The 143,027-nt window shown below is 38.9% G+C and overlaps 8 protein-coding genes and 2 long non-coding RNA genes across 12 annotated transcripts; 7 read left to right on the top strand and 3 right to left on the bottom strand.

The window, feature by feature from the left end:
* The first annotated feature begins 4,074 nt into the window (after positions 1-4,074).
* Positions 4,075-15,426, top strand: LOC145490885 (uncharacterized). Its single transcript, XM_081470008.1, has 3 exons — positions 4,075-4,654; positions 8,652-8,844; positions 13,264-15,426. Exons 2-3 carry the CDS (start codon positions 8,664-8,666, stop codon positions 13,404-13,406), a joined length of 324 nt encoding a protein of 107 aa, XP_081326134.1. The 5' UTR covers positions 4,075-4,654; positions 8,652-8,663; the 3' UTR covers positions 13,407-15,426.
* Positions 15,427-19,174: 3,748 nt separating this feature from the next.
* Positions 19,175-28,134, bottom strand: LOC145490907 (uncharacterized). The gene is made up of 3 exons (XR_014049739.1): positions 28,076-28,134; positions 27,871-27,980; positions 19,175-22,386 (listed from the first exon to the last, which is right to left on the bottom strand). It is a non-coding gene; the product is annotated as an uncharacterized LOC145490907 (long non-coding RNA).
* Positions 28,135-38,798: 10,664 nt separating this feature from the next.
* On the top strand, positions 38,799-67,743 carry LOC145490454 (laminin subunit alpha-3-like). Its single transcript, XM_081469573.1, has 29 exons — positions 38,799-39,554; positions 41,433-41,675; positions 43,615-43,720; positions 44,293-44,460; positions 45,023-45,187; positions 45,333-45,445; positions 46,389-46,601; positions 47,145-47,315; positions 48,267-48,548; positions 50,344-50,524; positions 51,187-51,336; positions 51,597-51,878; positions 52,055-52,400; positions 53,152-53,398; positions 54,227-54,405; positions 54,881-55,095; positions 55,408-55,634; positions 56,178-56,355; positions 56,919-57,109; positions 57,703-57,796; positions 58,236-58,373; positions 59,358-59,611; positions 60,271-60,570; positions 61,179-61,574; positions 62,365-62,648; positions 63,117-63,258; positions 64,321-64,497; positions 64,973-65,117; positions 65,571-67,743. The coding sequence occupies exons 1-29, from the start codon at positions 38,958-38,960 to the stop codon at positions 65,714-65,716; spliced, it is 6,330 nt and encodes a 2,109-aa protein (XP_081325699.1). The 5' UTR covers positions 38,799-38,957; the 3' UTR covers positions 65,717-67,743.
* Positions 67,744-70,622: 2,879 nt separating this feature from the next.
* On the bottom strand, positions 70,623-80,927 carry LOC145490621 (RNA polymerase II subunit B1 CTD phosphatase Rpap2-like). The gene is made up of 14 exons (XM_081469709.1): positions 80,350-80,927; positions 80,204-80,267; positions 80,002-80,119; positions 79,641-79,739; positions 79,359-79,424; positions 78,920-79,008; positions 78,445-78,489; positions 77,902-77,955; positions 76,947-77,428; positions 76,655-76,803; positions 75,530-75,615; positions 74,899-74,979; positions 74,067-74,135; positions 70,623-73,886 (listed from the first exon to the last, which is right to left on the bottom strand). The coding sequence occupies exons 1-14, from the start codon at positions 80,423-80,425 to the stop codon at positions 73,622-73,624; spliced, it is 1,743 nt and encodes a 580-aa protein (XP_081325835.1). The 5' UTR covers positions 80,426-80,927; the 3' UTR covers positions 70,623-73,621.
* A 9,650-nt stretch (positions 80,928-90,577) lies between these two features.
* LOC145490702 (uncharacterized) lies at positions 90,578-94,952 on the top strand. The gene is made up of 4 exons (XM_081469794.1): positions 90,578-90,645; positions 91,521-91,830; positions 92,271-93,029; positions 93,499-94,952. The coding sequence occupies exons 2-4, from the start codon at positions 91,521-91,523 to the stop codon at positions 93,978-93,980; spliced, it is 1,551 nt and encodes a 516-aa protein (XP_081325920.1). The 5' UTR covers positions 90,578-90,645; the 3' UTR covers positions 93,981-94,952.
* Positions 94,953-96,440: 1,488 nt separating this feature from the next.
* LOC145490841 (heme-binding protein 2-like) lies at positions 96,441-101,661 on the top strand. Of its 2 annotated transcripts, none has more exons than XM_081469953.1 (3): positions 96,441-96,538; positions 97,853-98,039; positions 98,846-101,661. In XM_081469953.1, exons 2-3 carry the CDS (start codon positions 97,853-97,855, stop codon positions 99,307-99,309), a joined length of 651 nt encoding a protein of 216 aa, XP_081326079.1. In that variant the 5' UTR covers positions 96,441-96,538; the 3' UTR covers positions 99,310-101,661. The 2 variants fall into 2 exon arrangements, with proteins under 2 accessions (XP_081326079.1, XP_081326073.1); XM_081469947.1 differs by lacking the exon at positions 96,441-96,538 and adding an exon at positions 96,602-96,816.
* A 199-nt stretch (positions 101,662-101,860) lies between these two features.
* Positions 101,861-116,677, top strand: LOC145490735 (MFS-type transporter SLC18B1-like). The gene is made up of 17 exons (XM_081469827.1): positions 101,861-102,121; positions 104,833-104,928; positions 105,374-105,447; positions 106,080-106,227; positions 106,887-106,955; positions 107,073-107,163; positions 107,945-108,013; positions 108,212-108,282; positions 109,868-109,966; positions 110,408-110,505; positions 111,245-111,340; positions 111,841-111,915; positions 112,007-112,073; positions 112,440-112,466; positions 113,059-113,105; positions 113,312-113,357; positions 113,507-116,677. Exons 1-17 carry the CDS (start codon positions 101,879-101,881, stop codon positions 113,510-113,512), a joined length of 1,422 nt encoding a protein of 473 aa, XP_081325953.1. The 5' UTR covers positions 101,861-101,878; the 3' UTR covers positions 113,513-116,677.
* A 70-nt stretch (positions 116,678-116,747) lies between these two features.
* Positions 116,748-118,202, bottom strand: LOC145490896 (uncharacterized). The gene is made up of 2 exons (XR_014049738.1): positions 117,638-118,202; positions 116,748-116,872 (listed from the first exon to the last, which is right to left on the bottom strand). It is a non-coding gene; the product is annotated as an uncharacterized LOC145490896 (long non-coding RNA).
* A 4,330-nt stretch (positions 118,203-122,532) lies between these two features.
* LOC145490927 (uncharacterized) lies at positions 122,533-128,239 on the top strand. Its single transcript, XM_081470045.1, has 2 exons — positions 122,533-123,409; positions 126,877-128,239. Exons 1-2 carry the CDS (start codon positions 123,343-123,345, stop codon positions 127,692-127,694), a joined length of 885 nt encoding a protein of 294 aa, XP_081326171.1. The 5' UTR covers positions 122,533-123,342; the 3' UTR covers positions 127,695-128,239.
* A 1,339-nt stretch (positions 128,240-129,578) lies between these two features.
* LOC145490744 (uncharacterized) lies at positions 129,579-142,816 on the top strand. 2 transcript variants are annotated; one of them, XM_081469837.1, is made up of 4 exons: positions 129,579-130,316; positions 130,627-130,767; positions 139,467-139,604; positions 140,501-142,815. In XM_081469837.1, the coding sequence occupies exons 1-4, from the start codon at positions 130,229-130,231 to the stop codon at positions 141,316-141,318; spliced, it is 1,185 nt and encodes a 394-aa protein (XP_081325963.1). In that variant the 5' UTR covers positions 129,579-130,228; the 3' UTR covers positions 141,319-142,815. The 2 variants fall into 2 exon arrangements, with proteins under 2 accessions (XP_081325963.1, XP_081325972.1); XM_081469846.1 differs by lacking the exons at positions 129,579-130,316; positions 130,627-130,767 and adding an exon at positions 133,502-136,537 and having other exon boundaries at positions 140,501-142,816.
* The last annotated feature ends 211 nt before the right edge of the window (positions 142,817-143,027 follow it).

The following is a 143,027-nucleotide window of genomic DNA, read 5'->3' as shown; positions in this document are numbered from 1 at the left end:
TTCGTTCCATTTCTTTCCTCTCCAAATTATTTCCCCTTCCTTCGACGCCTGCTATATACTGGGAAGAAATGATTGTGTTACCCACGTGGTATCTTGGGCAACACATCTTAACTCCATAGTTCCTCTCTACACTCATCAGGTGCATAAATGGGTAATCCATCAGTGAGATGTAAAGCAAACTGATCAATGCTTTCGGGAGTAACCTGCCATGGACAAACATCGTCTCAATCGCTCCTTCCTATAGAAAGGGCCGGCACTGTTATTATCTTGTTCTTAAGCTATGTCACGGTTTGCGCATATTGAAAAGTTTAGCCTCAATGTTTCAAATTCGTCGTTTGTAATCCGTGTTAATCTTCTCCATCCTTAGCCATCCTTGTTCCTTTATGGTTTTTATTATCTCTTTGGTGTTTTTCTATCTTGTTTAACTGTTCTTTTCAGGTTTCCTACCATTTAAAGGTAATTTTGTATGTGGCCAAAATAACTCAAAATACCGTGACTGAGCACCCTTAACGATTTCTATTATCAACAGAATTGTGCATATTGCCATTTCACACATTCAACTTTCCCTTTGCCTAACATAACCATTGCGAAATATCTCGAGGTTTTTTACCTTAACATATCAAACAACATGACAGAACTCTATACTCACTTCCAGAAGTTACATCAATTTTTATTAGTTGATCAATTTACATTGTAATGATAAGGATAATTCAGAGTTGTTCTCCGTGTGCAAGTAAAAGTGCCCTGGCTCGGGTCAGCCTAATGAAGGGCAGAACTCATTCAGTGTCATTCAATATGATTTCCCGCCTGCAGTGTTCTCTGGCTGCTGAGCACAAGGCCCTCCCGGCCAGTTGGTGCTGAAATAGAAGAGATTGTCTGTGAGGCTCTACATGAAGTATATTGATCAACTGTCATGAATTACATAAGCATGACCTCGAAAAGTTAGTTGCTAAAAGACGTATTCACATAAATACAAACCTGAACATAACTATACCGTGACAGTACACTGAAGCCATTCAAGGGTGCCGTATGAATTATACGAGGTCAAGATTTTGATCTCAGAATTAAAAAAGATCGGGCAAACTGCAAACTCTGCCCTGGTTTTTCAGTTAAATCGTTACGTACTGCCATAATTGGAAACCTAAACAATGGCCTAGTTTAGTTTACAGTATAGTACGTAATTAATAGTACGCTGAAAGAAAGCTATTCAAGGTTGGAGTAACAAATGACTTATGCATTCACAAGATTTCGATCTCGAAATAAGAAAAATCAGGCAAACTTTTTCAAGCTCTGCCCTAGTGTCTCCGCGCGGTGAAATCGCGTAACTCTTGTTGCACTTTCCTCTCTCTTAACAAGTTACGATTCGCTGTTTAGTCAAATATAATTTTCGCATCGTTTTGATCATGAAATACAGCAAAATATCTGACCCTTAAATCCGTCTTCGTGTGGTGTGCAAATCATAAAACTGCGAAAGAACATGCAATACCAACCTGTTTAAATTCAACGTCCAAGTGACATTGACGATATACTTTAGCTGAAGAGTACAAAACAGGAGCATTGAGTAGCTCCGGTAATAGGAACTGACTTCAGTAGTGAAGGAATTTTTTCAGTGCCTTAAACAATATATTCTGAAACAGCAACTCACTTCCTTTTCACGCTTTCTGAATCCGCCGGGAAGATTTCCCCCTCCTCCTGCTGTGAAGGCATCGCTTTCTGTTACAAAAGAGCTAGCAAGAAGTAAGAGTGCAAAAAGCAGCATTACTTTAGTTTTCATTTTAGGTGAGGTTTCTGGCGAGTTCGCTCTTCTTCTTAAGCGGGTCGATCGTCCTGATGGCCAAGCTAAACTGTAAAGTGTTGATAAAAATTCTAACGGAGCCGAGTTTTTATCCCATGAGAACTGTCAAAACAAACGTCAGTTTAATTTCCTCGATCGACTGGAATTGAAGTTTAATACTGAACATTGTAATTAAAAATAATGTGTCGTTTCTACACTTAAAACACTATTCAATTTTTGTACTTCGTCACAAATCAAATAAATGAAACTTGTTTTAAAAATAAAAGAATGGGGAAGTTAACTACGCTTCTTTTTTTTGTTCCATCATGGGGTGCCGGTTTTCGACAGAGTTTTACTCTGCTCTGGGATGGTTTACCATACCATACAATATTATTGGTCTCCTTTCAATCAATTAATACCCTTTCCATTAGTTTTTGAACAAAGCTCATATAGTACTACTGTGAATGTGGTGTGAACTGTAGTTTCAGTACTACGTGTCATTTTTAAATTTTTAAGCTCAAGTTAATTAGATACCCGTAGATTTAGGGTTTGGAATTGGGTATTCAAGAGTGAATTCTTCGCGCCGGAAAATCGTTTCAGTTGTTCGGACAGAACATGGAGTCATCCTCACGTTTTTGTCGCTAATTATTCGCTCAGTTTTACTCTGCTTGTGAACCGACGGAAATGACTTGAAATAAATTAATCTTGAATCAAAAATCAAACGGTATTTCGACCAACTGGTCCAAATGTTATGCTATGGAATCCATCTAGTATGCATTAAAACCAAGTTATGTAAGATGCAATTTTAGTACTACGGAAATTAAAACAACTAGAGCATTAATTCTTGGCTTCTACTCAAAATGAATTTAGGAGTTATAACAATGTATACAGTGAAATAGTTTTCTTTTGCGAATAAACAAAAGAACCGACGGGCAAGAAACTGGATTGAAACTGTCTTTATCTCCCCATGGATGGTCCAACGGACAACAAATATAATTAAGAGTCTAAATTTTATCTCATTAAGTTACTTGGAAAGGTCAGTATGTCCTTAGAAAAGCCACAAAGAGAATGAATGATAATCTTAAAATGTTCATTGTGTCGAAATTCAGACAACAAAGTGGCAAAACTAGAAGTTATATTGAAAAGCCACATCCCGGCAAACCATGACAGCAAGGTATTGTTTGATGGCTTTTCATTTTAGACTCAATCTGGGTCTCCCTTGGTCGTTCACATTCCCTGCTAAAATCAACAGCTGTCTCGAAGGGTGACCAAATAGAAAGCATGATTAAAACCTAATAATGCCTACACTCATTACTGTTCCCAGTAGGTGGTCGTAGAAGGAATGATAATTATGGTAATTTCTAAAACTGGGAATATAATATTCTTACCATTTAAAACTACAATTTTCCCAGAAATTTGCTAGCTAACACTTTGACCGTTGTCTTATCAACTAACTATCGAGACCAGATGTACAACTATGAACACTCGATACGAATTACAATATTGCTTTGATATCTTTGTGACCAGTCATTAAGGAGATATGAGAAACGTGTATAGCATAAAAATAAAGAAGGATATCAAACCCTGTTTTCAGTACGAAGACTCAAGAAAACAATCACTATCCTCATTCGAGATGTTACTTTAGATCAAACTATTTTTTACGAAAAAAAAAAAGCCACTTTGTACAACTTAATTAAAATTAGAGTAAAAAGCTGATGGGGTCGAGAAATAATATAATTAACAGTGTGGTAGTATAAACCTTGTTATCTTGTTAGGGATAAGTTCTAATATTTTCGAGACAGCTAATCACACTTATCTAGCAGCAATATTCATTATAAAAATCATTCTGTGCCGAACTGTCCAAAAGAGCAGAGTATTGAGGTCCTAAACTAGAGCCGTATCATTTAGAAACGTCCGTGGACTGCATGGCGTTTACCTGTAAAGGCAATTACAACGATGAACGTTAATTATTTTTTGTCCATGTACTCAGACTTCACGGCTATAGCGTGTCATTGTTTATACAAGCTAACCGAGGAAGGCGGATGACATCAAAAAAAAGTAATAAGTCTAATAAGCCAGCTTAGATATTACATTACAATTTCTCATTATGAAATGTTGAACGAACAACCCAAACGGGCTGTTAACGATTTCTGCTTCCCCTAAAAGAAATGAAACTTTTATTACAAAGTACTTTTTTTATTATTCTGTAACTCGTGTCCTGATCCGCCATTCACCATGTGAAACTCACAAACCACGCTCAGCGCGCGGCCAGTGGTCCTTAGCTTCAACTCTCTTTTTGGAGTTACAACTGCCATAGAGTATCATGCCTTATGGGAAGCGTCAGGCCACCAAGTAACAAAGAGAATTTGCACGAAGTTGATGTTTGTTTTCAAACAGCTCGAGAGAAAAGAGTCCATTTGATTTTCATCTCGGAATTTCCAGAATTTTCGGTTGAATGGTTTGCTTTTCGGAAATTAAACAATTTCCGGATTTTCTGGAACTTTTCCCAGGAAATTCCCGTACCATTTGACCCCGTTTCGAAAATTTTGGAAATTTTTGGCGAATGGAAAGCGCCCCTTATCGACCCCTGTCTTTCCCGCGTTTCCTTGACGCAAGAGAGACTGGGAACGAAAGAGAAACACAACATGGCTGCCGAAGCTTCGAGCCGGTTAAAATCTTATTTTTTCGCCAAACAATCGATGAAGAGACTACCTTTGGTATTTTTAGCCTTTCATAACGTATTTTCTGTTGTGTATTTGTACCTCAATGCAAGAATTATGCCTTCAGCAGGCTACAAAACACATAAAATGGGGACCACGTTGACTGACCTTCGCAAATGAACAACAGCCGGATAGGAAGCTGAAATGCTAAACTGCTAGGGTAAGCTTAAGCTTTAACTCAAATACGTTTATTTACGAATATTGGTTTTTACGCTCAGTCATCGTCTCGTTCTTGCCATTAGATAAGTTTAAATGTCCGAAATTTAAGTGTCTCACATAAAGCGGGAAATTCAAATTCTTTCACGTATCGCACACGTGGGGTGTGGACAAAACGTGGGGTAGGCCATAACCTAGGCCATGGTGTAGGCCATGGCCTACCCTGTGGCCTACCCTATGGCCTACCGGTGGTCAAATTTTTAACAAAATCAACAAAACATTGATCAGTAAGAGTCGAACGAGTTAGCTGGCATAAAATTATATCCCTCTGAGAGGGGTATACTAAAAAGTCAGTAACATGATTCTCAACATGAGAGGTAACGAACAATGCAAACCTTACAGCACTCAGCCTTGAAATGTCCTATTTCTCGCTGTCTTCGACATCAAGCTTCTCCAGTCAGGCCAAACAATCAACCATAACAGCAGGTTAATAGGGAGGGGAAGGTCCCAGGGAAACTCCCATATAACGAAGACTGGGGTGCTGGTGGGAATTTTGGAAAGAGCCCCTAAGAGGCACCAAGATCCTGTTTTGCAGGCGTGGTTTGAAATCTTTTTCTCCCCTAAGAGGTACCAATTATTACTTAAGACATTATCTCCTTTCATATTTCGCAAAAGCTCCCGCTGTGGACTTTTTGAGGCTAAACACCCTAAGAGGTACCAAATTGCGTTTTTGACCCTTGTAAGGTATGTCAAGCACCCCCGTCATTTGTATATGGGATTCCCTCCCCACCCCCCTGCGGGGAAAAAGTGGATGTTACATGGTCGCTGGGAATATCCAGAATGGCGGCCTCACGATCCATACCAGCTGCCAGTTTGTAACATAGAGTGGAGTGCTAATGTATACATGTGATGAATGGCGTTAGTAACTGTTAGTGTCAGTTAGTGACTTGTTAGTATACCCCTATCAGTGGGATACAAGAAACCACGAGGGATATAATCTTATGCCACCTTACTCATTTGACTCTTACTGATGTTTTGTTAATTTTTTTAAAACTCTGACCACCGGTAGGCCATAGGTAGGTAACAGGGTAGGCCATGGCCTACACCATGACATAGGCCATTGGCGTAGGCCATAGACTACCCCATGTTTTGTCCACACCCGCACACTTGCCCTTTGTTTTGAGCAAAAATATCCGTAAGCTACGGTTTGTTTGAGTTAGAAGCTGGTTAAAGGAAATTTTGAACCCCTGAAGTGCTGACTTTAGACAACACCTAAGATGTTAAAACATACTTAAACTCTCCCTTCCTCCCAGACCTTAATAGCTTACGGCTTTGCATTTGTGCGAATCTCACATCTGGGAAGCCAATTTCTCATGTCTAGCTGCAAATTGTAATTTATTACGGCCGCAATTGTTTTTTCACTTCTTTTCCCTTCATAACATAGAACTGCGGTTTGTGGGAAAATTTAGAGACATATGCATTGAAAATTTAAATTGTGATTCCTTGCCTCCGGGTACAGCTGTGTCCTCCAAATGTCATTGATAAAATCTTCTGCTCGGTCCGTTAACTCATTAGTCATTAAAACTTTCAAATGTTAATCATCCTCAACATAGGCATACAGGCAATTTTTTTCCAGGGGGGTGGGGGTGAATCACTTTCCCAAAAAAATTTTCCAGACTTCCCCTAATTTTTACATTGACAATTGAGCACAAACAATTTTTGAAAGATCATTGCATGTTGTCAAGTAGAAACTTTTACTTTTGAACTCACTGACACTATCTCTTTGTAATTCATGACATTTGGTATAGAGCATAAGAGGAAAAAATTGCATGTTTGTGTTTTATTGAATTTCCACTCCAGTCAATCAAGATGGTGCCAGAAACTGTGGAAGCCTTTATTTTTATCACAATACCATGTCGTCATTGTAAAGTACTTTTAATGCATTTCAAAGTAGGGTGCGATAGTGCCTGGGTGAGAGATAGAAACATGCTTTTAGCCAGGATTCTGTGAGTGGCCGTCCACTAACAAATATGGGTCCCATCCCGCTAGGGGGATGGGATCTTGTGGCATCCCCCCTTAGAATATTTAGAAAAATTGAAGCGTCTAAGGTGTGTTTTCCTTGGTTTTCAGCTGATAAATGTATCGACTGGACTTGAATGATAAACGACTTGTGCTGGTTCACAAATTAATACTTCATGTAGTCACCAACAAGGGCTCACCAGGAGGAATGCTTTTTGCTGGTTACACAAAATTCCTTTCGGTGAAATTCGTGTAAATGGGAAAAGAGTGTCTGGTATTCACCTATGAAGTAACCAAAGGAAACTAAAGTAGAAATAAGATGAGATGGTGTGTTCAAAAGCATTTCCAGAATCACTGTAGAAATCAAGTGATTTTGTTTGAACTATTATGAAATTACTGACTGCAAATCAACAAGATCTCTGCTTTATTTATTTATTTTCTTTTGAAAAGTGGCCATCCCCAGGACGCCGGACGGCCACCTGGCTTAAAGCCTGGATAGAAAATCAGTTTGTAAAAATAAAGATATCAAGGAAAAGGTTTAATACTCGAAGGTTTCCATGCATGCACTGTGTAGTATGGATGATAGATGCTCAGAAAAGTGAGCTGATGATTATTGTCTAGAACAACATAGTAATGAAAAAGTGTGGTGCATTTAAAATATCTACATGTATCTTTCCAACTTTATGTTCAGTTTTTAAATTTTTTTTTCCAATTACACAAACCTCGCAGAAAAAAAAAAGGACAAAATAATAATAGATTTTGACAGATAAAATGACTTGGTTTTGACAGAAAATGAAGTGAAAGTCTAACTTCTTAAAGTGACTATGAAATGAAAAATCTTTGGCACCAGAAATGTACATCACAAAAGAAACAAAATGACACCTGTAGTGACATTGCCATGGCAACTCTCTTGGCTCCAGGCTCTTTCTTTCAAAAACCAAATATCCCCATTTCAACCCTTTAAAGTGGGACAGGGGTCCTGCTTTAGCCTTTGAGAGACCCCCAGCGTAATTTGCAGGAATACATACTGGACTAACTTACTTACATGTAGCATGATTTTTGGAAGCTGCAAGACTGTCCCTTTATCCAAACACTCATTTCAGAAACATTTTGTTTATCATAGAACTGTTAATGAACTCCCTGTTATTTCTAACCTCATTCTTTGTTAGGCTTAGACCATGGTAGTTCTATTTTTATTTTTAAAGAAGAAGAGGTTGCGTCAGCGGGCATTGTTAGTTACATACATACATACATTTATCCCACGTCCCCAAGGGGCTTTTCAGTGAAATATGTAACAAACAACAATAAAATTAATTCTATGTGAATAAAATTTAAAATGCACTAAGAAATTCAAATCTAATAGAAGCTAAAGAATTAGAAGATTTAAAGTATTCCATACTAGATAAATTCAGTTAGCTATCCATTAAGAGTCTTTTCCTCATCAAGGTCTTAAAATGAGCTAACAATTGACTTAACTTTTGTTGGTATACGTGTTTCATTTGCTCAATGTCTCTCACATGTTCCAGATTGCCATCTTGTTGCGATTGTGTTGTAGTTCTAGTGTTTGTCATTAAACCGTTCAGAGTTTGCCATTATCGGGTTGTCTGGTCCTCATTACTGGTGCTGGGGCTTGCTGGCCACAGTGGAAGCTCCCAGATATCCCAGGCACACACCTTCCATTTCAGGGAGGTTGCTAGTTAATTTTGGAAGGTGCCTCAATAATGCAAGACATCTCATCTGTTTTCAGTGGTTATCAGGCTGACTGAATATTACAGCTACACCCGTACGTTGTACTCACTCCTCCTATTAATGATTTGAGATAGGCATATAGGCATTTTTGGTTTGGTTGGGTTTATCTGTTAAAAAATATAAATTATCTCTTTACAATAAATGTTTTTTCTTTAACAATAGTCATTGGACTGAGTTCTTGATAGTTTCACCAGCAACAAGAATCTTTTCTGAATTTCTCAATACTTACTCAGCAATGAACAAGAATGGACAGACAGTGGACAAACCAGGATGGCACACTGGATACACCTAGATGGACATGGACAGTGGACAAACATGAATACAGAGTGGACAATTTTGGACACATGGTGGAAAACTGGATGAGCATGAGTGGACAACTCTGGCTGGACAGTGGAAACCAAAAACATTCAGACCTTGAGCAACCAGGTAAATACACTGTCTTGTAACAATCGTGGATCATGTGTACTAAAGGCATCTGCAGTCGAGTGTTGATGGGTACCCTTGATTGAGGTTATCAATTGACACTCGACTGCGGATGCACATGATCCACTATCTTTGCTACTAGGTATTGTTGATGAAATTTAAGGCAAAGCAATGTGAACCTGGGAGAATCTCCTCATAGCTCTCATTACTTTGGAACACCTTGCCATCAATAATCCATGTTATACTTCCAAGTAAAATTAGACAGGGGATCAAGCCTTTCCATTCAACCGGAAATCTTTGGTGCAAAACACTTTAAAACATGGTTTTCGTGATGTGTACCCCCTTTTTGAAAGCCTGTAATGGGGCCTTTCAGAAACTTCATGTATCAGAATCATACTGTACAACTGACAAAATGATATTTGTGCAATGCAAGCCAATTAGAAGCTAAGGGGAGTTTTAAAACCCAGAAGTTTCAAAGAAAAATCAATTACCAAGCTAAGTGAAATTTTCCAATGGGGAATTAAGGGTTTAAACTGACAAACCTCCATAAGATGGATATCAGAGCCCAGATTACACAGAGTTGCCATAATCATGCATTAGGCTCCTGGTTCAACCTTTACCTGTATCTTTGTGTCTTTCGCACTTTGCTAGCCATGATGTTCTTGCAATTCTGCCTACAGGCTTTGGAAAGATTTTAATTTACCAATTATTGTTTTGTTTGGTGAAGCTTTCTGCCTCGAACCAAAATGCGAGCGTGTGATTTTGCCGCTCAACAGCATCATCCAAGAACAATTCAGTGTAGAACATGAATTCACAGAGCTTGGCCTTTCTGCCGTCCATTTGAAAGATTGAACCAGACTTTCACTTGAAACTGGACATTCTCCTGAAACTTTCCGCTGCTATCGGCAAACATGTCACCACAGTTGGATGATCTCCTATGTCAAATAATGTAAAAAAAAAAATGTAGAAAAAGAAAACATCTTTTTGCCTTGCTACTCAGCGAGAAGAGTAGGGTAGAGTGATTTTATTCAGGATATCTCTTGGGGTTTCTTGACAACAGGTGATAAAAGAGGACGTCAAGATAAGAAATCCTACACCGAAAAATCACGTGGCCGTGAAAGGTCAAACTCCCTGGCTTAGGCGATAGTCCCTCCTTTTGCGTGCTCCTAGCCCCCAGGATTTCACGGCCATTTTTCTCTCACAGTTTTTTTTTTCGCGTCATGGACAACGGACTAAGTGAAAGAGGGACTGCTCATAATCTAACAATAGATGGGCTTATATCTGGGGGGTACTTATCAGGGCTGTCATTAAGTTTTGAAGCAGCCATTGCATGTAAGTTATCACCCATAGCAGTGAAATACGTGGCCCACGGCCACATTCTGAAGGCCCGAAAGGGCCTGAGCATCTAGGGGGGTCTGAGGGCATGCCCCCCCCCAGAAATTTTTTGAGCATGAAACCCCTAGAAATGCATTTTCCTGCTTTCTAGGGCATGAAAATGGCATAATTTCAAATTCATGCACCTTAATTTACAGAGATCAAATGAATAAAGTTATGAAATATCTCCAACAGACCTGAGTGTTCCTTGTTTAAAAAAAAAAATAAATAAATAAATGACAGTCCATAATCAGCAATATGGTTTTATGTTTGCTAACAGTTATAATAATTTGTTATTATGGTCAAATGCATAAAACAGGAGTGAAACCGGAAATAAAAATTATAATAAAATCTCTACATTACCGAGCTATCTTACCGTTAGAGGAACTCAAATAAGCTGGATCAGACATTGAACATCTCTTTTCGTTACAGTGGTAATAAGAATGAAATGCTTTACCATTTCTAGACTCGGGAAATTTTTCTTCCACTCTTTGTAGCATAATACTCAGTTCTACAGGCTGCCCACATGTGGCTGAAGTACTTGCAGTACTTGAAGCTGTGATCGCTGGTATTTGTCGACCGCCTCGACCAGCTGTTTTGTGAGCTTCCTCATTTCCATTGGTCTGTTGGGATTTACAAAAAAATCTGTCGATCCCAGGCTGTTTTGACGTGGGTTCTTTTCTCTTATTCATATTAAAACATAACGTTCTCTATACACGCGCGGGACCTAACACGATCGATTAGCCTGGACAACACCCTACATTGGTCGGCGGAATTTCTCAAAAGGCAGGAGCAGCGCATTGCGAGATAAGTTTTGCTGCTTAAAATGGCGTCTAAATGTAATTCACGACGATTAAGCAAACTGAAAGTTCATCTCCAGGGTAAAATATAAATAGTAGAACCAAGGAGGTAAGACACCAAGAAACAGTTATGTTTATTTCAACAGGGAAATGTTTAAAAATACGATAGGTTTGACTGTGTTTGAAATATCACACCAAGACAAACATATCTGTTAATTAAGTACTAAGCAGTAACATTCAAATGATTTATTTACAATTGAATTACCGTTAAATTTATTGCATACTCATTGACTAATAAGGAGGGGGGTGAATTGGTTTTCTGATCGGCGGATTTGATCTTCAAAAGCACACAGATTGTGGATTTTTGTGATAAATCGAGCAGATTCGCGGATTTTGAAAACACAGTGGATCGTGGATCAGCTGTGAATTTTAGTGCAGATTCTGGATTGTGCCTGTCTTGACATTTGGATCTTGGGTTCTAAACGAGATTTGGATGGTAGATCTTTCTTCAGCCTTGGTCGGTATGTTAATGAGTTCACCTAAATTATTTCAATTTTTGGACGAATCTCATTTAAACTCAGGTGTGAGACTGTTATTGGAATTGTACTGTGTTATAGTCATCAAGCATGTTACCTTCTTTACTGTTTGTGTGAAGTTAACAAATGAATGGCATTCACATTTACCAGTTTACCTAGTTTGAACTTTTACACTTTTGTTTCCATATGTGGTTTTGCAGATTGACGGATTTGGTGAAAAAAAGCCATAGATTGGCAGATTTGCATACCCCTATTCGCCCCCCCCCCCCCCCCCGAATAAGAGAACAATCACACTGATGATGTCCTTCACAAGCTAAGCGAGTCTTGAAATTTTTTGCAAAACTTCTTACAACACATTATTTGAATGTTGTCAATTCCTGATTGAAGTTTAAGCAGTACAATTGCATGCAAATAGTATTCTTTTATCCTTGATAACCTGTCACCATGGAAGTGTCAAATCACACGACCAAACAGTTGACAAATAAAAAGTTTTCAATAGTAATTTTTAGGTTAAGTTTGAGCACTATACATGTGGCTTTGAATGCTGTTTTTGTGAGAAAATATTGAATTCAGCATGGGCACTTCGTTTCCCTCTCTCTTAGGCTAAATTGGGTCGGGAGAAAATTACCAAAATTGCTTGAGGTGACTTTAAGTCCATATCAGGTTCTACTGTAAGGAGAAAAGCACATGTTAGTTAAACTTTAATTTGGAATTTGATGAATGGACTCTATATTATGCTGTGTTCAAAGTACTGATCTCATGCAAGTGGACTGAACTTGGTGTAGCAGGCTTTCAGGAATTTTTGAACAGAATAAATTAGGTTAAAGTTCTAGAAATTCCACCTCAAGTGTCATTCATGTAGTTTGAATTATGACATGATTTTTGGAATTGTTTTGACTGAAAGAAATTGTGGTTTCCTTGCAATTTTGCCTACAAATTCATCTTTGCTTGATTATTATGGCTTTTGCCTACAAATTCATCTTGGCTTTCTATTATGGCTTTCTGTATCTAAAATGTCCTAAAATAACAGAATTGAATTGTCATAAATTGCTTTTTATATCCTCTCACTGATGATAAATTTCATCACACTGTTATCATTTGAAGAAGACTGTGGATCCACAAGCACTGCCAAGTGGATCGTCAGCTACTGTAACAATACTAGGAAGCACTTTATCATTAATAAGAGGACATACACACAAAAAAGCTGGCATCAATATGTTAAATTAAAATAAGAATTTGTTAAGCATTCATCTGTAGGATTTCATTCTTTTTATGGGGCAAAATGTAGCTCTGAGAATCAAGAACAATGATCCTACCCTGAGAACTAATTTAATTTGGAAGCTCAGGATGCTTGTTGGGTATACAGTGCACCTATTGCAGACAGGGTGTTTAGTTTATGAAGATCCTTAAAGGTCTTCGTCAGAATCTTTGAGGATCTTGATCCTTGATAATATCCTCATGAAGATCCTCGAGGATCCTTGAAAGATTTTTACCAGTAGAGTGAAAAATCAATGGAGTGAACAATATAGTTTGTGTAGTGTGCATTAGTCAGTTTTACATGTATTCATGTTTTAATGACTTGTTATCCAAGCATAGCTGTTAAGAAAGACAACAGCTAAACCCTTGCAAGTGATAAAAAATACATCTTTCAGGCTCCCTAAATCTCAGTTTGGATTCCAAAATAACCTATCACTGTGCTTGTTTCATCACAGGATGTTGGACGAGACAGAAAGCACCAGAGGACAGCACAGACTCAGAGGCCAGGAAAAAGACAAGAGTGCAGGCACTAAAGAGGATGCTTAAAGAGTCAAGCTACCTAGTAGACAAGTTGACAAGATGGCTAATGGTATCATAAGTACTTTATTTAATTAGAATAAGTTGGCCCTGCCCGGGAGGCCTTTGAACGCGGGGTACAGCTGGCCCGGGGTTTTCCTCCCAGGAGCAAGTGGACGTACGGGGAGGTTTTTCACCCAGCTGTTGTTCCACAACCCCTGTTCAGGTTAGCTGGTTATTTCTTTAGCTTGACATAGTCTTCAACTAGACTCTTGTAACTAGTTGATTCTTTGTAAACTGCTTGCACTGGTTTGGAGCAGGTAAGACTGAGGAAAAACCTTTCATACAGTTGCTAACTTAGTAGAACAAACACCTTTTGACTGATACCAACAACAGGTGACCTTTTCATGACCTCAGCAAACCAATCAACAAACTTTCACTTCAAAAAGACCCAGCATAAACTTGACTAACAATAGATGGATTGAAACGGAGAACATCTGACACCAACAACTACATGTGCTACATGTAACACCTTTCAAATGACTTATTCATGAACTAAACAAACCAACAAACTTTAACTTCAAACAGGACCGACACAAACTTGACTTACACTAGATGATGTGACACTTCACAACATCTAATACTGACAACTTTACACCTCACAGATGACTTACCTATGACCTCAACAACCCAACCAACAAACTTTGACTTCAAACAGAACCAGCACAGACTTGACTAACAACAGATGGATTGAAACTGACAACATTTATCTGACATCACCAATTACACACTTATACTGTGCCTTTATTACTTATTCATTACTTATTTATTACTTATTCATAAACAAAGCAACCAGCAAACTGAACATTATTTTGTAACTTCAAACAGAACCAGCACAAACTGCAACAACTTCTGACAAAAACAACTACTTACACCTTACAAATGACTTTTTCACGACCTCATCAAGCCAACCAACAAGCTTTAATTTCAAACAGAACCAGCACAAACTTGACTTACAATGGATGGATTGAAACTGACATCTGACATCAACAACTACTTGCACGTTTACAAATGATTTATTCCTGAGCTGGACAAACCTAAAAAACTAGACCTGACTTCAGCACTTCAATTGAATCCTAGGATACTGTCATTGACACTGCTACACTGCAGGCTTAACTACCAACTAACAAACTCTGTACCACAATCACCAAATTGAATACTTTACAGACTACAGTAACTGAACAAACTGCATACCAATGCAAGGATTAGCACTGAGTCAGATAATATTATCTAATGCTACATAAGTGTGTGTGCCACCATTATTCAAATAAGTGCTTTTTCTGAAAGGAAAATTATCTCCAAACATTTTGGTACTAAATATCACTATAGATGTACACTGGATGTGATTAATTGGATCAATGATTGGAGTCATTAACAACAAACTCACTTTGAACTGAATTTCAAGAGTTTATTGATCAAAATTCACATTATTTGCAAACACAAGAAAGACACCTGTCCAGTAAATTATTTTGTTGTGAGGCTTTGCACTGATCTTGGCAGCCACCTGTAAGTCTCAATTCTTTTGGTAAGACTCAAATTTAAAAATTTGCAAAGTTATGTTTATCTTTACAGGAAAAAAAACAGCTAGGAACTAAATATAAATTATGGTAACTATTCTATTGGTCATATGCTAAGGTTCCATCTGTAACCTTAAAAATTACAACCACACTGAGTAACTTACAGCAAATTAATTATGAGAAGGATGCAGGATGTCCAGTTTTTCAATGTTCAGCTCTTGCAAATTGGGGTGTGCTTCATCACAGGCTAAGAAAAATTAATATAAATTAGTTGGTGGAACTCTTAGAATTTAACTAGCAAAATCTAATACTTCATGGCCCTAAGGATGGCTTGTTAAATGATTACTTGTTATCTTAGTGTACAATGTACTTCTTTCATAAAAAGTAAAAAATATTTCACTAATGAACTCTTTTCGAGCAACAGTCAACATCACGCTGCCACTCAACCTTACTACATACTGTAGCTTTCTTAAAATAACTATAAAATGTTTGTTTTTGATTAACAATCTCTTTTAAAACTTGTGTAGGAGAGAAATTTAATTTTCTTTGGGAGTCAGTAGTTAAAAAATAATTTCCTTTTAGATCCATCTTCACCATTTTAAAGTGCTTGGCAGCTTGATGGTGGTTGTTTAATTTCATAAGCAAGGGAAAATTTTTAATTATAAATTGAACAATCTCAATGTACACTTAGTAAAGTGGATCTGCAAGCTCATTAGCACAAACTTTAACTATTGCTAGCCAAAAATATTCACTTATCTCAAGCAAAAAAGCATTTCTAACCGTAAGCAAGGTTAGTTCATGCCATCTTTTTTACCTTCTTGTATACATCATTGATTACTTTCAAGACTTACCAGAATTTTCGTTAAATAAATGCAAATGTTCTTGGCCTTAAGCCAGAAAATATGACACCACCTGCTTGTAGGAAAGTTTTTGAGAGTCAGTCTTACTGAAAACAAAATGTTATCAGAATTTAGAATTAAGCAAAATTTAATTTGAAGGTCTTCATTTCAGGTTTGTTTTAGAATTGGGATATTTTCAGTTTCGAAAGTGTTACTTTCATTTTGTCTTCAATCTCTCAATTTTTTGTTCCAGTTTTCTTGACTAACAATGATATTTAATATTAATGTTAAGCACATTTAGATCAACAGTCTGCATTTTACCTTATTTCTAAGTTCCTATGTTTTTTTGTTTATTTAGAAACAAATCTTGATTCCCTCACATCAGTATAAACAAACATTTTACATCCTCATCAAGAACTACACAATGCAGACTGTTGGTGAAAACCAATGTATATTAACTTACTTAATGCACTAGTTTCTTGGTTCTTTCTTAGTGTTGCAATGAAGGTTCTCTAAGGTTTCCTTTAAACTTTTTCAGTGATTTCTCTGTTGCTCCAAAAAATTCTCAGAATTTATCAGGACTACACTCCTGGGCTTTCTCGGTTGCTCCAAAAAATTCTCGTGATTTTTTAGGACAAGAAATTCTTTTTATGCTCAGTACCCTGAATGCAGCCTGCTCGTGGTTAAGGTTTCTGGCTTTTTTTTTCTGGACTTCCATCACTTAGAAAGAACCAAGTTTTTTCTATATTAGTCTATTGATAATGCTATGAGCTTGCATGTATCTACTAATTAAGTTGTTAGGATCTTATTTAATTCCAGGACAGAAGGTGGCACACACATCAAGACCGAAGATTGGTCATATTCAAATCTAGCCAATCACGTCCCTGCTGGATTGTGGAAGCTCTGTGTCTGAGAAGGAGTGTGTTTCTGATGTCCTCTGAAATATTCCAACTGAGAAATCCTGGGAAACTTTATCTGATCCTGTAATTCAAGCTGGGGACAGTTGGGCACTTAGAAGAGTTGGCCGTTTGCTCTCAAGTGGGGTGGACAGTGTGAAGGAAGGTGAGAATTTGCTTTTCATGTCTTTAGGGTTGCACTTAATTTGTCACAATACCACATCATCAATTTCGGCCTAGCAAGATGCTTGTTTGCAGTCAATGTATCAGGAAATGTTCCACAACTGAGGACGTAAAACAGGAGTGCTAAATTGTGGGGCTCAAGGAAGGTGCATCTCTAGAGAAAGCATAGACAGGGGAGATCACTGAATTTCATCGGTCTGACCTGATTGGATTTTCACAAATGACATTAAATTGAGCTGAGTCACTGGGGGTCTCTCTGATTGTGGTTGCTACTGGGTCAGGTTTTCTCTCTTTTCTAGTTTTTATTAAAAAATAAACTTTAACTTTAAAATAATAAAGTTAAATCTTATAGACCCAATTATAAACAAAACATCTTTTGAAAAAACAAATTATTACTAAGCATTATATTAAATTTTCATTTTCCTTTTTGTCAAATTTAACATCATGAACTTAATTGTTTTCATTCTCTGTTTTCATTTTCATTGAACTTAAAACATATTAATTTTTAATATTCGAAAAATTTCTTTCATTAGTTTAATTGACACTTCACAAACTAAGGAGGACTAGTAAGCACCAGCTGTTTGGCACTAGGGTCTCTGGGATTGCCATGGTAACCAACATGAGCTGTGAATGGTCAATGGTTGCCTTGGTAACCATCAACTAATAGCCCATGCTAGTTACCAAAACAATCCCAAGAATCCTTTTGCTGACAGCTGATGCCTAGTCTTCCTCAAGTTTCTGGAGTGTTTTATAGCTTATTTGTCAAGTAGAGGTAACAATAAAGTATGTATGTATGTATAGGTGTTGAAGAATAATTCTTCGTTGTTAGGCTTGTTACTGTTAAATAAAACGGCGGCATTTCATTTAACAGTTAATTAGTCTGTCGATGAAGAGCAATTCTGAAACACTTTGCATTGAGTTAAGCACTTAAGTTTATTCAATTTCTAACCAACCGAGCCAATTAAACAGGAATTCAAAACTTTCTACTTAAATAGATATAAATTAAATCAATATAGCATTTCTTATTTTATTTTTTTTTCCAATAGCAATAAAAATTCATGATCATAAACATTTTTTTGAGGGGCTGTTTTTTGGGGGTTGGGTTTGATTTCTTTTCCACTAAAATCCAATAGAATTAACTAAATTCTGAGTTCCTCGCATTGTCACACAATGCTCCTCCACAAAGTGAGGCAAGAAATTGCGTGAGCAGAGAAGTCACGGATGCGAAGGACGCTACAATCTCTTGGAATGGGAATTTTAGATTAATAAACAACAATATTTTAAACCTTTGCAGTGGAAATTATTGAGTCAAGAAGAATTTTAAAACCATGTCAAGCCAAAAGTCGGCCAAATTAAAATAAAAACAATCGCGACAAAATTTATTAGTCAGCAATTTTCTAGTTTTAAATCTTAGCGCACATGGATGATGAATATTTAACTTAATTCTTAAACACAACATAACTTTAGCTCTTACTCCAAAATTTTTAACATTGCTAGCAGAGGTTCGGCTTAAATCTTTAGTTTGGTTTAGTTTTCAAATAACAAGACCCGCTCAGCTTCGTACGTTAATTGCTCGTCTCAGATCACGTATGTTCCCTGGAGAATTGTCTTTCTAATTGGTCACTCATTCGCGCGGGAATTGGATTTGCATTTGAATAAACAACTCTCCAGAGTAACGTCACGTGATATGAAATACGACAATAAACAAACAAGCTGAATAAGCATAATAAACTAAAACCTTTTGCAATCTTTTTATTTTTAAATCAAAACTAAAGCTTTTTTCTAATAATCGGCCAATTTCTTTCATCCAAATTAAGGAGAGAAACTTGACATCGGTAGCTTCACAGATGAAAGACTTTTAGTGACTTGTGCTCTTTGGTGAAGTTTGTGGACTGACGGTCGGTCGGAGGTTTGGTCGGAGGTCAGACTGGCGGATTCTGTGTTCAAATCTTTCTTTGATTTCAACGGTGATGCACTGAAATTGAGCGCCATACTTTAGCGCTTCAGTTTTTCTTGTCCAGGTTGCGGACATTTCCAACTTAAATGGGTTTTCATCCAAAATACTCCGGGAGGGCGAGCTTATTGTCAAATCTTTAATGTTTTCGATGCATTGACTTGCGGATTAGCATCTTGAACCAAATTACGAATTTGGCATGTTAATTACTTTACAACTCATTAATTCCAAAATTACTTGAGTGGGCATTGTGGCAAATTACGACTGAAACCCCGAAGGCATGGGAAGCAAACTCTCACTTTCCTTTACGCTGTCCACCCCATTTGGGAGCAAATGGTCAACTCTTTCAAGTGTCTACCTGTCCCCGGCTTGGATGAAAGGATCAGATAAAACAGACCAGGATTTCAAAGTTGGAATATTAAATGAGGACTAAAGAATCAACACCGACTTAGAGAGGCAGAGTGGAAGCAACCCAAAGAGCAGGGACAAGATTGGCTAGATAATTTTTTTATTATTTTTTTTCTCAATAAAAGTAATGGACAATAGAGACAGTTTTTCTTTCAATAAAATGTTGTTATCCTTCTATCCGTGTTGTTTTACTAGCTTTGCAATCCAACCATTTGAGTGAACCAGATAAACTCACCAAGAATAAGCCAAGTTCTGGAAAAGTCTTGATAAAACGTTGCAGTACCATCAACACTTAGTTTTAGTAAACTGCTCGCTTCTTATGTCAAAGTACGCCACAGATACGTCTTTTAAGTACTTCAAACGAATGAAATACATTTAGAGAATTTGCACCGAATTGTTTTAAAGCCTAACTTAAAATTTAAACATATCTGTGGCGTACATTCGAACAGAAAGAAACCGTTTACTAAAACCAGTCTGGAATCGTACCGCTTAGTTTTAACAAGACCTCAGTTACTGTAAACACAAGTGTTTCAGTCCTAAGCTGAACACATCAATTCTCCTTACTAATTGCCCCAAGTAACGTGATTTTTCTTTTGAGAATTTGGTATCAAGACAACATCCCGAGTTGATGATTTTCAAATATATGAATATTGTAAGGAGAAATAATATGCTCATCACTCTTGGGACTGCCTCAGAGTACGTTTCCCAAAACCTCTCCAATGAAAGAATGGTTTCTAAATAATCGCTGAAAAACCCGAGAAAATTCACAAGCGTGTCAATATTACTATATTGATGTTTTGCCGGCTTATATTTGCTTTCAAGACAAATAGAAATGGCTCTGAAATGTATTTGTTGTACGCACGGGAAATACATCAACTACAGCGTATTTTCAAGTGCATTTTCAATTCTGTAATTTCCGATCATACAACATCAAGAAATTCATTCAAAAGAACCGTGAAACTGTAATTCTATTTCTGCTTAAGACAACTGGTTTGAAATCATAAAAACAAGACATGCAAATTTCTGCATGCTGCTTGCACTTAACGAGTAAATTTTTGCATATTAACAGATCAAAATTCAAATAGTTTTAACTTTTGCGATTAAATACTGTTATCTCTATCTTGTAGGTGCTTCTTAAAGAGTTCGTCTGCTTTAGCTGAAGATCTTAACTCCACGAGACTTCTCTACATGCACTTGCATTTTTCATCTTGCGTGACATTATTAGGTTCTTTTCGTAACATGAAGTTAATCAGTCACGCAATAGTAAACATCCGTCGTTTTAGAAAATGATATTTACAGACTTGATTTTTTAGACAATGTAGAGCAAAAGCGAAAATTTCGAAAAATTTTGCTACAATCTTGAATGTGCATTTCGTTTAAGATTTTGAAGGCCTCTGAAGGTATACTGGCGGAGAAGAGAGGAAATGCTTTGAGAAACGTACCCATCAAGGTTTACAGTAAATAGAGATACAGTCAAACCAATCCAAAGGTGACCTCCTGTGCACTTTGCCAAACCAATGTGGTGCTTATAAATTATAGATAAATTCCTCTTTCAATAATTTCGCTGCACGAGACAATTTAGGACTTTCAGAAAGTAGTCACATTTCAGACACGAGATGCACCACTTCCTGCGGGTCACTTTCCACAAGGTGGTCATTTAGAAAGGTTTGGCTGTGTTTAATACTTTAGACATGCAATGTACTGTACCAAGAGTTTTCTTCAGTGACTTTTTAATATTTTTATCTTTTAATAATTTTCTTTTAAAATGTTGTATGTATCATATATATGTATCATATGTATCATATATATACCGAAGTTCAATACATCATCTGCCAATCAGTTTAAACCGTTGGTCAGTCAATCGGCCAATCACAGATTCTGTCCATTGGTAATTGAGTGAGTCAGGCAGTCACTCAGCAGTCTCTCAGCAGTCTCTCACCAATCAATCAGTCAGTCAGTTGACAGTCCATCAGTCAATCCATCAGCAGCCAATCAGACCGTAATGAATAAGTCAATGAGAGCCATTCAGTTGGTCAGTCAGTCAGTCAGTCAGTCAGTCAGTCAGTCAGTCAGTCAGTCAGCAGTCAATCAGTCAGTCCACTAGCAGTCCATCAGCAGTCACTCAGTGAGTCAGTCAGCAGTCCTGAAAAAGTCAGTGAGTCAGTTATGAGTTAGCCTGCAAGCAGGCTCACCTTTAAGTCATGCTCATGAGTGGAAAACAGATCCGGTGGGAAGGAGTCTGATGAAGAGGCACCAAGAAAGTGACTTTTTCATCTCATGGCTCGATTTCGCACTGGTGGCTATGCCACGCACACTTGTGCTCCAGCATAAGCCTACTCGCAGGCTAGTTATGAGTCCATCATTCAGTCAGTCAATAAAGCCTCAGTAAGTCAAAAAGAGAGTCATGGGTCAATTAGTGAGTTAGTTAGTCATGAGTCAATCAGTCAGTAATGAGCCAATCAGGTGGTCAGTTATGAGTCAATCAATTAGTCAGTCAGTCAGTCTGTTTGTCTGTCAGTCCATCAGTCAGTCAGTCAGCAGTCAGTCACAAGTCAGTCAATCAGTCAGTCAGTAGTCAGTCTGTCAACAGTTTCTCAGTCTGTGTTAATCCATTAGTCAGTTTGTCAGACAGTCAGTCATTCTTTTTATGTTTGAGTTATTATAGTTTGGATCTGCGAGGTTTACTGTGCCAGTTTCAGGATCATTTCCACAGAATGAAATTTTGGTTTCTCTCACTTTTACCTGGAATTCTCTCCCATTGTTAATGTATAAAACAAACGGGATAGACCACGGCTACATGCACTTTAACAATGTCAATCAGCCAGTCAATTGGTACTGCAGCCCAATTACTCATTAAGTTATACAATTGCCAATTTAACAATTTTCTTTGAAGGTGAAAACGTAATCTAATCCTGAAAGAACATCTTACTTTTGAACATCACTTTTGGTTGCAGAAGATAAATTTAACAATTTCATGGATGATTGGTTTAAAAGAGTGTGACATAATAGCCTTTCTTACTCATTGTGTAAACAATCAAGGCACAAACTGCATGTCTGAAGTCAAATAATCAGAGCAGAACTTGGCTTATTCAAGAGCTTTGTTTACCTGGTTCACCCAAGTGTTGGATTGCAAAATAGAACATGCAGCCCTTCTTAAGATAACTGCTTGAAGATTTAGTCCACTTTGTCCCTGTTGGCATCTGATCTGGAAAAGAAAGAAAGCTTATTTGTCAGGCTAAGAGATAATTTTATACAAGGTTTTATAATTATTACCATGTACTTAACGTTACAGTTAAGAGGGTCGCACAGTTCATGAATGGAAAAAATAGCAAATCCCAGATTATGGATATCAAAATTTCATTTTCCTGAATCACAAAAATCAGCAAGCAAGGTACTCTCTTTAATAACCTGCCCTTGCACTCTAAACATTGTTACTAGGTCATGCGACATTTTTTGAAAATCAAGTGAAGGACATCATGGAAAGCTCTGTTACTTGGTTGTTTCAGATGCCTTATGAAACGTTACAATAATTATACAGAGATCACATTTGATGTTTTCAGTCTTAATAAATCTTCTGGAGGACTTGCGTCTCAAAATCATGTAGAATAGAGTGATTAAATCATGAACAGACTGTGTGCATGTGACGTCATCAAATTCTCAAATCCAAGACTAAAGGTTTTGTCCTCACCAGGCATACAGAGGAAACAGGTACTAAATTTATGTCTGTTTACAACTTTCCAACTCAATAGCATCCTTTGTTTTGAAACCAGTGCATTTTGAATTTCAGAGTTATGGCAGTGCGTGACATGAAGCTAAGATCGCGTTTGTCGAAAAATATTCGCTTATCTCGTAATTTTTAGCCATTTTAGGAGTTAAAGTATTAGGAAAAGTTATTAGGATGGCGGTTAAATGGCGGCTCCATACTAGGCTCTATAATTTTGCACAGAGTCAAGTGAATAGTGTTTGTCAGTCTATGAAGTCTAACAATAGACGGATCGAAAGCCACCAATGACTGATAACAAACTTCACACGAGTCTTTCAGCCAATATCATCATGGCTATACTGACCAATCGCGTTCAACGTTACAATAATTATACAGAGGTCACATTTGATGTTTTCAGTCTTAATAAATCTTCTGGAGGACTTGCGTCTCAAAATCATGTAGAATAGAGTGATTAAATCATGAACAGACTGTGTGCATGTGACGTCATCAAATTCTCAAATCCAAGACTAAAGGTTTTATCCTCACCAGGCATACAGAGGAAAGAGGTACTAAATTTATGTCTGTTTACAACTTTCCAACTCAATAGCATCCTTTGTTTTGAAACCAGTGCATTTTGAATTTCAGAGTTATGGCAGTGCGTGACATGAAGCTAAGATCGCGTTTGTTGAAAAATATACGCTTATCTCGTAATTTTTAGCCATTTTAGGAGTTAAAGTATTAGGAAAAGTTATTAGGAATGTGTAAATGTTTTTTGGTTCAGTCCAGATAATCAGTTGCCTAGATAGCCAAAGTAAGTTCCGGATGTTTGCACTACTTTCTGTCCGCCATATTGGAGGACTAAGGAGGTCCTCCAACATGGCGGCTCCATACTAGGCTCTATAATTTTGCACAGAGTCAAGTGAATAGTGTTTGTCAGTCTATGAAGTCTAACAATAGACGGATCGAAAGCCACCAATGACTGATAACAAACTTCACACGAGTCTTTCAGCCAATATCATCATGGCTATACTGACCAATCGCATTCAACGGACCAGACTTATAACATCATCGACTGACAAACACTATTCACTTGACTCTGAAGATGACTTCCACTCAGGATGTCGAAATGTCAGTCACCAACAACAGTTCTTTTCAGAACTACACTCACCCGGACGATCATACTACACAAACTACTGATACTCCTGGGTTCAAACCATTTACTATTTTGTCAATAATATTTTATTGGGATAATTGAAGGATTTCATGTAAACAGGGTGTATATCTCTTTTTGGGCCAGTTTTCATTTTTTGCAGGATCGAGCTAATTTTTGGCAGACTGACTTGTTTTGACATGAAAAGCATCATTGCATAATTGATTTTGTTGTTAATTGTTAATTGTTTTTGCACTTCATTTTTGAGAAATAACATATGCAGAAAACTCAGTTTTCCAAGCGGTATCTTTTGGAGTGAATCCTTCAACGGTGGATTTCAACGCAACGCAAACTTAAATGGTTACTTTCAGCAGCTTTGACAGCACGGTTTTTTTCTTAAGGTTACGGTATACCTTCAGGGGTGTCTTGCGTGCAAGCGATGTAGCATGTAGAGTTTAAACGGTAGACACCTAAACCCCATACCAAATTAAAGCTTATAGAGCTGGCTATCAAACTATTCCAAGAATTTTGAAATAAAATGAATTGTCGAATTTTTCACGCCCAAATCACCTTTCGAGAGCTACAAGTCAAAACAATTTTTGTTTTTTGCCAGTTTCATTTTTTCCTCGAGTTTCAGGGCCCAAAGCACTTAAAAATGTGTCTGCGTTTTGCCATATTCAATTGCAGTAAAAAGTTACAGAACATTTTCAAAATAGGATTTAAAAAATGTAGAGTGATCATACAAAAATCGCTCTTGAAGAAAAAATATTTCGAAATTAACAATTCATTACCCGCGGCGTTTATCAATACTTAGCTTTCAGGCTGAAATTTCAAATAATATCTATTCCAACGTTTACCTAAAGGTTAAGCAAGTCTGTCTCAATTTATTTGTTGCGATTTTCAGTGTTGCCGTCTTACCCACTGGATTTATGGAAAGTCAGTCATATTTCAACTGGAGACGTCAAGCAGCGCAATTTCATCCAGTAGTAATTGTCGTTTCTTCTTTGAATGCACTCGGTCAAATTGATGCAAAAAAACATAAGAATGTCTCTAAGAAAACGTATAGTGTTCTCAAAGTAAAGCTACAGCAGTCTCTGAAGAAAAGCTGGACGAAGACAAACATGATATTCATGCAACGCACTGTGCTTGAAAACAGTTCTAATCAAATAGCCGGGCCCGGCATCACTTGCGGCATCACAATATAGAATGCAAGTAAGCAAATATTTTCACGGAATGTTTTAATCTTTGTCCCTGGAGAACCAATACTTAGAGCCTTAAAATAGAAACGAACCTAAACAAAGTATAAGCACGGCATGGCAAATTACAGAGGTGTCAAACTCTGAGAAGCGACGTGCAGTTAACAGTGGAAACCATGCAGACCTACGACCTCTAAAAATATGCTGCAACACAATCAAACAACTCCGCTCTACTTATATTTTCCATTTCTTCTAATAACACGACATAAAAAGTGCCCCTCAGAAACACGCTTGAAGCAAAGAGAGGTTGAGAGATCGAAAATTAAATGAGAATGTGCACAATTGTCACGAACCGTTGGAGTCCTGTATACTTCTTTATTAACGACACAATAAGAATTATATTTTTCTTTTTCTAGTCTCCTTTCGGTCCAAGATAAATCCAGTTTATCGGCAACGACAGCGAAATGCATACCACCACAAGTTCGTTGTATCATCCTTCACGCTCTGCAAAGTTCGGCGCGCCGACGGTGCGGTGACACTTCAATAAATCTTTTCACCCTTTTGCTCCTTTCAAACTCAAAGTGACTTTGGCTTTCAGTGATCAATTAAAAGGCCCTGAATTCTCTAAAATTATTTAATCGCTGTTCACAAGACCTACACTTCATTCTGAGGTAAAAATGAGTCAAAGATCTTCCATACACAGCCTCTGCCGCAGTGTGCAATTCTCCATTTGCATTCTTGAGGAGATTTTTACAATATGTAACGTCCTTCACTGAATCATACAACCTTAAGCGACTTGAATTTCCACTATCAGATGATGGATAAGTTTTCCTCGGCGTTCGCAGAATATTACCGCCAGATTGACATTGCCGCAGAACATCATATCGTTCTTGGTTTACTTTGGTGACAACACATACCGCACTCCCGTGGGCTAAGTATAGACAAAATTCCTACTAGGCCGCTCATCCCTTCAATAATTTAATTGTCATCTCCCAGATTCTGGGAGACAGGTGACCAGACCCAACCAGGGTCTCTCTTCGCTCACTCCAGGGGGTGGTAAGATGAGAGACCCTGGGAGCAAGGTTGCTGGGTTCTCAGATACAGCTCCCTCCACTGAGCCAATCAGTGCAGGGAAAGTTTACTACCGTTAACGTCCTGGTGAATAGAATCTCCAAAAAACCCTTGTGTTTCACAATGCGCTCAAGGCGCTGAAGGCAGAGAGATAATTTTTCTGTAACTCAGTTTTCCGTGAAGCTGGTCACTCTGGCAAAATGGGGAAGACAAAAAAGGATACAAACGCTAGAGTGGGTGGGCGAAGAAAACAAATAAAAGAAAGTGCGGCGGAGCAACTGTGCGTGGTTAACTGTGCATGGATAATATTTCAGTGGGTCTCAATGAGTCCAACGATTTGCCGATAGCGGATTCATTGGAGTCTCTGTCAACATCCCTGTTATTGCTGTCAAGTTCCCAAATTTTTACATAACCTTTCTTCCCTCGATTTTTTTGCCTGCCTTATACGATCGCTATAGCTTCATCCATGTGGCGAACTTTCGCATCTTCACTTATTGATGTATTTTCACTCGTTGTTCGCTGCTTTCAGTTTTTCGAACTGGTCCATATTTTTAACATGGTCTACCTTTACTTACAACTTAATAGAATTACACCTAATACCAAAAAATGTTTTAGCAGCAAACAAAACAAAAGCCTGTTCAGAGCCCGCTCGCCCGCATGGGTACACATAGATGTCAGCAGTAGTCAAAACAGCTCATGAGCATCTGCTGATCCTATAAAGTCTGGATTTTTGAAAGCGTTTCTACGTGAGTGGAAATAACGGAACTCGTGAAGGCTTTTACATGAAAACAAGTCCGGTGACCCCTTCTTTTTATTGTTTCAATATAATATTATTACTGGAGGGAATGTCAGGAAAAATATAAAAAACTATACGGAAGGAAAATTGTGCAAATTGTCGTTTTTCCAAGTTTACAAGAAATCGGCTCCGTAAAATTATTTTAAAATTGTTCTGCATTTTCATTTTCAGATGCCAAAAGCTATTGATTAAAAAAAACTTGGGGGCACTGGGTTAATTTTTTAGTTATTAGTGACATAAGTGAAAAATCAGGTCTGGAAAATCCTTTCGGAATGTTGCCATGGTAACTGCTGACTGTTTTAGGTCAAGTATAAATTATGTAATCCAAACCTACAAAAATATTTCAGTGGCCCTGGTCTGCCTTTTTGTTCTATTCTTACAAAGTTATGAGCCGTCAAAAACCTGAAAACTGGTACGAGCCACCTTAACACCATGTTGACACGTCAAAATTGGCCGGAAAAAGGAGCAAAAATGCCTTAGAAAATTAGCGGAGGTCTTCGTTTTAGCGTTTTTGGGGTCTTGGGGTCGTTTTTGGAGGTCTTCGTTTTACAGACATCCCATCATCACGTAAGAGTTCGAACTTCAAGATTGAGACTCACGCCAAAAGGTGTGAAAGTTGGCAGGCATAGAATTTGTCGCTTTGTTTTTCTACCAACGCGTATATATTATACCCGTTCTAGTAGTTTAAGCTTACATTAAATCAAACTGAAACGCAGTCACCTTGTAAATTTTAAAGTTTGTGAGTTTATACTATTAAAGTTTAGACAGCTTACCTGCATCCCGCAGAGCACCGCATTGATCAACAAGCCAAACGTCTCCTCATTCCTCCTCCTGCCTCTGACCATAGTTAGTAGAGGAGACAAACTACTCTACTAACTATGCTCTGACATGCATTAAAAGGGAAAAAAAGTTACCTAATGTCTCACATCAAGTATTTCACTGGATCAAGCCGCTTTAAAACATGCACAAATAACAAACCTTTGAACGTCGCTGTAGCACGTCCCTTGCCCACATGCAAAAATGGCAGCGAAGACACGACACCTGCACAGACCCGTGGGAAATAGCAGGGTAAAAGGGGAGGGGAGGGAGGGGGCTCCATAGCTATAAGCTATAGTCTGCCTAAGCGCCGCTATCTGGCTCTTTGTTTTGGCGCGCGTGCGAATTTACGAATAACCTGCGATTTCTGCGATCATTTTTTTTTTAAGATTTATTTTAATAAATTATAAATTAACTTATTATCAATTTGTATAGCGCATACTAGCATAACGAGAGAATCGCATTCGCTTCGCACAAAGATATTCTACAATTCTAAAAATTAAAAAACAAACAATAAAAAGATTACAATAACGTAATCTAATCAGAGAAAGCTAATCTAAAATAATGCGTCTTCTTTTCGCATTTTAACTGCGATCTCTCTCATCTTCATTCGTTAATCCGCAGTTCGAATATATGATTTTCATATATTCACAGTCATTTATTCATCACTCACGCATAGGCGTACTTGGACTTCGGGGGGCGGTGACCTTCTTGCCCGAAAAAATTACGCAATGCCCGAATGTGTGAGTGTTGAAATCGGGATGCAAACCCAGTTAGATTGCATGAAAAACAAAAACTTACAGTTCTCACATCTTATGAAACTGCTATAATCCCAAAAATAGTTGTATTGAAAGCTTGCCTACTCGATAACTTCTATCAACAGTCTCAATCTATTACAATCTAAAAGTTCTTCCTTTCATGGCGTTCGTTCAGCGATCGGCAGATCAGCAACAGAGACATTTGTGTTTCAAGATGGACCGTTTGGACGTGTTACAGAACCTGGACTCTATTTGAAACGAGCTTCTCGATATACTCGAGACGTTAGACGTCTTAGTCTTGTTTTGGCCATAGGAGACTTGCAGCGTACACTGCAAGCCTAGCCTTCTTTGAATTCAGAAGCAGCGTAAATACGATGGTTAACAACATGGACGTAAAAGAGGAACACCTCATAAGAAAAATTCAATAAAAATAAAACACCCCTTTGTTAAGACATTACAAACGCCGGGCACTTTAAGAGCCACCGCAAAAGCAAAAGTCTTGGTCTTCGTTCACTTTGATTTTTTTATAGCTGACAGAAAACTCAAGGTCCTTCATATCATTTCAATCTAACTCCTTTTTGGCAAGGAAAATGTCGTACAAAGCAGCTTACAAGCCTTGAAACCTAAAAAACAAAAAAGAGGGCTCGTTCTTTGTCGGGAGCCAGAAAGGCCGCGGTCCACTGACTACCGTGAGGTCTTCGATGCGCAAACGATACTTCAGATCAGCAGCAAATATAAATTTTACACTTTACACGATACTACTTTAATAAAGTGCTAACTCTCTGGTCGGGCGTCTAATCAGACAGGGATTCATAAAAATTACCTAACTAAAAACTTGATATAATTACAAGTTTTGAAAATTGCGCCAATAGCATTATTCTTCTCTAAGGTGTCGTTGCCCGAATCATCGGCGTTTTGCCTGAAAAATTACATAATTTCCGTAGCTGGGGGGACTGCAGCCCTCCTCCCCCCCCCCCCCAGCTCGTACGCCTATGCACTCAGGGTTTATTTACGAACCAACAAAATGACCAGGGGCCCGTTTTTCGAAAGCCCCGGAAATCTTTGGGCCCGTAAAGCCATTTTTAGTTCATCTGCATCTAAAAGCGGGGAAGTGCATATGCCTGAAATTTCTTGTATGAACGGAACCGCTGTTCATATTAAAGAATAAGTAAATAATACAGCTCGGTAATCATATAAAGGTTGGAGATTTTGCTATGGCTTTCCGGGTGCGAAAACTTTCCGGGAACTTTGAGAAACGGGCTCCCGCTCCCAGTTGGCTTGATAGCTCAGTTGATAGAGCACTGCACCGGTATCGCAGAGGTCATGGGTTCAACTCCATTACAAGTCTGAATTTCATTTCAGGTTCTATTTTCACAACTGCTTACTTGTGTATAACCGCGATATGATCAATCATGTCTTCATATCTTTCTCCGCAGTTCAAATATATGATATGCACTGTGCTCTACCAACTGAGCTATCAAGCCAACTGGAAGCTATTGTAGTCACATAATAATAATAATAATAATAATAATAATAATAATAATAATAATAAACGAATCTTTAGACAGCATTAACCCACCAGTACTATAAAGTACTGTTATCAAAGGGGTCCTGTAAGATTTAAAAATATAAAAATTTAAAAAAGGTAAAAAGTTAAAAAGGCAAAACTACGTACATTGGAAAACATATAAAAACTCACGATTAAAAATTAAAAGTAAAAATGTTCGTTGGCCTTTTGCCTAAATAAAAGCCTAGAGTTCAGAGTTCTTATGTCCGCCGGTAAACTATTAAAAATTGAAGCCCCTAAAAACGAAAAACTCCGACGGCCAAACTCCAAGTTCATTTTCGGCAGTTCGATCGAGGAAAATCTATTTGTTGTGTTGACATTGTGACTTACCCTTGTAAAATAGTTCGTAAAAGGCGTAAATACATTTCCAATTAGACAATCAAAAACATACAGACAGACTTTTCTTTTCAAATAACTGTCAACTGATGGAATACGAATGTCAGTCTTGTTTTGTAGTCCTGAGGAAATGCAACTTAGTCCACTATGTTCGAGGTTGCGAATTAGTTGCCTGCGCGTATTTGAATAGCTTAGTGTGATTAGACTACAATAGGTAAAAACAGGCATAATCGTAGCCCTGTAAATGCTTTCTGCAGCTGCACAAGTAATGGAAGGACGAATTTTCCGTAATATACCCGTAGATGGTGAAGAATGCAAATGAATATATGAAAGATCGTCTATTTGAACTGCAGGGAAAGATATGAAGACATAGATGATCGTCGCAGTTATGTGAACAACTTAAGCAGCTGTGAAATTAAAGTCTGAAAAAAAGTCCGGCCTGAACGGGCTTCGAACCCATGATCTCTGCGATACCGGTGCAGTGCAAATGGTATCGGGAATTTTTTTAACATCGCAGGAGCAATTTTACGAAAGTTCCTACGTTAAACACGAGATTATTAAACTTAAAATCCAAAGGCCATTATAATAACTATGTTTGTATTAGTTTAATTCCTCGATCCATTTACACGTCAGTTGAAATTGCGCTTAGTAGTATCTTTGCCTATTTTTCCATGAATGAGGCCTCCAAGGGGGGTGACGTGTAGCAATGCAAAGAAACAGTAATATACCTCATCACAGTTTTCGACGCCATCTTGAGGCAGAGCGGTCAGAAATTACAGTGTTTGTTTGGGAATCCGATGGCAAATAACTTTTTCCGAAATTAAATTTTACACAATTTTATGCAACGTTAAAATACTAGTTAGAAGATTGTATCCACCAAGTTTGAAGGATGTAACTTGGCTAGAGGACGCTCAGTTAATTTTTTTAATTTTCCATACATTTGTCTGTAGTTTTTTCCCCTCGAACCGCGTCTACCCAGCCAAATTTACAGAAAAATGTATGGAAAATTAGAAAAATTAACCGAGCCTACCCGTCAAGATGGCGTCGAAAACCGTGATAAGGTCTATAAAACTTTTATCGGTAAATGCACAACTTAGCTGTCAGTTTTCAGCGTTCATTGTGACTCTGCGCGTTTCTAATTCTCTCGATGAGTTGAACGCGTGAAAATAACCAAGGAGACTAACAAGTAAAGTATAATTTGTACTAGTTTTATAACATTGCAAGAAGTTGTTATCTTTAACGTCTATTATTTATTTAACTATTTATAAACTGGGTAAGGACGTCACAAGATCGGATACACCACAAGCTTTTAAAAATAGACCAGTAGATCTTAGTGATTTAATTAATGAACGCTGCTCATGTATGCTTTGTGACAGCTGACACATTTATTTTTTTAATTTGATAATTTTTTTTTTGAGTATTCTCAATGCTTTTTACATTAACAATTTTAACACTTAATCAATCACGACGAAACCATTCTTGATTTTATAAGGGCAACTGGTATTTGAATTAGATTCAAGTGACCAAGCCCAGTTTTCTAATATCACCTCATGGGTCAGAAACTCTTACAGAAACTAACCCCGGGTGTCGGCGAAAATTTGAGCGGGCTCTGGGCACGAGATGATTGACTCTGAAAGTCTCGGGAAGTATCCTTGTCTTCAGAGGTAGCCTGTAGTACAGCCGGACGTGTCACAAAATTCCCGGTATTCCTCAGAGGCCGCAATCCTGGGGACGAGAATTCACAGGAGGGTCCACCGGAAGCAATGCAACCAATAGAAAGCGTACGACCCAGTTCCACCTATCACCTAGGATAAACTGCGATCTACTACAGAGTTCGGCTTTTTAGTGAACTCTTGTATTTGGACACCTCATTCTCCAGCCTTGAGCCTTTGAACGAGTTGCTTCGTATATCTTAGACGTCATCTTATCTCGAGGAGGATTGAGAAACCTCCACAACTTAAATAACACTACTCCGTTTAATAACTTTCATAGTTCCCACAATATCGATGGAAAAGAATTTTTCTCATCGCATTGAATCGTCGGTAAGGTGTGATGCCACCAATTTCCAGTTTGAAAGTCACTACATCATTTACAATACATTTATAAGTAATAAAACTTGACGTTTTTTTTTCTTTTTTGAGCTTCACGATCACTCAGTTCCTGCAGAGACTGATTCTAGCGTATTTGACTTTTTTAAAATTGAAATTTATGAGATGCAAGATCCCGTCCAGAAATTTAGAGGCTGAAACGCTTCGAGGCAATTCTAGCTGCTGTACTAAGGATAAAATGGCAAGGACAAAGGTAGATTTAACAGCAACTTGGGCCCAGTTCAGACGCCGAACTTTTCATGAGCCGAACCAAATATATCGAATTAAGTACATGAAAAGTTCGGCGTCTGAATCAGTTAAGAACGGCTATTTGAATTTGGGACGGCCCAGCCGTTCTTCTCGCCTAGCTCAGCCGGGAATTTCGGCTTTGGAACGGCTTTGATTCAGACGTCGAACTTTTCATGAGCCGAACCTAATGCATAACTTATTATAACGTATTTTACAAGCAGTTTTTACTTTGCCTGAAAATCGCTGCCTTTTCGATGTGTTTTGGTTTAAACTAAATAAAGTTCGGCGAATTAAGTTCGACGTCTGAATCAACAGGTGTACTTTTGATAATTTGGGTCGGTCCAAATTCGAATTAAGTTCGGCTCATGAAAAGTTCGGCGTCTGAACTGGGCCTTGTACTTCTCCCGCTCCAATTTAGGGACAGTGTCTGACGTCTGGGTCCGTGGGTCATTCGTCCATTCAATTTTCGTCTAAAATCAAAAATTGAAAATTGATTTCAATTTTTGATTTTCATGATTTTTTATCGTAAAAAATAAGAAAGTGCCAAATTGAAAATATTTGACTTTTTTCCTTTCGGTAGAACATTGAAACAGAACTTATATTTTGACTTTAATCCTGTCAACAATGAAGAGAAAAATGGAACTGAGCGGCTATTTTGTTCTCCGACAATGTTGCAGTCTGTTGCATGGCTTAGTTTTTCTGTTTTCGACGGAAGTCTAAAATTGAAAATTGAAAATTGAAATCAATTTTCAATTTTTGTTTTTCGACCAGAACAATCCAAATCATTGACAGAGCTACCCCAGAGGGACGGGGAGGGGTCCATTAGCACGGTAATTTTTTTGCCCCCAGCCCCCTTCCCACACTCCTCGCTTCCTTACATGTTTAATTAAGCAGTCTTGGAAGTCACGCTCTCTCTTCACAGACTTTCGCGACGTTTGGGAACGTTTTGTAAATTTTGTGCCTTTTCGTCGCTCAGTTCTGTCCACTACGGCGAGCAGCGAGACCTTCGACGTGAGCCAAGAAGGAAAAAAGTCTTAGTTTTCGTAACTAGAGTGGCTGATGTAACCACATGGAGACTTCCTCGAGCTTTTCAAGCGCCATATTGTAAAATATCGATTTGACTGGACTGAACTGGATTTGTAACACGTGGATTTGGAAAAAAACGTAATAGAGAACAAAATTCAGGGGCGAATTAAAACTCTACAATTTCCGTCAAACAAAACTTGTTGAGCTGAGCTAAATCCCACCCAATTTCATTGTTTATAAACCAATCAGATGTGAGTAGATAACACAAGATTTAGGTCGAGGATAAAACCGTCGGGAAAAATAGTGAATTCGGTGTACATCAACTTCGTTGGCTTTTTGAAGGCCTTTGACTGCATCATCAGAGAGAGACTTTGGGTCATTATGAGGCAGTATGGCATCCCTGACTTCTTCATCAGGGCTTTCAAGGCACTATATCATCAGAGCTCAAGCTCTGTTACAGAGCGCGAAGGAATTCTAGCTGGTTTGAAGTGAAGAGCGGCGTGCGGCAAGGGTGTTTGATGTCTGGCCTTATCTTTGTCTTGATCATGGACTTGGTTATGCGGCACACAATCGATAAAAGACGAGGCTTGAGGTGGAAGTTTACATCGGTTCTAGAGGACTTTGACTATGCCGATGGTGTAGTTTTTTATTTATTTATTTAATTATTTAATCTTTATTTAAACACGGTTCAAAAATTCGTCAGCTTAAAAACCTAATCATGATATACTTAATTCTGAATGTCTAATATAATGGGAATAATTAAATAAAAAAGCTGCTTTCCACGAATGCCGTGCCTTAGACATCTCCGGCTTTGAGTAGGCGTTCAAACTGCCTCAGGGACCCTGCTTTCCTTAAGTCACAAGGAAGACTTTTCGAAAGAACGGCGCCATTATAGCTAAAACTATTTTTATAATAGTTTGTGGGCGGCAATGGAACATCGCGTTTATTCTCAGAGTCCCTTAGGTTATATGCGGTTTCTCAACCCGTGCAGAGACTTATAAACCATCATACTCTTTGAATTTGCTGCTGGCGTGCCAGATTTTTCCACCCGAGAAGTTTGAACAGGTGACCAGCATCTTCGTCATAGTTTGAGTACACGGCCTGCTCTGTTTTGTAGTTTTTGTAATTTATTTCGTAAAGTTATCCCACAGTTTCCCCAGACAATGTTTCAACTGAGTCGAAGTGTGGCTGTATCAGAGCTTGATATTTTAGATGTAAGGTCGCTTGAGGGACAAGATGTCTTACTGGCTTTATGAACCCAATGCCAGAAGCGACTTTTCTTTGTTACTTTACTGTCGCTTGGATTAGGTAGGTAGTTTAGCTCAGTTCTCGACTTCTCGAAAACTATGGAGTTCCATCCCCGCCAAAAATCAGAGTTGATCACAACATTCAACTTGACAGTCTAACAATTAACTTGGCAAACATCAACATCATATTTTACTCCTCAACTTTGTACTTTGTATCACAATCATTGAAACTTTAAACATCAACTTTCAAAGTGACAGTTCAACGTTCAACTTTATCCATCAACATTCATGTTAACATGTCAACAATGATCTTGGCACTTGGGCTGTCAGCAAAAGATGAAGTTTGAATCTCCAAGTCGAATGTTGAGTCACCAAAGGCGCACCAATCCCGCCAAAATTCAACTTGGGAATTCGACTTTCAAGTTGATAATTCAACATGAATTGTTACGTGTCAATATTCGTGTTTAGCAATGAACATTGCTATTGCTGATGACGCAAATATGTTCACCATGACGTAATGTTCTCTCTCTTCCTCCCTCGAGAAAGTACCCTGGTTGTGGCTGGTCACGTGTCTGCTAGATTTTTCCAGATTCCAGAAAAATGATTGGAGGGAGGGGCAGGACAGTTAAAATTTGTCTCCACTGAGCTCACCTCCTGAGCCCAGTATGGAGTGGAATTTGTAACCTCGGCCGAACTCACAGCGAAGGCACACATTCCATATTGGAGTTCAATGCATCAAAGTTCGGCTTAAAGGTTAGCCCTGCATTTGGCTGAATTTTCCCATCGATAGTTGGACGGGCTTTGGAATTTGTGGTGGTGAAAATAATTGACAAAGAACTTGGAAATGACGACCACAACAATAAATGAACCGCGCGGTGAATTTAATTTCATTTTTCATTCGGCAAAATCACAACGTAGGTATTTACTCATTCGCTTAGAGTTAAATACGTTGTTTGTTCGCCCACAAAGATAGTTTTGAATTTCATTGAATTACTCCCATCGACAGTTTGGCGGTCATTCCATTCTCTTGCGGCGAAAACAAATTACGAAGAACTTGACATCAACAGCATTAACGACTGAGTGCTTAACACCAATAACTTGATTAAGCAGCTTATATTTTTCGATCGAAAAAATCACAACGGAGACGTTGATGCCTTCGTGTAGAGTTTGATATTTCCAGTGTATGGCCAAGAGACTAGCTTTGAATTTGATTGAATTTATCCAATCGACAGTTTGACGGTCATTCGGTTCTCTTGTGAGAAATTTTATGAAGAACGTGACAACAGCGGCATCAGTTGCGCGTTTGCAAAATCCAGTGGCTTTCGTTTTAAAACTGTTTTAGCGGTAAGTCCAATTTTCGGCCAAGAAATTAGCTTCTCATTTAGCTGAAAGCATCCCGTCGATAATTTGACGGTTACTTAATTCTTTTGCTTTGAAAAACTGATTAAACTGATCCGAAGCAGGTTGTTGACGGTTTTTAAAAAAGCACTGAAAAATAAGCAAAGTTCCCTCTCAATTAGCATCTCATACTCATAGAAGTTCAGATCATAGCGACGAAGCATTGGTCAGGGAGGATCTCTGACAAACAACTTGCTTCACTTTCAAAATAAATAACGTCTGTATAGCAGCGCAAACATTTACCTCCCTAGACAGTGTTGACTAAATTTAAGTTGAGGACCCACCCTCTGTGCGGCTTTGATTGGCATACTTAGACACGTGACCAACCGCAACCAGGGTACTTTCTCGAGGGAGGAAGAGAGAGAGCATTACGTCATGGTGAACATATTTGCGTCATCAGCAATAGCAATGTTCATTGCTAAACACGAATATTGACACGTAACAATTCATGTTGAATTATCAACTTGAAAGTCGAATTCCCAAGTTGAATTTTGGCGGGATTGGTGCGCCTTTGGTGACTCAACATTCGACTTGGAGATTCAAACTTCATCTTTTGCTGACAGCCCAAGTGTCAAGATCATTGTTGACATGTTAACATGAATGTTGATGGATAAAGTTGAACGTTGAACTGTCACTTTGAAAGTTGATGTTTAAAGTTTCAATGATTGTGATACAAAGTACAAAGTTGAGGAGTGAAATATGATGTTGATGTTTGCCAAGTTAATTGTTAGACTGTCAAGTTGAATGTTGTGATCAACTCTGATTTTTGGCGGGGATGGAACTCCATAGAAAACAACACTGTACTGCACATCCGTTAATTTGAAATCTGCCAAATAAACAGACTCAAACGTCCCGCTTCCAAGTTCCATGAGAATTCTTAAAACTATACATGGCGTCTTCGCTTTTACAAGTCCAATCCCTCCTTTAACAAATCCAATCCAGTCCAGTCCAGTCCAGTCCAATCCATATCTTACAATATGGCGCTTGAAAAGCTCGAGGAAGTCTCGAATGGTCACATCAGCCGCTCCAGTTACGAAAACTAAGACTTTTCTCCAACTTAGCTGACGTCGAAGGTCTCCCTGCTCGCCGAATGGACAGAAATGAGCGACGAAAAGACACAACATTCACAAAACGCTCCCAAACGTCGTGAAAGACCGCGAAGCGACCGTCGACGAGAGCGCGACTTTTAACCAAGCAAGGAAGTGGGGCTATGGGTAGGGGCCTGGGGCGAAAATTTACCATGTGAATAGACCCCTCCCCTTCCCTCTGGGGCAGTTCTGTCAATGATTTGGAATGTTTTGGCCGAAAAACAAAAACTCAAAATTGATTTCAATTTTCAATTTTCAAAATTTTCAATTTTTAGACTTCCGTCGAAAACAGAGAAACTAAGCCATGCCACAGACTGCAACATTGTCGGAGAAACAAAATAGCCGCTCAGTTTTATTCTCTTCAAATTTGACAGGATTAAAGTCAAAATATAAGTTCTGTTTCAATGTTCTACCAAAAGAAAAAAAGTCAAATATTTTCTATTTGGCACTTTCTAACTTTTTATGATAAAAAAATCATGAAAATCAAAAATTGAAATCAATTTTAAATTTTTGATTTTAAACGAAAATTGAATGGACGAATGACCCACGGACCCGTCTGCCATAATATTGGCCCAATATCGGTGGCCTAAAATTAAATTTTTAATTGCACGTTCACAGAAATGACGTCATTTCTATAAACGACACGGCAGATTCCACTATACTGCAAACTGCATTATGAATTATTTCTTTGAATTATATTTATAATTCACGGTGTTATCGAGGTTAGTTATATATATATATGCCCAAAATGTGTCTTTCTTTAGAAGTCAGACATCAATCCAACAAATATGAGCAAACCATAAATTCCGCAGAAGGTTAATTTTTAAAGTGCTCTCCTGGTTACCTAGCAGCAATGGCGCGCAAAGCGTCCTGCCCAACCGTTTGTGAGTAAAGAGAATATCATTGTTGATCAACTCTATTTTGGCTGTTTTTAGATGTTATTAAAACCATAAAAAGTTTTGATCGGTCGGTTTTCTTCCTAAGATTAGTTTCAATATATTTAGTTACTGATAAATGTTTTCGACATTTTAGTAAAACGTTAAAAAGGTTAATTACGGATAATCATTTTCCTGATTTATAAGAAATTCTTATTACAACGGGTTGTCAAAATTTCAATTGACCGAAGAAGTCAACTCCTATTCAGTGGAAAAGGGAAGCGTTCTTGCACGGCTTTTTCAAAGACTTACTTCGAACCTCTGAATTGTAGTTCCCGAAGAAAGGTAAACCAAAGTTCATCGGCTCTGGATTATAAAACGGATAAATGCAACTGAACAGATAGCAGTTTTGAATGAAAATGCGGCGAATTCGGAGACGCTTCCATTTGCAGCCGCGTTCGAATTGTGGGAGTACGAACTTCGCCGTGTCGTGTTTGCTTGCAATTTTTGCAGCGCAGATTGTTTCGTGCCAGGATGCATGTAGTAGTGGACCTTGTTATCCACCGCCTGCGGATATTTCTGGAGATTTCAATGTAACAGCGAATTCAACTTGTGGAGACCCGGCAGAAGTGTACTGCATTAAGTTGGACTGCTCCAAAGTCTGCAACGCGAATGATCCAAATAACGAACATCCTCCGACATTTGTGAACGATCCTTTTGCCGATCGTAAGTTCTGGAAATCTAAAAACTTCGAGTACCCTGTTGTTTTGCAGCTAGATATTGGAAGAACTTTTATGCTATATCGTTCTGTCGTGACTTTCTACCATGAACTACCTGCAGCGATGTACTTTTTGAAGTCAAATGATTCGGGAATCACTTACAATCCTTTAACATACTTTGCAACGAACTGCACCGAGTCTTTTAACATGCCGGAAACACCAGAAGACGAAAGAGACGGTTTGAAAGTCCAGTGCTTCAAAATAGAACCAGATACAAACTCTAACTTGCAGGTAAGCTTATTTATTTAATTTCAAATCTGTGGTTTGAAAAAGCGAAAAGTGAAATGAACCTGATATCTTAAGCGTTAATACTAGCCTGATTCTTTATTTCTGTTATTGTAAATTGCGAAATACTAGACAGGATGCCACCTGCTCAAATGCCGGATTGGGGTTGATGTTTGTTCGAAGCGGTTTCTGCGTTTATTTAGACCAGAAAACTGCGGTTGTGGAGGTTTTCTGTAACCCGTAGGTCGAGGTTTAAAACTTATTATGCCAAATGCTAGCTTTGTCTTAAGTCTGCTTTACTTCAATTTTACTTTCATTATAAAGTTTTGCTTCCTAAAATCCTTGTTAGCCTTCGATGAAGGGTTTTCGAGAGGATATCTTTTCCATACTTCCTTGTAAACACAGAATCTTAGAAACGAAGTGTTTACTGAAATTTATTTCATTTCTAAGGATCATATTGCCATTTCACTCTTTGCTGCCAACTATTGATTGACACGTAATTTGTCTTCTTCATGATAAGGCAGGAATCTTTCAGTTTAAATCCCGTTTCTCGACGCGAACGCTTATATTTTGTTCGAATCAAGCGATGACTTTCGATTATAAGTTTAACATGAAGACAGTACGTGCTACAACAACAATTGATAATCATTATTATGAAGTTATTACTTTGGAATAATTCTCATTGTCTATAAAATATAGCATTTATCTTATGGATCGTGTATAGAACAACCGGTGCCTGCATGTTTAGATCCTGCTGTGGTCGCATAAAACGTTCACGCTTATGGAATGCAGTCGTCTGAAATTTGTACATAAACAGAAGTGAAGCCATTGTTTACGGTCGGTGATTCATAAATTCCTTAGAGATAACATCACACGAGATCTACTACCAGTAGAATAGTGATAGATGCTGTATAGAGAAAAAAGAAAAAAAGGCACAGTTATTGATTTTGCATAAACTCTTAGTCTTTGGCTCGAAAACGCAAATGTACAAATTGTGAAATCGCGTTTCTTCATTTCTGCATTTTCAGTCAAAACGTGGATGTTTGTTATCAAATCGTTCCATGATAAATGCAAGATAAGTTTCCCTTTTTGTGACTTAGTTTTCTATTAAGATACTCGAGTCATTTTTTTAGCGTTTTCTGGTTTCTTCGTGACAAAAATAATTGATCTTGCTTTGTAACATAGGGTAAAGAAATGTACAAACGAATTACAGTACAGTGAGTGGCAGTTAGTTAATTAATGAATATCAAAGAACAGACTGGAAATTTAGCATTGGCTTCGAGCTGAAAACTTGCTTTTTCTTGTAGCTTTGAAATGACTCTTAAATAGTAAGTTTTCAAGTCTTGGCTTTCAAGATATTACTTTTGTAGGTGATCAGCTAACAGTGCTCACTGAAAAACATTTGGTTGCTATGCATGTTTGGGTACAAAGAAATGCTTATATTATGTAATAACAGTATTGCTCCCAATTTTACCCATGTTTGGACCAGCTAAATCAAGGGTGACTTAAAGTGTGGGTAAAAATTATTTCATTTTCTACTTGACAGAATTTTGTTGTGCTAGCTGTATCAAAATTAGTTGCCACAGTTTCATGACTGTGTCGTTTGCCTTGTTGATCAGCACACCAGGAAGTGACGTCTGAGATTACCAAAAGTAAACGATTGTGTTGAATTAAATGGGATTGTTTTTCATTGTGTACTTGCAGATTGGTTTTCTTTTAGTAATGGACCATTTTGAATAAGTATTGTCTTTAAAATGAGAAAGTCTAAGTCCTTTGTGGTCTTCTAGAATGTGGTATTAATGTTCCATGTGTTACAGATCACAGATTGCTTGAATGTCAGATTTTGATGTTAAATTGATAATTATTGTCCTTTTTATGTTGCAGCTTTTTTATTCTCCAATGCGTGATGCAGATGCTGCACAGGATCTGCTCAACGATGCAGAGAAACAGGCTTTCTTTCTTATGACAAATATCAGAATAGTATTAGTGAAATTCATTACACCAAGTGGGTTTGACCTAGAGTCAGTTACAGAATCACTCAAGAGGAGTTTCTACTTTACTGTGTCAGACTGGGACGTGTTAGCTTCCTGCCACTGCAATGGACAGGCTTCAGAGTGTGATCCAGAGGTAAGTTTGGGGAAGAATCTCTACGTTCACATATTTCCTTTATTTATTTACTTCATTTATTTATTTATATTTAAAAACACAACGCTTTTCAGTTATCGGAACATGTTTCGATGTTTTAAACATCATCATCAGCCATAATGAATATATAAGGTTTACAGAAAGATCGTTATTATATATGTAACAGCCTATACAATGAGCCTTTATAAATTTAAATTAAATTAAAATGCAAACTTATTTAGACTAACCAATAAAATTTTGAAAAGAACTATAGTGAAAAACCACTAAGCTGAAATAGATGCATTTAAAAGTGTAACGATAAATTAACATGCTCAACTTGTTTGTTGAGTTCTGGATTTAACTGTTCAATATGAAAACTCTCCTTGATTTTAAGTTGTGAGAAAGTCTTAGCAAAATCAATAATTTTAAAACTGGAGGCATCACAATTGTCTCGACATTGCTCAGAACAATTGAGATGTTGAAAAACATGGGAATTTTTGTCCCGAAAAAGATGTTCATTAACACGTGTGTGAAAATGCCTATTAGTTTCACCAATATAACAAGCTCCACAGTTCACACACGTAAACTGGTACACAACACGTGATTTAAGAGACTTGGGAATAAAATCTCTAGGACTAAACATACTGCTAAGTTTGAAAGGAGAGAATATAACTTTTACATTTAAATCTTTGCAATACTTATTAATAATAGATGGAATTTTCTTCCCTGTGTAGGTAGAATAAAAACCAATATATGGTAGTTTATAAAAATGGCATTTGGATGTGTCAGATGTTGCTGTATCTACATCCTGTTCTGTGGTTTTGATCTTTTTGAGATAACCCTTAACTGACTTGTCAATGTCGATGATGATGCCTCCAGTTTTAAAATTATTGATTTTGCTAAGACTTTCTCACAACTTAAAATCAAGGAGAGTTTTCATATTGAATGGTTAAATCCAGAACTCAACAAACAAGTTGAGCATGTCAATTTATCGTTACACTTTTAAATGTATCTATTTCAGCTTAGTGGTTTTTCACTATTGTTCTTTTCAAAATGTTTATTGGTTAGTTTAAATAAGTTTGCATGTTACGTTAATTTAAAATTTATAAGGGTTCATTGTATAGGCTGTTACATATATAATAACGATCTTTCTGTAAACCTTATATATTCATTATGGCTGATGATGATGTTTGAAACATCGAAACATGTTCCAAAAACTGAAAAGCATTGTTGTGTTTTTAAAAATATTTACAACACTTGTGCTATAAAGACCGTTTGGTAAATTTATTTATTTACTTATTTATTTATTTATTTATTTATTTATTTATTTATTATCTTTTAAGGGCTTTTGTTTTGAATTAAATTGAAAACAATTTTAACTTCATATAGCTAAGGTATATTTTATTTATTAAAGGTTTTTGTTTTGAATTAAATTGTAAATAATTTTAACTTTAATATGTAGCTAAGGTATATTTTAATATGTAAATAGTGTCCCCAATTAGTGTTTTTAAGCTAAATACCATTGACACTTAAATTAAGTCTTTCATTCAAGAATGAATTCATTGTACCTATACTGTACAGGGCTCAAAGGAAACTTGAATTCCAGCTTGTCCTTACACTGTAGGACAAGTATTTCTCAAATTATGCTTGCCCTGGACAAGTCTTAGATTGCTCTTTTAATGATTTAGTTGGCAGACGACTTGACTGATCTCTGGCCCATCGGGCAAGTAAGAATGAAAAGTTACTTGCTTAGGAGGAAAATCTTCTTGTCCAGGATGACTGGACAGCACTTTTTTTGAGCCCTGCTGTACCTTCTATATTGTAGCTACATGTGTATAATCATTCTTCTGGTTTCTGATTCATTCACTGAGTAGATCTCTTTCCTTTTAATGCTTTCATCGTTACTTTCATTCAATAAACTGCATTGTAAATTGATTTGCAGGACTTTTCCAAGTGTAAATGTGAGAGGAACACTGCTGGGTCTAACTGCGAGAAGTGTTTGCCTCTTTTCAACAACAAGCCTTATCGAATGCGTGAAGCTTGTGAAGGTGAGCTATTGACATACAAACAGGTCAAGTACAGGTAATAGGCCTGAGTGGTGACTGTGAGTGGTGAATGGTGAAATCAGAGACTCACACAGTCTTTGCGAAACATGTTTGAAAATCCCAGACCAAGATTTAAATGATGTTATAAAAGTGAGTCTAAGATGTGCTGTTTAGACTTAATGTACATTGTGCATTGCATTATGTTAAATTCCAAACTCAAGATGTGATGATCAAGTACTCCTGATATGATGTAGCTAGGAATTGGATTACATTTCCTGTATTAACATATACCCAGTCGTGTAGTTTTATTTTTAAAGGAAGAAAAATAATAATAACAAAAAAGCAAGTCTTAAGACCCTTAGATCTTGTGACTCACTTACAATACTGTGCACTACAAAACTTGTGAGATTTGGAAATAGGATTGAGGGTTTCGTGGATCCAACCATGTACAGTGGTACAGCTGCAGGTACAGCTATACCCCAACAACTTGCCATCCCTAGTTATATCAGTAGTGTATCATACATGTAGAAAGATAGGGGTTAACCTACATGTTCTATTTGTCTTTTATGTTGCAGCATGTGAGTGTAACAATCATGCCGATAGCTGCACATATAATGAAACTAAAGGATATGGAGTTTGTGATGATTGCAAACACAACACAGTCGGGGATAACTGTGAGCTCTGCAAAGTGTCCTTTTACAGAAATGCAGCTGTTCCTCAAAATGACTCAAACACTTGTCTTGGTAAGTTCACTGTTTTGACAAAGCAGCCTTTTGTATAGCTTCAGAATACACATGTTCATGTAGCTCTCTGAATTAAGTATAATATTATAACCAACTGCAAGGGTCATGCTTGATACCATGGCTGGTGCACTCAACAACAACAACAAGCTTTATTTGAACTGTAAAATTAACTTAATAAATTATTACTAATTACTCACAGTACTCACTGTACCGTATGCAGTGTTGAGAAAGAGCTTTAGGAACTTTGAGGAAACTAGGAAATATTGAAACTTAGTATTAAACAAAGTTATTGAAAGTAACTTTAGAAACTAAAAATCACAATATTGGATTGCACCATGAAGTGTTTTGATGGCCTAATTTTATGTAATTTGGTTGGCTTTCTTGGCTTCAGATTGTATCAATCCTACATTTTTGCAGTTGTAGGATACCTGGACTCACAAGCAATAAGCATATTATCATTACAAAACCTTTTCACAACACTGGCTGTTTTATATCTTTTGGTAAGTGCTTTTCTTGCTCACTGCTCAGCTAGATAATATTTATAAATTCTTGTTCGTTTCAGCATGTGCATGTAATGTACCTGGTCTAAACAGTTCAGCAGACAGCTCACGGTGTGACGTTAATACTGGCCAGTGTGATTGTAAGAGTCATGTTACAGGAAGGGCCTGTGATGTGTGCCGTGATACATACTGGAAATTAAGCGCAAGCAATGAGGCAGGCTGTGAAGGTGGGTTTGCTTGAGATACAGTGTATGAAACAAGTCAGAAATAATTTTACCAGTTATGCACCTGTATACTCTCTCTTCAGGAATGTACCTTTTTTGTAATATTTATAATAGGTATCAATAATCGATCCTGCTGTTTCTCCTTCAGTATGTCAGTGTAACCTAACCGGGACAGTGAACAGTTCTGATGTGTGTGATAAGGTGTCTGGTCAGTGCCCCTGTAAAGAATTATTGACTGGGCGGACATGCAATCAGTGCCAGGTGGGTAATATTGTACAGTTATTTAATTTATTGAATGACTGGTCCTGTGAGAGATAGTTTTGTCTGTTGAGAATTGCAATGTTTCCTGATAAAGACAAAGTTCCAGGTACTGTACTAGCCCACAAAGTCCTAAACATTGCTTAGGGTATGTTGTTGTTGAGCTAACAAGGCTGGTAAGGGCAAAGAGCTATGATTTTATAATTTTTATGTGTTGCAGTTTAACTGTGAAAGCCCCTTTGGGGCTAGTGGCTCAACCACCTCACTCTACACCCATCGTTCTGCAGTATAAGGTGTTTAGGACAATTGCTGTTGATCCCTGGGTAGGAACCTAGTCAATTGAAGGTTGCCCTCCAACGTTTGGTTGGGTTGTCCCAACATCTGCTGTTATATCCATTTAATACTGTAAAATCCCACTTTAAAGCCCCTCAGTTATATGCCTCCCCCACCCCCGTGTTATAAGCCCCTCACATTTATAGGCCCACCCAAAACTCCTTATGAAGTTATATAAGCCCAGGGCTTTAACATGAGATTTTACGATATGTGCACCAGTGCTAAGCACATTTTGTGGGTAAAGGTAACTTACTAAAGAATCTGTATTCAAGCCAAGTAACTCATCAGGCCAGTGCATAAGCAGCTAAGAATATTTTTTTACTTTCCCTAGCTGGGATACTAGTCCTTCACAGGCTAACTCCAAAATTGTTGTCAGGTGGTGCAAACAATTTACCAGTATCCATTTAATACACCCAGGTGGAGAGGCCTTGAGCCGACTTTAAGTATCTTGCCCATGGATACAACACAGTAGCCAGGTCAATGGTGGAACCTGGACTGTTTGATACAAAATGCAGTGTGTTAGCCATTTCCCCACTGCATCTTCCACAATTTTATCATTTGACAAAAAAATTAAATCATTTGAATGACAATTAATCACCAATTATTTACTCAGGATGGGTACTATGGTTTGACTTCTCAAAATCCTGGTTGTACTGCTTGCAACTGCGACCTGGCTGGCTCGGTCAATATGTCTTGTTCCTCATCTGGTCAGTGCTACTGCCGACCAAGATTCTCTGGTGCCAAATGTGATGTGATTGATTCAGGATTCTTTGTGCCAAGTGTAGATTTCGTGACATTCCAAGCTGAGGATGCTACACCTAGGACTGTAAGTATTTAGTATAGAACACAGCATGATTCTGTAGACCAATAATTGTTAGCCTGTGCAAAGACTTCAAATCTTCTTTATGTATCAAAAATCAAGGTTGTAGGAGATAAAGTGCAAGCCTGCTTTTGCCCATCTTGTTATTGAGGACACCTTCTTTTTGGCCCAAACAAAACCCAGGCCAGCCATTTTCTTTATGTACGTGTAAGAGCCTTTTAGATCGATATGACCACCCTGATAAAATGGTCAGACATTGGTGGCCAGATTGTAGCTTAATTAAGGTTGTTTTTTTTGCTATAATTGAACATCAGGCTAGCAATTTCTTAAAATCACCTTGATCTGCTCTTCTTCATCCTGTTTTCTATCCTCCAAATCCTCCAAGAACCAGCATAGCGACTGAACCATGACATACCTATATTGTATCTTGAGTAAGAGAGCATGTTATAACATTTGATGAGAATTGTGTTAACTAAGACTATGGGATTACCACTGGCAATCTGCAAAGGGTTTTTTGTAATGTCAATCTTTACTTTTTTTTTTCCGCAGCCACCAGCAAAGAGGATCAATTACACAACAATCACTAACACTGCTGGCGACAGTGTTCTAGTAGTGGGTGTGATACTAAATGAGGGTGCCAACAACCTATCTTCAACTAAGCTTGACTTCACAGTAAACATTCCAAAAACTGGATTTTTTAATTTTGTTCTGCGATACATGGTAAGGGTTTTTCCATCTTGCAGACCAGACTTAGATTTGCAGTGTTATGTTAAAGTATGACTGATGCGGGGTTGTCAAAAGTACATGTAGCTGGCTGCTGGTGACATTTACCTTCTACTTCATTATCTTGTTCTGCCACTCTGTGGAGCTATTGGTCTGATTCTTTAGGAAAATCAAAGGTCAGACACCTACTTCAACAAGAAAGCCAGCAAATTCAAAACTTTGTGACAAGCTTGGTTGATTGGTTGTAAAAATTTTGCTGTGCATTGTTTAGTGCTCCTGTTTCTCAGCGCTTGAAGCTTAACCCTTTACCCCCTAAGGTGAACAGCAGTTTTTCCCAAATTGGCAAATAAAGACACTCTGCCTGTGTATAATATGCCATTTGAAAGCCACTAATCAGCTTATTTAAGAATTAACATCAGCAGCTATGAAGGAGGTAGACATTTTGTGAGAAATTGCTTTAAAATGGGAAAATGAATGACTTCAAAAATGTATCAATCTGCTACTATATTAGGTATACCCCTAAACTATAGCTTATTTAGCAGCTCTTAGTACATAGCTTGATATGAAACAAGCCTTGCATTCCATTTGCATCCCAAAAAAGGAACTAAAAACTTCTGGGGGTGGTCAACCATGTCTTGGATGGGAGGGGGTCAAAATTTTATGACTTCAATGAGCAGATCTTCACAAGACAATTTTCATGGCAAAAAGTCATAGAAATCTATCAAATATTCACAAAGTTATGACCTTGTGTGCCAATTTGCACTCTTAGGGGGTAAAGGGTTAAAGTACTTGTGCTGAATACAGGACATACATGTAACTTTAAAACACTGTAGTTCTATTAATAATTTATTTTGGGGATTCTTTTTTTGCACTCTCTCCATAAATTACTTTCTTTGATCCTCATACATCTGATGACTGATTTACTTGAATGTGCCTTTTATTTTCCAGACAAATTATGACTGGAGTTTGATTAAGATAACTGCTTTGCTACGAACAGCTTTTACTCCATTTTCCTGCAACAACAATGTTCAGATCACCAGCAATGAACCATACATTCTTAACAAAGCAGTATCATCTGGGAATGAAGCTATTGATTATGGCAGTCAATGCTTGTTGGCTGGTCAGTATCTCGTCACACTTGAAATTCCATCTGGGAGTGCTCTGCAAGCTGCTGTGTCCAGCCGACGGAGGCGAAGAGCATTGCCAGAGGCAGAAATTGTGGTGGACTCAGTGAGTTTGATCCATCTGCTGTATCTTATTGACTTAGCAGGAGGGCCCGACATATGGCATACATCATGTACATGTATTGACCGAGCCTAGTGGTAGCTGCTGTTGAAGTTATCAGCAGTTTGACATACAAAAAGGCCAAAGGGTCAATTTTGCATTGTATTGACCCGTTCACCTTACAAAGGAACATTTGACAGCAGGCTCAACTGCAATAAGAGCTATTTCTTTCCCAGTCTGGCCTAACTTAGTCAACAGCTTTTTCACGTGACCTTTATTGAGCTTGATTATGATTGAAAGTTGGTGAATGCTTGATTTACCCTGATCAAGCGAATGAATGAATGAGTTGCCAGTAATCGGATACCCGTGTTTGCGCAAAGAACTCTGGGATCGTCAAGGGGCAAACATTGCTAGTCGCCAGAAGAAAATGTACGGCGAAAAGTTGTTTCGAGGTACAAGAAAGCGATTTTTGAGAGAGATCAATGCTTTTTCGCCATCATTTTTATCGTGAATGAATTTGGGCAATGTTGATATGAGGAATATGTTAGTTTTTGTTTGAATAACCGTGAAATATGTGATAAAACCAACCGATAAACTCCGTTGCTTGCGTGAGGTTTATTGTGAAACTTACATCGCGTAATGGTCTGAAAATATTACAAAATTAATTTGGTATAAATCGAGAGGAAATAACCCAGTAAGGCCTTTTAAGTTGTGTACAGGCTACTTTTGGTTTATTTGAAAGCTCAGTCTACAAATAATACTGGAAATAAGTCCAGTGGCGATCATTGTACTGTCTGGGGTTGATTTAGTGACAAATGAGTCCGCGCGACTCATGCTGTGTGGCTACTGTGTTGTTCAAGGCCTTTGTTTTGCTTTTACAAGCACATATTTCAGTGATTTTCCTTTTCTATAACAGATCAAGGGTGGCTCCTTGAATATATCTCTGAGTATTTGTATTTAAAAGTGCCATTTGTGCGTGATTATGCTTTCCAAAGTTTGGTATTGACGATTGAGTGAAATTGCGCAACACAAAGGGTAGTAGTTCCTTCTGCAATTTTCGATTTCTGTTTTACAGCTTCTTTTCTGTCTTTATATTTAACTTCTCGGAGTGTCTTTTCTACCATTTGCTCCGGGTAGCCTCTCGAGATCAGGCATGTATTAAAATTTTCAATATTCTGTTCAATGTATTTCACAATAAACCTCACGCAAGCAAAAGGGAGTTTATCGGTAAATTTTATCACTTATTTCACGATTATTCAAACAAAAACTTACATTTTCCATGTATCAACATTGCCAAAATCCATGTGCGATAAAACAACGGCGAAAAAGCGTTGATCTCTCCCCAAAACCATGTTTTTGGGCGTCGAAACAACTTTTCACCATACATTTCCTTCCACCGACTTGCAATGTTTGCCCCCTGACGATCCCAGAGTTCTTTGCGCAGGCACGGGTATCCGATTACTGGCAACTCATTCATTGCTGATGTGTCTAGGACAGGCACCTTTTCATTTCTTGACCAAGTCAAGATGTTTTGCCTTACACACATCAGCTTGCAGTATTGTTGTGTTTGCCTTAATAATGTAAGATAGCTTGCTGCTGCAATAATTACACTAATTAGATGTTACTTGTAACAACTCTTGGTTTCTTAACTTGATTGAAAACCTGAAAACTGCAGACAAGCACTTATTTTTAGTCCCAAAAGATATATTTATTTACTTCAAATTGTCTTTACCATAGAAAACATTTTCCATTCACAGAGGTGTGACCGTAGTACTTATCTTAATTTTTAATTTTTATCCAGATTGTGGTCATGCCGACTGTTCCACAGTATGAGGCATTCCAGGAAGCTTCTGCTGAAGTGCAAGAAAATATGACAATTTATTACAACTCATCAGCTTCATTACGTACATGGTCAGCAAATTCTGAAGAAGGCAGCCGTGCACTTTCCCCAGTGTTTGGTGACATCTTTGGTGAAGGACAAAGTAATTAGGAAGTCTTTTTTACAAAATTCTGTCATAAAGTAAAGTAAAGTATGTTAAGTCAGTTTTTAAAAGATCACCTTCAAAATTATTGAAGAAAACCTCACAAAAATGGAGCAAACCTAGGTTGAAAAACATTAATGGGAGTAGTGATGATAAACTTAGTTACTGGAAGATCAAGATGGATTGCACATGACAACCTTGAAAAATTTTGACTAGAACATACGTACTATTATTTCTAATGGCCACAGTATGTTACTTATAAAAATTGTACGTTTTCTGAATAAAGTTCTTGTTATAATAATAATAATGATGATGATGATGATGATGATAAATGAATTAATAAAGTGCTCATTTCCAGAGCTCAATGGCACTTTACAATGTATGTAATTAAAATTCAAACCACTTCTAGTTAAAATTGAAAAAGTTCGGTCAATCTTTACTAATGAAGTGGCTGTTTATTCCAAAGTATGTCGAGAGTAAACCTATTGTGAAATAAATAATAGCAGAGAACTTTGCACTGTGGCAAGGTTTTTTTGAGGAATGTAATGTGTTAACATTTGCTTACACCACTGTACAACAGTGACAATACAGTTGTATTGTAACATTGTGGTTGTACTTTGTATATATTTGTGGCATACTGACACGCTATGTTTTTCATGCAGGTTGCAATTGTAGCTCGGTAGGATCTAACAACCCTGAGGAATGTGACAGAAATGGAGGGCAGTGTTCCTGCAAGCCCAATGTGATTGGTCGTACATGTCATCAATGCAGGCCTGATTACTTTAATTTCAGCTCTGGCCAAGGCTGCCAAGGTGAGGTAGTCATTAGGATTGTGCATTGTTCGTACATTTATATTCCTGACAAGCCAATCAATTTATTGTGATGCACGCAGTTAGTACAGTAAATGTTAGCTCAACTCTGCTAATACCTACTCAGTAGCACCATAGGTCTGCATTGTGTGCAAAGGACTATGGCTGCAATTAGCCATGGTGTGGTTGAAATTTCCACTGAAGGAATGGAGTCAGATCCTTGGTATTAATAATGCAGCTTCTTATTTCTGTTTTATTTACAGCATGTGCCTGCAGTGTGATTGGTGCAAATGAAAGTTCTTGCCATCTGGAGACAGGACAGTGTTCGTGTAGGGAAAATGTGGTTGGCCTGCATTGTGATAGCTGCCAGACAAATTTCTATGATTTCAACAGTGGTGCAGGCTGTTCTCCCTGTAATTGCAACCCTGTGTACTCTAGCAACCTTCAGTGTGACGGCAACAGTGGTATTTGCAGCTGCAAGCCTGGTATAAATGGTGGGAAATGTACAGGATGCGCCGATCAGTTTTACAATCTCACAAATCAAGGTAGATACATGGGTGTGAAAGTACTAAGATTAGAAAATTTCTGGTTTGACAATGACAATAATCTGATAGAGTTCAATATGAGTAAACTGTAATTAAAAACTGGTGTATATGAGTCATTCTAAATCCTGTTTTATGTGCATCTACATGTTTCGAAGTTTTTCTTTTTTTTCCCACAGGTTGTATGCCATGTGAATGTAATCTTGCAGGAAGTATGAATCCTGTTTGTAACAAGACAACTGGCCAATGCCCTTGCAAGGAGCATTCTGTTGGCCATCAATGCGACACTTGTCCTTCTGGCTATTATGGTTTAAGTGTCAACAATTCCGAGGGTTGTCTGAAATGCCAGTGTTCAAATAAGTCATCAAACTGCATGAGCGACCAAGGATGGTTTGTTTCACAGATAACCACAAATCTGTCTGTCTTTTCATCCAATGCTGATTTTGATAACTGGACTGCGAATAACAGTGCTGGGGACCCAGTAGAGCTTGAGCTGGATTGGATCGTAACAATTAACATCGAGAAGTAAGTGAAGCTTGAATTCTACGTTGAGTTGAGAGTGTTCTTATTTGCAGGTGCTGTGATCCTAAGGGACCAAGATTTTCCTTGATTTTGCTGTGTACATTGTACTTCTCATAATCTTTAGGCTAGGTTTGTCTTTCTGCCCCAAATAAAACTCTAGCCTGCTCCTTTTCAAAGACTATTGTACAAAAATTGTTTTGGCAACTTTTGGGTCCTGCTGGAAGAAGAGTCTTGACCTCAGACACTGTATATAAGAGAGCACGTTTTGATGTTCACCTTCAGAATTTTGCATCCTATTAACACTACAGTTCAGCCCCTATTAAAATGACCACACTTGGGGAATGGATGGTGGCTGCATAAACGGGGCTAGCCGTTTAATAGAGGTGAAAACAATAGAAAAGACCCCATCGGAACTTTGATTACTGGCTGCCTAATAGGGGTGGCCGTTTATCAGGTGGCTGCTTAATACAGGATTGACTGTAGTTACTTTTTTAAAAGCATTCGTTTCTGCAAGCCTAAAACGTAGCAAAATATTTCCTCCCTGCTACCAGCATTTTCATACAAATGTACAGTTTCTCTGTTCATCAAGGACAAACTTTTGTCAATTATATTACAGTAGTCAGCATTTCCAGGAGTCTCCATTTTCACCCATCTACCCTCAATCTTATGATAGAGCTGCCGTCTTATCTTTGTGGTTTCCCTTGTGTGCAGGTATTCAGAAATATATGATTTTTTTTCTTCTTTTTTTTTTCAGAGGATCATTGAAAGTTGACACAGCTGGTTCAGAGGATGTGTATTTTGTCGCACCTGATAAGTACCTTGGAGACCAGAGATTTGCATACTCGTTTGCATTGTTCTTCCATTTACAGCAGGACGATGCGTCAAGCCCTGCAGCATCGTCCAAGGGTGATGTTATTCTGGAAGGCAAGTGGTTTGACCAGCCACTCGTCACTAGCCTTGCTACTCCTCCGCCTGGTGGAAATACTTTTGAAAAATATGAGGTAAGAATAAGGCTAAATTATGGTAAAGTAATCAAGTTCAGGGCTTTCATTAAGTTTTGATTCACCTGTAGCCTTATCTTCACACACAATTTTTTTTTACTTTATGGGTGAATCGTATCAGCTATAAGCAAGTTCGCCTGTAGCATACAAGCATGAGCAACATTTTTTTGCAACTTGTCACATAGCAGTGCTGCTGCATTGCTTGTTAAAATACGTTTTTGTATCTATTATTCTTATCTATGTTGCAATTTGCGGTAACATTGCCACGAAAGATGAAAAGAAATTGCAACTTCTTTAGTAATATGCCTAACGATGCTTTTTAGTTTCCAATGACGTTTTGCGACAAAATGTGTTGCTGTGCTCCTCGTAAATGAACAAACCGTTTAAAGGGGCTCAGTCATGGTATTTTGAGTTATTTTGGCCACATACAAAATTACCTTTAAATGGTGGGAAACCTGAAAAGAACAGTTTAATAAGGTAGAAAAACACCAAAGAGATAATGATAAACCATAAAGGAACAAGGATGGCCAAGGATGGAGAAGATTGACACGGATTACAAACGACGAATTTAAAAAATTGAGGCTAAACTTTTCGTGACTGAGCTCCTTTACAGAATGCTTTTAGAAAAATTGTATATATTTGTGGGAGTCGTGACGGCCAAATGGTTAGCGTGCTGCATAGGCCTGGATCGAGCAAGCCCTGTCGGGGATCACTGTGTTATGTTCCTGTTATGTTTGCTTTACTCTCACAGTACAATCTCCACTCAGGTGTAGGGTGCGTCGTACTAGGAAGTGGTGGGTAAGTTAACTCAATTCATTCTGTTTTCAGGTTAAACTTTTTGAGAGTAACTGGAGAGTGGGAAACACGTCTGGACGACAGCCCACTAGCGATGAAATGTTACGAGTCTTGAGTCATTTGACATCACTGCGTATCAGAGCCAAGTGGACAACACTAACAACTCAGCAATTCAGCCGGTTGGCGGACATTGCTTTGACTGTCAGCAGCAGGTGAGTGATAGCTATATTCAACTTGGTCAAAAGGAGAGGGGCATTTTTCACTCCACTTTGTTGTACAGACATACATGTAAGTGTACACAGGAAAAAATGAGTTTAACCCGGAACCCATCATATTTTACATTGTGCAAATAATTCTAAGGGAAGGGAACCTGAAAGTATTAATTAATCTTATTGTAGGTAACATATTAACGTAAGAAACATGAAAAGTCGTCGATAAACGATAAGGAAACAAGACTGGAGTGGTTAAAGTTGTAAACGATTAAAAACAGAATGTAAACAGGGGTGATGAACTTGAAACAAATGCTACGTTCCAAGTTGCAAATTGAGAAAAAAAGAACAATCAGCACCACACGTAATACTGCCCGTTGACTGTGGGCTTTCGACCATGTAAACGTAATTCACTCGCGTTTCGACGAAGGAAGAAAAAGAGGTTTTATTTTTTCAACAATTTTACTTTAACTTTCAGGAAAAGTGGAGAAGAAAATGCTTCAAATGTGGAGACTTGTTCATGCCCTCCAGAGTACGATGGTCAGTTCTGTGAACAGTGTGCCAGCGGATACACGCGTGTCACGCCAAATGGAGGACCATATGTCACGTGTGTACCATGCCAGTGTAATGGACACTCAAACTCGTGTCATCCCGAGACTGGTGTGTGTATGGACTGTCAACACAACACTACAGGTAGGGATCTCGCTTTGAGCCTTAGCAGCCATGTAGTATTTAGTGTACGATTCTCCATCGTTTCGTAAGTAAAGCATTAGACCAGGGTTAATTTTTTTTTCTCTCGACCTGTCTTGAGCCATTGTTTTCTGAAAATATGCATTGGCACTTTAAGCATTGTCTTAGTACAGCAGCTTCAACAGAGTTGTTGGCTGTACAAGTATTTTGTAGCACTGAAAACATTTTCCAAGCGCCAGGAAAATTTCTTAAATCATTTGCCTAGCTTCTGTTGTTACCTTTTCTTCTTTATTCACTTTTTTCACTTTTTGTTAGGTGATCATTGCGAAAAGTGCTCTGATGGTTGGTATGGTAACGCTACTAATGGAACACCCGAGGACTGTAGCCCTTGCCCGTGTCCCGCGGGACCAAATGCCGTGAATCAGTTTGCCCGAACCTGCGTACTTTCAAATGATGGTCTGCCAACCTGTATTAACTGCTCAGCGGGTCATGAAGGAAGATACTGTGACAGGTGCATGGATGGCTACTTTGGACGGCCGAGGGTGAGTGGGTCATTGTCTGAATCTTGGGCTGAATTTCCGATTACCTGAAATTCAGTGGCGTTAACTGACTTTCAATCTTGTATTCGGCTACCTTTGGTGATCACCTGACGAGATTGGTTTGTTGTGATATTTCTAAGCATGTGCACAAGGTGTATTGACAAAGCATTACAGTGTGTATATTGTGACACACAGCATTAATAATCAAGTGGCTGAAATAATCAGATGATTGGCTACCTCAGGTTTGCTTTTCACGAGCTATGTAACAGTATTAAATCATTATAAACTAGGGCAACCTTCAGTAAACAGTGATTGAAAGCGTTGTCTTTGCCAATCGAATGGCGGTCATTTGGCTCCCTGACTAGAACCACTCGAGGTTTGATTTACGCGCGTTTCTCTCGCTTCTTATGGTCGCTTGTTTCTGCTTCATGTACTGATTGGTTTTTGACGCTAATTGCGGGTCACGTGATTGTTTCTGGTTTGATTCGCTACCATTCATTGGTAAAACCGCCGTGATGTTTTCTTAAGGTATCGTTTTTCTTGCAGGAACAAGATGGCGAGTGTCGCAAGTGCGCGTGCAGTGGCAACATAGACCTTGATTCCAGAGGTAACTGTAACACCACGACTGGACAGTGTCTCAAGTGTCTTTATAATACGACTGGATTCAACTGCCAGTGGTGTGCGCCGGAATTCCACGGAAATGCATTAAATAAAACTTGCACACGTAAGTGAATCTATCCTGGGCATTTGAAGAAGCGCGATCTCATTTCACTAACAATTTGTCTTAGAATGAATTCAAGCAGAATACTTAGTAAACGAGCGCCAGACAGCTTTCTCAGGCCCAGTCCACACCACGCCGGAGGAATTTGAAAACGCAGTTTTAGTTCCATGGTTGTCTCAGGCCTCCCGTCCACACTTAATCCGTCACGATAACGAAGCTTTTCGAAAACGCTCTTCAAACCTGGGGAATTTGAAAACGCCGGCTTTGCGTTTTCGTGTGGACAGAAAACATTTTGAAAACGGAGCTTTTTGAAAACGATGACCTCACGAGTTTTTCCAAACAAAATCACCGGTGATTGTTGCGTTTTTAAATTCCTCTGGTGTAGTGTGTACGGATGGTTTTTCAGAGTGAAAGCTCCGTTTTCAAATTCCCCCGGCGTGGTGTGGCCGAGGCCTCAGTCGACAAGAGACTGGGCGATACGTTTGTCTTTCGTCAGGTTGCTAAGCAACGTGGTTCTTTTAAGTTCTCTTAAGCCACCTAATATCATGGTGTTTCACTCCTTCCAGGTTGTAACTGTTCGTCTGTTGGCGCCGTCAGTAACGTGTGCAACAACGTGACTGGCTCGTGTTACTGCCAGCCGTATGTCACGGGCAGGTTGTGTGACAGGTGTGAAGAGAATGCCTTCAATTACACTGAGTATGGCTGTATGCCTTGTAACTGTAACAGCGATGGATCAGATGATCTGCAGTGTGACTCGGTAAGCCATCTATGCGCTCTCTGTCTTAGTGACTTAATTGGACACATCGCAGCTGTGATTTCGTGCGGTATTAAACTAAACAATGGAGGACACTTAGTCTTACCATCGGTCACTGGCCTTAAACTCTGGCCAAATCGATCCTGAAGAGATTTTGAGAGGGTTACGAGAGTATGTTCTGTTGTCTCGCCCGCCCAATCCTTAAGGTAAACATCATTTCTTACTCTCTTGCATCCGCATCGGAGCGGTGCCTTTGGGAAAAAGAAACTTTCAGAGAGATTCGTAACCTGCAATGTAGGTGTATTTTGGCGAGCGAGCGCATTTTGATCAAACCAACCCCATCTTGGATTCAAACTGTTCCCGCCCTTTTTTCCTAAGCCAAATCTACTCGATCACGAACTAATACCGATAACTTGTGAACACACGGAAAACGCTTCTACTGCAGTCTAAGATATGCGATGTTTGTAAAATAAACGAATCATCACTTTTTTTCTTGTACATGTATTCTAAAGGATTTGATTGATTGGTGAAATAACACGCCAGCTGTTGATTTTAGCATAATATTTATATATTTATATTTTTTCATTTCATTTCAGTTGTACGGTAACTGCAGCTGTAAGCCAAACGTGATTGGTCGCAAGTGTGACATGTGCGATGCAGACTTCTTTGATGTCACACGTAGTTGTTTAGGTATGAAGTACAGATTCACTGTTATTTGTCGATAATAAAATCACACAGTGCAGATAGAGCATGCAGCCACTGTAGTGTTTGACTTTCATTCCCAATCACGTGTGTAACTGTAGAATATGGATTGCACCACAGCATCCGGCCCATTTCTGGCTAAACATTTTATAAAAGGCTAGAAGTAAGTTCGAGTTCGATTTGTGTGGAAACTGGGAAGCACTCGTTGCATTCACGCCTTTTAAAAATTTTCTTGTTAGACAGGAGATATTTGCGTCTAGATGATTCTTCTCTTGCACCATAGTTGTTTCTTACAAGCTATTCAAGTCTTGACATCTTTTCAGTGATTACAATAATTCATTTTATCCATGTTCATCCAGAGGTTATACTCTGTGAATTCGTTCGGTCCATGTTTTATTTATTGTTGGGTTGACTGCTCTGTTTTCAGAATGCAATTGCGTAGCAAACCAAACTGTTGCCAACACCACTTGTGACGCTGAGAGCGGTCAGTGTGAGTGCAGTGTCAGTTTAGCAGGAGGACTGTACGGCGGCAGGCAGTGTGACACATGCGCCAAGCGCACCGTGGGTGAGTATCAAAACTTACTTCACTGGGATTGGTTAGAGCGGTTTTGAGTGAGTGTTAGAAGTAACCCTGAAATGCTTTGGCTTGCTTTAGTTGGCTCCGTGATTGGTTTAAAAACTTGCGCCACTGACTCACTCAGCCAACCAAAACTCGCCAATCGCAACTTGGTCAGCCGAGCCGTTTTCCTGCGCTTAGCGTCGTTAAAGTGCTTTTACGTTAAGCGTGTTTGCTTTTGCTTGGCTTAATTTTTGTTATGTGTGACTACTTTGAATTTGATTCGGTTTCAAGACACTCGGTTGAAAACCGTTCTATTACTTAAATTCTAAACTAGACCAGCAAGAAGTACAGATGGTGTAAAACTACACAAGCTTAGGTGGAAATGTCTAATTTCCTGACTTTCTGTATACAAACTTGAAAAGTTTGAAACGAGCTGAAATGATCTAATCTTAGCATGCATGGCCTTTGCCTACCCGATAGCAGTCATTTATAAATTTGAACAAAGTGGACCATAATGCTCGAATCTTTGTGTACAATATTTGCTTCATTAGCATTAGCGATACAGTTTCTGGTGAAGCTACGAAAACATTAGTTCTGAATATTGAAAGGGCACAGCACGATTTTTCTAAGCTAAGGAATTTGAACCCGATTTATTGAATACTGTTTGTGTGACACGGGTTAAAAAACTTAAAATGTCACAAAGAATGTATGAGCTGATGAGCGTTTTTGCCATCCAGAAATGTTGCAGTTTTTGAAGGCCAATTTCTCGAATATTACACCCAAAGAGCCAAAACGTTCGCCTATCACCAAGTTTCACAAGCCCTTAAAACGTTTGTAGTCAATTTGAGTCTTGCATGATGCCTTCTCTGCGCGAAGTGGTATGTTAATGACGAAAAATGACGTCAGCAAAGATTCTCCAAACGAAAGAAGAGATAAGACTTTAATTTATCTTGACTTCTGTGCTGAAAGTGAATTGATTTCGTTCTGCAGGGACTCCACCCATGTGTCACCCGTGCACAGAAGACTGTTATTTGAACTGGGAAATCATTATCACTAGGGAGACGAACAAAGTTGACGAGCTGAATGGTAATGTAACTGAACTGCTGGAATCATTCGGGAGCATGTCAGTGGACAGTATCAACAAGACGCTTCAGATGTTAAAAACCAATGTGTCTTATGCAGAGGAGATATTCAGTAGTGGTGGAAGAGAGAATTTGCAGAAGAAGCAACAACAAATCAACAGGGTAAATGATAGAGAAATTTGTTATTTGCTTTTTGGTTTGAACGTTTCATCCGGCTTGAGAGTTACCGTCCGAAGGTTTAGAAGGCTGGGCACTAGTTAAGCGCCCAGTGATATCTGTTTTGCCACCCTGTCAAAACTACAAGGCCTCTGCGGTTGGTTCAAGTGCTTTTCACAAACAAACTACCGAAGACAATAAATTCTTGGATTCGTGGCTGTACCAACAACTTTCAAAACAAACCCGGCCAACCGTATTGAATTTTCCGCAAAGTGACGAGTATAGAGCCTTGATTGTTCTTTTATGTAACATTGATGATGATTTATTTTCTCTTTCGTAGTCCAAAAGTGCTCTTTCTAGATCTTTGTCTTATATATTTATCTTATTTATTACTTCCCTATTTAGCTAAGAATTAATAGACTTTTAAACTATATATTTTTATATCATACTCCGACTTTTATAATTCATCTATTTTTATGTATGTATTATCAGAGTTTATTTGTTTAGTTATTTATTTATTTATATATTTTATAATCAACTTTTATAATTTAGTTGGTGCGATGTGTTAATGACTTTACCAACTTAATAAATGTAGATGTAGATGTTATCGCCTAAAGGACAGAAAATATAGCCAGTCTTAAGTTAAATAAATGACGATTTTGCAGATTCAAAGCTCCATCAGTTCACTCCAGCTGGAACTGAACGATTCTCAAAGTTTCATTGAAGACGCACAGACCTACCTCTCAGAACACGTGGTCGACTTTAACGGAAGCGTTAGAATCGTACCCGCCATCCCTTCCATGTACCCATCATTCCCTGTGGTTTGCCCCAGCGGGGGAGGGGTGAGTGTGATCGTGGACTGGCAATGCATTGAAGCCATGGCAACGAGTTACCGTCAGAGAGCTATGCAAGCTAATGAATCAGGACACGCGAACTATAGCAGTATCCAAAGCAGTTACAGTATGGTGAGTGAAACAAACTAGTTGCACTTGTAGTAACTGAGTATATTTGCTTTTTAGGTTGAGTAATTCTCTCTTTCCTATATATTACAGTGTAACCTAGCCTTACTGCCACCGCGTTAATACAGCCACTCTGTTACTAAGGGCACTCTATTTTGGCCCAAATAGAAGCTCAGTCAGTCCTTTTCTTTTTTTAAAGAACCCCTTAAATTCGGGCACCCCGTAATTTTGGAGAGACACCATTCACGTTTTGTAAATATCTTAGAGAGATTCCTTAGCCTGACAATACAGCAGCTTTTCATCGCACCCGGCCCCTAAGGGATTCCTTTTTGAAACACTTATGATCTGCAAAGTGTCAAAAAGATCCTAGCCAAGCTTGAAAAACCTGTGGCTCTTAGTTTTCAAGCTTCTCTATGTTGTATTCCATTTCTATTGTCGTCGAGGTGACTCGTCCTTACCTCTAACAGGTCCTGTTTATGTGTTGAATACTGTTTTGTTATGATAAACGTTGTTGCTGTCTCCTGTGAGCTACGTAACTTAGTTTTTAGCTGTGCAGATTCAGTCAGGAATCGATGATACTTAAATTAACAAGTGTTTCCCCTTGTGCCTTTCAGATTCAGTTGGCGAACTCCACGGCTCACCGTGCAGCTGCGCAAATCAGTGTTTCTTTGGACCAACTAAGGCTGGTTTCATCTCTAAGAGAAGAAGTCGAGTCAGACCTTGGGAGCGACTTTCAGAGTTTATACCGGAACAATTCCTTGAGGCTAGAGGAAATCAGAAGAATCAACGATCTGTTACAGGAGCTCGTGTCGCAGGCTGAAAATTTCGGCGAGCAAGCAAATGTTAATTTGACAATGGCTATGGATACGGCAACTCGAGCCAAGAACGAGGCAGGTCAACGAAGACGAGAAGCACAGATTGCACGGCACAATGCCACTAACGCTCATTCGGATGCTATGCAAGTTAACCGTGAAGCAGAAAACGCCTTGGATACAGCTATGGAGTTTAACGTAAGTCTGCTTGCTTAAAAGACGTTTTCCTTTACAAGTCCCCGGGAACAAACGTTCGTGGGGAATCCTCGTAAACCCGAAGAGTTTCCGATTCTTATGGGCCAATCAGGAAAAAGCGCGAACATGCAGTCGGTAACAGCTTAAAAGTCTTCACGACATCATGATGTTACATTTACACATGAGTTTGAGGAGGGGGTCTGATAAGAATTTTTTTTTTCTTGTGATGATTTGATTTCACAACTGCTGTTTGTTCCGACCACTTCTTAAAGCACCTGCCATAACCCGGCTGTGCGACACAAATTCCAGCAACAAGCACTTTTTAACGGCCAATTCTATTCTGTCACCGCACTGAGGGCTCACGTGAGATAGCATTGCGCCTGCGCGAACTCAGTTTTTAAAGCACTTACCATGTGTGCAGTGGAAAATCCAGCACCAAGCCACGAAAGGGTTGGGCATGAAAGACCTAGGGCGGGCACGTAATCCCTCAGTGCTTGGTGACAGATAGAATTCTAATCAAACTTCAACTTACAGGTAAGTCTCGTTTAATTGTTGAATTATTCGACATAGAGGGTGCGTTCCTTTGGGGTGATCTGGATCAGGAGCAGTGATCCAAGATCACTCGGATCATGGTACACCGCACCTAAAGAAACATGGTCGCGTTTCCCCGGCGTTGTCTTTGACCTGAGGTCTGGTAAGGAGACACCTAGTGTGGTCCTATCCACACTCAAGCACGTTACTACGTTCATTAAATGGACCATCTAAGAAACTTTAATTGCATTTGAATTGATAGGAAAATGCAACAAGGGTGCTCAGACAAACGCAAGATGCCATCAGTAACGTAACATCAGGAATAAATACAATAGCCAGGGTCAATAACATGACAAACGAAGCGACCAACATCGCAGATGAAGTGCGCGCCATGACCATGCCAGTTAGTCTGCAGCAGATCCAGAACTTGACTGATCAGATCCTCAACACGAACGTCAGCCAAGAAATGGTAAACCAGACTTTGGAAGCTGCACAGGAGGGTCTTGAACAAGCCAGGGAAGTGGAAGCACTCTCACAAAGGGCCATGTAAGTTATAGCTTGCCAGATTGGGATCTGTTGCAAGAATTGGGCGCGACAAATTTGGCGGCTAAACTCAAAGGTGTCCGTGATTTGCGTTTGTCTTTTTGTAAACTTTTTTTCAAGACGAACTTTGGCGGATCTATAACGATGTACTAGGGTAGTTAGTTTTAATTTTAAATTATAAAAATATGAACTTTTTGTGTTGACACGTTTTCCCTTTTTGTTTCTTGCTAACCTGTGAGTAAGCTTATGTTTGGGTCTTGTGCGCAAGCGGCAAAGGTACGAGAACGAGGCGGCAAGTACAATGAGCTTGGACGTACGCGCTTGTGAAGTCCAAACATGAGCCTCCTCCCAGACGCCGCCCAAACCAGCAGCTGAAAGTCCCGGGTTGTTTTCTTCGGCTTTGCAAAGCGTCGTTACGAAATTACCTTATATAAACTGTGGTTCCTAATGAAATTTTTTTTTCCTATTAAGAAACGTGGCTCAAGAGACTCTCAACCAAGTAGAGGACATCGAAACAGCTTTAAATTCATCGGAGCACGTCAGACACGAAGTGATGACTTTACAAGGACATACTGATGAAATGATTGCTAACATCAACAATATCACTGAAACAGTAAGTAAACACCCTCCAGTCTCATTACAGCGAAGGCACGCCGCACCGTTGTCTACCCATGTTAGCAGGGGGGTCAGTCGCCAAGCGAGAAGTGAAAAATGTGCCTATTTTTTACTCGTCAAATATTACACTTCTCGCTTTAAGAGCGAAAAGCGGAATTTCTAGCACTCTCTACCTTTTTGACATTCTGATATCGTACTATTTTGAAGTGTCAGCCGTCTTCTAAGGCTTAACCCCTTGGGGTCTAAGCGAGGCTGTTCTCGCCTTAGCCCCTCGGTGGTTAAACGCGAAAAGAAAGCCAGCACTTCTTAGTAATGGCTTACTAGACTTCTCTGCTAATCAAAAGTCAAACAGCCACATTGTATCAATGTATAAGCAGGTGGCTTTTTGGTTTTCTCCGTCTCCTGAACCATAGTTAATACAGGGGACCTCTATTAACTATGCCTGAACTTACTTCGTTTTCGAATGACTAGGCATTGAATAAACTGACGTAATAGCGACTATTTTCAGGACATAAGTAAAAAAATTTCTCTCAAAGACAGTGTAGAAAATGTATGGGAAATGGTCATGAGAAAGTTGATGTTGAACTTGGGGATAAAAGGTTTTAAGCAACATGCAAAAGTAGCGGTGACTTTTGAAGTTAGTCTTTTGTGAAAACCCAAACGATTGGAATTGGCTAACCTGCGATCAGCACTTAAAGTCGACGTGATAAGTCTTCGAAGGCGGGGGCACATTCTTTTGTTTACTGTTGTTAAGTTTACCCAAAAAAACCGCGAAAAAAATGGACACATTTGCCTTTTGGGCGGGGAAGAGGCAGATAAGTTTGCGTAATTTATCATGTATTGTTTTGCCGGTCAATCATAAAAGCTTACTAGGCATTGTTTTGAGTCGTCGGACAAAGGAGTAGCTCACCTGAGAGCGATTAGCATGAAAGTTATTGTTTTCTTTGAAGTCAGCTGACGCTGTTTGTGTAATCATGCTTGCATTATAAGCTTGCGGTAGATGTTCATGCTGTTGTGCTTGCACATGTTAACCTGAAGAGGTTCTCTCCGTTCCTGTCAGGTTGAAACCAGCTTCTCAGTGTCATACTCCTTAGGGCGGAGTGTATTAACGAAAATAAACAGCACCCTTGATGATATGGAAGAAGGCCTGATGTGCTTTGATACCGCCAAGAGGGAGGCACAAAATGCCTCGCACACGGCTGAGATGGCGTTTAACATCTCCGAGCAAGCGAAAGAGGTGAGTTGCTGACTATCTCCATTAGCTGTCGTGTTTACGTTTGTAACAGATAGTGTGGTGTATATAGGAACCTCTAGGCAACAAATTGCAGTTGATAGGTGAATGTAAACAAAGCAAGTAACTAACTGGCATGGTCATGGCGCGCACTTCATCTGCGATGTTGGTCGCTTCGTCTGTCATGCTATTGACGCTTATTTTTGTAATGCTATAAAAGAGCGCAGCTGATTTCTACAAGTCGGATCTTGAATCAGTCCTTTACGCACATTGATAAGCAGGTGAGAGGAGATCGAATATCTGTTCACGAAAAGGTCTTGTTTTGTCCGAAGGTAAATCGCACCAATTCTGAAGTTGCAAGCAGATTGAACTTAACAATTGTGATCACCAAGTTAGTTAATTAGGCGATGCTTCTGCTGTCCTAAAACGTAGCTGTCGTGACTTTTATCGTCATTGAAGTTTATTTATTTCTCTTTCACAGATATTCGACAGCAGCAGCGCGTCATTACCACCGGTGGCAGCTCAGGTAAACTCGTCCTTCGAAGCAGCAAATGGAAATCTGTCAGAAGTACAACAAACTCATCAGAACTCAGAACAACTGCTAGATGACGTGACAGAGGCGGAAGGTATGCACTTCTTTGATCTTTGAAGTCACGCAATGGAAACATTTTCTTTTGAGTGCTCCTGCGGACTGAGTTCGTAAGCCGTTCCATGGATCGTCGCGCAAGCGATCCAAATAACAGCTGCGAAGAGGACTAGGACTGAGGTTATCATTTACGTGACCGCTAGGGACTGGAAATGGTCCTGTAGATATTTAAAAATTAAAATAGAAGAATGGAGATGTTTTTCTCCTTTGTATTATTCAACGTTGCGTTTAACTTTTTAAAACCGCCTCCGAACTGACAGCAATTTCGTTTTTCGACTACTGTACAGTAGTTTTTCTTCCAAGCCAAATAGTAGAAAACAAATGAATGAACATATTCACATAGGTGGGTTCACTTGTTCTTCAAATTAAAGGGGCTCTAGGAACCATGGGTAATGGATTGACCATCAACAATTTGTCGTTGTTTGTCTTTTAGAATTGTTGGCACAGTACATGGCACAGAGAGACGAACTTGAGAGACTGGGCCTTGAGATACAGGAGCTTGAAAGAGAGGCTGATGATTTGTTGGCCGAGTTTAGTGTGGCCGCTGACCAGTACTCACGTTGTGCGGGCGCAGCATGATGACTACCGGAGCATTTGAAGCTGGTCAGAACAACAGAAGACATCCACAGTTGTGTGTATATTTTAAGAATAGCTATTATTCTAAAGCTTAACAGTCAACTCAACGTCATACTTTGTGATGGCCTCTGGAGGCTAATTTTATATGGCTGGCGTCTTTACGCATTACATGCTGGCATTACGAGAATTCGGTTTCTTAGGGTTCTAGATCAAATGTTTTACCAAATGGTCGTGTTTTGGAGTGAAAACACGAACAGTAGTTCCAAATCATTGACAAACGGAATACTGAGAATCTGTTTAGATTAATATATTATTTAGAGACAGTCAAATATTTTGAGGTCGTATGAAAATCGGCAGGCACGAATTAAGTTTGATAACATGACCGGTGTTTTTACATGTAACTAATGTTTTACGTTTTTTACGAGATCAGGTTAGTAGTGAAACCCTACTGAATATTTTTTATGACTTACCTAATGTCCTTTATTTTTGCGGGGTGCAAATTTAGTAAGTTTTGATTATTATTAGAACTTCTCCCAACCGTATGTTCACTTGTTGGGCTGGTAAAATGTCATCGTGGAAGGAATGTTTGGAGAACGGAAAAAATGGAGACGGGGGTTTCTCCCTACAGACCCCGTGACCTAGTTTGAACAGAAGTCGTATCAATACTGGCTATATATTGCGTGATGTTTTGGATTTAACAAGTCAAGAAAAATATATGCGAAAGAATCTAAAAGCGCGAATGTTTTTTAGATCTTTAGCGTCACTGTCAAAACTTCGTTTCTAGTACAGCTGTTTGTAGAAAATTGTTCGTGGTTGCTTTTATCCGAGCTAGTAACCATACCTTTGTTATGCTCCTCGTTTTTAAAGCTGTTTTAATTTCGAAACCAGATAACATGACCGGTGTTTTTACATGTAACTAATGTTTTACGTTTTTTACGAGATCAGGTTAGTAGTGAAACCCTACTGAATATTTTTTATGACCTACCTAATGTCCTTTATTTTTGCGGGGCTGCGAATTTAGTAAATTTGGCCACGTAGAAAACTGAGTCAATTATAAAGTTTGGAGTTTTAAGAGAAAGAAAAAATAGAATTTTATTGCCAAGAACACGTTTGTTTGTGTTGTTGCTTTCCGTTTCCTTTTTGTAGATCAATTTTCGTGATGCAGGTACAGAACCAAATTTAACCCACGCGTACTAAATGACATTGTGGTACAACTTATTTTCAGTCTGCATTTAAATGTAGAAGGTGGACGATTGTCTCTTTCGCCGAGTCTTTCATTGTTGAGGGTCAGCGCAGGTGGGAGGGAAATGGTTAAGAAGCCCGGTAAACATGAAAGAAGCAAACAAACAGGCTAAGATTTATGTTGGAAGGCCCTTGACCCTGCACATCTTTTGTTTTATGCTCATTGACTATGCATGATTACATAATCGCAATGCTTCTATTGGTTAGTTGTATGAGCACACATAACCACCTTTTGTATTTTTCCAGGTTCTCTGCAGGGTCAACCCCCAAAATAGCAAACAAGAACATACAACAAAGAACTTTGCCAGGTTTCTTAACCATTTCCCTCTATTAACCATGGTTTCACTAAACTTAATGTTCATCAGCATTTATGGCTCGATACTCAATCAGAAGGACATTAAGAGGTTTTAGATTCTTTTTGGAAACACCCATTGTAATCACTGAATTTGAACAATGACCCTGTTTTAAACAGTGAGATCGAACCGCCGTTTATAATAAACACCCAGCTGATTTTATGTGAAAACAGGATACCATCGCTTTTAGATGGCAGCCAATGTATATAATGATTTCGCTCCGATCAATTTAGATAGGTAGCATGTAAAATCGTACGATAAATAGTTTGCTGTACAGTATTTATTTATAGGATAAAGAATACCAGGCATTTTTACAGTGAATTTTTAATGGCAATAAATGCGTTTTTATTCGTAATAAATTGAGTTGATGATACTGTATGTAAGTAAGTAAGTAAAGTAGTTTATTAAAACTCTCTTGCAGTATATTCCAAACTATTAAGCACGCCACTGTTCATTTTGCCGTCAGAGTAATAATTCCAACAGCAAAACACAACGTTTTGTCAAATCTTACTTTTCTAGAATTGAACAATAGTTTCGCCCCCATATTCAAAACTACGCATGCGCAGATACTCTTTTTCGTTTCCAGGTCACCTTTCAGATATCTTCCCAGAATCCCTCGAGGCTGCCTCACTGCTAAAGAGTTTAACACTTGTCTTACAGCCAAAAACATCAGTGCACCACTGACTAGAGCTTGAACAAACACTTTTCACTTGACTCTGAAGATGGCTTCCGCTGAGACTGACGAAGCTTCTGTCACCACCAACCTCGCTGGTCAATAGAGTTGCAAAACCTATTGTACCGGTAAACCACCGTTTCAGAACACTAGCGATAACAAATGCAATATAAACAGTTTCGGCTTTGACGGCCGAGATAACAATAACGCGAATATCTTTTCATTCAACTTAAACATGGAAATTTGCAAGAGAAACCGGACCAGAAGCCAGCGAGATAGATACTAGAAAACTACATTGCCTCAAAGTAATGCCAATGTTTTCTACCGAAAACTTCCAATTTGAAATAATTTTTGTAGCTCAAATCCCCGATTGGCTAAGTCAGGTCTCGCTTCTCAGGATGCGTTGGTAATAGATTCACTAAAGCTTTAATTTGCTTTTGGACACCAAGGAACCTGTCATCCAGCCTAATTTTCTCAAGATAAGATAGCCTAGCTCACCATGAGTGCCGACCGATAACTGGGAGTTCACGAGTTATACTCCCCTCGGGGACTCCAGAGTTTTTTCTCTGCTCCACGCTGGAGACATTCTGAAAGCTGTATCTTTCCCTTCATATTTCTTTTCATTTTCAGCCAATATTGTTTCTCCCCAGAAAATTATGGGAAGTTCCTTAAAGATCTTTCTTAGCAAAGATTGTAGTTCTATATATTGGATACCATTTTTAAGAAGGATCTACTTTAACCTAGGCACCGGAGTTAAGATTTCGTAAATTCCAGGGATTCGTACTTCTTGCGGTACCATTCTCGCTGATCCAACTTGGCACAGTAGCAAACTAACTTTTGAGTTAAGTATCTTTTACAGTAATTGCATTTATTGCATCTTCATGACTGGAATAGAGTCGCTTATCGTCTGCACAAGAGTAGCGTTGTAAAAAAGGTCTTTCATGAAGATGTTGAATGACCGAGGGCCCAGCACAGATCCTTGGCGTAATTCCACCCCAGGTCCCCGCCTGACTGGAATCGATTGTCCTCCATACAGTTGAAACTGAAAAAATGTTCAAATCCAACTCACGTCACCACTAGAGAGGGTTCGTTGTCAAGAAGAAGAAACCCCATGTTGAGAACTGAAGAAATATAAAACCCAATGTCGTGTAACTGAATGTTGAAAGTACAAAATAAAGATGTATACAAATTGGCAATATATGCTCTGCTTCCCATAATGCGCTCTGTCTTATCATTTCCCGCAATATTATCCACACTTGATCTGTGTGGCGGTTTCTTTGTGTTTTATTCTCCGTGTCCGATACTTTCAAATCGAGTCTGAATCTTCTCCTCTTCGACATTACTGCTGGTTTGAAAGTCTTTCCGCAATGCTTCACTTGAAAAGATAAACCTATATGATAAAATGCAGAACTGAACATTATTCAGCGAGAGAAGAACTGGCAAACTGTTGTTACAGCCAACACAAGCAATATATACGAAATGCAACGGCCCGTACACAAACAAAAACAATAGACTACAGCTAAGCAATGACTCCTAAACAAAGAACGAAAATACAGTGGTTATTACCCTGTGAACCAAATAGAGAGCTACTGACGTGCGAAACCTTTTCTTACCAGCTGTAAATCTCCAAGCTTCTTTACGACTGTCAGAGGGCCATTGTTGTCACATTTAGTACTGTCACGAAAGCGTCTAGTAATAATCATCTTCCATGCTAGTTAGTGCGTTCAGGATAATTTTGACGAACAATTTTAAGAAACAGTAGGTCAGTGACCAAAAGACCTGACTGAAACTCCTTGGTATTTATTTATCCGCGTTCTCCACTTATACGATAGAAACATAAAAAAACTGCTTTCTTATTTCCTTTACAGCGTGAAAATAAAACCAAGAACTGCTTCCGATGAGGTAACAAAAGAAACCGGCATTTAGACTTAAATGATGCCTTGAAGTACTTTTGTAGCAGACGTCAGTTTGTTTTTGAATGTTTATCTTGGTCAACGCGCTTAGCTACACCTAGCTAGTTCACAGGCATGCCACTTGAACTGAAGGAAACGCATACTCCGTTTAATTTGCTCTGTCCGTTGACTGAAACACCACTGCATGCGGTAAATGCTCAGCATGGTTAAAGAATTGATAGCTTAGACTACTGAAGATAGCTCGAGTACAAATGAAGTTAAAAGAAAACCGCCGAATTTCAGTGAGAACACTTTGTTTCCAGGGCAATGGTTTCCATCTGATTAGTCAATTTTCTTAGTTTTTTTTGTCATTATCCTGAAGCAAGACACGATGAAAGCGTCCTTAAACGTTGAATTACAGCTAATTAGTATGCAAGAAATAAACTGGTGTTGTTTAGCAAAGTGGTTTGAAGTTAAAGGTAGCGTCCCGGAACCAACCAAGGCAAATAACCTTTACCGGCACGTCTGAGAAAAGTCTCAAAATTCACCGTTGTAAATGACCGTTAGGTCAAGTCTCTTCGTCTTAACATAAATAACAAGCCATTTGAGTAGAAAACCGGCTTACTTGTGTATCTTATTAAAGACATTTTTCGATATTTTCTTGTTGCCTTCAGCGACTCATAAGTAGAATGTACCGGGTTCATGTTCGTATTTCACTCAAATTGTTTTTTTTTTAATCATTGCGGGAGAATCGTTTAAGACGATAATAAATACACCTCATTAGACATTTTTAGCGTAGTATCGCCGAATTTTTCAAGTGGTTTTATTGGCGAGTCCGTTGGGCGAGTCTGGCGAGTCAAAATGCAAATGACGAGTCAAACCATGCAGCGATACTAACCACGCACTAAAACGTCTAATGGCGTATTTATGTTAGCTATTTCTTTGACTTGCAACAACTTTCGTGCAGTCGAGAGGAATAAGAGCCCTTAGATAACTTCCTAACCGCGGCCTTCTAGACATTTGTGCTCATTTCCAGTGTTACTTGCACAATAGTGTGAGTAGGGCTGGATAAAAGAAAAACAAACTCTCGATGATTTAGGACAATTATACTTGTTTGAACATTTGATTGCAATTTTATGAGCCTTACGGAATTACGAGATGATATTAAACTAATTTATATCTCTTACAAACCTTGCAAACAAATGAGGACAGCTCAAGGTTCAGTGATGTCTTGTTGGAGCCCACAGTGTAGATTTGTCCCAAATCAAGTGAGAATGCGATATTCACCAGGTAATCCCACTAAGTTATTTTTAGACATGGTACCCAGTTCCACGCGAACAGTGGGACCACAAGCGTTGCGTGAATATTTTCTTGCAGGGTTAAGATGAGTGTAACATAGGATAGCCGATCAGTTTGCGGCAAAGATCTGGTTAGCTGATCCTTTCCAACTGCGGTAACGGGTGGCCAAACTATGTATTGTTCTTATCACAGTTCGATCTTTCCTTGGCCTTTCTGGATCACAACACACTGCTTAAAATTTATCTTCTCCGCTTCGAAGGTACAGAATCTGCCTCACTATCACCATAAAGGTCTATTTACCAAAACCTCCACCAGAACTTCCTTCAAAAATACTCAACACTTAACAGATTGTCTTTCAATATGATTAAAAAATAAATCAAATCACAGTTTACAAACAGAAAAGAATTTTATTGGCTGAGCTACCATGCACAAACACGTTGCTTCGATATCAGTAGATTCTGCGAAAAAATGTGTCGAGTGGCGAATTTGCATTTCGAACAGATGAGGCTATTCTACAGTTAAAATGAGACAAGAAAGCTCAGTTCTATATTAGAATATAGAAATATTAGACAGGAGAAAAACTCCTACCACAAGGTTGGAAAGACATGAAAACCTAAAACTTTCGTACAGAAACTTCTCCGAAACTGTTCATACGTCCAAAATTTTAACTTTTGAAAATCTTACGGAGCCCCAAAGTTGACAATCCGGTAGATTTCTACGAGAAAATTAATGTAAGTTTCAAATTGTTGGTGATGTCATATGCTAATCAGCTTGTGTGATCATTTGCATAATATATAGCAGTAAGGTAGAGACGAAAACGAAAGGGTTTGAGACATCATCATTATTTGTCTGTTCTCCTAGTGGAGAATTGGGCTCTCTCCTCCTCCACTTTACTTTCTCCTCTGCAGTCAGTGTAGCCTGCGAACGCAGACGTGTTTCGGGCTGTCGCTCGTCCCTTTTCGGCGGAGAGAAGCGAGAACCGGAAATCCGTCTGCGTTTGCAGGTTACAGCCGATGTTGCCTCTGCCCAGGTTTTTAGTCCTTTTCCCTTGAGATCCCTTTCCACTGTTCTGCTCCATGTCTCCCGCGGTCGACCACGTTTGGGAAGAAACTTAGACAATCAATACGAACATCGTCTGGGATTCCTATTGGTCTATCTTCATTTCTGTTATCTATCGTGCTTACGTCGTGCGGGATACTTCAAATTTGACGAAAATTGAACAGTCCATCCCTGTAAGCCTGAGCAGTGTCGGTGAATGTCGAGAGTTGGCTGCATTCGTATGCTTCTTGTTGCTTGTCCGATATGAACCGAAACGGTGTCAGTATCAATGTTCTCGGTCAATGTTTCCGACTCCTAACAATTAGACGAAAAAAGGAAATCCTAGGTCTAGAAAACTTGCTTCTGAAGTGTTTCAAAGCTATGTTTTGCTTTCCTGCGCGCTGGCCGAATGATCCTGTTCGAGCGGTCTGGGTTCGAGTGCTGGCCAGGGTCACTGTATTTTGTTCTTGGGCAACACAATTCAACCTTTTCCTCGACATTCAACCTCACAGTGTCTCTCCTCATCCAAGCTGACAGCATGCTGTCATGAGTAATGTGTAGTAGACTACCATCCCAGAAATGGCAGTCTTCTTAGCAACTCCATGCTTCAGAAAACGGAATGTAGCGCCAGGTCTACCAGGTTTAAAAAGCGTTACCCTAAGTAATTTGTTGCGTTTTTTTTTTGTAAGTAAGTAATTACAGTGTATTGTAAGTCCTTAAGTAACACGATGTGTAAGTATGTTATGCCATAATAAGTCATTATTGCGTATTGTAAGTACGTAACGTAACGAAAAGTATTTTAAGTAGGTTTTTTTTTTCATGTACTGTAAGTGATGTTTGTAAGACAGTAAAAACATTTAAAAAAAGCATTACCCCTAAAGGAGCTGCGTCATGGTTTGCGAATCTTGAAAAGTTTAGCCTAAAGTTTTCAAGTTCTTTGTTTGTACTGAATCCGAGTTAATCTTCTCCATCCTTAACCATACTTGTTCGTTTATGGTTTATTAGTACCTCTTTAGTGTTTTTCTATCTTAGTAAACTATTATTTTCAGGTTTCCTCCAATTTAAAGGTAATTTTGTACGTGGCCAAGATAACTCGCAATGCCAGGACTGAGCTCCTTTAACACAGACATGATTCCTGAGCGGCTAAACTGGGTAACAGTTCTATTTGAACATCGTTTCTTAGTTTTCTACTTTAACCAGACTTCATTGAAATCAAGAACTTCAACATGGACAGGGCCGTGTGTAGTAACCGCTGACAGGCAAGTAAAAACAATTCACGGCTCAATTAATCGTCGGAGTTCTAAGGTAAACTTCCTCCACAACAGGTTACTCAAATGATATAATTGCTCTTTATTTATTTGTTAGCGCTGGTTAAGGACTGTCAACATCCAGCGTGTCCATTCTGTGCAATTTAGTCCAATTCTTCCATGTCGCCGTAATCGTTTCTATTGTTGAAAACAACGCTTTTTTCCTTTGAAGACTCAGACGTCTTGAAGGCCTCGTCGTCAGACGTGCCGCTCTTACAAGGTCCCGGATGTTGAGCTTGCAAGGTCGACAATGGCGTTAAAACCTGGTCAATATCTTTACGAGTGATTTCCAAGCGTGCGAGTAAAGTGTTCCAGTTCTGTTTACATGAGTCCAATGCTTGTGATACGTGGGAGTTCTTTCTCTCAAGTCTGTTAAAAAAAGGTTAAAAATCGCGAAGATTAACTGCCTTAAACAAGGCTTAAGAATTAAGAAATACTGGAAGCATCTAGCCTACTGAAAGTGCGGCTTCTATTGTAAACCCTTGCGGAAATTAAGACAATTAAGTGAAAAGGGTCGTCTAGTCTTGTAAAAAAAATAAAAATACTTACATTAAAATGAAAGCCAATGCGAGAATTTTCCACTGGAATGGTTTCAGAGTGACGTTCTTACTGCTTAAGCTATAGAAAAATAACAAGAGAGTCTTGTAAAGGGAAGGTAAGACTACACGTCACAGAATATCTAGAGTTAATGAAGCATTAAAAGGTACGGAGCGCTGCCAGCAATGCAAGACATCATAACTTTCTTCCCGATTTCAAATTAAAGATACCTTTTGAAGATTTCTGACAAATTTTACCAAACTTTGTTGACCAGCGTTGAAAACTGCGCCTATCAAAATACCTAAACGAACAGGCACATGCAGTCAAGATCAAAGCCAGCAGCAGCCTTAAGGACGGCCGCGCCCATTGTTTCTGCGCATCCTGTGCATCCGTCATACATCGAGCTCGCACGCTCGATGTATGACTTGGCGTGGCAGAAACAATGGCCGCGAACATCCTTAACCTGTGATACTCGCTTTTTCCATGTCAAAGGAATTGCTGAAGGAACATAGCCTGTTTCAGGCGTTCAGTTAGTTGGGGCGCAGCGCGAAAAACGGCGAGCGCGGCGAGAAAAAGCCCTTTCTCTTGTCGCGCTTCTCCCTATTTTTTCACCCGCCGTTTTTCGCGCTGCGCCCCAACTGAGCGCCTGAAAGAGGCTAGAAGGAACATGACCTCACCACGCCATCCACGCACGGGAGGGGGGGGAGGGGGGGGGACTGTTGCCAAGGTCACGAGACAATTCATCAGAGAACTGATATTTGTCTGTGATTGGATGATAAGAATCAGCAACTCTTCGTAACATCTTACGGTACAACAAAAATCGAACTGCAGCCTATTTACTCACCTAAACGTGTGCACAAGCTCAGTGAGGTCACGTGATATTTCACCAACAGTCAACTTGACTTCGCTAAGGAAATCCGGCATGCTAAACAAACAAAAGAGAATCTTGTTCAACTATAAAGACCCTTGATATTAGACACACCACGTTGATCACTCGTTGGCATAAATTTGTCGTTAGTATAACCTTAAGCCTTTTCTAAGCCGTCTGCGTCGTCCTACGTTCATCCATTAAATCTGCTTCTTTTGTGTCAATTAAGGCGAATTAAACGTTTTATGGAAGAGAGTTTTATATATGCATGTGCGAGGAAAGTAGAAGTCTTTAGAGGGCCTGGGAACTATTCACGATAAGATGAGTATACACACAACTTACAACGGACAGGAGGGGATTGCAACTCCTCAAACCCCATCCCCCAATGACTACCTTGAGATTCGCCTTGTATGTAACTGATGTGAGAAACGGAAAGTTTTTCAGCCGCAACGATTACTATGTAAGCGAAAGTCACGCGTGCTACATGTAAATTCTCGGGCCCACAATATCTGTGTGGAGACCAATGCATCTAACTCACCCCTCCCACACTCCTCAGTCCAAGGAGGAAGATTAAGCCATCATTCGCTGATTTGATGCTTTCACTTACGTTCGAAACAACTTGTCCAACACGATTCGTCTTCTTATAGTCGTTTGTGACTTTGAGTAGATCGGTGGCACAATACACACTGGATCCTGTAGCGAAGAAATCAAGCATGTTAATAAGCTGTACAGCAGACACAGTGAGGCGGTTGCTGCTGCCAAAGATACATAAATGCTATCATAGCAAGTTAAAAACCTATCTTGATACTTCACATCAAAAAAACCCTGTTTCTTTAAAGGGCATGATCAAAGCTACACTAATAAATATACTTCAATGTGAAATCAAGGCTGAGAACTCGTTTTGACCCATCTCAATAATGTGTTACCATTTAAACAACAGTAACACATTGGTTAACATCTCTCCCCCCCATCCTAACAAAAAAGTCTGTTCCTGAGCACAGCGGATTCTCGATTTCCCGAGTCTCCAGAGGAATTTGGTTCCAGAGTTGGGAGTTTGAGATATCGGGTTAAATTTACAGTGAAGCATATCCAAGGGAAATAAAATTTGGTTCGATTTGTCAAGAAGTTTTAGAATTTTCTGCCTCTGTTAACTGATGTGTCACTGTTGTGTAAATGGTAACACATTATCGAGACGGGTCAAAACGAGTTCTCTGTGTTGATTTCACACCGAAGTATATGTATTATAGCTAACTGTTTCTCAAAACCTATCCTTCTTCGAGAACATTCGGGTTCAAGAAATTGGGGATCTGCTGGAATTATAAAGCCTTGGACATTTCTTTATGATATAAATTATTAATCATACCGATAGTCCGACGTTTAGCATCAGTTTGAAGACAACTTTGCGTCTTTTAAAATGACACATTTTAACCATTTGATAGAAGAGAAAAAGCCTTGAACTCAATATGAAAAAAAACTTTGGTTCTGAAGGAAAGGCAAATGGTATAGATACAATTCTCTCAAAATTGCATGAGCCTTTAGCACACAGCAATTTGAAGGAATTTTCAGATATCAGGAGTAGTGTAAATCCTTAATTCCTTGAGCTTTCATATGATTACTCATTTATTATATGACTGAGAAAGTTATGAATTATTAACGATAGATTGGCCTGCTCTTGGCCAGTCACAATGAAATAATTTTCCCATTCATAATAAAATAGGAAATGCTAACTTACCCGCTTAAGGTTTTTCTTTTCTTTTATCACGATATCTTCTCTAACTATGCCTGGGCTTGTCCCAGTCTCCAAATCTGAGTCTGAGTCTTCCTTGACAGCAATCGTGGGTTGGTAGAACCGTGTAACTCTCCTTGTAAAGGAGTCTGGATCTAAAAAGTCAAGTTTACCACAAAAATGTTCAATCTCACGGAATGACCTCTTCTTTGCTTTTGCTGAGCTCAAACATGGTCAACCTCACCGTCATAATCTCTGCAGACATCAGAAACTAAATAAAGAGGTTTAGCATGCTTACCTGTGGCCTCTGGAAAGACACTCTCAGTATCATTTTTCGGAGAGAGGCTGAGATATTCCAAGGTGGAATGTGTGCACCACTCTTGAAACACTGTCTGAACTGATTGAATGATCGTATCTCTGCTGAGAGATCTGTCCTTACTCTCCTGTATTCTTTCTTTATGTAAAGCAAATTGACTTGTACTATCATTAGATTCTGGTGATATCTTAAATCTTTGATCAGGTTTATCCAGTAATTGACCAGATTTGTCAAGTGATTGGTCATGTCCATGAGTTAAAGATGACGAGGAAAACAATGACGATGATGAGTAATCTGTTGAACAGTCCCCTCTATGAACAACAGAATCCTCAGATATTGCTATTGGAGGATGATTTTCCTCTGACAATTCCTGTGCATTGCCCACACTCATTCCATATGTACATCTTTCACTTCCACCAGCATAATCCATATCATCATGGCCACCATACTCCATGATTTCACCACTGAAGGAATACAAATTCCATAAAACAAATCTCAGCAATAATTTATGGTAAGAAATCCCCAACCTTCTCTGAGAAACAAAGGAAAAGTAATCACGTCTGCATGCAAGCCACTCTGAGAATTAAGAGATTGCATTTCTTGTTTCAGTCAAAAAAATCACCCAAGATAACTAACTGCTCAAGCCTCCAAAATTACAGTAACTACATGTAAATTGCTATTGCGAAAATTTGAAAATGATGAGCAGCATCCTTTGACTTGTTAATTATACTGCAACCAATCAGCTAATACACTTCTATACAGTTGTAACACCCCAGGACTAACTTGCACAATGGAGTATTCTCACTACCAGCTCAAAGTCAAACATCAAACAACCTACATAATAAGGTAGACCTTATGGAACTAATGGCATACATGAAGTACTGCACAAGAGTATGTCAGACTATGCAGTGTGTCAGACTAAGTTAATAATCATCACCTCACATTTTCTTGGTCATCTTTTGCACCCAGCAAAACATCACCAGTAGCAGTTCTGTTACATGTAAAAATGTTTAATAATCGTTTTAGTATTGCTCAAGACAAGCTGTAGATTAGTTGCACTTGTCTTACTCTACAGCCAACAGAAAAACATCACCATACTAATTTAAGGGTGCTCTCAATTTTTAGAATGATTACAGAAAACTTGGCAACAATTGTTTGATTTTCTACCAAAGCAATCAATAAAAGACATAAATCTGCATATTAATTCTAAAGCTCTGCCAAACATGAAGGCTCTTTCCTTTATGTGACCTTCTTTTGTTTGAGTAAAAATATTTCTCGAACATGGGATTTCTTTATCAATAAAATTACTCTCTGTAAGGTAGTGATAGTCTATAAAATAGAGATAGCCTTCCTAACTCCTATAAACTTGTTGCTTCTTAACTACTGCTGACAACAGTCACAATAAACACCTCTAATTTAAACATAGCTTAAAACTTTGTTACCATAGTTACATGTGAACCATGCTGCTCCCAGCACTTACCCATTAATGTTACTATCACTTTCCAGTAAAACAAATGTCCTTGGCCTAAAACAACATTAGAAACATTAGTCTACACATTACTTATATCAATGTTACTAATAAATCAATGCCAGCAATTTATACCCTGTTACTCTCAGATGCACCCCAATTAACGGTTGACGTTTAGCTTGTGTATTACTGTTTCAATATTAGATGTTGAGCTGACCAGGCTTACATGGGTTTATGTTTTTTGTATTTTGAGAAATGAAGTTGAATATTTATGAGTGAAGTTCCAGTGATCTAGTAACTCTATTTAGCTAGAAGGTGTATATATCAATGCATTGAGGAACAGATGTAAAATGAGATTACTTGACATAATAATTAGATACGAATAATTAAAAATTTAAAATAAATAACTGCATGTATGTATCTTAAGCTACAACCTTATATGTCTTAAACAAAATGTTAAAATCAGACAGAAGGGATATACTGGTACCTTTCACCAATCCGTGTCCACACTGGAGAAGCTGAGATTTGCGACTCAAAATACTTTGAGGCTTTGAAACAAAAGTTACTGCAAAAAGTCTGTCAAAAACAAAGAACATTCTAGTTACAACAAATAAAACACTGTAATGCTGAGATAACACATGTGGAACCCATGGGCATAAAGAACTTTGCTGAAGCATGGTTAGATTGCTATGCTTCAAGGAGACCCCACCCCCAGGCCCCAACCCCCACCCCCAACCACCTTTCTGTCAAAGAATAGTTATGCTGGAATTGATTCAATTGAACTGTGAGGAAAACTGGATAGTTCATGGTTGTTATAAAAGTGCCTATTTAGACATATTGTACAACAACTAAAGAAATACAATTAATTAATTAATTAATTAATTTATGACAATGACATTTTGAACACCTTTAAAGGGGTAACTTACCTTTCTTTCTGTGATATCATAAACTCTATTTGTTTTCAAACTTATCCTGTATTTTTGGGATGGAATCTACAAATAAAACGACATCATCAAAGCATCATCCAGCAAGAACTATTTCACCAAGGTCAAACCTAATTGTCCTTGCCCATTTGTATAGGGTTTGACTCATGTGAATCTGGGAAGAATCTGTGATCACATACCAAACGTATTTGATCACAGATTTTGTACATTGTTTTCATGTAAAGCAATCAGCAGAAGAACCCAATGACCACATAACTACTTTACCTGATTCAACTGAGTATTACACAAAGGGTATCCACATTTTTTCGACAGCATTCTTTCTTCTACTACATCTGCATAGTGACTAGTGGTGATGAAATTTCCCTGCAATAAAGAAAAACTTAAGACACCAGACAGTGACTCTGCCAATTTTTCATTTTTATTTTTTGGTAGATTCATAAGGGGTAGGAGAAGTGGTTAGCTGAAGACGGACCATTCCTTGCTCAAAAAGAAGGCTTTTGGGGTAAAGATATGCTATTAATTATTGCACGAGGGAGGACAAAAATACTCCATCTCTTCGCTTTTAAGGTGAACTCCCCTTCCCCCGAATTCTCGTCACCTTTCCCAAGAATACAATTAGACTTACTGAATTAACAAGAAAGTCTCTTGTGACTTTATCTTCAAGAACAAGTCTTTCCACTATTTTATGAGCTCGCTCTTCTGCAGCCACTTGCGAACGAATTGAAGTTTCAAGCTCTTTCAACCTGAAACCACATCACGCGAAAATCATAAGAAACAGAGAACAGTTTAATGCATTAAAAAGGCCCATATCCACAACCTTCCGTCACCTTTGTTTATCATCTTTAATTTCTTCACCACGTCCAGGTTTTTGGGCTCGGGAGGAAGACACCTCTGCAAACGATACGTGAGACAAATCACTTAAAACAAATATAAGTTTAATGCTCTTCATTCTTTAACTATACAACCCTCGTACTTGTCTTCCCCGATTGCTTCTTTGGCTTGGGTTGGTTAGACTGCAACACATTCCCTTCCGTCGTGTCGTCCGCCATGTTGTTTAACTAGCGAAACCGCTGACAGATTGCCAACTCATTTCATACGATACCAGGCTTCGCGCAAAACAAATTCTTTGGACGCCTGACAATTTTCGTGGTTCCCAACCCTTATCTGTGTCCTGCATCTTCAAAGTATCTTTTTGGTCTCCTTTGAGTTCTCAGCAGTTTTTTAAAGGAAAGAAAACACCGAAATACGTCATTTCCGTCACCCTTTATTATAAAAAGTTCATAGTCTACTTTTTTGGCTTGCAGTCCATCTCTGAAAGTCATCGAAAGTCAGTCAGGGCCGCGCCTGAAGAAATATTGTATAATGTCACAACTTCGTTTCAATATTGTTTAAATTCCATTTTTAGACCTGGCCTCTAAAGTCTCATGGAAAACAGACTTATCTGGCATATCCCAATTTTGTATTGGGGGTGCCTGAGAACTGACAAGCAAGTTCATTTTTACCTAGCCTACTTCCCAACAATAATGAGAAGCGCGTTAGAGACGCTAGACATTTCCCAGCCCGATTCCCCTTTGCCCAAAGTCTATTTCCAAGAGAGCCCGTTTTTTTGCACAATCTCAGCACGATGAATTTAGTGGATCTAGGGCTAGAGACGACTTAAGAGTGAGTTTTTCTAATTAGCAAACATAGGACGGCAGAAGTCGAAAAATAGATTTTTCTCTCTTTTCGTCCACAAATAGCCCTTAGGTAGATATGAAACGTGATATAGTTTTTTGGAGCTCGAAGCGCTTTAAATTCGAGAAAATCGAGGGAAACGATTTTCGCGTAGACGGTCGCCAAAATGGCTAATCACAAAGACTTAAAATTAGTAATCTAAACTTAATTTGCATTTGCGTGTAAAAGAGAACTAAAACTTATCAATACTTTTCCTTGACAGACAAAGTATTCAGCTATCCAAAACAGGTTAGGACTTGACTCGAGCGCCATTTGAGGATAAACACACAATTTTTTAAAAAATCCCTTTCAGTTAGTAGGTCGAATTCCTAATATAAGGTTAAAATTCAGAGATATTTTTCGACATGTGCCATAACTCCAAATTCCTTGAAACTTCGCCTTTGGAACACTTTTATGTTGTTGTAAAACATGTATTAAAATCAGCTTGGGTTATTCTTCGAGTGGTTTTTGAGGCCTGGCTGAAAAACTCCGATTTTACCTAAAACATGACGAAAAGTAAACAATGGCTTCTGCGTGTTGGTCTGAGGGCAAGTACAGGCATTTAAATCCTTATAGTATGAGTTCTTTGTACTAATAAGCAAATTGTTTGCTTGCACCTGTAATAAAACTGTTCAATCTCAACGCCAGAGTAACTTTATTTAATCCGAATATGTTTCATCGCTTCGAATCCCAGACATTGTGACGAGATGTCGATTTCACACCAAGAAGAAACAAGAAGTCGAAAACGTTTTACTACGCGGCCTTCCAATTATCAATTTAAGACAACTGGCCGCTGAAGGAGACATTTACCGAATTACAGCTTAAAACAGTTACGTTTTCTGTAACGCATCAGGTTCGGCTGCAAAAAGTTATTTCAGGACCGGCAATACAGGTTAAATTTGGTGAAGAAATCTTAAGGTTTCATTGTTTATTTTCTTTGCAAGTTACGGTTTCATTCCCGGCCGCGGAATTTACTATGTCCCACGGCAGAGACCAGAATGGGTTGTTTTATTTCGCGTTTGGAACACTTTTATGTTGTTGTGAAACATGTATTAAAACCAGCTTGGGTTATTCTTCGAGTGGTTTTTGAGGCCCGACTGAACCCCGATATTACCTAAAACATGACGAAAAGTAGACAATGGACTTCTGCGTGTTGGTCTGAGGGTAATGCGGTATAGGCGTTTAAAGTCCTTGTATTATTAGTTCCTTGTACTTAACACTTTTATGTTGTTGTAAAACATATATCAAAATCAGCTTGGGATATTCTTCGAGTGGCTTTTAACGCGCCGCTGAAATAACCGGATTTTAACGAAAACATCAGCAAGAAGTAAGCAGTAGACTGCTTGCGTGTTTCCTGAGACCAAGAGACAGAAGAGACTGCTGAAGTAAAGCGGTTTAACTTCTTTCATTATCATATTTTCGTTCTGCCGGTCGATGTGCTTCTTTTAAAGTAAAATAAAATGATAAAATGAGTTTTTTCATGCATTCAAAAGTACCTTCACTCACAAGGAATATTTCAATCTTTCTACGTGAAATTAGATCACCGACAAACAGATAATGTGTAGATTTCACAATTACGGACCGCAATTCTAAACAATTCACCCGGTTTAACTGTGTACATGTATAAATAAAAGTTACAGAGTTGCTTTACTTCAGTTGAATATGGAAAACGGGACTGCAAAGTAAATGCGAGCAGGCGCTTATTTTCCAACCTTCTAATATAGGACTTGCCCATTTACAAGGTACAACGGAAAGTATACTAACTTGGGCCGACAAAAACAACATTGATCGCAAGAAAGATCTCCGCTGGTAATCCTGACATAGCAGCATTTACAGATTTCTATTCTTCTCTCCTTCGTAACCTCTTCGTGGAACGGATACCATGGCGGATAGCGGCAAATTGGTGTCACCCAACCTGTCTTTTCGTATCGCCACCAAATAGGATCTGACCTCTGACTTTCCTCGAGAATCTCGTTCATCAGTTTAAGCGCCGTTAATGGAACAATAACTGACCAGAGTCCACCCGCATTGCTTAGCAATTCTTCTGATCGAAAAACACAACAGTTCATACTTTTAAAACATACCAAGGATAAACGACAGAAACCTTTAAAAAAGATCCGCATTTGCGAACTTCTGTCGTCTGACCTTAAATCGCTGTATATATGACGTGTCACGCCTTCCGAAAGCAAACGAAGTGTTAACTAAAGTCTCAAAATTAATTTAGAGTAGAGCTTCGATCGTTATATGGTTGCAGTATGTTTTGCACGACGGCAAAAAAAAAAAAAAAAAATACAAAGCAAAAAAAGAACAAGAGAACTGAGGATACATTTTGTTTTTACATGCAGCGTGACGTCTAAGATAGAATTCTCTTGGGAAAATACTGGGTAAAATAAATTAGCTTAATGGATTTGGCGTGCTTAAATATTCTATTCTGCAATCTAGCTAACCATTGCAAGCGGGTCTTTTAGTGAGTCATGGATTGCCAATAGCAGAAAGTCGAAACAAAGTGACTAGAAAACATTGGAAAAAATAACTTCGCTTTGGCGGGAAATATTTCTGACCGAACTTTTAATTGAAATTCGCGTGATCTTCTTTTTAACTGAACTATATATTGACAAAATTACTAAAGACTATCGGAAACATGTTTTACTTCGGAAATAAACGGCCGCACTTTTGTAAAACAACCCATTCTGGTCTCTGCTGTGGGACATAGTAAATTCCACGGCCGGGAATGAAACTGTGACTTGCAAACAAAATAAACAATGAAACCTTAAGATTTCTTCACCAAATTTAACCTGTATTGCTGGTCCTGAAATAACTTTTTGCAGCCGAACCTGATGCGTTACAGAAAACGTAACTGTTTTAAGCTGTAATTCGGTAAATGTCTCCTTCAGCGGCCAGTTGTCTTAAATTGATAATTGGAAGGCTGCGTAGTAAAACGTTTTCGACTTCTTGTTTCTTCTTGGTGTGAAATCGACATCTCGTCACAATGTCTGGGATTCGAAGCGATGAAACATATTCGGATTAAATAAAGTTACTCTGGCGTTGAGATTGAACAGTTTTATTACAGGTGCAAGCAAACAATTTGCTTATTAGTACAAAGAACTCATACTATAAGGATTTAAATGCCTGTACTCGCTTGCCCTCAGACCAACACGCAGAAGCCATTGTTTACTTTTCGTCATGTTTTAGGTAAAATCGGAGTTTTTCAGCCAGGCCTCAAAAACCACTCGAAGAATAACCCAAGCTGATTTTAATACATGTTTTACAACAACATAAAAGTGTTCCAAAGGCGAAGTTTCAAGGAATTTGGAGTTATGGCACATGTCGAAAAATATCTCTGAATTTTATTCCTAAATTAGGAATTCGACCTACTAACTGAAAGGGACTTTTTTAAAAATTGTGTGTTTATTCCCAAATGGCGCTCAAGTCGAGTTCTAACCTGTTTTGGATAGCTAAATACTTTGTCTTTCAAGAAAAAGTATTGATAAGTTTTAGTTCTCTTTTACACGCGAATGCAAATTAAGTTTAGATTACTAATTTTAAGTCTTTGTGATCGGCCATTTTGGTGACCATTGAGGCGAAAATCGTTTCCCTCGATTTTCTCGAATTTAAAGCGCTTCGAGCTCCAAAAAACTATATCACGTTTCATATCTACCTAAGGGCTATTTGTGGACGAAAAGAGAGAAAAATCGATTTTTCTACTTCTGCCGCCAAATTCAAATTTTACTTGGTTTTTGTTGACATTTGCTCTTAATGAGTAAAAAGCGTTACTGACTTGACTGCGTATTAAAAGGTCTTAAAACTATGAGAGAAGCGTGAGGGCGTTGATTAGGCGAAATCCAGGACTACAACAAACTCGTTCCCTGGGAAACAGTGGGCCTTGAAATAGTAATGACAATCACTTATGTGTGTATATTTCACTTAAATCCGGCACAAGATAATTCACAGTTTTTATATATTTTTTTCTAATTTTACAATTTATCGAGCATGTACTTTAAAGCAACCAAACAGGTATTACGTGTAAGTAAACTCTTCATAATTCATTTTCTTTCTGATATGATATTTTTTTATATGGCTTCACAATGACTTCAGCCTGGCTATCATATTCTAAAAAGGTGCACGAATATTTGCTCGTGTTTGCTGTCTCCACGGAAAAATGTTACGAAAATGGAAATTCAAGATGAACCTAAAGTCGCCGCATGGACATACATGAGAACTCCCCAATAGAGGGACGACCGCAGATTACAAGTGACGTAGAGAATATATAACGTTACATAAGCAAAAATGATGATGATGATGATGAAAATAACGTCGGTGATGTGTAACTGAAGAGAAACGTTCCCCCTACTAATTGTGCATACCTTAAAGAAAGCAATAAATACTAATAAAATGAAAATAAATGACTGTATATCTTGGCTACCACCTTATACATCTTAAGTTGCAAAATCTAGAGTTACACAATATAACAATGAAAACCCGTCACTGAAATGCCAGGTGATGAAGTTACGTAATTTCAACTAAATAACGTGAAAGGGAACGTGAGAATGTTGGATACACGTGATCCAGACCCTCAAATGGCAGTGACGTCCTATTCAGATGTTTTTTATCACTCGTCACGCACTCCTCTCCAGCGATTGCATGACAAGTCCAAAGAGCGTCAGCAGCTCTAGGAGGCTACGTTGAATGTGCATATTTCACTTTGATTCACGACACGCTGACTTTGATCCGGACGATATATTTATTGCATGTACTTCAAAGGCACCCAAACAGTTGTCAATTACACTCAGTTAAAACTTTGTTTTCTTCTTTGCATGATAGCCAGACTATCGTAATCTGAAAAAAGCAATAACAGACTCTGTTGTTTAATACCAAGTACGTGTGAATGTTATGAGAATTGAAACGAGAGGAAATTCAGTATGAAGTACCACTTCAAGTGTACAGAAAATCTCCCGGGAAGTGTCACGTGATCATTTGTGAAAAGTTTCAGACCGTAGTTGTGTGCAGTTCAAAGTCCTCATGGACTAGTGCCAGCGAAAAAAGAAACACGCGAACTCGATATGGCAATCAAGGTGAGCACGAATGGTTTGAAAAAATTCCACAATTGAAGTTGTACAATAGTGCCTGTGTATGCAATACGTAAAGATTCGACTAGCTTAGCGCCTTCCTTACTACAAACGCCCCACGTTCTTGAGTAAAAGTATTTGTTCTTTTTCATTAAAGTATTACATCACATTCAGTCGTGTAAGGTCAATAAGAAATGTGCACCCCGTCCTTAAGAAGTGTCCCGTTTCCAATCAGCGCTCTCTCTTGAGCTACCAAAAGTAAATTAGCGCCTTGTGCGTTTTTCTAGAGCGGGAAAATTTCTGGGCTTCATATTTACAAACGACTACTGGACAATAGTCAGATAACAATACAAAATGTTTCACTATCAGTTTATACGTAATCAAGAGCATTGATGAGTGCGATGTAATTTTTTTATCGGCTCAAAAAAAAAGGGCGTCGCATTTTACTCAATTATAGTACCTGAGTTTCGTGTTCCATTCCATACAATCTGTTGGACTTTTGAAATTTGATTCACCTGAGGGCTATCATAGGACTGCTTTTATTTTGTGTTCTCCAGAACTGAACTAGCTACTCTCTATGGGCTCCTCACGCAATATAGAAAGAAACAAATCATTCGTTTACTCCAGAGGGAACGCAAAGGTTGCTTTAAACCTCAGCCCCATACAACACATGCCGTAGCTGTGGCTGGGACCGCAGAACACAGCCACGCGGCAATGCTTTTGTGTAGACTTTGATCTTTGCTGCGTATAAAAAAAGCAGTTCAGCGTGGAGGATAAAAAAAATATATAAAAAAGGCTCAGTTTCCGTAGCCTCACGGCCCTTCAGATAAAATACTTGCTTCAAATGACTCAACGACTAAATCGCTCACTTTGACATGCCGTGATGCTCTCTATAGATGCCAAATTTCCAACAGATGCCAAATTTCAAAACCTTGGTCCGTTATTTGGTACTCATCTTGCGTCGCGGAAAAAATCATTTCCAAGCTTCCATTTCGGAAACTAGGAGCCGAATCACGTTTATTCCTATCCTGACACAAGACACGACAGACAAAGACTAAAACTCAGTTGCAATATGTTGTCCCAAGCACTGAGTATTACCACTGATACTGCCGGTAGGTTTTGATAAAGTCATGATTTGCACTAAAAGAGGGGAAGGAAGAAATTAAAATGTGTCGTAGCCCCTTTTCTCTAGAGCTGGGACAGAGCAAAAGTTATTGCCTCTAAAATCAGGTATCCTTATTGTCTTTTCTAGGCATGAACTACAAACAAGCCGGCCGAACTCTGTTCTGGCGACTTTTCAGTTACGTTCAAGCTAAAAATGAAGAAGAAATAAAGATGAAGACAGTAAAAACTGGATAGACTGTATATATGATTGCCTCCTTTACCACGAATTAAAGGTCAACGAAAACAAGATGATAAATGTCGTCAACTTCGCCGGGTCTTTGAGGAAGAAAGGGAACAAAACAGTTATACCGCAACAATATTTACAATTCTCTCAGTTTCCCCGTGTTCTCGTTCGTCAAGTTTAGGAAATACCGCCGAAGAATCGTGAACCCGCCGCGATAAACGCCGATATTAAAGCCATCAACAAAGTCACTTCCTCTGTATGGGATCCCCATTCACTGTAATATGAAATAGCTGATTTAGGCACAAGGAAGTTGCAAACGTTCATTTATCATATCTTTATCGTTTTTTTAATATGTGTACTTTTTAAAAATTCTGTCAGAGTAGTAGTTGGCCTGAATGAAGTGACATTTTTCCATAAAAGCTTGTTTGTTGTTCGTTGCCTATGGTTCCCAATTAAATGTTCGTCTCACAGTTAGACTTCTTAGTGAGAAGAAGTAAAAGAAATAGCAAACCTTTTCATGACCGCTTCAGTTGCCTGCCTTAAAATGCTGCGTTACACGAGGTAGGCAAAGAAAAAAAGAAAACAAACTGAATCACTAACAACAATAGCCATCTTAGGTTGACAGAACATGGTAGCCACATATCCTGTTTTAGTAGCGATGCAGGTCATTTAGCAGACCATGAAAAAAAGAAAAGACAAGAAGGAACAACTAAAGGATAAAGGAAAAAAAAAGATGCCTGCATCGACCTCGTCAATAATGAACACTTCAATCTCTACTCAGAAGTCCTTGAATAACATGAGGCGACGACGTTACTGTCGGCCTTTATGAAGATAACTTAATTTACGTTTTAGGGACCGTTCATTTTTTATCAGGTAGGGGGGCTGGTGGGATTTGCGGGGGGGGGGGCCATGCGAAAAAAAATGGCTTTCGAGGGGGGTCCATCCCAAAAAAATAAGGGAAAAAGGGGGGGTCACGTGAAATATTTTAGGAAAACTTTAAAATGGCATAATGTTTGAATATCAAAAAAATTGCTATAGAATAAACATAGAAGGCAGGATACAAATTTATTACAAACTTTCCTTCTACTTTAAAAAAACGTTTGGCGACAAAAAAGCATTTGTAGTTACTGAAAAGAAGTATTTAACACTGTTATTTTCGAATGCAACTTTCACTGGCACTCATCTTCATCTTCACTGTCGTCGAGTTCTTCGTCGCCGCTTGTGCTGCTATGGGAGTCTCTTTCACCGATGCTGCAAGAAGCAGCAATGCTTTCCGTCAGAGTGTACTCTTCAGGGTACATGAAGGTGTAAACATAATCTCTGACTTCCTGCTCAAGGTTGGTGGTGATTCTGCTTCTTGCAGCATTGATGAAATAATTCCCTTCCAAGAGCTGTGCGATGTATGGCCCATCTCTTCTAAATAACGACGTGGCAACATCCTCAACTTTAATACACCCTTCCGGGACGGCCGTTCTAGGAGGGTACACAAGGCATTGTGGAAGATCATTTCCTAGCGGGTTTCCAACACAGATTCCATAAACTCGTTGGACGTTGTTTTCAGTCCGCTTCCTCTTTCTTTCATTTGACTTTCTGCGGTTTTCTTTTTTCCTTCTCGTTTTGTTGATGTGCTGTGCATGTTTGAGTATGCCCTTGAATATGCTGTTATAATTGCTCTTATTTTCTAGTGCTTTCATGTCCTGCGTGACCTTCGTCAACTTAGCTTCTATACATTTGATCTGTTTTACATTAAAACTGTGGGCATTCATCAATTCAGATGAGGGAAATGCCAATGAGAGGCGAAATGCCACACGCTCAGGGCGAGCCATAACTAGGAGATCCGAAATTGACTTCTCTTTCATTTGATTTGTTTTTCAAACAACAGCTCTCTGTAGTATAGGGATTGTAAATATTGTCTTCACAGTGAGCACAAAACGTGAAGTAGGGGGATAATAGAGAAATATTAAAAAAGTTGAAATCTAAATATTGCTTGTTCAATTTTTTGGGGGGGCGGGGGGTCATCCCAAAAAATGACCGCTATAAGGGGGTGGGCCACGTGAAAAAATTGGTAAGCTGAGGGGGGGTCATGCGATTTTTAAATGGTGCTTCCCAAATCTCACCAGCCCCCCCCCCCTCCCTCATAAAAAATGAACGCTCCCTTAAGACCTGTGGAGAGCTTGAAGTAAGTTTCATTGAAAAACCTCAGAGGGGAAATATTTTACGTCCAATGAACTAGCACAGCAGGACCATCAAATTCTATTTGTTGAAAGAACAGATTTGAAAAGAAATTGTTTCGGAAGAGTAACGTTCCGTATGGGGACTATTGGTATGGCAGGATTTCGCAAAAAAAAAGAGTCGAGATGGCGGGATAGGAGAACCCTATTGTGTAGCTTCGTATCAAGTAGCTTTTGACCCTTGGGTGATCATTTTTGCATGACTCCAGCCTTGCTATCCTATTCTAAGAGGGTAACAGAATTTTAAGAAAATATCGCCGAAGAAAATATCGACGCATGGACGTATACTTTTCAGCTAGCGACACGTGCCGTTTGCACCTTAAATTTAAGGGGGCACGCGACCACTTTTGGACAAACAGTAAAACGATCGCAGATATAGATAACAAGCAACGCATTGAATTAGTGTTGACATGGTAAGTGAAAAAGTTGCCTTGTCATGAAATTACGTAACATTTCAATTAAATAACGTGAGAGGGAGCGTGAGAATGAAGGTTTCGCGTGATCCAGGCCATCAAATGGCAGTGACTTGGAATGTGCATCTTCACTTAAGACTTCAAGACCGTATGACCTTGTATCGCCAATTTATTTAATGTGTTGGTATGTTCTTCATCTTTCAAGTAAACTTTAAAAGATTGTTTTCTACCGAAACAAGCTTGCATGCATGACTTTAGCCTGGCTATCATATTCTCAGTGAAAAGCTTATAAAAGACTGTCTGTTGTGTCCATGTGCACGTAAATGTTATGAGAAAATTAAAACCCGAAGAAATTCAATATTAAGTCGCTCAAGCACGTGCGCCGGAATTCTCCCGGGAAGTGTCACGTGACGTTTTGTTATAAATCTTGTCAGTGTGCAGTTCAAAGTCTTTACACGCCAGTGTCAGAGAGGAGAAAACAAGCGAACGTCACTCAAGGTGAGTACAAACTAAGACAAAAGTTTTTGTTACCCTCGGCCTTAAGCACTTTTATTCTAGAAGTACTGAAGTTGAAGATGCTCCGGTAATAATTCCAGAGGATGTCGACCTAAGCCATTTAAGCAATTTACCGGCAGCGAAAGAGCTGATGTCCTTCTTCCGGCCGGCCTTCTATAGTTGAATGCGTAATAAGTTACGTAATCCATAACGAACACTGTTAGTTTACTGTTATAAAGGTGACTGGGTTCTTGTATGGAGTCGAGGTGGATATTGGAGGGAACAATGTTTGAATAGCTTGCTTCTTAACTTAAATTGTGATTTGTTTATAATCACTAGCCATCTTTATAGCATTACTTGAGCTGGTTAGTCGATATACAGTTTTCCTGTTCAGTTCCTGCGTAACCCGCATAACTGCAGCAGCATATAAGGGAAAACAGAAAACAGTATGGAGGGCGGGAAAATTTCCGGGCTTCAAAGATCATTTAATAAACCGATGACTCTCCCTCACAAGCATCTATAAATTGACCATAACGTGACATAGCAATGAAAAATAGTATAACAAAAAAAAAATGTTTCAGTTATACAATCAAGAGCACGGATGAGTGTGATTTAGGTTTTGAGTGCGGCTTCGAACAAACGCCGGGTTTAACTCGGCTATCGTGTCATGCGTTTCGTGATCCATTGCATGAAAACCCTTAGATGACTTATTTGAAATATTAATTCACCCGAGCTAGGGCTATCGGAGGGACAGCTTTTGGGTTCCTCACGCAATGGTCCTTGTCAACAGCGGCTTTCCCCGGCACCTCACGGTCCCTCAGGTTAAAGCTCCTGCTTCAGTTGACGCGTCGACTAACGCACTTTGATGTTCTTTATAGATGAAGGTGGTTGGTTTACTACTCGTGGTTTTCCTGGTCTCTACAGAGGCCAGATTTCCAAAGCTTGGCACGTTATTTGGTAAACTTGATATTCCATCTACCGCCAAAAAAGTCATGTCCAAGCTTCCATTTCGTAAACCAGGAGCTGAATCCGCGACACCCTATGCTGAACCATCTGCTAAGAAATCACCTCCAGCATTCTGTGACTCGCACGACTGCCCTGAATTTTATGAAGTGAAGCAAGACGCGACAAGCTACACGTTGCGATGTTATCCTAAGCCGTATCGCTGGGTCTCCACCTCTGTTACTGGTGAGGTTTTGATTTGGCCATAATCTGTACTGTATTTATACAAGAACGAGAGAGGGTATAAATTCTAAGGGTGTCTTAACCCCTTTTTTCTTGGAGCTGAGCAGATCGATTTTGATTTTGATCGATCGATTTTGATTTCAAATTTTTGCTTTTGCTACATATAACGAAATACGTTTTAAAAGTACGCCGTTAATATTGAATTGTTTCCTGGGACATCAGTGCAACTAATCACGCATCAGGAATGGGCACGGAACATTGTCGTCCCCAATGCTACTTGTTTTAAAGTGTTTTCAGGAGACCCGAAGAACGGAGGCTCTGGGGACGAGAATGGGCAGGTTGAGCTTGCTCGTACGCGCGCTTGCATCGCTGGTGAATACCAGGGTTATTTAACATAATATGTTTGCCTTTGAAGTCATGTGTCCTTGTCATCTCTTTTATAGGCAACAACTACAAACAAGTCGGTCGAACCGCGTTCTGGCGACTTTTCAGTTACATTCAAGGTAACAACGAAGAACAAATGAAGATTAAGATGACAGTGCCAGTTACAATGCAAATCCATCCAGACACGAAAACCGAATCCTTCAGCAAGAACGACTATACCATGAGCTTCTTCATCCCGTTCAAACATCAGAAAGATGCCCCTGCTCCGTTCGCTGAAGATGTCCAGCTGACAGTCGTGCAGCCGTTTTGCGCCTATGTCAGGGTGTACGGAGGTCGCTCTAATATCACCATGATTGAAGAAAACTACAAAGCCCTCGTGGAAGATCTGAAGACGAATGGTCTTGGTGATGACTTCCGTACAGATATGATCTATTCCGCCGGGTATAACGACCCCAAGAGCGTAAAGCAACACAACGAAATCTGGCTCGTTAGTAAAAGGCAAAACCCGGCTCCTCTTCCTGAAAACGAGAAAGCTCAGTCAACGTTTGGCAAGTACTTTGGAAAGATATGTGGTAAACTGTCATTCAAAGATATTGATTTTCTTTCCATGACAAAAAAAGTCATGTCCAAGCTTCCATTTATCAAACCAGGAGCAGAATCCCCCGAGCCCTCTACTGAAACATCCGTGAACAAATCGTCGCCGGCATTCTGTGGCTCAAACGACTGTCCGGACTTCTATGAAGTAAAGCTGAAAGCGACGGACTACACTTTGCGATGTTATCCTGAGCGGTATCGCTGGGTCTCCACAACTGTCACAGGTAAGCCTCTAATTGAAGTACTGCCGCATTTTGCATTAAAAAGGATGAAGTGTTAATTAGAGTATTTAAGCTCCTTTGTCAGGAAATAGAATAGAAATTGGGGGTTTTCAATGATGAATCATCTCGCGCTAAAACCGCGCGTAAACTTCACTAAGCGAATGGTTATACCCCGTCCTGCTAGAACAATCCATTCTTTTTCAATTCGTCGTATGAAAAGCTCGTTGAAGTAGGTCAATGCGCTTATGTTAATACACACTGTTGCTCCCTCAAACCATGGTTATTTTCAGACCAAACAGCTCAAAAAAATGTAGCCTCATCGGGTGTAGGGTAGGGGAGGGGGGGGGGCGAATATACCTATATCAAGAGCATGTGGTCATGCCTACATTGCTAGTAAAACCCCTCTCTTGTTGAACACATAATGCGATTATTATCGTTAGTGAAATCATGTATTTTTTTGTCTGGTTACTAGGCGAAGAATCCAAACAAGCCAGTAAAACTGCTTTCTGGCGGCTTTTCCGATACATCGATGGTAAAAACGCGAAAAAAATGAAGATAAAGATGACAGTGCCAGTAGCAATGCAAATCCAACCAGTCGCAGAATCCGATTCCTTCTGCAAGAACAACTACACCATGAGCTTCTTCGTCCCCTTCAAGCATCAGAAAGATGCCCCTGCTCCGTCAGAGGATAGTGTCCACCTGACTGTCTTCCAGCCATTTTGCGCCTATGTCAGAGTGTATGGGGGCTATTCAAACATGAAGAGGGTCGAGCAACACTACAATGAGCTGGTGAAATCTCTGAAGAGGGATGGCCTGGGCGAGGAGGATTACCGTACCGATGCAATTTATTCAGCTGGTTATGACAGCCCCTGCAAGTTCTTAAACCGACACAACGAAATATGGCTCATTAGCAAAAAGCAAAACCCAATCGAGGAAGAAGTCGGGACCCTGTAAACTATAAACGATTGTTGTACTAAATAGCAAAAGATATATACGCTGAAAGATTTTTCTTAACAACAAATGAAACACCTTATCATTATGTCGTGTCACCTGCAGACTTATGTTAACCTGAAAATCTTCGTGCCTCTCTTTCAAGATAATTTAGTTTTAGTCTAATTACAAGTGTAACTTGTAAGCCCCACATGTACGCACTACGGACCTAAGTTTCATAACAACAAGCTGAACAACATATCTTCATGCGTTACCTGCAGACTATTCAGTTTTGTCATACACGGGTACAGAGTAGTTTACACGCATGCCTTAATTTTCTCGTTTTTTGTCGTTAGTATTGTTTCTCATTCAACTTTGTGTATAGCTTTTGAAATAAAAAAATATACCATTAATTACCCAAACTGTTAGCTGTTGATGACTGGCTAGATTAACTTACGAAGTCGGGGATAGATGGGTCGATGCAGATGAAAACTGACTACAGGGCTTGAAACCAAGGGGAGGGGCTTCTCTATAACATTAATGAGTGTACTGGTCTAACATTTAGCGAAGTACCAGAATCTCCTTTTTGTCATTTTCCCTCCCAAGAGGTACCAGTTCCAAAATGGCAAATTAAAATGTTGCTGACCGTTTCCTACTCGATAAGCCAAGCTTACGGCTTTCTCCATCAAAAGGCCATTACTACTTAAGATTTGAGAAGCGTAAGCGTATTGAGTAATCGACGTGTTTACAACGACTCCCTTCATTTTTAGGGCAAGTTCTTAAGATTCCGATTGCTTGAATTAATTGTAGCAGGAGGCCATAAATATCACACAACCCACATCTAGCCTGCAGAACAGGTAGTTCCGCGGAGCAGATCGCGGAGCTCAAAACACCAGTTCCAAGCTGGATTGTGAGGGCGGGGCGTGAAAAAACGCGACGATTAATATAGGATAGAGCTTAGGGCAAAACCTGAAGAAACATTACATAAAATAGTCCCGCAAGTACATATATGTACACATGCGGGAAAGTAATAAAGAAATATATGAAGATGGTACAGGAACACGCCCAAGGCCTTAACTGGCCTTTACTACCGTTTTACAGGCACAACCAGTAAAACCGCTGTTATCTTAATCGCAGATTTTGAGATTACTTTGTTTCTATTAATATCAATCAAACTGCTCAAAAACGAAAGGTTTCGAAAGCACGCGCTACTAGATTTAAAGGAGCTACGTCACGGTTTGCCCATATTGAAAAGTTTAGCCTCAATTTTTCAAATTCCTCGTTTGCAATCCGTGTTAATCTTCTCCATCCTTAGCCATCCTTGTTCCTTTACGGTTTATCATTATCTCTTTGGTGTTCTTCTATCTTAATAAACTGTTATTTTCAGGTTTCCTACTATTTAAAGGTAATTTTGTATGTGGCCAAAATAACTCAATACCGTGACTGAGCCCCTTTAAGTAATCCGTACACAACGTGATCTCTCAGACAAACACTCGATAGGCTCGTTTCTAAAAGCAGGATTTCGCGGAGAAAAACTTGATGCCCGCAGCTGAACAGCTCACCTTAATTTACTACGAGCAATATCTCGTTTGTATGAAAATCCATGAGGACATGAGAACGAAAAACAAGTGAGCGTGTGAGCGTGACATGCGGGCGGCGTAGACACGCTCGCAGTCAACGCTCGCACGCTCACTGTACTTGTTTTGCGGTCTACCCCACGAATTTTCAAGCAAAAGAGAGACTGCTCGCAGTCTAAGTTCTTCGTAGTCCTAGTTGTCGTTATCTTCGTGTAGCGAACGAATATTAGGTGATTAGTGACGTGAGCAAAATGAGCTCCACCGAGTTGCTGTTGCCAATATTCTCCGCATCCGCTTGCGGGTTCTCAGCTATCTAAGAAGCTATGACTGATCCAAATATACAATAAGGTAAACACGAGCGAATTAAACAAACGTTCCCCGAAAAACGTGACTCATCATTTTAAAACTTGACACTACTGACAGTAAATTTGATGTTGTTGTTTCGCATATTGTAGGAAGCGAGGACTGGAATTTACCTAGAGAGCTAGAGTTCCTGTAAAAAGCGTGTCGATTCTTATATTTCTCCTCAATTTATGCCGACTCATGATTGGCAGCCTGATTTTCTTCCCTTCCCGGGTCGCGGGGGTGCGATGACATTAAAGATATTCTGGGCTTGTTCCGAGTGTTCCTGATCCACTTCCATTCCTAATTTTCCAAAACTTATGTCATAGCTTATACATATCGTGGATAACAGTTTTCTTGTTTCTTGGCGGCGTGAAATTTACAAACGGACTTAAATATTTTGTACGCTTTCACGAAAAGACGATCACAGCAACAAAAATATCTCCTCAAATTCCAAAACACGTGTGGTTGGTCACGAACGAACTTACCGCCACGTGCGAAGTCACGTTTTTCGTTGAGATGGGTTTGAAATCACATGACACATTACAAAACATGCAATATTTATAAACCCTGGAACAACAGCACCGGGACTCACTCACGATAAGGAGCGGAAAACTCGACAGCCGAGTAACGTTTCATTCCAGTTGAGAACTGTTCTATAAGGTAAGATTAGTAAGACAGCTTTTAGCTTTTATTGACTTTTCGAGGAGTGCTAATGAACTTCCGAATGCAAAAGAATTCTTTGTTAACTATTACAAATTATGCATAAATGTTTCGCATTATATAATTTTGCAGTAAGTCATGCAGTAAGTAATCACGAAATTTCGTATCTGCAGAGTTGACTTCGGTTGTAACTGTTCTCAGTGTGAGCGAATTGACTATAGTCAGTTATGAAAGAGAACGAGTTAAATTTATTGCAGAGGCATTTCAGATTCAAGGAGGTTAGATATTTGTGTATCAGTTGCGTAACACTGTCAATACTACTGTATCTCTTGATTGTAGAGTTGCAAAGGACGAGCATGCTAATCTAGGCCCTATTAGGGTTTAATTTTTTTTCAGGATACATGATATTTTTATAAAACGTTAGTGGGACACAGGATGTTTGGACGAAAAAGTTACGGGATATTAAGATTAGATAAAAATCATCATCGACTATGATAATTGTTAAGTTTTGCAACGTACTGGGATTTAATTACGGGATGCGGGATATTTAACGGGCTGTGGAATACTCAGACCCCCCTAATCAGGCCTCAATCTACTATTATATTTTTAACGCTAGTTATTATAGTCGTTCTCCGCAAATGTTTGGAGTGTACGTTTTCCGATTCGTTTTCCCGGTTCTAAAAGCTCCGTCAGTAGGGCAAAAGCTGACTTGTTTATACTTAAGTAACAATAAATTAGGATTAGCATATTATAAGAGAGCAAATTTATAGCAATGGCATTTGAGATCTAATTGTTGGATTTTTTTATGTCTCAGTCTCCCTTAATTATAGCCTGTAGAACAAGGGATACGGAGAGAGAAGAGCGCGGATGCGTCATACAGTTACGTAATTCGTGCGGAGTGTATTTTGAAAAATAGAACACAGGCCGCGCAAGCTCTTGACTGTCAGTAGTCTCTCTTTTCCTGCTCGAAAATCCACAGGGAAGAACGCCAACGAACAGTTCGTTCGCGTTTCTGTCCTCAGGGATCTTTTGAGCAAAAGAGCTTAGGTATGCATTATGTCACTGTTGATTCAATAGGGGCTTTGATGGTATGCAACGAACGTTCTGTAGACTTTGTTTAGTCCTAAATATGTCAAAATCACATAAAGTCATTATTGTATAATGAATTTCCCGTACAAAGTCTATTATATAAAAGGCGTTCGTTGCGTAACAACAAAGCGCGCTATTGAATCAACAGTCTATACTTGGGCCGCTTGAAAACAGCGTGTCTACGAAAGTCCTCCGTCCGACTGACCTGGTTTGTATTGTTTTCAGATGCAGATCACACTCGCTGTTCTAGCACTTGCGGCACTGTCTTTTGGTGAAGCCAAACCAACCTCGGACGAACCCAAATTCTGCAACGGACTTGAATGCCCGCACTTTAACACCATCAATAAGACTGACAAATATGAAGTCCGTTCCTATCCAACGCCCTACAAGTGGGCGTCAACAGTAGTAGCAGGTAGGAAATTTGTTCTTTTTGTTTCAGCGGTTTACTCTTTCCTGTTATATCCAGCTAGACAAAACGGTCGAAAACTGAGTGATGCACTACCGAGTAACGTGTAAAAATTTCAAAGGGTTAAAATTTAGCTTAAAATCGACTGAAACAGATAGGAAGAAAGAGAAGAACCTTGACAAGTCGCGGAAAGGCATTTCGATACGCTTTTGATTCATGTAAGCGGCCGCCTACATCGTCTCATCAGGGTCGCACAGGGAGGGAGTGGGGGTCGTCTCTGGCACGGTTCACGAATGGAAGAAATAAAGGATCACGGATCACGGAGAAAAAAAAATTCGTTTTCCCGAATCACGAAATTAAGGAAGTAAGATACTCTTTTTAATGACCTGTTCTTACACTCCAGGCAGTGTTTGAAGAAAGTAAAATCGCGAATGGTTAAGTCAAGGCTCCATATTGCAAATCGCATACCTAAGTCACTCTCGATAGACGACTCCAACCATTCGGAGGACTTGTGTCTGGAAATCACGTAAAATAGAGTGGTAAAATCACGAATATCGGTTAGTGATTCAGGTTCTTCACGGGTCACGCAAAACCTTCAGGACCTTCAGGTCACGAGTTACGAAGAATAAATTTCCTAAATTCACGCTTCACAGAAAATTAAGTCAGCTAATCACGCATCACGAGAATACCCCTGTACGACCCTCTCTCATGTATGCGATACCGCGGCGAAGGAAGGACCCGGATAATACATGTTTTTTGCTGTCAGAGAACGTTCTAAACGCATTCCAACCTTCATTGTTTTGTGTTGCCAGGTTATGAGTATGACGACGCAGTTAGAATGGGTTTTATGCGCCTGTTCAAGTACATTGGGGGTGCAAACGTGAAAAAGACGAAAATCCCCATGACAGCGCCAGTTGCAGTGGAAATTCAGCCAGGGCAGGGTCCCTTCTGCAAAAATAACTTTACTATCAACTTTTTCGTTCCTTTTGAGGATCAAGCTGATCCAGCAGCCCCCACTGAGGAAGATGTTTTTATCTCAACCTTACCAGCGATCACTGCTTATGTTAAGGTGTATGGTAGTTACTCGGACCTTGATCTTGTTCAGAAGTATTCCGAAGAGTTGGGCGAGGACCTTGTTAAAGATGGGCTTGGTGACACGTTCAGAAAGGATGTGTTTTTCACTGCTGGCTACGACAGCCCTTTTAAACCAATAAATCGCCATAATGAGATCTGGTATCTCAGGAAAGATTCTGTTGCCAAACCTATCCTAGTCTAAATAAAACTGATTGAACTGTTTCATGCTACAGCGAACTTTGTAGAAACCGGTATTTCAACAAAGTGCAACATAGCATCAAAAAAGTAATTAAAACTCTTGTATTCCTTGTCTACAGACTTCAGACTTAACTTTGCATTTGTCGATCATGCAGTTCTTTGAAAGAGAAGATAGAATGAAAAACGTTATGGCGCTTCCATCTTTTTTCTTTCCTCCATAACCCCCTCGCTCCTCCCTTATCTCTCAGTGGGATCGCCGAGCTTCAATGTTCTCTTTTTTTTTCTCTCTCCTCCCCTCCTATCCCCATAAAAAAATTTTGCGCGGAAATTTTTTCTTCCCTGTTTCTTTATTTCTCGTTTGTTGAGCGGCCCAATCCATTCCCCACCCACTCTAGTTCATATGGTTTTCTGATTCCTGCGTTAATCAGGGGCTAGTGAGTTGTGTGTATGAGTTCACAGAACGCTATGGATCTTCGGCGTGTATCTATATATCCGGTCAATTTAATCTTGGCTGTAGTGTGTCATAAACCAATCCAAATCTAGCCTGCAACGAAACTCGAGAAAATCGCTCTTTCGGTTTGCGAAGCAAGGTGGTACTCAACAGTACTCAATTAACACTCGCACGCGTAACTAGGCCAGTTGCCCTTTGTCACACCCACAATAATACTGTAACCTTCACAGAATACCGCCTTGACTTGCAGCCGCCCTGACTTTAGAAACGTTACTGCCAAGTTACTATCCACGCTCCTAAAAAGGTTTACTTCAGGTTCTAGTACTTTTACAGTTTCACGCAACGCCCCTCCCCGCTATGCGTTTCGCGAGGCAGTCTCAAAAAAACCCAGCGCCGACATTCTTTTGGCTCGTCACGCACCCCTTGGAGAGGAATGCGTGACGAGTCAAAAGTTCTTTCGTTCCAGTCCTCTGCACATACCGGTGTCACAGTGATATGTGTATCCCCGTGATATGTGTATCCCCGCACACATATCACAGTGATATGTGTATCCCCCGTGGGGATACACAAAACACTGATACGCGCCTGGGCATTCAACGAACAAAATGGCGACTCGGTTGCGAGGTTCCAACGAGCGCTGTAAAGAGTAGGAGAAACCAGAAATGAATTCGCGCCCAACGGACCAGATTAGGATTTCTTGAGTTTGGTTGAGTTCCAACCGACTCGACTGTATATCTGACTAAAACTTCGAACAGCGGATACACATATCACTAATTATTTTATGGCGCAGTGATCTCAGTGTGTATCCCCTAAACACAGCCGTTAGATTGGCTATCTACCTGATCGAAGAAAAGGGCCAATTATTGCCGAAACGTGCTGGCTGCTTACTCGCGACGACGTTTATACCCAGGTTGAGGTTTGCGGAGTTTGCAACTCGAATGTCTAAATATCTAAACTGAAATCGCGTGCAAGGGATACATATATCACTATAGTTATTTCATGGCGCAGTGATATGTGTATCCCCATAAACACAACTGTTGTAATACAGCGCATCAACCTTGTCAAAACTGCAGGCAATATTAGCACCCGACGTTTTTACACGGCTTGGGTTTACTGGAGTTTGAAACTCGATAATTCCACTAAAAACACGTGCACGCGTGCACGGGATAATAAGGGATACACATATCACTGATTATTTCATGAACTAGTGATATGTGTATCCCCATGGACACAGCTGTTATATTGGCTTTCTACCCAAGAAGAAAAATGCCCATTACATTTGCATTGTCAAAACTGACCTGCTAGAAATATTCACACCCGGCATTTATTCATAGCTTGGGACTGGAGTTTCACTGACCTCGGTTGTACACGACCGCATGCGGGGGATACACATATCACTAATTATTACATGGCGTAGTGATATGTGTATCCCCTGAAGACAGCCGTTATTTAGGCTAACTGCCGAAGAGTAAACGTCGATTATCATGAAACTTGCTAGCAATATTCGCAGTATAGCAATGTATACAGCTTGAGACTTAACATATCTTACAAAAAGTCGAACTTAAAAGGGGGTGCAGGGGATACACGAGTGCCACTAATCATTTTATGGAGAGCGGGTCGAAGCAGTGATACGTGTTTCACTCCACGAATAATTCAGATGCAAACAAGGCGATGAACAGTGGAGAATCTGCGTTACTCGAGGGGTGAGAATGTACCGCGCAATTAATATCGTCCTAGAAATCCCGTGCCGAGAAACTCAAATTGAAATATATCTAGATCCATTTGGTCTTCCACTTTAAATTCATTATATCCTGCTCGCAGAAAATCAATTAGGATCAAGAACACAATTCCAGCAGCAGATACGTAAGCTTTTTCAAATTCAAAAATAGAGATTTCTGTTTTAAGTCTGTTTGGGTTAGTCGTTCGTCCAGTGAGCGACCGGACGACGAGAGCGCTTTTACGGAGGATATTGCTATTTAAAGTGGAGGGGAGGGGGGTGGGGGATACACATATCACTGGTCGCCATTTTGGAGGGGATACACATATCACTAGTGATATGTGTGCGGGGATACACATATCACGGGGATACACATATCACTGTGACCGGCAATGCCCTGCGACAATGGCAACACGAAAACCCAGTTATTCTCGTGTTCCAAGTGTCAACCTGAGTAAGCGTTCCAGTTTATCGTCGTATAATTCCGATGACTTCTTCAAGGAGCCTTCACCGGGTGGTACTGATGGCGGAGCAGGAGATGGAATCTGGAACACCGCAAGGAGAAAATTTACTCTGGTGGCCCTGTGCCTTGTTTACTTCGCCGCTACTGCGTCATTCGCGATCCTGTCTCCCTTCTTTCCCGGCGAGGTAAAACTTTTGGGAACCAATCCTTTCGCCCGAAACGACTATTCGCCCGATGTCAGTGCGCCTGGACTTAAAGTTCCAACGAAAGATGTTCTTAAAATTTCTACTTTCTTTACAGAAGCCTGGCGAGCGAAAAAGACAACCTTGTGGGCATACAGTAATTGAAACAAAATTTTTACACGTAACATGTTTATTTCTCGTTCTTAATCCCTTGACCACGCAGCTAACAGTCCGGGCGGATTGACTGTCAGTCCTGGAAAATTGGCATCGGGCGAACTGGTTTTCGGGCGAAACGACCACAATTCTGTCAAATGTTCAAACTTTTTGAGCCTCATCAACTATCGCTTCAGAAATCGAGAGCGAATAATCTAATTGTTTTAGTAGAATTCTAACTGCAATTTGCTTCAAACAACGATTCCAATTATTTCTGCTCTTAGTATTAAACTTCACGCTTCCTTTAGAGAATTTACACGGACTGAATTGTGAATTTGACATTTGCAGTTGTGTACACGCGCTTATCAGTTTCTGTCAAATAATTCGAGCTTTTTAGTTCAAGAAACCGAAAATTCCCTCCTCTTAGTCTTCTCAGCTATTTGATTATCTATTTGTTTCTAACTGTTCTTTCAAAACTTCGGAGAAACGAGGAAACGTTGCAATTTTTTTCGACCAAACCAAGCCACTGCACACTTATGGCTGATAGTGTGCAATAATCAGATTACAGCATTTGCATTAGTATACTAGTGGAATTCTACCAGCAAGGCTTCATCAACTATCACCTCATAGAAATCGAGAGCGAATAATCTAATTGTTAATAAGAAACAGGTGTGCTGGAGTACAAAAGAAAGATTGTCATGGCAAGATAATCCCCGGTCACTCAAGCCATACAGTTGAATTGTTCCAAGAAAGCAAAATGCCCAACAAAGATCATATCATTGAAAATACTTTTGGGCCTAACACACTTTAATTTAGCTTATGTATTTTCCCCAACTTCAATTGTCACTGTGCCAAAAGCACTCCTTTCACCATTTCTGTGCCATGCTCTTTGCCACTTAGGTACCGCCCACATTTTTTTTGTGCCCACTAAGAGGATGGGGAGTATAACGTAACAAGTTATTGCCATGACAATTCTGAGTATTTTCAATGTAATTTTGCATATAATCAAAACTATAACAAAATTCTCGAACGTGATTGGCTATCAGCAGCCTGATTGGAGTATTAATTGTCATGCTTGTAATTGGACAGTAGGTGTCATTTTGCGCACGCTGTTGCAGTGCACTTTGTTGAGTAAACTGCTGTGTTTTTCAACATTCATAACGACGTTTAATCGTTCAGTGATCAATCGATGGTTTGTTCGTTTCTCGAATTTTGTCATAGTTTTGATTAATTGGTAACAGGAAATCGTGTCATCCAATTCAGTCTGTAATCATACTCGTGATTAACAAATTGGACTCCCGCTTCGCGGTCGTCCGATTTTGTTAATCACTCGTATGATTACAGACTGAATTGGACTCCACTCAGTCCTATTACCATTATTAATAAGCTTAATACCTTTTTTTAGCCACCCAGTAGATTTTTGGAGAAGTTTCAAAATACCTAGCAATTTTTTTAGGTTTCTGGCACAATTTTGCTGTTTTCCTAAAACAGCCTGAGTGTTTGTAACAGTTGTCACCCAGCAACTTCCTCCCTCCCTCAAGGCATCTTGCAGACACTAACATCGGTCCTTTTCAAGAATCATTCCTGGTTGAAAATGGTGCACAATCTTTATGGCTTGCAAGATTTTTCAAAGAGTTCCAATTATAAGACTGTTCTTTCAAAGATCATTTTAGTGGTTAAAAGACCTTAGCGAGGAGATTTTAAAGATCTTGGAAAAGATCTGAGCAAAGATCCTTGAGGATCTTTGTAGTTTGTTCAAAGAGACTTCTTGAGAGATCAGTGGATTTTGTCCTGAGGGGAACAGTGAATTTTCACTTTTCCCCAAGGGACCAGTCATTAAGTGATATGTTATATAGCAAAACAAGTGGGTCAAACTGGTGGAAAACAAATAATCACCTTATTGATAAATGACATGCAACAGCAGTCAACATTTCATGGGTAGCAGTGAACTGTTTCCCGTTTGACGTCATAGTTTTTGCAATGTTGCCCACTCATGGCATTTGGGTGTGGGAAACAGTTTCATTGTTAGATGTCATTTGACCATGAACTAGCCTATGAATGGGTGTGCTGTAGCAGAAAAAACGCCAGCTATATAACAATATTAATTTTATTATAATATTTCTCCTTTGATTCTTACATATTGGAATATTTGACCATAATTTAACACTAGAAAATTATAAATGAAAACAAAAAGTATAAAGTGTAATGACTGGACCGCAACAAATTATCCAAAGATCCGTCAAGGAGATCACTAGGGTCTATTTCCTCTCATGAATGATAATATTTGCATATAATGAACTTTGTGATACTCCTGCCTTCAAGTCTTTTACAATGAACTACAAAATTCTTCCACTAGATGTGTTTTTTTTACACTAGAACACCACCTTACTGCCACCTTGTTAATATGATCACCTTGTTATTACAGCCCCTCTACACTTGCCAGAACAAAAGCTCAGTTAGTCAATTTCTTATTCAAAGAACCCCATGGTCACTCTGTTGATACGGCCATATTTTGTGGTCTATTGTTGACCGGATTAATGGGGTTCCACTTTATATTACAGGCTCAAGAGATGGGTGCGTCAGGTACCATGATTGGTCTTATCTTTGGAATCTATCCCTTGGTGGTTTTTGTAGTGGCACCATTAATAGGAGTCTTGGTGAGTCTAATGTTTGGATGTAATTACGCACTTGGTTTATGTACTTGGTTAATATTATGAAGATACATTCAAGAAAAAGTTTAGTGTAGCAGCACACAAAGAAATTTTGGAATGCAATCCAGAAAGGGTTCAGAAAGTTTTCAGTATTTTTAGCTATGATAATTTCAGTCAAGACACCTAGTGGTGCCACTCTGTTAGGACCTTTTGCAAGTAAAGAAGGAAAAATTGGCAGATTTAAATCAGCATATCTAAAACCTACAGGATCATGTCTACCAGTAACCATGAATGGTTGGCTGATTTTATAAACTTTACTTCATTTCTAATTTAAATTTAGCAGGAGCCTGTATTTCAAAAACCATATCATTTAGTCATATGACTCTTTTACTAAATTTAATACATCTTACTCAAACTGAACCTACTTTAATTTTTTTTCCACAACATTTAGCTTCCAACTATTGGTCCAAAGTTCACTCTGACGGCAGGACTTTTCCTGTGCTCTGGGTCACAGATATTATTTGGGTAATTCAGTTATGCAACCACTGTCCTGTTATTTCAATATTTAAAAAGTCTTGCAAGGCTTCATTTACACCTTAGTTGGGGTTTAAACAAATAATCGAATTCCAGCTTGCCCTTAGGACAATAAGCTCACAAATTTTGCCCACCCTAGGCAAGTCTTAGCTTCTTTGCCTGGCAGGAAAATCTACTTGCGTGAACAACTGGACAGATGTTTTTTTTTTAGTTTAGTTAGTTTCTCCTAACTACACCATCACCCTAAAATCCTAACTAATATTGCATGATAAGTGTACATATGTCCAAATTTGTATTCACAGTTTCATACACAGCCTTTATTACTGAGCAGACTTTGGAACTTACAGTGATAACACAGATTGGACAGTGCACAATCCTGTCTCCTGCTGAGTAAAATAATAATAAAAAGGTACAGGACTTTTTACAGGCAGAGTGTGCTAACAGAGCCTTGCATTAAACCAATATCTTCCTTTTATGACAGAATGGCACAAAAGTAGACAACAATGCTAAATAAACTCCATTGAGTTCTGATTAATGATAAAGAATTTTAATTAAATATTCCAGCCACCAACTTTTTTTCTAATTAATAAATGCTTTTGTTTACTCTGAGCTTTCCTTTTTAGATTTGTATCAATGCTTCCTAAAGGCACAGTTTTTGTGGTGTTCTGTTTTCTTCTTCGTGTTGTGACAGCACTTGGTGGGGCTGCTGCAGATACTGCCTCATTTGCAATTGTGGCTGGAGAATTTGGTACCAATATTGGAAAAGTGACGGTATGTAAAGGCTACTCAAGTAAGGACTGGTTCTCCTTTGTCATGCCCAAACATGCCAAAATGTTGTCAGTTTATCAATGTAATGTACTCTTGCCAAAAGTGACAAAGGTGTTATCAAACTTCCTATTAAGGTGACTCACCTGGTACCAGGGACCATTCATGACTAAGAGTCTGCTTATGGGATGTTTTACCATTAAGAATTCTCCTTTAGAGGAGGTTCGACTAAATATATTTTGTATTAAGCATGGTGTTTGCATTTATGTACTTGCCACAAAGTTAGTTAATTGCTGGAAGAAGATAAATTATTATGCTTTTGCTTCAAGTTCTTATTGGTAGCAGTTTGGCTCCCCAATTTTTTTTTTTCCAATTTTCATGTTAACTTATATAAGTCATTACAAATATTGTATTCTTTAAATTCCCTGTACAGTGGAACCTTGTTAATCTGGTCACCAACGGGTCACAAAAATCTGGCTGTATTGACAGGATGGCCATATTAAAGGGGTTCTTTAAATAAGAAAATGACTGACTGAGCTTTTGTTTGGGCCCGAATAAAGTGGCTGTATTAATGGGGTGGCCGTATTAACAGGATGGCCGTAAAGCAGGGGTTCTACTATTCTATGTTATTGCTGCTGTTCTAGGATATTTTTTGTATTTTGTAGGGAGCCATGGAAACATTCACTGGGCTTGGCTTCATGTTAGGGCCTCCCTTAGGTGGAATCCTTTATTCAGTGAGTCAGATGAATTGATTCAGTGCATTAATTATAATTATAATTATTAATTATAGCATTAATTACTGTTACTTCCCCTACCTACTGGCAGACATTTCAGTGTTAATTTTATTTCAGGCAGGAGGATTTAAACTTCCATTTATTGTGATGGGTGGTCTTCTTTTGTCCATTCTCCCTGTGGTTTTAGTCATTTTGCCAAAAGATGAGAGTAAGTATTCTTTTGATGAGATTGAGTTCAGCATAGTTCAATTCCCTTTTCAGTTGCAATTACTCACTGGCTTTAACCGCTGCTTCTTTCCTTGTAACTCCTTTGTATATCTCCATCTCACCTCACTCCCCCATACCCCCTCCCCTTTTTCTTCCTCATCTTCTTTTCCATTCCCTCCCTTCTTAACTCTCCCCTTCTCCCCTTCCCTGGCTTCTTCTCTACTGCCTTCTAATTTCATTTTTGTTTCACATCTTATTCCCTTGTTCTATTTCTCAACTCTCCTCCCATTCTCCTTTTCCACTTTCTTCTCTTAATTTTAAACCTCCTGCTCCCATCTCTCTTCTTTTTTCTTCTCATCTCCCTACTCCACCTTTTTTCCTTCTCTTTTACACCATTTTCCCTCCTTTTCTCTCTTCTTCATCTCATTTTCCTTACCTTTTCAACCCCTGTTGTCTTCCCCTTCCCCTTTTCTCCTCCTCCTCTTCTCTTGTCTCATCTCCCTCCCCTTTGCAGCATCTTCTTTTCCTCTCTCCCCCTCCCCCAATCTCCCCTCCACTTTCAGTTGAAATGGTGTCATCAGGCATTCTCAATTCATCAGTCTTTGCAAGGGCTGCTTTATTGTACCTTCTACAGTGGTGATTGAAATTCCTTCTGTAACACTAGTAGCACACTCATTGATCTGAACACCATTTTGTTGACAAATGAATAGGATGTTGCCAAAATCAGGTGACTGTGTGTTAATTTATTTAAGTAAACACAAAGTCTGACTGCGCTTTTCCAGATTTCCTGAGAGAGACGAATTCTGGATCATTACTACAGGCAACAAAGATTCCAGGAATTTCCATGATAGGTACATGTGTTGATATGCACACCACATCCTTTAGTAACTGTCTGTTCACAAATCTGCACTGCTGGTGTTCGTTAGGTAAAACGAGTGTTTCTATGCACAAGACTGAGTTGCCATCAGCTTTTTTATACTATACACTAAATATTACATATGAATAGCGCATATAAACATGTAATTTCAATTTTTTGTTGTCATTATCAGGGTTGTCTATTCTTGTATCAGGACTGATACTGGGCTATTTAGATCCGACGTTTGCACCATATATGAAGAAAGTAAGTGAACTATCAATGCATGGCATTGACAGGCACTGTTTATATGCAGGCTGGTGACAAAGTGTGTGTTTTCAGCCTGTAACATTTTGTTGTAAACTGGAGCAGAGCATTTTGGGCAGTTATTTAATAGAGGAGATCAAGTCAGACCCAGTTTATGACACACATAAGGTTTCTTTAAGAGGAATCTCTCAGGCTCCGTCCACACTACGCCGGAGTAACTTGAAAACGCAGCTTTATTTCTACGTTTAGGCCACCGTCCACGCTAATCCGTCACCAAGACGGAGCTTTTCCAAAACGCCCTCCAAACCGGAGTAATTTGAAAACGCCGGCTTTACGTTTAAGTGTGGACTGAAACATTTTGAAAACGAAGCTTCTCAAACACGATTCCGTCCCAATAATCTTGTAATTTCCCTGCCCAAGTTTTCCTCAAACACAAAATGAAATCTTAAATGACCGCCGATTGTCAGTTGCGTTTTCAGATTTCTCCGAAGTAGTGTGGACGGAAAACATTAGGTGTGTTTTCAGATTGAAAACACCGTTTTCAAATTTATCCGGCGTATTGTGGACGGGGCTTTAAAGGAGCTCAGTCAAGGTATTTTGGCCACGTACAAAGTTATCTTTAAACTGAAGGAAACCTGAAAACAGTAGTTTGCTAAGATAGAAAAACACCAAAGAGATAATAATAACCATAAAGGAACAGGTATGGTTAAGGATGGAGAAGTTAAACACGGATTTTAAACGACGAACTTGAAGAATTTAGGCTAAACTGTACAAGATGCGCAAGCCGTGAGGTAGCGCCTTTAAGGACTCTCTTTGAAAGCCTTGTTCTTACGTGTGATTCTACCTTGAATCCTGCACCCAGTGCAAGTGAGCAGCCTCCCAAGTGATGAGCGCCGCCCATGTGCTCAACTTTACAGGTATTTTGTAGTTTCATTTCCAGCATGCCGGCAATAAGACTATGTAGTGTAAAACGTACAAACAGTACGCAGACACTGATACCCGCGGTAAATTGAACTCCGAAGCCATCAATTTCAAGATAACAGACAGCGTGAAGGTTTCGAGCACTTTGCAGCGTTCTTAGAAGGCAGTAACAGGTGGACTTCCACTATCTGTCAAGACAAATGTAGCGGCGTGTTTTGGCTTGAATATACAACGCTTGTCTAGAAAAACAAACTTATGTATAATCTTATGTAGCCGCTAGTTACTTATCTTTAATCACCTTTTCAAAACTGCTGAGAACACTGAAGTTTATCCTCGCCACCGAATAGTCACCGGGACCAAAAGTCAGTACAGGCTGCGTCAAATGTAACCCTAAACCCTAACCCTGTCACTTTGCATCAGAGGTATAGAAGAACTAGGCTTAACGGCGAACTGCGCACAATATAACGACTTGGCATCAGAGGCATACTAAGGAGAACCAGGCTTAACTACGGAATACGCACAATATCACGTGGGCAGGCTGCAATTCAGATAGGCTGTGTTCAGTACTGAAGTTTGTGATCATCCGTTCTTCTGTACTGTTTCTTATACGTTCCTACTGTTTGAAATCATTGAAAGACCATTAACACTGGCTTTAATTTTCTAGTTTGGTTTAGGCCCTAGTAAAGTTGGCTTGTTGTTTCTTCTTTCGGCGTGTTGTTACGCTATCTCTGCACCCTTGGTGGGATGGATGTGCGATAAGACGGTAAGTACTGAATCCTTTTGTTAGTGTTGTTCTTCCTCTTCCTCTTCTTTTAGCTGTTTATCTTGAAGAGTATGTCGAGAGGTAATGCGACCTGTAGGAGGTGCATTGGCCTAATGGTTCGTGGCCTGGACTCCGGTCCGCGGAGCGGTTCGGATTCAAGCCCTGGCCGGAAATATTGTGCTAAGCAAGACACTAGTCTCACAGTGCCTCTCTTCACTCATGATCGTGCAGCGAGTATAGGTACCGGCGAGTCGTTATCCCAAAGGAGTAGCAATACCCCTAGGTGATTCAATGCTAAAGAAACCGGAGTAAGCACCGGGAGCTACGAGCCAGTTGGGCTTAAAGGGCTTCTACTACTTATGCGAGATGTGCAATACTTCAATAATAAACTTGTCACTTTTACATGTATCTCCCTTACTGAACCTTACCTCCTTTTTGCAGGGTAAACCACGCGTGGTCATCATAATAGGTGCAGTTTTTGTGATCGTGGGCGTTTTGTTGCTTGCTCCAGCACCATTTATTACGTTTCTTCCTCAAAGGTTAGAGTGACGCTCATCCTAGATGTAGCGAAAATTATAGATGCCTCGCGTCAACATCCCGAAAACAACTGACAATTGTCTGAGCGCGCGCCTTTCGACATTGAAGTTGTTAAGTAACTAGCTGGACGCGAAGTTGACTTGGCAGTCGTCTTGATAACGTTTGTGGTACTTGTGCCATTCTTGACTGCATAATAATCTAGAGAATGGTCAGCTATGGTCTCCAAAACCGACGTTCGAAACGTCAGCTCTTCAAGTTAATATCAACCTGAGTTTGTCTTTGACGAGCTTATTAAAATTACGCCGCATTACACTGAGTTAATTGGAGAAACAAAACAACAGCAATGGGGAAAACAAATGGTGATTGGCGATATATAAATCATCGTCCTCGGTAGTGACAACTATGTTCAACTAAGTACAACCAATTGGCCAGCGATTGGTGAAAAGGTTAAGATCAATAATCAGACATGCATCTACGCTCTGTTTTCAGGAATCATTTCACCAAAAGAGAATCAAACTGATAGACTACTACTTCATCTGGCAGCCAGTAGAAACATCGCGCTCGCATGCCAGCGAGAAATGTGAAAAAATCACTTGCAGTTGACTGAAAATTATTATTGAACAGATTTAATTAGAAATACCAAACTAAGGTTCCCGCTGACTCCCTGTTGACAGTCTCGCTCAGGGGTCATTATTTTGTTCGATATATCATTTCCTTTTTTTTTTGTCTTGTATTTTTTAGGAAGGTGTGGCTTGTTTGTGTATCGATGGCTTTGTTGGGTATTGCCATCAGTGCATATCAAGTGCCTTGTATGCCAGATATGCTGGAAACGGCAAGGTATTTATACCGTCTTTGATCTAAAACACAGCGCAAATATTTTTTCAGAATGGAAGGAAATTAGATTGCACATATTGTAACAATAGTAAGTTTACGCGAAGGGTTTAATAATGAAATAGGAATATCTCAACCACTATTAAGCATACAGTGTGGCTGAACACACTGCTAAGCATCCTCCCTCCAGGTGAAACCCATGGCTGCTTTGAGGCCTATTTCAGCCAGGTTGTTCATGCATGGGCCGTTCGTGCATGGGCGGCCACCGCCACACCAGTGAACTCAATGATGTGCTGCAAGCAGACTGCTTCGAAACAAAAATCTTGAAAACATTGAATAGACCTGTGCCGGTTCCTCCAGATTTAAGCAGACGCGAGTTTAGCTGCGTCTATGCAGCTGCTAGTTATCATCGTTGCTAGAACGGTTAACATGTGCCCGTGACTAATCAGTTATTGCGATTAAGTGTGGTATGAAAATTGTTACACTTCGCTGTTGTATCCTTACAGAGAACACGGAATGCCTGATGACATTACTACTCATGGGGTGCTCTCTGGGATTTTCAATGCCATGGCAAGCATAGGGTAAGTTGGCAAGTCATATTCTGTAGAGTCCTTCATGGTCATGATTTCATTTTTCTACTTTCTAATCTTTGTAACGTTCTTTATTCACCAGTGCTTTTCTAGGACCCACGGTCAGTGGACTGACGGAACATTATGTATCGTTTGAGTGGTCAACAGTGGTAAGTGCCGTCAACTCTTCATTGGCTGTTACAGATTTCGAATCAAACCTCTGCACTCACAGCAGGGTGACTCGCACATACATCTCGAGAGCTGTTTTTTTAATACGCCAGTGTCGGTTACGTATCGTAGCCAGGAGTATTTCTACTCCATAAAGAATAGCAAACGATGAAAACAAAGGCGTATAGTGAAAGACATTGTAAATTGACTAGGATAAAGATAGCCGGCAATCAGGCAGAAGCACATTATGCAGCATTCCCTATATTCCACGTTCCGTTTTCGTAACCTCAACGAAGTAGCGTGCTTTGAGTAATATTCTGTCTTTTAAAAAACACCTTACTCCCCGGTTTGTTTCTCTCACTCCTTAGGTTTTGGCTGGAATTCTTGGATTTCAGGTAAGCTCTGCACATTCTGAGAAGTTTGAATTCAAAGAAATAACTAGATGCATGTAGGGACTTGATGTTCAAGACTCGACATTGCCAGCGACAAGTGGCACCTTGTGCCGGCATTTTTGATATTTCTTTATCCAGTAATATGAAATGAAGATAACAAACCACCCAAGTTTGTAATTTTGTGTAGTCCCATGCTGGTGACAAAATTTAATTAAGACAGTTTATCCAAAATCGTTATCAAAATACTTGAGTAACGTACGCCTTTTACATTACTGCTCTTTGCAGTACGCAGCTCATGTAGGCCGCTTATGAACCTAATAAATGACTTAGTTCGTCATTAGCCTCTCCTCCGCTCAATGGCCAGAGAGTCCGACCGTTATGAATGCTGTCGTATTCAGACTAAAGTTTTCGAGTGGGATCCTCCAGTGACCTTTCAAAACGGCCTTTTTTCGCTTTGATGTTGGTAGTTACCATTTCGCCCGAGTGGTCCGCCAAAAAGTTGACTCCTGTCATGTGTACCATACAAACTAAAGAAGAATTATTTTCAAAAACATTATAGTGTAATAGTGACTTGTGTATTTCGTTTTCTTAACAGGTCATTGTCCTAGCACTATTTACGCTATTTGATCAAGGAAGAAAAAGGTACAGTCTGAGTATTGATATAATATAGGCTGGTATGGTTTTCAGAGCACAGGTTCTCTCTGTTGTGTAGTAAAGTAATTATTGGTCAGAATACGAGTAGAAGCCTAAACGTAAATTCTTGAAACTAAGAAACTGGACGGTGTTTTGTCACACCCATAAATCTCATTTTTATTTTGATTTCTCGAATCCTGTATTTTTCCCACCAGAATTCGGAAATATAGCATGAGAAGAAAACAAGATAGTAACGTACAGGTAAGCTGAATTATACCGTATTTATTTATTACCTGGCATTTTCTTATGAACTCTGATCAGTATGTAATAAATAGTTATAAGTGCTGAATTGTTGTCATTAAGAAATGCTGTGCTGAGTTCTTTTAACCGGTTTTTTTTTAATGTTTCAGGTGTAAACACTTTTTTTTCTTTACCAGGGAAGCTACATTTTTAGCCAACTTACAATGTAACGTTCAGTATTTTGTAGGGGCCAAAATACGTGGTTTAGACATTAACAATAGATCAGGTGTTTTAATGCGAAATATCCGTGATACAGTAAACACCTGCATATAGCAACAAATGGATTAAGAACATGAAATTTGGCCCTGAAATTTGGCCCAGAAATTTGGCCCATAAAGCACCATATATATAAGAACCAGTTCAGCCTGATAAATAAAACATGTTTTTGTATAATAAGGGAGAGGGTGTCGGAGTAAGAAAGCAATGTAACTATGGTTGCTGCGAGACTATGGTGGCCCCGGTTGGTTTAGCATGACTGTAAGAAATATTTTTAAAAACTGTTGAAACCAGTGCTACATTTCTACTCGTTAATGTTAACTAGTTTACTACCTGACAGATTGTTATTTTATTTATTGATTAACGGATTTGTTTACTTTCCTACTTATTTATAATAAAATATGGTAACCAAACCGCTAATAACATCTTATGTGTAGTATTTCTGAAACATAGTTTAAGAACATATTAAGAACATCTTCAGGCTGATATCTCACTAAGCACCCGATAAATAAGAACTAGATCAGCCTGAACCACGAAATCATGTGTTCTTATATGCGAATGTTTACTGTATTCTTATAGGAAACATTTTCCATAACTGTAAATTTGACGCGCGCATCTCAAGCACACAGTTGCAGATTATAATTGATGTTATTAACATACTTTCAATATATATTGTGCTCAGGAAACAACTTTGTTTGCAGATATCACCTACAAAAGCTAGTACCAGCGTGCATCGCGGTCGTAACACGCAAAAGTAAGAAAATAAGAAGGCTCATAACAATTGATGTAAAATGTTATTTATCACTGAAAACGACAAAAAATGTTTAATATATTATAATATTTTATGCACAAGATTTCTTCTTTCACTGAATATCATATTTGAGAAAATATTATATCAAACAATTTCACTGGGCCGTTTCGTTAAACGGTAAGCAATAACTGTAATTTTTTTAAACAATTCCCATGGTGAATCACGACAGACTTATAATAACTATTGAATAAAAAGTTATTTATTCATTTGTATATGCTTGTAGCTTTTTTCTCTTTCTTTTACTTTTAGAGATCGAATAAATAAGGTGTGCGGGAATATTTTCAACACAAATATTAGCAAAAGAAATTTACCACGTTTCGGACACTGCTGAAACGTAGCTAACGTAAATTTACGCCTACAAATCACCTTTTAGACTGAAACAACATCTGAGATAACGATAGTTTTACTACAGCCTCAAGGGTTTACAGATACACCGACGGGAAAATAAGAAAAATCCTATCAAGCCGTTACGTATCTTAAGCAGTGTCTCAGCTAGAGTTCACTCCATAAAGAACACTAGCTGCTTTGGAGCCGATTTAAAAGTTTGATAGTCTACTGTAAATATTTCGGACGGTTAAAAATTTTGGAGGGTTTCATTTTCGGACACTTTTTTGTCCAAAATTAAAATCGTCCGAATCTTTTTGCAATGTATACGACAGATTTTAAATGCGCAGGCAAGCCAACGTCATGTGGCTTATCAACTTGTAGACTGTAACACGCGTCCACCAATTCAAGGCCATTCTTATTGCCAATAGAAACCTGGTCAGTCAATTTCATGTGTGTCATTTGTGACGTAATCAGTGAACGGAAATTCCAAAGATAGGCCTCCGCTTTCTGCGGGAACGCATGTGATACGAACTCACCCGCAAGTTACACTGCTCGTTCACGATCTATTAAAGGAGCTCATTACGTCACGGATTCGCATCTTGAAAAGTTTAGTCTAAATTTTTCAAGGTTTATCGTTTACAATTCGTGTCAATCTTCTCCATCCTTAATTATAACCATCCTTGTCCCTTTGGTTTATCATTATATGACTGAGAAAATTACATCATTGTGATTGTGAAATGAATTACCTTTAAAATGAAGGAAACCTGAAAATAATAGTTTACTGAGATAGAAAAAGACCAAAGAGATAATAAGTATAGGTAAGCGTACGAATGCGAGAGCAATTAAGGATTTACACCACGAGTGGTATTTGAAAATTCTCTCAAAATTACACAAGCCTTTAGGCGTGTGTAATTTGAATAAATTTTCAAATATCACGAGCAGTGTAAATCCTTAATTGCTCGAAATATGTTCAAGTAGTATTCTGCAGCTTTACAGCTGTTCTTTGCCGGTGAAGGGGAGCATGTGACAAAATAAGTTAATTGCGTGACTGACTATAATACATTGCGTGACCATCGAGACATACAACATCACGCAATAGCGCGATCATCAGTTGCTATTCCAAGCTTCCAGAATGATACTCACGCTACATAAATAATATACATAATCGTAGAAAGACAATACTTTAAAATCTCAAAAGACGGGCACATCAATTTAATTTAATTCAGGTGGCTGACTAGCATTTTCCCGCACTTTTCATCAGTTTTACTTTGGCGGATCAACTGTCTACCCGGTCTACCACAATAATGAAAATGTCCACAACAAATTTGACAATGATTGAGCATTTGCGTGATACCAGTATTGTAACATTACTTGAAATTGTTGAAAGCTGTTGCCAGCCACCTCGAACACTTATTACGGCTCCGTCTGGCATTGTCCTTTGATCCAGGTCACAGCCGTCTCTGAGTCTCCGACCGGAGCGAGAGTCGACTGGGGAAAAGTGATAAAGCAGGGGTTGACTCTGAGAGACGACTGGGAACTAGTCAGTTATTGGCCTCTTACTCGCTCTGTTCCCTGCTTGAGCTCAACGATGTTTAGACTTAGATGTTTAGATGGCAGCATATGCATGTACAGTCTTTGAGAAATTATGACGCAGCCTTTTTTTTGATCTAGCCATTGTGACTAACTAGCAACTGTGGCTAACGTAGCCAATAATAACACAGCTGTAGCTTGACGCATTTTTATTGAATTTACAGTTTATTTTAACAGAAAGTGAAGTTAATCCCAGTGTTCCGAGTTATCGAGGAATCGAACTAAAGAGGAACGGAAGGCTGTTTTTTTTTTCTAATCAATCCAGTCAAATTAACGAAATCGGGAATGCAGACGAAATAACTATATAACACACAAGTGCCAAAAAATGCAAGAGCAATGACTGTATGTGACATTACACCGTGCACGTCAACTTATGTACTAAAAGCCATCAGAGGTTCTTTCTGAACCGCAGAGGTATATCTCTACTTCCAAACATTATTATGGATACACAGTTCTTTTCCCCGGACGAGGAAAGTGAGGTGGAAAATCATTCTGCTGGTCTTCATCCGCGTCCAAGCTGTAGGGTCTAGAACTGGCAAGAAAGATAAAGGAAATGTACAACGATTAAGTACTTGCGACTTTTTTTTAGAATCTTTCAATTAGTCATTGCCCCCAGGGCGATGAGGGTTTTGCCATTGAATGGGGTTTGCTATAACTTTTGACATTGTTGTTATCAGTTAGACGATGAGATAGGACCACATGTTGTACTCCTGTAGGTCTATAAGGGAGTGATCGATATATTTCTTTCTAACTTCAGTTTGAAGGGGGATGGGGTTCGTTCCTCTCCGGGGGTAGGACCCAACCCAGAATATTGTTGTGAATAACTTTGTTACCAAGTCATTTCGATTTTTTGCACAATAGTGGGCTGTCTGGGCGTTTAATTTGGACAACTTGATTAATTTGGGCCTGACTCGTATCAGTATATTATTAAAATGCAGAATTTCAGGACTTTTTTTTAGAATAACTGTTTGTTTGTTTGTTTCATTTGTAAGGTTAATTTACCAGTCCCTATATTCGTACACACCGTAAGGCCATACCGAGCGCACCTCTGTAATCGAGAGATTGATCCTAATACAGTTATAAGTTAGTTCCCGTATTTTGGCCAGAGAAAGATTGTTTCTTTCTTTATGTCTGAAGCAAGAATTCCGATACGTTTTTTTATTACTGTTAGGCAAAGTTGACACGACAATCAGTTCACTGTCTAAAAATTTTTAACTGACCCTGAACCTTTCACAAAGTACCCGAAGTGTACCGATGAACAACATTGAAACAGAAAACGTTTGACAAATTTAGCTACCTTCTATAAAAGTCGCTATATATCTTGCTCCGGTGGCTATTGGTAGATGATCTCTTTCTCCACTGCATGGGCAAACCGCGCGAGTTCCATTCTAAGTGGGGCATCCGTCGCATTTCTAAACCTTGAAAAGAAATTCCAAGCAACAGGCAAAGGAAAGCAATAAGAAGAATGTTCTTCATCGTGGAAGTCGTCTGTAATATCTGTTACATTTTCTTTATGAGCGTTGCACGTTCTTGTTGGGCGTCAATACAACGTTTGAGAATCGTGGAGTCTGTTTACGTCTTATATAAAGGCTCTTGGGTACACCTAACGGCCTGTAACGGAGACGCTCTCAAGTGTTATTTAAGTATGGTTTTCAACTAGACTCAAGACCGTTGGAACCAAAGGTCGTCTTTAAATCGTATAATTGCTAGCATTAAGAATCAACAGATATTTTAGCCGGCTTCTTTTAGTACAAAGAGATAAGCGCTCAGAACCGCCGAATTTAACAAATCTATTCAAATATCCGTCCGGTAGCTAGGAAAAACTTCATCCGGCAATGGTTTTCGAAAGCAATTGATTAGAATTAAGTAAATACAGGAGTAGAAAATTAAACGATCGCCTTCATTCATATCCGGTGGCAGTGACGCGACAGAATAAGTGCACGTTTTTGAGAGGTTTCTGCTTCGTCAATTTTCATTGGCTATCGAGCCATTTGCACACGTGAAAGCCTTTAAAAAATGACTCTGTCGGTAAACATTCGATCAGGGTTATAGGCTGATACCTTGTAAGTATATAACGTTTTCATCAAGCTTTTAAAGCTGTTAAACATGTATATTCAGAAGACAATAATTAAAAAGATGCCCTTTTTTGAGTCCCATTTTATTGGCAGAGACGCAAAGAGTTTGTTGTCTGGACTTGACAAAAGACTCTTCATCTGGAAAATTTAGGAAATAATAGGATGAAGAAAAACTATTGTTTTACGCGCGAAAGCTCAGTTTATCCTTCACTAACCACAATGAACAAAAACACAAAAGACCGTTATTCAAACATGCGAAAAGATTCTTCGAGAAAAATTTATAAGACACAATAACACAATAGAATAAAGATGTTAAAACATCATCTTCGGCATCAATGCGTCGCCAGCAGAAACAACACTAGACCAGAACAAAAAGACCCGTTACATGACCACTTAAGAAATACGCAAGTCATCTGGAACAAGACATAACATAACAGAAGCAAACAACAGACAGACAAATAGACCGTTAACTTGTCAAAAAATTCATCTGGAAAAATTTAAACATGTTTGAACTATTTATTCTGCGCGAATGTTGAGGTGTGTTACGCACACAGACGGATAGAATAATACTGTTTGTTGGACTTTTATTTTCTGTAAATCTCATTATCACATTATGACGCTTTTGAAAATAATACGCTTCCATGTTTTAGTCATCACATCACAAGATGCAGTAATTAAGTTGGTTAAAACAACCCCCGAGCGTCGCATTTATGAATTCTTTCATTCTCACATACATTGGCAAAACCGCAAAACCGTTGACGTCCTACTGAACTCTATAGACTTAAAACGCAACACAATAATTCGGGTAAAATGGTTCAAATAGTGTTCAAATTCTTTGTGTTTAATATAGCACATGAAAGTTTTTCTTTTTCAACTTTGATTGCGCCTAACGTTGCTTGTGTGGTTGCCATGGCAAAGATTACGTTAAAACCCTAGAGCCTATGCTCGATGTATCACAGTTCTTACATGGCTCAGAGGTTTTCTGTCCAAAATTTCAACTGCTTCTAAGATTCCTTTGATTACAGTGATTTCCATAAGTGAATTGATAAAAGAAGGACGCAATGTAGTCGATGAAAGGAAAACAGGTCTAAATGTGGAAGTCTGGTAGAAAGCTTCGGCCTATGTTAGGCTGTATGCTATGCTATTTCTGCTGTTGATGCTATGTTATAGGAGAATCTTTGTTCACAATATTTGCTTCATTAGCATAAGCGATAAAGTTTCTGATGGAGTTACAAAATATTAGCTCTGAATATTGAAAGGGCACAGCACGATTAACTGTCCCAAGTAATTTGAGCCCGATGTGTTGAATACTTTTTCTGTGAAGCGGCTTTAAACTTCTCAAAATTTTACAAAGAATGTATGAGCTCATTAGCCCTTTTGCCACCCAGCCAATTTCTCCTCGAAAAATACACCCAAAGAGCCAAAAAATTTCTCAAGTTACCTAAGTTTCACAAGCTCTTTAGATGTTTGTTGTTGTTACCATTAAAGATCACCCTTTTTATGCTATTTCTAGAGTAAAAAACAAATTTTTCTCTTATATTTCTCCCAGTTCCCGACTTTTTTATGCTCGACTCTAGAGGTCGCGCTCCTGACTAAAAGGAGCTCTGAGGACCAGAAGACAACATCTTGCGAATTCCACTTCCCGCCCCGCTTCCTGCGCATGCGTTATCTTCACGTAATGCTCGTCATGCATTGCAAGCAATGTAACGCCTCTTTGATTATTCGCAGGTTATGTTTTCAGTTGTTTGCATCAGTGACCTTGGACCACTGTGTTTTGGTTTAGAGAACCGTGTGGCACGAAATGTTTGTGGGAGTTTAATTTTGCGGATCGGCGATATTTTTGTATTTTGCGGGAGCTAATTTTTGCGAATGCGAAGGACTCGTTTTTCGAGTTGGGTATCAATTTTTGCGATTTTCAGAAAGTCGTGTTTATTTGCTGGTTATTCGGCGTTTTTTTTATTACACTACACGGTAATCAGTCGCTCTATTACAAATAACGTCTTGCCAAGTGTGGCTGATAGTACCTTCAAACGATCCTTTTTCTGTAAACTTTTTAGCAGCTACACCTGTAGTGTACCGTGGACAATTTCATCGTTTTATTTAAAGAGACGTTTTACATAACTGGCATCAACTAGATTCTACATATGAGGTTTTTATGTATAATTTCGCCACTGGAGTAAATTTTTTGCGGAAAAAAAATTTGCGGGAACTATTTTTGCGGATCGCGGAAAAAAACCGAAAGAATCGCAAAAAATTAGAACCGCAAAAATTTCGTGCCACACGGTAGTACTGTAATTATATCATCTACATATAATGGACAGTAGGTGGCGGTGAATTCAAGATCCTGTTCAACAGGTTTTGATCTACTCAGCTTATTGAACTGAAACCTTGGGTACATCCTCTCACTTACTTTATTCCCACAACGTGCTTCCCCAAATGGCGCTGCCATATTAAAAAGCTCTGAATCATTGCTTTAAAAAACCTGCTCTAAAATAAGGTTGATTTAATCAGGGAGATTGACAAGAGAAACGTAAAATTTGAAATAAGAATCCCCCGTTTAAAAGAGAAAATATGTCGGCATACAGAAATTACTTAAACCACTAATAAAATAAATTCTTAACTGCAATGAACAGTACAATATTTGTCTAAAAGTGTTCTTTCTGAATTCGAAGAAAAAACAATAGTTATGATGTAGAAACCAAGGTCCGTAAAAACAGATGATCGCATACCGGATTTAATTGTTCATTCAGCTTTTCAAAAACCAAACGATTCTGCACTAATGCAATTTAATTGATTTGATACTGATTCAATTAGTAAGTAAATAATGATTTAATTTTGTTTAATTCAATGTCGCTTAAAGTTTTATATTCTTTCATCGCGAAAGGAAAAACAAAACTGGATTCTTTTTATCCCTTTGAGTCCCCAGCCAAAAATCTTAATGGATCGCTTTGGTAATCAACTAAATAGTTTTCTTTCTCCACCGCATCACCTTTTCTGCTTGGTCGAATATTGGTCTTGTGAAGAGAAACTTTTGCAGATTGAGAGCTAAGGATTCCAGCCCTCCCTGTTCCCTCAAATAATGATTAAAATATATTTTGAGACTAATGCGTCATAGTCATGGCTTACTGTGGTCATTTTCGCTCTACAAAGTAATAAAGTACCCGAAATGATAGTATCAAAAATGAAACAAAACAAGCTGCACGAGCGGTCACAAAAAATCTCGATACAAATAATTGATCAAAAGCTGATTTTATTCTCCTTCATTCTTACTATTTATTTACAATACTGGTAAAAACGTACATTGGGTTATGAATTTCTTTTTCATGAATTTCTTTTCACGAAATAAGAAGGCATTTTTTGCACCTTGTTTACTTCTCCCGCACCCAATTCCCTTTCGTAATTAGACTTCAGAATTAATCGTCAAAAAATTAAAAAAGCAGAGAATTTTTTTTTATGAATGCCGCATTCAAAACCGTCGCATGAATTTTTAAGTTAACTCAGCAAGGGTTTAAAAGCAAAAATAAATCACTTAATCACTGATTCACGCGGTATGTCAGTTAAATAGCGCGGAAAGCAACTCTGAACAAAGAGAAAGTGATGTTTGTACGTATCACAGATATTCTGCTCACAGATTCATTACCTATATCAATACTAGTCTGGATGAGTGACGCGACAGATCATAAAAACATCCTTCGCGATTAACACAAGAATTATTTTAACAAAGCAGTGCTCGCAGATCTGACCATTCCATCATTTTAATTGACTTTCCCTCGCGGCGTTTCAATTCATCACCGTCGCAAAATAGAAATTATGAATTAAATTTATCTCGCTTTCATGAACTCATTTTTTTATCTGATAAAAACTGGCACGTTCTCGAAGTGCTGATAAAACTAATGGTTTTAATGAAACAATTAAATTTCTTGTTGGTATGTAAGCTAGAAAGATAAATTAAATCTACTTGGGTAAAAAGGTGTTGCAAATCTTTTATTCGCTTGGCGTGACAAATTTGAACTGAGAAAGCTATTTATTGTAAATCTCTCCCATTTTGGTGTGTTTGTCTTTTCTTTTTGTTTCTCTAAAGTAAACTGACTCGTACGGAGAAAAGCTGAATCATTGTTGAAAATATTAAGAAATATTAACATTTAGTTGTTCGGTCTCCTTTACAGTTCACAGATATCATTTTCACACCACAAGAAATGAAACAAAACCAAAAAATTAAAGAATAAAACCAGGATTGATATTGCAATATAATTACATTTAGTTCAGCTGCAAGGGTCACTCTCTTCAGCCTCCATTTAACAAGTTTCATTAAAATCATACCCTTAATCCAATTTTAAAATTACACTCTGAAGTCAACAGAATACCTTAAGCAATGTACTTTGTTTTCTATTAGAAATTTGACTTATTAAGCGTGGAGTTGTCCGAAGTAATTTACAGCACGCGAACCCGTGCTACCAACGTGCAGGCAATGCTTGGTTCCAAAACGACGTTTGTTTAAAGAAGTTTGCTGGACGAAAATTTTAATCACAATTGAGCTCACTTTGTTGCTAATCTTTATAATCAAGTTGGCTTTCAATTTCCTCTCTTTACCAAATAAGTCACAAATCAGTTGCGACGAGTTCATTAACATGGGACAATCCGCGATGGGAGAACCAATAGGACAACAGAAGTCAACTCAAGCCTGTGTATAAAAAAACAGGAGGCGTTCAGCTGATATGTGTAATTACTGTAACATTTGTTCTCCCAGGTTGATTGAAGTAAATTTGATAGCCAGCTTGAAGCAGCCTTCAAACTCAGTCAAGGGCTCGCAAGGTCAACACATCGAGCAGCCAAAATTTCCGCAGTTTGCACGATCGCCAACGAGGAGCATAACAGAACAAAATCAAGCGAACAACTGTACCCTAAGGTTTTGGGCTCTTATCACATCATGCCGAAATCTTTCCTTGTTCGAGTCCGTAAGGGACACGCGGATGTCACTGAAAGCGCGCCTCCAGGTTAGAGAATACATCATCTTGTTATCTTGCGTACATTGGTGATCATTTAAGCATTGATTTTGCTATGGCCGGAAAAAAGATGTCTTCTCCGGGCGCGGATTTGGCAAGGCTACTTTAAAATTAACAAACGCAATACCGTATTTTTCCATTTTCTGGGCGGGCTAAGGACGGTTTTAATTCGTTACATTGAAGAGGATATTTACTGCTCTCATAAAATAGTTATTTAATGTGCTGAATTTGGCATGATTTTCAAGGAAAAAACAAAACGAAAAAGACTAATAATGCCGTGATTGTATAGTTGCTGCGTTTCGAATCATTGCAGAGTAACTTGTTCAGCCTCTATTTACTTATTTCTTTAAACATTTTTATTTCAAAATACGGACGGTGTAGAATTTTCATAAAATTCGTGTTTAAGACTAAGCAACCTATTTGCAACTAAGAAGTAAAACGAAAACTTTTCCACAAGAAATTCGACAGAAAAAAAACTACACGTACAGATCAGGATAAATATATGGTTTCTTTTTTTTCTTTCTTTTCGGTACATTTAATAATTCATTGCTTTGCTTTCTAAACTTTTGGTATTTCTTTTTTGCATTTGTCCCATGTTTGGTTTACACCCGACCGAGAGAACTGAAGAAATTTGATTTCCTTTGAAAATTTTATTTCCTGCAAAATCACAGTTTTGAACGTTCACTCAAAAAGCTCATTTGTATTAAGTCCGGATATGAGATTTTCCTCAGTCAATCGGCGCTTAAGCAAACAAAACAGGGAAGAAAGGTGAAAAGTGACTCTTATTTGTAGGACAATGGCTGGCTTCATAAAGAAAATTCTGATTTAGTATTTGCCCTGGCGCTGTAGGAAGCGTTCCGGTGCTATTGAAGATTTTAATCGACAGGAGGGCAATATAAGCGCGACATTTACCTGCTAATATTATGTGAACTTGGTTTGTATAGAACATGTGACCCTCATGAAGATGAAAACAATTTTTTTGTGGCCCTTCTTGGGCAAGAAAGAGAACTGAGATATTCGGCAACAGATTCAAAGATTGGATTTCGTTGAATTTACTTTTCAATGAAGTTAATCTACATAATGAGTTAACTTCACTGAGTAAATAGCCAGTGATTAAAGAGGAAGCATACGTTTCATTTCACCTGCTCTATTCATTCAATCTCCGGGAATTATTCAATCGCAAATTTGCTTCATCAATGCTGCGATATTACGCACGAGTTTCGAAACGTGCTCGTTCACATTAATAGATCTTAATTTCGGAAGAGTTAAGAATCAAACCGCATTAAGGCGTTGCCAATATGCACATTGTTAGTTACATTTTATCAGCGACACTCTGTCGAAGTTGCTTAAATCGCTGCGACAAAATCTGCGAGAAATCAGTTCCTGTTTGGTAAAGATTGCACTGTCTTTAAGATCCAACAATGCAGAGGAAATTTCGTCGATTTTGTTTGCTAGAAGATAACAACACCATTATCGTTTTCGTGCGACGACTGAAAGAAATCACGATAAAAAACAAACTTCAAACTTTCATTTTAAACTTTGATCATCTGTTTTAGGAAGAATTTGGTTTTTAAGACATGAAGGGCCTGAAGAAACAACGAAATCTGTACCTTACGTGACCCCAGTTCGAAGAAGCATTGTTTAATTAAGTCTAAAGACGTTAACCGGTTGAACTATTGGCAAAACAAGCTACTCTGACAAGAAAGTATCATAAGTCGCGTAGCAAAAGTTGAAGGAAATTGGAAGGAGCATTTATAAGATGTGACAGAATTGTTTAGCTTCTGTCTCCAGAGTATCTAAACAGTGGTACACGAGGCATCGTTAGATAAACAATTGGACAGCAACACGTACCAATTCAGCTGTGACTTTTAAGTAAAGCTCATATCAAACATGAAAGACTACTTCTTAGCTGTCAACTTTACTTTTCCGGAGTTTGCTTCCAAAAATCAGTCAGTTTTGAAACTATTTATTTTGAAAAATATCACTCGCGTTCAGCTTTGTCTGGCATAGGAAGGCACATGAATCCCTGTTTACTTTTTATCAATGTTCCTGCGCATTATTAGGCATACTAGGAAAACGATGTTCCTCTACACGGAAAATACTCGTCTGATTATTCCACTTTACAATCGGAAGTCGCGGAAATGCCAGCCCATGGCCTCAGGAAAAATGAATGGAATAAATTTACAAATTTTGGCGCTGAACGAATGCGTTCCGATTTCGTGATAAGAAATGTTGATCATCTTACAATTAACTTCGAAATCTGGTCTAAGGTGCGTGAACCAGTCTTTGGTGTAACTCCCTTGAAATTTGTTTACCATTTTTATCCTTCTTCGCCGACGCCTTGTTTTTCCGATCCAACAATTCCTTTTGATCAGTGGAAGTTCTTTTTTCTCCTGAAGCTGATATCATGCCAATTGATGTTTTAACGATTCCTCTAGTAAAGTTCGAAAGGAAATTGAAGAGACGTGTTAAAACAGAAAAGCGATGAAGGATTTGCCTTGAGGCATTTTTTTTGTTCAAAGTTGTTTTGCCCAATGCAGCACAATCTTAAAGTGAAAATCTTAGAAAATTGCCTCACTTTAAGCTACGTTTAGTAACAGAAAATGGGCTAAAAAAATTTTTTTCAGCTTATTTATACCTTTCGGTAGATCTTAGTCTGTTCATTGGACAGTCACTGATGTTCATTCAATGATTCCACTTGTTGGGGCTTATTTGTGTGTTTCAAATCGTCGGTTCTGTTTCGGAGATGTTGACGGGTTGACAGAGTGTTTTTTTTAATTTTTCATTATTTTTAAGCGACTGGAGATTGGTGAGAGGCCCACCAGGGAAGCCAAATTTAAATCAAATTAAGTCCAGAGTTATTTCTTGGAATTTTAAGATATTTTAAGCGTAACTGCGTCATATGGTTGTTAAATCATGATAATCAGTGAATTAATAAAAAAAAAAGCGAAAAGACTGATTGGATGCCTTAGATGGGAAATAATATTACCGAGATTTACACTGTAGGGGAGTACGTGAACAAGAACAATATAACTTAAATATCATGTGGTAGGCTTGCGTGAGACAAGTCAAGTAAGTTATCTTATTTTCGTTTGCAATCAAATGATGACTGCCTGTTTCGTGCAGTAGGATTATCAGTCTTATCAGAAACGTCAAGTTGATATTCGAATCCTGTGCTTGAACTTGCTCCTTATTATTATTAGCCACAGCGCAGTGTTTTACTTAACTTAATAATAAAACCGTGAAAATATCAATTTTTAGAGCGTGAAACATTAGTTTAGCGTACTCCCTCCTCATGGTTGGAACGGATCTCTCATAGCTGTCATTTTAGGAAATTTTGTTGTGGTGGGAAGTTAACATTGTGACATGAGAAAGAAGTGGAAATCGTGCTAACACTTTTGTCTGGTTCGTTTAGCTAGTACGCATATGTAACGTATATCTACACTGTGTCTTCACAGAGTTAGTTCCTGAAGAAAGCCACTTGCCCTTTCTTATTCAAGAGTCAAAGAAACATTGGGTGAAAGAACGCAATGCCTCAGTGATTTTAAACGAGCCCAGTTTTAAAAGCAATAATCTTCCAGAACGAAAACCTTCTACAAAAGACATGAAAACAACTTTCAGCAAGAAAGATGAACATTTCGAAAAGACCATGAAAGCGCAGCATGAAAACGAGCTGGAGCAAAGCAACTCTCATGACACGTTCACGTGCAACACCTGTCAGAAAATATTCTGCACACCACACGGCTTGGAGGTACACGTGAGGCGCTCACACGCGGGTAGCCGCCCGTACGGCTGTGCCACGTGCGGAAAGACATTCAGTCATTACGTCAGCCTTGCACAACACAGGAAGACGCACACTACTGTTAAGATATTCGAGTGCAAGACTTGTGGTAAACATTTCAAGCGTTCCTCGACCCTGTCCACGCATATGCTGATTCACGCCGACATCAGGCCATTTTCTTGCGATTATTGCGGCAAACGATTTCACCAGAAGTCGGACATGAAGAAACACATGCTTGTGCACACAGGAGAGAAGCCCCACAAGTGTCGCCAGTGTGGAAAGTGTTTTAGTCAGTCTTCCAATCTCATCACTCACAGCCGTAAACACCTGGGATTCAAACCGTTTGCCTGTCAGACATGTGGTAGAGCATTCTACCGCAAAGTAGACTTAAGGAGGCACAGTCACGTTCACCGGATCAGTTGTCATAGCAACCGTAAGGCGTACGGAGAGTTTTGTTTTGATCCGACGGTACTCATGTCCACGTCACCAAATTAACAATACTCCTTAGATACATGCAACGAGTCGCTGACACTGCCCCAATGCTCGAGCTACCCTGCTCGTCGTTGGAGAAGTGAGCCCCTTGGTGTAAAATTGTATACGACTTCCCTTGTCCTCTCCACTCACTTCTCTCCCTTTTTGCCCATCCCAGGCGCGCTCGCTCGCTGGAAAATGGAAAGGAAACGTCTGCTAAACAGGCTATCTCAAACATAGTTTGAGTTGCCACCATTTTCGTAAGCCAAGGTTTTAAAACATGGTTCAAAATCCAACGACATTTTTGTGCCGTGTACGGCAGGCGCAAGCGAATTGAAGTTTTGATTTACACGAAACAATCTGTATTGTAGACTTGTCGTAAGCCTGTCGCGTGAGGCAATCAGCCCTAGCAACTTTGCAAGTTGGAAGAAGGGTTCAAGAGATACGAAGAATTAAATTTCTCAACAATGTAACTAAGCTAAGACCTAGTCGCATTCTGATAAGAATGTAACACGTTATATTATGAAATAGTCGCATGAGCAAAAAGTACATAAACAATTGTAGCAAATTCCGCTTATTTTGAAAACTTTGAACAAAAATTTCGACAAAGACAGAGAGAAATTTAATCTCTGCAGAGTGCACAGTTTCTGACAACAACTAGAGTAGTTACCAATAAATATTTGCTTATCTGAGAAGCGCTTAACTTTTTGAAAGCGTGTACCAATTATGTTCCAGATAACTTGTATAACTAATAAAAGCATAAATCTAAAACTTGTTTATTTTACTTCGGAAATTAGTGGCCAACTGTGTCCGGTTGTACCCCATCCTTATGAAATATGCCTCACCAGAACAATATTCTCTTTGAGTGCCTCTTATGGTAAGAAAACACACTCTGCTGAGGGAGGATTTTGTGATTGAAAGTAAATAAAAAGCAATAGCGACATGAGAGAACGAGTCACTCAATATTCCCTCGATATCGTGGCATAAGAGCGGAAGATGTGCTGACATTGTCTAAACTTTCGCAACATTAATCATTAGAGCCCACTGACAATATCCGACCGTCACGTGATTTATTGTCACCCAATCCTATAATACGTGCGTTGATGACAATGCAAAAAGATTTTTTTTCAGAAACATTGTGACATAATTTCGAATATAATTCTGAACGTTTATTTTAACAACTGAAGCAACCTGGCTGAACTGATTTTTTTACTATGTATACGTAACTAGGAATTTAGGACTGGCGGGGTTTGAGTCCACGTACCCAGCTTTTCGTAATGAGCTTTCAGCGGGGCAAATATACCACAAACAGAGTTAATAACAAGCTTATTGTACAGTTTGTTCGGTATGTGTACACATCCTGGCCAGGCTAAGAACTTCATAAACAGAAGCCAGTCGATAAAACCGTGTTGACCCAACTACAGTGCTAACTCAAACGACTAAGGTTTACAATCTCTGTTCAGTCGACCTGCTGCCTTAAATGTCCGCCCTGGCGCACTCGCACGCGCCCATCATTCAGATTTCTCCACCTGTTCAGCGGATGTTTAAATCAAGGGATGTGACTTGAATCCGATTATATAATATAATTCAACAGTTCTAGTTCAAATTTATTTAACAAACTACGTGACAACATCCGCATCAGGTGGGCACAGAGACTGGCTCGTGAAATTCATTTTGATTGAGATAAACACGCGTAAAAGTTAGTTATCAATTACTGGGTATCGCATCCGCGTATTAAAGAATAAAAATAAACATTCTATCATTTAACGGAAAATTGTCAATGTTGTTTCGTTAAATCCTAAACAGATGACCGAAGGAGCAATATAATAACATGATCAAACATGAAAACAGTTTCTTCGGTTTCACTGGCGTCACTCACTAGAAACAGACTCTAATAATCTTTAGCTATTAAATCTTTATGGAATAAAGCCTGTCTCAAAAGTAAACAATGAAAGTGCAAGTTATTATCCGTGTTCTCGGGTTGCGAGATTCGCGGTTTAGCTTTCCCATTCTAAAAGTGCTGCTTAATAAATAATGAAGAGCGCGCGCCATTTTGCGCGCCCGGGATTTGCACAACAATGGAGCTCGCGCAAGAGCATATTTATAGTCAAGCAAAACAAACAAGCACTGTTTGATATTGAAAAATCGAAATACGGCTACAATGGGACATATCCCTGGTCATCACTAGTCATATGGGCGTAGACTTCTGTTCTCTAGCCAGGAACCCTTCAGAACGTGTCTCCGTAGTGCGCGCGCGGTGTTTAAGTAAATGGTAACTCAATTTACAAGCTTTCCAAGCGCGTAGTTATCAAGCAGGTGGGATTGGACGAAACCGCACTACATCTTGGACCATTTGCAAGCTCAAAACACCTGCCTTAAGGGTGCTAGCCTAGGCTGTGAAGTTCAATCTTCATTTGTATCAAATATTTACAGCAAAGATTTCACGAGTGGATAAACAACCCACGTATTGCACGACCTGTTCTCTTCAGCACGTACCGTTAATACCCGAGGACCTACACGGCCACCCTTATTAGAGCAAGAAACGAACAAAAATCAAAATGCCAAGAGCTTTTCTTGTGCGCACGAAGCCCACTGCAGTTTCCAGCGATGTTTCGCACCAGGGTGTTGAGACAAGAAATGAACAAGGTAAATACCTGGTTGTGATTTTCACCCGGGCTTTCTTTGTTATGGTTTGCACAATTCCATTTAACTTTTCCCGGTACCCGCCATTGCTACGCGTCAAAGATCCCATTTTTGTCCTTATTTCAGAGCATATTTTGCGATTGCCTGTATCACACATGAGTGATTCGTGTTGCAATTCAGAGATGAATTTTCAAAAAAATCTCTTCGACTCTGATCCTCAGTTGATTTACCTCTTAGTCTACGGAAATACATTATCTGGGACTGAACTGGTTTTCAAATAATGTGCCTATTTTTGTTTTGTCTGGTATTGTAGGAAAACAAAATTCCTCCTCGCTAAAAGGTGAACCTAGCGGATTACCCGCGACAAAAAATGATGAAGACGAGATTGCGCTACAAGAAACTTCCAAAGATGACTGTGATTCTGCAGAGTCCGATACAAACATGGACTCCGAAGGTATTTAATGATAGTTATTAGTATTTCCCGGGATTTGCTTATTCTTTTAGCTAATCTTTCAATTCCCGAGACCTAAACACTTCAACTTGTTCTAGATAGAGCGCGTGACTGAATGTTGCATTTTCCAACTCTGGAACAGAATATGTCGTTTCAATTTGGCTTGCTAGCTTTCTTTTCATCAAGCAAACATTTTTCGTTAAAATGATTTCCGCTATTTACATCAAAAAATACTTTCTATGTGTGCAAGAATATACATTGTCGAAATCAGCAAGAAGCTAAACATTTCTTTTGATTTTACGGCCAAAACTTAGTGTTTACTGTCGGCCGGTGGCAAAATGTTGATTATCGTGTTTGAGATTTTTCTCCGCCTACGTTCTCTTTACGTTCCAATCGCTTTTAAACCCCTCTTAAGTGCTACGATTTTCCAAAGAAGTGCAAATCTTCAAGTTTTAAAGAAGTTCTTTTGGACGCTGCAAATCCGTGCAAAATCACCAATTTTCAAGCATTTTTGTTATTGAATTAAAATCTGATTCGCGCGTTCAATAAAATGTTCGAAGCGTCATATCTAAATTGAATTCCAGCATAGTTTACCCGGTGTGCTTTCAAAGTTAATTAAACAGAGGAAACCTGAATTAGTTGTATTTCGGAGTCTTTAAATTCGAATTCAAGCACACGGGATGTGTATCGGGAGCTCAGATGTTTGGAGTTTCTTAACAAGCTTTATGTTGTGTCATGGTAATCTCTAAAGACTAGTTCTGCCCCAATCTAGAATACAACGCTGGCGTAATGTGCAGTTATTGGGTGGCTCAGAAGAAAACCCCATTTAGTCGGCTGAATAGGGAACCTGCTCTCTGGTTAAAAATGGACCTTTTAAAACAATTGCGCAACCTTAAGAGGTTTTTTTTTCTTTTGCTGACACGGCCACACCTAATAAATTATTGCCCTGTTTTCTGACTGGATGATTTTCAGTATATTTGCTTGTTAGGCATCTGTTTCAAATTTTACATTTCTGAATTAAATGCAAGGGGAATTGTAAATCTCTGAAAAGCTAATCGGTATTAGATTCGTATCCTTGGCAGAAAGTTGGGTGAACCCTTTTGAAAAACACCCGGGGTGCGAATCTTTGCTAAGACTCTTCAAACTGGATATGATCCTAGCAAATTGAAGGTGTACGGTTCTGCTCCGAGTTGTAACGGTGAAAAATTGAATCGTGTCTTTATTTTCCAGCAAAAAAAATTTCCAAACAGAAATATGTCTATGCATGAATTTAAATGAACGTGTCTTGAAGCAACGCTACTTAAGTTTGGACACAACGCCATGGTCGTGCATCAAAAATAGGAATATCAATACGAGTCGATAACAAACCTTTTAGGCAATTTGAGTTCGGTTAGCTTTTAAGCTGTTAAGCGCTACTATCAAGGGCTAGTGATTTGTAGAAATACAATTAGACACCGTAATACATCATCCAGATGCCACTATTTGGAATTTCAAGCATCAAACCAAACGATTTATAGTCGATATTTTATAACCGAACATGACAAAAACACGTCAACCTTTAAACTTGAAATTGGCAGAGCAGTGCACGTATGAGATTCAGGTCCAACACACCGGCATTAAATCGAATATTTGTCGTCACACCGGACTAATGAAAACATTTAGCCTTCACTGTTTGTACAGATTTTGCTAATTACTTTTTTTTAGCCATTTTAGAATATTCATCCTTAGTTCAACTTTGATTGCAATTTAACTTACAAACCGGAATATCTCGGGCTTGTTTATCCACAGCTAAATTAAAAGAGAAAGCAAAAAATTCTCCGTGTCATGAGATGACAACTAATAGCTTTTATAAAGTTGACATGTAGTGTGTAGTTACACTCTTTTTTAATAAGACTATTGTTTTCCCGGCCCAAGCTGAACATTCTTATATTTCTGCCGATTTCAGGCTGAAAATATTCTTGGGAATATTCTTAGATTAAAGTAATAGAAAGTGGGCTATGCCGAAATATCGTTAGATTATCTGTCCTATCATGATTTTGATGGCGTTGAAGTAATTTTGGAGCCAGGCTGTAGGCAATAAAACCTGATATGGCTCACACAACTTCTTGTAGGAATGTTGTTAGCATCGAACATGCAACTAGTGCTGTTTTTGTTGTTTTTTTGGCTAGTTTGACCGTTTAGGGAGAGGAAGAAATTTTCTTGGGTTTAGTGAAAAACACTGATATAAGTCTTAATTGTATTGCATTTGCAAATTTCAACACACAAAATTATGTTCTTTTCAAAATCTCAGCCTCAGGTTTATTCTTAAAATATTCTTAAAATTTCGCAAAATTTCAGCATTGATATTCTTATAAAGTATATTGTTATATAAAGAAGAGTGCATTAGTGATCTTAGTCCATAACCAGGACCTTACAAAACGCTTAGAAATTTATGTACAGAATTTGAATTTATATGTTTCTAATTGACTTTTTTTGTCAAACAACTAGTTATATTTCAGGCAAAAAAGGTGGGAAAATGTTATTAAAATCATTGAATTCAATCAGTATGTTTGTAACTGCACGTTTAAGTGAACGATGCCAGATATTTGGTCAAGATCTACATTAGACAAAATCATATTTCCCGTTATTTGGATATACAAAGTAAAAGAACATTTCAACGAGGTGTGAAATAAATTTTGCATGCTTGATTCAAGCTGTCTTGAGCAATCTGCTATACGTTATATATCACGCCAGGAAACGACTTAAAGGAAGGAAAAACTTTCTCTTAAAACTTGTTACGTCAACAACTGTCAAAAGTGAAGAAAAAGCGATGAATAAGCTCCTTGATGTTAGTGTGGTTGTGGTGAATGCTCTCTTCTGAGTTATTAGACATTATTGCTTTGCAGCTGAATTCAGTTCAGTGAAGTTGGCTAGCACGCCTCGCTTTTATTGTGATCTTCAAGGACTCGTGATTACTCAATACCAGCGGGGTACTAGCTAGAAACTATTCCTATTATGATTACTTCTAAGGCGTGCAAATGAAGTGGTAAACGTGCATTTACGTTCTAACTCATCTCTAAACTGACTGAAAACCTAAAATTGCAATAATTCAATCGCCTTCCTCGCCATTTATTAGTCTGTCAAATGATATTAACTTTATCCACACCCATGTTTGCAGTGCGCACTAGCCTTGCATGACAATTGACTGTCTATGGGGTGTGCTCTGTATTATGCATGGGCTAGCTTGGGCTGAAACTATTTTCTCCTTGCATTTTTATCAAAACGCTCGGTATATAATCTACATGTGCATTTTTGTTACCTTGATCAGTTTCTATTTAGAGTATTTTTACGTCGTAAATTGCATTGGACGTCTTTTTATGTCCCCCAAAATTCTCACTGTGACTAATAGAAAAACTATGTAATATTGACGACTGAGAAAAATTGTCACTCCCTATTCGGAGTTTGCCCTTTGTTAACAACGCTTTTGTGTGGTTCTATCTATTAAGAATCTATTGATTACACCTGCAGTAGGCTAGTATTAAAAGCTTTTACTGACTAAAAGTGGTATATTGGCTGGCTGCCATTATACAACATGACGCTGCTCTCAATCAGGTTTCATTTAGATTTTCATTTTGGATTTCAAAACTTCAAAATATACATTTTACTAAACATATTTTCTTGTAAGACTGTTTTCAGGACCACTGCACCAGGATTGTAATGTTCATTTAATCGCGTCGTTTTCTCCAAATTTCGTGTAGGTTGGAGGAAAGAAAGCACTGGAATCTGATACAAAATTAATGATGACTTTTAATTTGCTAGGTGTGCAAAATATAGCAGTAAACGTAAGAAAAATTAGGGGCAGGATTTTTATTCTTGCGCTTAACTAGCGATTGCTTTTCGAGTGAATAAAATCACACGCTTTAAGTACAGAAACCTCGAGTTCAGTCATGACGTTTTTCTCAAAATATATTAGACTTAATCATACGTCTTCTGAGACATGCTTCTAAGAAAGGCCTAAAATTGAAGCTTTCTATCGATTTTTGTAAATAAACAGACAATTGCTCCTTACAAGCTCTCTCGCGAAAAAAGGAACGTTTTTTAAGACCTTTGCCAAGATCAGTGATTTGTTTTTTTTTCAAATTTTTATTATGCACTGCGTGTGTTAAATCCGTAAACAAACAAGAGCGAGGAAATTCAATTCCGTCCAGCACCTGTTCAGACGTGGGCGATGGCACAATTTGAAACCTTTCCAGTAAATCATGAAAAATCTAAACGAGTCCAGTCTTTGGAGCTGATTTTTTTGTGTAAATGTGTGATAATGGAGACATATTTCTATAGTTTTATAGGGTTTGTCATTTTACAAAAGGAGCACGCTGCTCTAGAAATTTAAGCTTAACTGACCTGGCCTTGCTAATAAAATTTTGGTCGAGAGGAGAGAATAATTAACGAGGCAAGCATTTTCTTTGTGTAAATTTAACGACATCACTCACAAAAAAATTTTCTTCTACGTTTTATCAGAATTTAACAGTTGATGAAAAAAAGAACACTTCAAGCTATTGAATAATTGGCAAAATTCTGCCTTGAGCAGCTCAGTTGGGTCTTTTGATATGCATAGTGGATCTCTGCAGGAATAACATGCGTTTTCTCTCGAGTAATACGTTAATAAATAAAATATTTAGACTCAGATAACCTCCACCGGGTATTGTTTTCGTTCTTCTCCTTCCCAAAAGAAAATTGAAAAGAAAAGGTTTATTTAACCGTGCGATAAACAGTTTAGCAATATTTCGCCTACAATAGTTCCAGTATTTGTCTCCCTGATTTAAATTTCTAAAGCCAACTTCTTAGTGTTTCGTTTTCCTGATTTCGAATTTAAAAATTCTGTCTTCGTGTCTTCGACAAGTATTTTGGAACATTTTTCTCCCTGTGGGAAAGTGCTTAGCGTACAAAAGTGGGGGACGCCCAAAACTAAACGTTTCATAACTTCATCCTTATATGACTTCAGTCATTTACTCTGTTCCTGAAGACAACAACTTATGCAATGAATATAATTTTAAGGTGTGACATTTTAATAAATAAAATTGCTACTCTCAGACTTTTTGAATAAGAATTTCAGGTTCTCGTTTTTAATCAGCCGTTTCCTAATTTTGACATGTACGTTAGAAAGGCGTCTGAAAGATTTTCAAAATGCGTGAAAACCACTCACATTCAAATAGATTTATAGAAACAGATTGAGACATTGAACATGTTAATAAACTCAACGCTTAATAGCCCTCACAAGTTTAATAAACTATGATATTTCACTCTCTCATCGACTTGATCTATATAACAGCATGCAGACAACAAGTTCTAATGCGGACCTCTTCCCCTCGGCAGCTTGAACTAGATTGGCTTGTCTTGAAGGCATCAATGTTCTCGCGCTATTTCATTCTACCAAAAACGATCTCCGAATCAGGTACACTGTCGTATAGTTACCTCTTTTTATTATTTTCTAGTTCAAGGTCAAGGTTTTATCTGAATGTTCCCCTATAGCTTTTCTTATGGAGTCATAAGCTGTTTATGTTGTCGTAAGCTCTAGTTCTGCCTAATTATGTGACGTCGTGTGATTGAAAACACTGATAGTGTCGCTGAACCACTCCCTAGCAAGCATTCCCTTGACCACTTCCCTTCAGTTTCGACCCTCAGGAGCAGCTTCGTTAAGCAATGCCGAAATCTTTTCTTATAAAACCGAATCTTTCTTCGACATTGGAGACCGAAGATGCCGGATTTGAGCACAAAGATAAAGCTGGCCGAGCTGGTATGTGATTTTTCATTTTTGTACACTTTGAAAAGGTGCGTAATCTGTAGGGAGAACATTGGGTGGCTTCCAGGTTTAAACTAAAATCTAGTAGAAGTCGTTTCTCTTCTCGCTTTACAAATCACAATATTGAGAGAGGAAGCCACATCAGCCTTACCTGGTTTTCATGCAGGTCCTCTATCCTGTTCGAATTGGAATTAGGAGATGTTAAGTTTTTTTGGAGGGACGAAAAACCGGAGAACCCTGAGAAAAACCCTCGGAGCAAGGCGAGAGCCACCAACAAACTCAACCCACATATGGCAATGAATACCGTCTTCAAATCACGGAAAATCAGAGCGAATATATTGCACTCGATAAGTACTAAACGTCGTGAGTTGGATACAACCGATTATCTATGCAGTTTATGAGTTGTTGGACTAATTTATAATATTTCATACCTAGTAAGTAGATTTCACGTAAACACGTTTACAATCTGGGCGTTTAGCGCTGTTTAAACTGGAAAACTTGATAAGATTTTATTTCTGCGGGAAAAAATCATAATAGAAGCAAACATTTTGTCGCAAGAATAGGACTGAACTTTCTGTGGAAATATCAGGAAAAAAACAATACTGTTCAACCCCAAACCGGTAAGGAGTTTAATAACTTTTAAACAATAGCGAATTTGAAAAGGACCAAGACGACTTACCAGGGCATTTAAGAGTAAATTTTCAACTCCAACATTTTACTAGTGAATCTAAACTCAAAGTTTGCTTTTGACTCTAGCGATACAATTAAAAGCACGTTAACGATCGGGCTCTTTCCATCGGGCCCTTTTAGAAATAGAATATAAATCACGACAAAAGCCGTTCTGGAGTATTTACCTCAGCTCCGTTTTGTTTGAGAAAAGAATGAAACTGCGAAGAGTAACTTAATCAAATGAGACCAAATCATTATTTTACCGGCATTGCACCCTGTCTCTGACGGAAATTTCGCCGATTTCATAAATCTTTTAAACGTACACATCCAGAGAATATTTCACTCAATCTTCTTTGCGTGTTGTTACATTTCTTCAAGTTTTAAACGACATTTTTAAAGAACGAATTTGAGTTCTGAAACTATAAGATATAAGCTTAAAAGTTTTATTTCTAGATGGACAGTGCCATTTCCTTCTTTCGTTTCGCTGCTTGGTTGTATTCTAAATAGAATTTTCAGTCTTCGACTTGTGAGTGGGAAACTTTTTCTGCTGATTTGAAACAGAAATTTCATTTGAAATTACCAAACTCAACTGACAGTTTTTTATTCCAACATATGCCCAACTTGGTGGCCTACAAAACATTTTAAAATATCGTTATGATAAACAGTCGTATAAAGTGGCTCCGGAGTTGATAACTCAGTAGCACTTTACATACCTTTCTCCCAAGTCTCTCTTGACCAACTAAATCAACCATTTTCGCCATACCCAGTTTTTACATAGCCACACAAGAACAAAATTCCAAAATCCATCGACATTTAATGAACGAAATTGCTCCGTTCTGTAAAGTTTAGATATTTGGTAAGTTTAGCAGTGGTCAGTTTATTGACAGCTCTTTACCTGAGGTTAAATGGCACCTGCTACAGGGGCGCAACTCGAGTGTTGTAGGAACTGGTGCATAAACGCTCTCATATTTCGCCAACGTTTTCGTTTGTCCTTGATGATAATTTAATGAAACTCTTGCCAAAAAATGATTTGTAGCCATAGCTGACTAAAATTGTTTGGGAAACCTTTCTTAGGAAGTAGTTTAGCTGCTTTTCGAAGAGTTTCAACTAGTTTTGCTGAGAAATGCAGGTGAAATATGAAATGTTTCTTTCCTGAAAGGTCCTTCGTTATGAAGGAATTTCGAAAGTGCTTACGTTTTCTCTAAATTCTTTTATGGTTCCTTCGATACTAAACCACAACAGCTTTCAGTTGTTGCTCTCTTCTTGAGTCGGATGCGCTCGGACGTAATATTCTGCTAGACTTCTGATCACCGGGTTGGAAAGCTGGTTGGGCTTAAGGGTTGCGATATTTTCTTGGCCAAAGCACTTTAACTTCGCCGTGCCTCTATATGCCCACGTGCATGTATATTCTCGGACAGAAGACAAGTGGAGACATGTGAACAAACTTTTAAAGAGTAAGCCAAGGAGTCTGCTAGCACCTCATCAAAAGGGAAAGTAACAGTATTCCTTGTTTTTCGCGTCATGCTAACAAAGACAGCGTTAACTGTCAGCCTGATGTCCCCGGAAACAATTTTTTAGTAAATCTTTCTTCCTAGATATGATGTTTGACAATTCGTTAGAGTCTTATTACCTTGTCAGAATGCTCAGTTGCGTATGGTTCTACATTACTCATTTGTGCCTCTGTGTTAGGCCAGAGAATCAGGATCAACACCCGAGTTACAAAGAGGGTTCAAGTACAGGCTAAATCAGAATCAAAATGGCGAGTTCATCAATTTCTAAGCTCGAAGCACCATTTTATCCTTAAACATGAGACACCAACACCTGACTTCTCCCGAAAATGTCGATACAAAGCAAGCATGCAGGTTATGACAACACAAAGTGTATACTGAAAATTTTATAATCTGAGTGATCGATAATAACTTGGTCAGCCGTTGCTTTCATTATTTCAAAGGCTGTAAGTTTGGCATAAAACTCCAAGCAGGGCAAGTCGGAACAGTTCAGTAAAGAGTCTTGAAGAAAGCTTACAACGTTCACAACGCAAACCGAGGTCGGATTTTTTTGAATTTCATCGTTTTGGTTATTATAATGCCAAGCCGACCGATTTTTCGGTGTTTTAGTTTCAGTTACCACTCAAATATTTTTTTTTTCTGGTGAAGAATTACTTCGGAACCTCCAGACGTCCTATTAGGGTTACAATTGACATCGGTTACTCTTCTGAACAGTAAAGTTTTACATTCCATTTTTCCTATTCTAGATGAAAGTAGCAGTGACGAGAATTCACACGATGTGGACGAAGAGGAAACCACGTGTCAAGAGTCAAGTTCAAACAAAGACATTGGTCATGATGTGAATAGTTACCAGCTGCAGAACAGATCACCGTTTTATTCCACTGGTGAGAGAAACTTGACCGCTTTCTTCGCTTTCTTTTCAATGGGGATTGCAAACACCAAGAGGAAATGATTGCTTTCAATATCTTCTCTTTCACTTACTAAATCTTCCTCCAGCATGAAGGAAGGAAAATTGTATCAAATCTAGTTTGACATCCACAAGGAAATTCGAAAAAATCATTGTTAAACGATAGGATTACTCTAGCCTCTCGCCTTTTACATATCCTTCTCGTGCTATAACACCAAATTTCAGATTATAATCCTATGCATGCATCAAGAGAGCTTCCTTTCTTAAATTAATTTAACGGCTACCGCTTCGATTCTATTCAAATGTAAGGTATCTTTGAAGCTGTAAAGAGTTGCCAAAAGAAAAACATATAGCTGTGAAGTTTTCAGTTTGAATTTGTTCATCCGTCAGTAAGGTTCGATATGGAATACAATACGATATGCTCAGGTACTAGTTTCTCCCCAAAGTTATATTTAGAGTCTGCTTAAAACAATGTGTCAAATTTGTTTTGATTTATTTGTTTATCTATAATTGATCATTCAATTATATAATTCTATGATTCATCCATCCGTCTATCCATCTATCTATTCATTCATTCATTCATTCATTCATTCATTCATTCATTCATTCAGTCAGTCAGTCAGGCAGGCAGGCAGTCATTCAGCCATTCATTCATTCATTCATTCATTCATTCATTCATTCATTCATTCATTCATTCATTCATTCATCCATTCATTCATCCATTCATTCATTCATCCATTCATTCATTCGTTCGTTCGTTCTTTCGTTGATTCATTCATTCATTCACTCATTCATTCATTCATTCATTCATTCATTCATTCATTCACACATACATTCATTCAATCATTCATTTGTTTCTTCATTATTTTCAAGGTATGCCATTGGAAACAGGACTGAGATTACTTTCAACATTCCCTTCTCCCTCCCCCAAAGGACTCCAAGGTCCGTTCTGGAAGGCCCCACAGTTCCCCCTTTGGAACTTCCGTCAACAATCTTACAACGCGGGATCAGAAGCATTTGCTCGCTGGATGCAGCAGTGGGCAGAAGTGAGACGGCTCCAGAATCAACCGTCTGCAGCCGGGGCGTATCGATATTACAATGTCCTGATGCCAAACGCAGGAGCTGTTGGCAAACGAAACACTCAAACGGACGATGAATTCCAGAAGGAAAATGGTCAGCAGCAGATGAATTGTGTAATTAGGCCTGGAACAGAAAAGGCTGAAAAAGACGACAAATCCAAGGCTACTGGTTCTGAAAAAAAAAGGCAGCTGTATTGCTGTCAGGTCTGCGAGAAAGTTTTCAACAATTCGATCAGCCTGAAGCAGCATATGATCGTGCATTCGAACAAGAAACCATTCCAGTGCAAGGCATGCGGTAAAAGCTTCAAGCGCTCGTCGACGTTATCAACTCACATGCTGATCCACTCGGACACGCGCCCGTTTGAGTGTCAGTTCTGTGGCAAGAGGTTTCACCAGAAGTCTGACATGAAGAAGCATACCTACATCCACACGGGAGAGAAGCCTCACCAGTGCAGCTTTTGCGGCAAGTCGTTCAGTCAGTCGTCCAATCTGATCACGCACTGTCGGAAGCACAAAGGATTTCAGCCTTTCTCGTGTGACGAATGTGGCGTATCGTTCATGCGCAAAGTTGATCTGAGAAGACACATGTACACTCACGAGGTAGAAAGTTAAATATCCTCGGCAACCTTGCATGTGATCACCTCATCATGCGCATAGACTTGAAAACGCTTACAAAATTCGCCTTGACTAAGCCCATATGTAACTGAGGGATTACTCTGTCCATATCAGTCCATGACCTGTATTACAAGCATCTACACTGAAATTGGCAAGTAAGAGGGAACGCATACTAATACAAACAGATACCTTGACTCTTCTACCAGAATTATGCCTTGCAGCCCAACTAAAATCAACATATTATAGTTTAAAGGAGCTCAATCACGGTATTTTGAGATATTTTGGCCAGGTACTAAAGTACCTTTTAATTTAAGGAAACCTGAAAATAATAGTTTACTAAGATAGAAAAACATCAAACAGATAACAATAAGCCATAAAGGAACAAGAGTGGTTAAGGACGTAGAAGATTAATGCGGATTGCAAACGACAAACTTCAGAAATTTAGGCTTAAGTTTTTTAGGCACGCAAACCGTGACGAAGCTCCTTTAATAATAATCACAACTAAGCTATGTTGAATGATAAGCAGCGTTTATGGACTGTCATTAGGCTCATTTACGTACGAAAGCTTTTCATTTTGCCCAAGAATCCTTCAAATTAGGACTGGATACTATGACACGGGGCTCCAATCAGATCATTAGAGTTCGTTATTGAGAGATAGCCTTTCATGGTACGAGTTTGCGAGTACTGACACCTTATTTCATCCAGGAATTCTTGCAAATGAGAACGGAATAGCGCAAACATCAGACTATTATATATCGATATTGGTTTTGTATCAGATTGAAGGAGACAACAGACTATATTCAAGTAAGTATGCGGCAAGTTAAGAGCTTCAAAAATATACAAAGCAAACTAAATTAATGATAAAGTAGTCCAAAACTTCGTTTTATGCTAAGATAATTGCGATAACCGCCAAGAGAACTATGTTATAATCCTTTAAGGAGAATAACGTTCTGTTAGCAAAGTCCAAGAATTACAATCGTCATCATTTAAATCGCTTCGTATACCCGAAATTCCCTTATGTAAAATATTAGTTTAGCAAACTAGCGTTCATTTTTCAACTGAAAATGTTTTTTGGTAACAGTTCACATTACAGTGCAGCCTTTTGGACCCCAAATCAGGATATAAATTAAAATTGTATATTATTATATTACTATAAGGATGTTGCTTCTTTCTTACCCTAGTTATATAAAAACGTTTTATACACCGCATGCATTTTGAGTTAACCGCCATAAAGAGGATTTTGTACGGTATCACCTCGAACTCGTCGTGGCAATGTATTTCAAGCGATCTTACAACCCACTTAATCATGTTCATAGGCTAAACACAAGTTCGTATTCAGTGGTCGTTTGGTCGGAAACGACAGCAAACACCATACATTACAGAATAGTAACTTAAAACTAAGGTTTGTTTTGTATATAGTTGTTAAATAGGTTGACTAGTCATTGGAATAAATTTGCTATTGTGTAATTACTGGCATGAATGTAATGTGCATAATAGGGTAGTTCAAAGGTAAAATAACATGCGATCTCCACCTCGTTGAACCGGATGCATCAGACTTCTGTCCCTGCACTGTGCAAAACAGGATTTTGCAAAAAGGATCGCAGAGGCACTTTGAACTTGAAAACATTAGGTGTTGAGCTATCACTGTTATTTCCGTTAACAGTTATCTCGAGTTCTAGATCATCCAAAGCTGAAGTGTCTCACTG

The sequence above is a fragment of the Orbicella franksi genome, chromosome 1 (assembly GCF_964199315.1).
Source record: "Orbicella franksi chromosome 1, jaOrbFran1.1, whole genome shotgun sequence".
Lineage (NCBI taxonomy): Eukaryota > Metazoa > Cnidaria > Anthozoa > Scleractinia > Merulinidae > Orbicella > Orbicella franksi.
This window is presented reverse-complemented; position numbering and strand designations above follow the sequence as displayed.

Excerpts from the sequence above, each read along its gene's own strand:
- LOC145490885 (XM_081470008.1), top strand. The coding sequence starts at position 8,664 with ATGGACAGACAGTGGACAAACCAGGATGGCACACTGGATACACCTAGA. Across the intron at positions 8,845-13,263 it reads TTCAGACCTTGAGCAACCAG|GATGTTGGACGAGACAGAAA; the intron begins GTAAATACACTG and ends GTTTCATCACAG.
- LOC145490454 (XM_081469573.1), top strand. The coding sequence starts at position 38,958 with ATGAAAATGCGGCGAATTCGGAGACGCTTCCATTTGCAGCCGCGTTCG. Across the intron at positions 53,399-54,226 it reads ATACTTTTGAAAAATATGAG|GTTAAACTTTTTGAGAGTAA; the intron begins GTAAGAATAAGG and ends TTCTGTTTTCAG. Across the intron at positions 58,374-59,357 it reads ATGCGCCAAGCGCACCGTGG|GGACTCCACCCATGTGTCAC; the intron begins GTGAGTATCAAA and ends TTCGTTCTGCAG.
- LOC145490621 (XM_081469709.1), bottom strand. The coding sequence starts at position 80,425 with ATGGCGGACGACACGACGGAAGGGAATGTGTTGCAGTCTAACCAACCC. Across the intron at positions 80,268-80,349 it reads GAAGCAATCGGGGAAGACAA|AGGTGTCTTCCTCCCGAGCC; the intron begins GTACGAGGGTTG and ends TATCGTTTGCAG. Across the intron at positions 73,887-74,066 it reads GCATTGGCTTTCATTTTAAT|ACTTGAGAGAAAGAACTCCC; the intron begins GTAAGTATTTTT and ends TTTTTTTAACAG.
- LOC145490702 (XM_081469794.1), top strand. The coding sequence starts at position 91,521 with ATGAAGGTGGTTGGTTTACTACTCGTGGTTTTCCTGGTCTCTACAGAG. Across the intron at positions 91,831-92,270 it reads GGTCTCCACCTCTGTTACTG|GCAACAACTACAAACAAGTC; the intron begins GTGAGGTTTTGA and ends TCTCTTTTATAG. Across the intron at positions 93,030-93,498 it reads GGTCTCCACAACTGTCACAG|GCGAAGAATCCAAACAAGCC; the intron begins GTAAGCCTCTAA and ends TCTGGTTACTAG.
- LOC145490841 (XM_081469947.1), top strand. The coding sequence starts at position 96,766 with ATGAAAGAGAACGAGTTAAATTTATTGCAGAGGCATTTCAGATTCAAG. Across the intron at positions 96,817-97,852 it reads GGCATTTCAGATTCAAGGAG|ATGCAGATCACACTCGCTGT; the intron begins GTTAGATATTTG and ends TATTGTTTTCAG. Across the intron at positions 98,040-98,845 it reads GGCGTCAACAGTAGTAGCAG|GTTATGAGTATGACGACGCA; the intron begins GTAGGAAATTTG and ends TTGTGTTGCCAG.
- LOC145490735 (XM_081469827.1), top strand. The coding sequence starts at position 101,879 with ATGGCAACACGAAAACCCAGTTATTCTCGTGTTCCAAGTGTCAACCTG. Across the intron at positions 108,283-109,867 it reads TTGCACCATATATGAAGAAA|TTTGGTTTAGGCCCTAGTAA; the intron begins GTAAGTGAACTA and ends TTAATTTTCTAG. Across the intron at positions 113,106-113,311 it reads TTTGATCAAGGAAGAAAAAG|AATTCGGAAATATAGCATGA; the intron begins GTACAGTCTGAG and ends TTTTCCCACCAG.
- LOC145490927 (XM_081470045.1), top strand. The coding sequence starts at position 123,343 with ATGCCGAAATCTTTCCTTGTTCGAGTCCGTAAGGGACACGCGGATGTC. Across the intron at positions 123,410-126,876 it reads CACTGAAAGCGCGCCTCCAG|AGTTAGTTCCTGAAGAAAGC; the intron begins GTTAGAGAATAC and ends GTGTCTTCACAG.
- LOC145490744 (XM_081469837.1), top strand. The coding sequence starts at position 130,229 with ATGCCAAGAGCTTTTCTTGTGCGCACGAAGCCCACTGCAGTTTCCAGC. Across the intron at positions 130,317-130,626 it reads TGAGACAAGAAATGAACAAG|GAAAACAAAATTCCTCCTCG; the intron begins GTAAATACCTGG and ends CTGGTATTGTAG. Across the intron at positions 130,768-139,466 it reads TACAAACATGGACTCCGAAG|ATGAAAGTAGCAGTGACGAG; the intron begins GTATTTAATGAT and ends TTCCTATTCTAG.